At 41.4% G+C, this 143,544-nt stretch overlaps 5 protein-coding genes, 2 long non-coding RNA genes and 1 pseudogene across 13 annotated transcripts; 3 read left to right on the top strand and 5 right to left on the bottom strand.

The window, feature by feature from the left end:
• Positions 1-6,466: 6,466 nt before the first annotated feature.
• LOC138915071 (sodium/potassium-transporting ATPase subunit beta-3-like) lies at positions 6,467-10,714 on the bottom strand (annotated as a pseudogene).
• A 40,904-nt stretch (positions 10,715-51,618) lies between these two features.
• LOC100060405 (uncharacterized) lies at positions 51,619-57,696 on the bottom strand. Its single transcript, XR_011434917.1, has 2 exons — positions 57,388-57,696; positions 51,619-57,302 (listed from the first exon to the last, which is right to left on the bottom strand). It is a non-coding gene; the product is annotated as an uncharacterized lncRNA (long non-coding RNA).
• A 3,714-nt stretch (positions 57,697-61,410) lies between these two features.
• Positions 61,411-67,507, bottom strand: HNRNPH2 (heterogeneous nuclear ribonucleoprotein H2). 2 transcript variants are annotated; one of them, XM_001493778.6, is made up of 2 exons: positions 67,294-67,507; positions 61,411-63,621 (listed from the first exon to the last, which is right to left on the bottom strand). In XM_001493778.6, the coding sequence occupies exon 2, from the start codon at positions 63,566-63,568 to the stop codon at positions 62,219-62,221; it is 1,350 nt and encodes a 449-aa protein (XP_001493828.1). In that variant the 5' UTR covers positions 63,569-63,621; positions 67,294-67,507; the 3' UTR covers positions 61,411-62,218. The 2 variants fall into 2 exon arrangements, with proteins under 2 accessions (XP_001493828.1, XP_005614397.1); XM_005614340.4 differs by having other exon boundaries at positions 67,306-67,488.
• On the top strand, positions 67,408-76,658 carry GLA (galactosidase alpha). Of its 2 annotated transcripts, XM_001492649.5 has the most exons (7): positions 67,408-67,900; positions 71,388-71,562; positions 72,605-72,782; positions 73,337-73,428; positions 75,295-75,456; positions 75,670-75,867; positions 76,265-76,658. In XM_001492649.5, the coding sequence occupies exons 1-7, from the start codon at positions 67,695-67,697 to the stop codon at positions 76,529-76,531; spliced, it is 1,278 nt and encodes a 425-aa protein (XP_001492699.3). In that variant the 5' UTR covers positions 67,408-67,694; the 3' UTR covers positions 76,532-76,658. The 2 variants fall into 2 exon arrangements, with proteins under 2 accessions (XP_001492699.3, XP_023490110.1); XM_023634342.2 differs by lacking the exon at positions 75,670-75,867 and having other exon boundaries at positions 67,444-67,900.
• Positions 76,659-78,610: 1,952 nt separating this feature from the next.
• On the bottom strand, positions 78,611-81,637 carry RPL36A (ribosomal protein L36a). Its single transcript, XM_001492629.6, has 5 exons — positions 81,512-81,637; positions 80,991-81,096; positions 80,722-80,789; positions 78,980-79,102; positions 78,611-78,683 (listed from the first exon to the last, which is right to left on the bottom strand). The coding sequence occupies exons 1-5, from the start codon at positions 81,620-81,622 to the stop codon at positions 78,663-78,665; spliced, it is 429 nt and encodes a 142-aa protein (XP_001492679.3). The 5' UTR covers positions 81,623-81,637; the 3' UTR covers positions 78,611-78,662.
• A 3,810-nt stretch (positions 81,638-85,447) lies between these two features.
• On the top strand, positions 85,448-117,172 carry BTK (Bruton tyrosine kinase). Of its 2 annotated transcripts, XM_023634516.1 has the most exons (20): positions 85,529-85,669; positions 91,923-92,104; positions 94,225-94,395; positions 94,934-95,032; positions 96,740-96,808; positions 98,390-98,471; positions 105,529-105,657; positions 105,957-106,024; positions 106,840-107,027; positions 107,694-107,756; positions 108,353-108,407; positions 108,670-108,749; positions 108,931-109,058; positions 110,074-110,148; positions 110,648-110,819; positions 111,331-111,547; positions 112,864-112,928; positions 113,535-113,653; positions 114,197-114,354; positions 116,667-117,172. In XM_023634516.1, exons 2-20 carry the CDS (start codon positions 92,051-92,053, stop codon positions 116,736-116,738), a joined length of 2,064 nt encoding a protein of 687 aa, XP_023490284.1. In that variant the 5' UTR covers positions 85,529-85,669; positions 91,923-92,050; the 3' UTR covers positions 116,739-117,172. The 2 variants fall into 2 exon arrangements, with proteins under 2 accessions (XP_001493268.1, XP_023490284.1); XM_001493218.7 differs by lacking the exon at positions 91,923-92,104 and having other exon boundaries at positions 85,448-85,669.
• Positions 102,067-117,728, bottom strand: LOC111771659 (uncharacterized). 4 transcript variants are annotated; one of them, XR_011434631.1, is made up of 4 exons: positions 117,276-117,728; positions 112,688-112,955; positions 111,437-111,581; positions 102,067-106,233 (listed from the first exon to the last, which is right to left on the bottom strand). It is a non-coding gene; the product is annotated as an uncharacterized lncRNA (long non-coding RNA). The 4 variants fall into 4 exon arrangements; XR_002805588.2 differs by having other exon boundaries at positions 111,437-111,660; positions 117,276-117,551; XR_011434629.1 differs by having other exon boundaries at positions 111,437-111,670; positions 117,276-117,546.
• A 66-nt stretch (positions 117,729-117,794) lies between these two features.
• On the top strand, positions 117,795-120,662 carry TIMM8A (translocase of inner mitochondrial membrane 8A). Its single transcript, XM_023633370.2, has 2 exons — positions 117,795-118,056; positions 119,602-120,662. The coding sequence occupies exons 1-2, from the start codon at positions 117,925-117,927 to the stop codon at positions 119,761-119,763; spliced, it is 294 nt and encodes a 97-aa protein (XP_023489138.1). The 5' UTR covers positions 117,795-117,924; the 3' UTR covers positions 119,764-120,662.
• Positions 120,663-143,544: the final 22,882 nt, after the last annotated feature.

The raw sequence follows: 143,544 nt of genomic DNA, 5'->3' as shown, positions 1-143,544 counted from the left end.
CCAGGAGTTGAACCCAGGCTGCGGAAGCGGAGCATGACAAACTTAATCACTAGGCTGCTGGGGCTGGCTCTATTTTTAGTTTTTTAAGGAACCTCCATACTATTTTCCATAGTGGCTGCACCAATTTACACTCCTACAAATAGTGCACAAGAGTTCCTTTTGCTCCACACATTCGCCAAAACTTATTTCTTGTCTTTTTGATAATAGCCATTTTAATAGGCATGAGGTGATACCTCATCATGGTTTTGACCTGAATTTCTCTGATGATTAGTGATGTTGAGCATCTTTTCATGTACTTGCTGGCCATCTGTGTGTGTTTTTTGGAAAAATATTTATTCAGATCCTCTGCCCATTTTTTAATCGGATTGTTTGGTTTTTTTGCTATCAACTTATATGAGCTCTTTATGTAATTTAGATATTCACTCCTTATCAGATACATGACTTGAAAAAATTTTCTCTGATTCAGTAGGTTGCCTTTTCATTTTGTTGATGGTTTCCTTCACTGTGCAGAAATTTTTTAGTTTGATGTAGCCACACGTTGATTTTTCTCCTATTTCCTTTTATTTTCCAATTTTTTGGTCTGTGTCTGCTTGTATAATAAACATAGTTTTTAAAACTCTTCTAGGGGCCTGCCCGGTGGCACAGTGGTTAAGTTCACATGTTCCACTTCTCAGCAGCCCTGGGTTCACTGGTTGGGATCCCGGGTGCGGACATGGCACCACTTGGCAAAAGCCATGCTATGGTAGGCGTCCTACGTATAAAGTAGAGGAAGATGGGCATGGATGTTAGCTCAGGGCCAGTCTTCCTCAGCAAAAAGGGGAGGATTGGCAGTCCTCCTCAAAAAAATAAAAAAATAAAAATAAATAAAACTCTTCTACTATGACTATGTATTTTTCTATTTCTCTTTAAGAACTATCACATTTTGATTATTATATTTTTAAACTATATTATTAGATGCATACAAATACAATTATTTTATCTTCCTGATGACCCTTTTATCATTATGAAATGTCCCTTTTTGTCTTTACTAATGTTTTTTGCCTTAAAATATACTTTCTCTGACATTGCTATAGCTACATCAGGTTTCTTTGGTTAATTTTTGCATGGTATCTCTTTTTCCATGCTTTATTTTCAGCCTTCCATGACTTGATATTGAAGGTGGATCTCTTCTAAGAAGCATATAGTTATTTTTTTAACCCAATCTGACAAGTTTTGTCTTTTAACTGGAATGTTTAGGCTGTTTATCTATAACGTAATTACTGGTATATTTGGACTTAAATCTACTATTTTACTGTTTGCTTTCTATTTGCTCTGCATGTTCTATTTTGCTTTTTTCTCTTGCCCTCCTTTGGGTTGCTTGATGATTTTTTTTAGAATTCCATTTTCCCTCTCAATTACCTTGCTAATTATCCATCCTACTACTATTCTTGTAGTGGCTACCCTAGAGATTACAAAATGCATCCTAGACATTATCAAAGCCTAATATAAATAATTTTACCACACTGTCCAACATAGAGTGCTTCTAAATAAATATTAGACCCCTTTCCTGCGTCCCCACTCCCATCTGAGATCCCCAAACCTGTGCTATATATCACTGTCTTGGAAACCTAGTGATGTCAGCCCTACACCTCAGCCCTTTAGCACAAGGAAAGGGTTTTTATCTCCCTTTACTCATCTCATCAAGAGAAGTTGATGAACTGGTACCTATATATGTGTCATTTCATAATATATGTGCACCATTCCAAACAAATGTAGCACAGCTAGATCCTGATCCCTAGAAGTCCATCATCTAAAAGGGGAAACAAGGCAGCAAAATCGGGAAGTTACGTATGTCAAAGCCGGCTGAAGACCCAGGCTGTATGGAACTTGGAAACGTTTTACCCTATCTTGAACTATCTTCATTTGTAAGTATAATTTGATGTTCTTGACTCTACCACTAGATGTCAGCAAATCCCAGAAAGGGACAGGCTGTTCAGGTTGTGGGATTTGGGGTGTTTCTTCCTATTCTCCTTTTGTCTTAATGTATTTTCCAAATGTCTCACAAAGAACATGTATCACTTAAATTCTAGGAAAAATAAAATTAACATTACACATAGCAGGCACTTAATAATGGTGAGCATTATATCCATTCCTGTTTGTTCTAGAGCAAAATAATATAGTTCATTATCACTATCAAGCTATCACTGAGTATCTTACTTCTGTAACCCCAGTATCTTTCCCAAAGACAAGGCTGGTTCTCACCCTCCCTGAGAATCAGTTTCTACATCTTTAGTGTGAGGATAACAATTCTCCCTCAAAGGGTTGATCTAAGTATGTAATGCCACCGTGTATGTGCAAGGGCCAACCTCTGTGAAAATTGATCCCTCCCAATTAAAGAGACACACAGGGAACACAGAAGTCCCTTGAGGGAGCAGCCCAGAGTACGGGTTTCCCGGAGCACAGATCTCTTAGTAGACCAGGCTGGTAATGTAGTCTGGATTCATGGGTTGGAGAACGCAAGCTGGGGAAAGCAATTTGCAGTTCTCTTGGCAGGTGAAGGAGTGCCTCTGAGGGTGTCTGTGTGGTGCTATCAGAGCCAGCTTCGGGGAAACTGCTCTGGGCAGCTCTGTGTAAAGTGACCTGGAGAGAATCAGGTGGAAGGTTTGGGAAGCCATTGCGGGGATATGGTACTTGGGGGCTTAAACCACCTTCTTTCCCCCAGGGGGCCATCTCTACAATGCGGACAGGTCAGCAGACTTTGATGAAGACAGTCAGAGACAGTGAGAGAGAAAGAGATGAATAAAGTATGTATGAAATTTAATAGATATCCTTTGTCTTTTTATATAAAAAAACATTTTAAAGCCCAATTTGTATAATCATAAACAAACTGTTTAATAAGCAACTTTAAAAATAACATTTTGTTTCTTCTAAAAAAAGTCTTTTCTTTAAAAAAGAGAAAAAACAGAGACAGAATAGAGGCCCCCTGGTGATCAGAATCTGAGTTGCGATGTTGAAAGTCTCGGGACAGGAGGCTTTGCAAGGGGATCAGAGAATTAGGGAGGGATTTGGCCTTGGCCTCAGCCAGCTCTTTCTAGAATTTACCACCCACTGGCAGCAATCTCTCTGAATATAGGACGTTCATGGTCTCCAGCCCCAAAACCAGACATCTGCCTCCTGCCTGAGCTGAAGAGAAGGCAGCATGTTTGAGTGTGAGATTATCTGGAGTGAGGAAGTTTGAGATATAGAAAAACACACATACAGAGATACGCTATCAAATCAGTTGCCTTAATCTACACTTTCCCCAACAAACCAGTATATTGCAAACACATTTCCAAAACATAATATATGTGTACATAATTTTTGTCAGTTGGGCTACTTATTTTTGCTCTTTACAAATTTTTGTCTCAACAAATGTTCCTGATTTCAAAATTTCAAACAAGACAAAAACATACACGTGTAAACTGAAATTATCCTGTGTATCCCACTTGCCTGACCCTCATTCTCTCACCCAAAGAGAGTCATTGAAAACAGACAGGTGCATATTCCCCAGGTACTTTTCTCTGTACATAGATTATTAATGTATAGTTACATATAAACAAAATATTCACATAAAATATACTAAAATACACATATTTTTCAAAATGGTGATCATGTTATACGTATTCTGCAACTTGCTTATTTCACTTAATATGATATGTATGATTTTCACTAGCATTTCATTAGCTAATGTTTATTAGGCACAAACATTGCTCTTTAAGTGAATTTTCTGATAACGTCATTGACCCACCTATCTGTTCATTAGTAAGTCTGCCTAATATATCAGATATATGAACCCCATAGAGTTTGCAAATATTCTGTCTCTACTTTTCACAAACTTATACCTTTTTTCTGCCATACGCAGCATTTTAAATTTTTCAATATTATTGATTAAAATTATACCGTTTTGTAAATCTAAATTTTTTTACACTTACAAAGTAAAGTTTATTTTAAAAATAAATAGTAAATCTCATCCATTAGGATGGCTATTATTTTTTTAAAAAGCAGAAAATACCAATTTTTGGTGAGGATGTGGAGAAATTAAAACCTCGCGCATTGCTGGTGGGAATGTAAAACGGTGCAGCCACTGTGGAAAACAGTATGGCTATTCCTCAAAAACATTAAACACAAAATTACCATCTGATCCAGCAAGGCTGTTTCTGGGTATAGACCCCAAAGAGGGTAAAGCAGGTACTTGAACAGATAATGCTCACAGTGGTAGCATTCACACTGACAAGACTGTCTCTGACAAAACGTTAGTCAGGCTCCTCTGAACGCTCTTCTCAACTAGGGTTTGACTTTTGGACTTCTGTGTTCATCTTTGCATAGCCCAATTTTAGCAAAAATTGAGCTAAGTCAATTTAGCAAGAATCCCCACCCTTGATAACTGATCATCCTGGCCTGTCTTCAGCAAAAAATCCTGCTCAGTTCAGTTTAACCAGAATCCCCCCTTTACCCCTGATATTTTCACTTCCGTTTTCCATCCACTGACCCCACCCGACCCCGTTCCTTGGCTATAAAGCCCCATTTGCCCATGCTGTATTCAGAATTGGGCTTAGATCTAATTTGAGGTCTCTTTTCTCCTATCACAATAGCCCCCTAATAAAATCTGTTTTTACTGCTTCTGCTATACTGCTCTGGTTTTCTTTAACAAGAATAGACAAAACATGGAAACAGCCCAAATATCCACCGATACATAAATGGATAAACAAAATAAGGCATAGCCGTACAACAGAATATGATTCAGCCTTAAAAGGAAATGAAATTCTGATACATGCTACAATATGAATGAACCTTGGAAACATCATGCCAAGAGAAAGAAGCCAGACACAAAAAGACAGATACTGTACGGTTCCACTTACATGAGGTGCCTGGAGTAGTCAAATTCATAGAGACAGAAAAGTAGAATGGTGGTTGCCAGGGGCTGGAGGAGGAGGAACAGGAAATTATTGTTTAATGGGTATGAAGCAAGATGAAAAGAGTTCTGGAGATGGATGGTGGTGATGGTTGTACAAACAACATGAATGTAGTTAATGCCACTGAACTGTACACTTCAAACAGATTAAAATGGTAAATTGTATGTAATGTCTATTTTATAAATAAATAAAGGATACAGTCCATTGTCATAGAAATTGAGCGACACCCTGAGGAGCATCAAGCGCCAGCCCCCAGGGAGATTAGAGCACTCCAGAGCCCTGGCGGCTTCAGGACACAAAGGGCAAAGCTTTAGAGTAATTCCAGGCTTCACTACTTTTCTCTGCTAAACTAGCACACCCTCAAGGATAGGGATTACACGCGTGCATGAATGCAAGGAGGCATGGCTCATTCGGGACATCTTATTATTTTTTTTATATTGCACAATTTATGTAGTTTTTCTCTTTTTTAAAGATTGGTACCTGAGCTAACATCTGTTGCCGATCTTCTTTTTTTCTTCTTCTTTTTCTCTCCAAAGTGCCCCCAGTACATAGTTGTGTACTCTAGTTGTGAGTGCCTCTGGTTGTGCTATGTGGGATGCCACCTCAACATGGCCTGATGAGCAGTGCCATGTCCATGCCCAGGATTCAAACCCGCGAAACCCTGGGCCCCCGAAGTGGAGCGCACAAACTTAACCACTTGGCCACAGGGCCGGCCCCTATATTTTTTATTAGAGTCCACAGTCTGCCAAACAAAAGCAGTAACAAGATATGTCACAAATTATTGGATAATTTAAATCTTATGAATTTAATTTCTTAACAAATTAGGTGCATATTCATACGGGCTAACCTAAAAATGCTATGTTTCATCTAGGGTCTAAAATACTTTATAAGAGATTTCATTCCAGCACTAAAAATGATCCCATCACTATAATTTTTTTGCATGTTTTACACAAAAAGTTTGTGCTCTTAATCAAAAAGATCCACAGACTAATTCAGCATGTAAAAAATAATTTTACAAAAGATCCAAGACAACATTTCAAATCCACTTTTATTTTCTTTTTTCCTCTTCACATACAAAACTTCTCCACACATCACATTTCCTGCAGCTATAAAGTCACTTGATGTTGGTCAGGCACCATTTTATCCCTGAAACTTTGCTGACATCAAAACATGACAGTTACCCAGTGTTAAACATATGAAATATTTATATGCCACAGCACATTAAGCTTTAGACACTTGGCAATTAAACCAAATAAAAATAGGACAAGACCTCCATCCTACATGTTCAGAATTAGGTGTTCATGGTCCCTATCTGGTGACTGTACACTGGTTCAAAAGGCGGCAGAAGCAACAGACAGTTACTTCGGAAGACATTGAACACTATGATCTGGAAGCACATTATGATGTCACCCTAGTGACATGTACCACTCACCTTTCTCCAAGGCGGTCTCATATTTCTAGAGGGGCGGGTCCAGCTGATACAAAATGAAGACAGACAACACAATATTTACTCTGTGTAGATGTCCTAAATCAAACTATACAAGCACTGTGATTTTGAACACAACTCGTCCTAACAACTTGTCACGATCGTCCTGGTTTTTAGGTTGGGCAAGCCGTCAATCTTGCACTCTACTCTTACTTCTTATATAGTACTACTAGTATCACAGGTAACCTGGACAGCAACTAATGGCTGTGGATACTTCACATGCAGTTTTTTCCCATAATATGGAAAATATTTTAAGTCTATAATTCCATTGGGAGGATAAGTTGATAGAGTTGTGTGTTTCCATCCTTTGAAATACATTGTATCATTGGTTCTCCTTGAGTCTTTAATCCAATTATTCTGCTCATTTTCACAAGAATACAAGATTTTCCTCTGGAGTAGCCAAACTCAGGGTCATCCACACCACTGCAAAACAACAGGAAACTGACATGCAACATAAATTAGACCCTTCTGTTCAAAGAGTGCTTCATCAGGACAGCCTACGAAATTCTTCTGTTCTTCTAAATCTTAAGGCTTTAGAAACTTCTCAAGGTCTTCAATGTACCCTTTATAGGACTTTGGATCAGACCTACTGAATGAATATTCCCACACAGTCACTGGTTTTGGGAAAAAACATAAGTCCTGGACTAGGAATCTGGTCACAATATTTTTGAACCTCATTGTTCAAATTCTGAAGCATAGCCCACACTGTGAATGAGAAATGGGCAGCCAGAAACTCGTGAAAGACTAGGTAGAAGAGCAAGATCAAACCTTTTTAAGGGTCTTTTCACTGTCCAAATAAAAGTGCATCTTCGTGTACGAGGTACTTGTGTGATTAAGTCATACTGCACGTTCATGCAACCCACACACTTAACGCTCACTCACACTCCTCCGACCTCTTGGAGTGGCAGCATGGACAAGTCATAAGATAGGGTCAGGGATGGAAATTCCCTCTCCCCCGGCATCAGGCAGGGTCTAGCTTCCCAGTACTGCTCAGCACCACCGGCGCCTCCACCAGGGCTTCTCCCGACTGGCACGCTCCATACAAAGGAGGACCCAGGCACTCAGGCCCTGATGCTTAGGGCTTGGCATCAGGAAGGGGTCCCCAGCTTCTGGCACCATTCAGTTTGAGAGCCCTGAGCAGCACATATGCTCATTGGGGCATCTTAGAGGCTGCCTACCACAACATCAATTGCCCATCTTTCTATATCGGTTACTGGGAATGCTTTCATATATCATGAGAATTAGTCCTAGAAAACTTTCAAATATTTACTCCAGACATTTCAGACAAAATTTTCTGTTTTGTTTTGTTTTGCTTTTTGCCACTGAGCATTTTAAATTTTTCAGTAATGTTATCATTTAAAAGTAATATAGCTCACTATTAAAAAAAGAGGTAATACCCTGGGCATCAATTGCCCAGGGAGATCGCAGCATTCAGAACCCTGGCTGCTTCAGGACACAATGGGAAAGCTTTAGAGTAATTCCAGTTTCCACTAATGAGCAGGCATTTACAAGGTGGTTTTCCTGATGTACTTAACCTCCCCTAACTTCCTATATCCTGGTCTGAGTTAGGGATTTAATAATAAGTAACTTGAATAGCTGTTAAGATCAAGGGAGATCTTGGGAGCCTGGTGCTTAATCCCTCACCCACAGGGCTCCCCAGGGTGGGAGATATGATTAAATCACAATGTTATATGAGCTGTTCTATGGACCAGTGACTGGTCCCCTCACACTTTAGGGGAGTGACATAGTGTCACCCACTGCCTGAGTCTATGGCCCAGATCACAGGCCTGAGCACACTGCACGCTGGGTCCCTTTTGCTTTGACCCCAGGCCATGTACCTCCACCAGCCCTCTCAGCTCACTGTGATTCTCTAGGTACTCTGTAAGGGGTAAATGCCAGTTTTGTTTGTTTTTTTATTATCCACATCAGGGGATCTCTGACTGTGGTCCCTAGACCAGCAGCATCAGCATCACCTGGGAACTTGTTAGAAGTGTATATCCTTGGGCCTCACCCAGATGAGGCCCAGCAGTAAGTGTTTACACGTCCTGTTGATGACACAGGGTAGTTTGAGAACCTCTGCTGTATTCTAGAAATGACTGATAAAGTTTTATATGTTATCACCTCTCTGAGCCTCAGTCTTCTCAGTGGATGTGACAAATACCTTCGTTTCACTACAGTGGTGTGAGGAATAAATTGGAAATCTTTACAAATGGTGTCTGTTGATACTTATGTATTGTAAGATGAATTATCTCTTGGAGCTGGGAAAAGAAGAGAAAATCCTTATGCCATTTCCATTTTTTTTAATGCACTAAAACCGCCCTATAGAAATGAGAGGGTCCTTTTGTCTCTCCCCTTCAATCTACGGTGAGTAAAACATCCATAACACACCAAGATGCTGGAGGAATTCACACATTGGTACATCCGAAGGTGGTGGATTGGAGCACACAGAGGAGGCTAAATGGGAGAACAGCAGAGGCAGAACCCAGAACCCCGGATCCTCAGCTGAGGTGGCTGCGCCTGCTGCCCCAGCTCCAGACAACTCGATGGACAGCAGCAGAGGTGCACGTGCAACTCTGGCCAGCCAGCCACCAGCGGTACCTGTGGCCTTGGGAAGTGGAGCAGCAGTGGAGGAGGAGCCCCATGAGCCTGGGCCCCCCGGCCTTGGCTCAGAGCCTGGTAGCAGTGGCAGAGGTGTGCACAGGATTCCTACATCCCGACCACGGCAGCGTCTGCAGCCACAAGGTAACAGGCAACAGCTGAGACAGTGCCCGGTGAACCCGGCTCCCTCCCCACAATCAGCCACCCCCTACCACAGCAGCGGAGTTTCTGACCCAGGTGATCCCAGACACAGCTGAGGCATCTACTATCCCTGTGGCCCCAGCAGCAAAGCCAGGAACTGCAGAGACAACAGCAACAGCATGGCATCAGTGACCCCCACATGCATACCAGGGCAGAAAAAATTTTTTCAATCTGCTTCACAAATACGGGTAAGCAGGTAACATTGACTTGTCCCATTTGCCAGAAACACAATTCAGATGAAAACATGAAGTAGAGAAAAGATGAGAGGTAATTATTTTGTATAAACCAGTGAGTTTGTATTACTATGTTTTACTGACTCATGGCTAAAATTTTAGAATGAATAAAATCTCTGCATCTGTCTGTATATTTATGTATGTACGCATGTTTGTTATGTATAAGTGATATTTTTCTACCTTCAGATGGTATTACCAAATTAATTTTTTAAATCCCTTAAAAGAGTTCTATTTTAATTGGCTTGGAGATAAATGAGCATTTATATTAATTGAGTATTCCTAAAACTTTCAGAAATATAGAAACTAACTCCAAATTTTTTTAAGTTCATATGGCATTGGATAATATTTGGTAAATAAATCTAGTTTTTACATTTTTGGTAAAATAAAAACAAGCATGTCTTCAGAGTTGTCAGCATTAAATATGATGCAGACATACAATTTTTTTCTACCTAAGTTTACTAGTCAAACAAGCTTGTTATCTCTTCTAGATGTATAAGATTATAAAACTATAAATCCAACCTAAGAACAAAATGTAAAATAAAAATGAATTTCTTGATGCATGCCAAGCATGTCAGTAAGAAAAAAATGATAGAAGAACCATATCTTTAACTTTTTAGGATCTTGGCTTCTGTGATATTTTTGATACTTGCTTGACTGGTCAACAAGAAAAGTAACTTAAGATGATAGCAAACTTTGTTTAATGTCTCATGAAATTTTCATGAGCAATTCAAGCACAATTGTTAAGAACAAGTAAATTAAATAGATTTAAATGGGATAAGAGTTTATAAATGAACTTTTCAACAATAATTATGCTTTATTCTATGTTTACTTGAAAATAGTTTCAAAAATCTTTTTGACCCACGGTCTCCGGCTGTGCACGAGATGATGCAAGAGGCACCCAGACTTCCCGTGGATGTCCTTGGGGACTGGGTGGAGCTCCAGCACCCGGCTCCACAGCCCAGGGGGAAACTCCAGGGTCCCGCACCTGCCAGCAGGGAAAGCCTCTGCTCGCCATTAGCAGGGAGGCTCCGTCCAGCATTCAGAACACCGGGAAGCTGCCAGGGAGAGGATTTCCCGGCAGGGCACCAGCCCGCCAGCTGCTGCCAGGCCCACAGACTCTGGCTGTGCACGGGATGGTGAAAGAGGCACCCAGACTTCCCATGGATGTGCTTGGGGGCTGGGTGGAGCTCCAGCGTCTGGCTCCACAGCCCAGGGGGAAACTCTAGGGTCCTGCACCGCCAGCAAGGAAAGCCTCTGTTTGCCATTAGCAGAGAGGCCCCACCCAGCATTCAGAACGCCAGGAAGATCCCAAAGAGCAGAATTCCCCACAAGGCAGCAGCCCACCAGCCGCCGCTGGGCCCATGGACTCTGGCCGTGTCCCAGATGGGACAAGGGGCTCCCAGAGATTCCGTGGGAGTGGTTTGGGGCTGGGTGGAGCTCCAGTGGAACGGCTACGTGGCCCAGGGGGCAACTCCAGGTTCCCACAGCAGCCTCAGTGAAAGCCTCTGCACAGCACTAGTGGAGAGGTCCCAACCAGTAATCACAAGGCTGGAAGGCCCTGGGGCAAAAGTAACACAGCTAGGTGAGCTAACGACAGACTGCAGAAGATACTCATAGCTCTACTGGGACCTATAGTGGACAAGTGTGATCTTGTGGGCTCTGACAGTGACAGAGCTGCGATTATAGGTGATCCTGCTCCCGGCTGCTGGGAAAGCCCATAACACAACTGCAGACCCCAAGGAAGGAGCGTGTCTAGGTGGTCCGCAACAGTAGGCACCAGCAGCCTGAGGCCCCCTTGTGATTGCCCCCACAACTGATGAGGGACCCCACAGGACCACTGTGACTACGAGGAGGGGCCCAGGTCCAGTCAGTAACAGCTGACAGGGTTCCTGGTTGGTGCAGTCTAAACAGCTGCTCCCCCACACACACCAGTTGCAACAAGTGGAAGCAGCGACTAAACTCTATCTCTATGTGGAGGCACAAATCCATGCCATCAAGCAGTATGAAAAAATATATTAAATCTCCAGAACAGAAGGAAAATGATAAGTACCCAGAAAACAATCCCAAAGACAATGAAATCTATAACCTAAATGACGATGATTTCAAAACAGCCATTATTAAAAAACTCAATGAGTTCAAAGAGAATTCAGATAGACAACTCAATGAGTTCAGGAGCTATGTCACAAAAGAGCTTCATACTATAAAGAAGAACCAATCAGAAATACTGGCGATGAAGAACACAAGGGAGGAGATTAAGAAAAATCTGGGCTCTCTGAACAGTTGGGTCGATAATATGGAGGACAGAATTAGCAATTTGGAGGATAGGAATATAGAAATGCAGACAGAGGAGGAGAGAGAACTAAGACTAAAAAGAAATGAAGAAACTCTCCAAGAATTATCCAACTCAATTAGGAGATGCAACATAAGGGTTATAGGTATCCCAGAGGGAGAAGAGAGGGAGAAGGGGGCAGAAGGCCTGTTCAAGGAAATAATGGCTGAGAACTTTCCAAACTTGGGAAGAGAGATGGAACTTCATGTGACAGAAGCCAATAGATCTCCAAACTTTATCAATGTAAGAAGACCAATCCTAAGGCATATAGTAGTGAAGCTAGCAAAAGTCAATGACAAAGAGAAAATACTAAGGGCAGCCAGGCAGAAGAAAATAACCTACAAAGGAACCCCCATAAGGCTATCAGCAGATTTCTCAGGAGATACCTTACAGGCTAGAAGATATTGGAATGAAATATTCAAAACGCTGAAGGACAAAAACCTGCAGCCAAGAATACTCTACCCAGCAAAAATATCCTTCAAATACGATGGAGAAATAAAAACTTTCCCAGATAAACAAAAGTTAAGGGAGTTCATTGCCACAAGACCTCCTCTTCAAGAAATGCTCAGGAAGAACCTCATACCTGAAAAATCAAAAAAAGGAAAGGGGTTACAAAATCCAGAACAAAGGAGATAAGCAGAAGGACAATAACAGAAAGTAGCAGCTCTCCATCAGAACAGGTTAGCAAAAGTTAAATAAAACATTAAAGATAAACAGAATGGAAACACCAAGAATAAATATAACCTAGTCAGTTTAACCACAAACTCACAACACAAAAAGAAGAGGAAAAAAATCTGACAATAACAACCTAGAAGGAGAAGAGAAAAGGGATGGAATGTTTTAATTTAAGGAAATAAGAGGCTATTGGAAAAAGGACTATCTCATCTACGAGATGTGTTATACAAACCACCTGGTAACCACTAAACAAATAACAAGAATAAAGACACAAATTACAAACAAGAAGAAAGCCAATACAGAAATTTACCTACTTGAATTAGGAATCCAGAAATCATGGGACGAGAAACAAAGGAAATGCAAAAGAACCAGAAAACAAGTGATAAAATGGCAGCAGTTGGCCCCCACGTTCCAATAATCACTCTAAATGTAAGTGGATTGAACTCTCCAATCAAAAGACACAGAGTGGCAGGATGGATCAAAGAACAAGATCCAACAATATGCTGCCTCCAGGAAACACACCTCAGCCCCAAAGACAAACACAGACTCAGAGTGAAGGGATGGAAGACAATACTCCAAGCTAATAATGAACAAAAGAAAGCAGATGTTGCCATACTTATATCAGACAAAGTAGACTTCAAAGCAAAACAGATAAAGAAAGACAACAAGGGGCAGTATGTAATGATAAAAGGGACACTCCACCAAGATGACATAACACTTATACATGCACCCAACACAGGAGCACCAAAATTTGTAAAGCAACTATTAACAAAACTAAAAGGAGATATCAACAACAGTACAATAATAGTAGGGGACCTCAACACCCCATTAACACCAATGCATAGATCATCCAGACAGAAAATCAACAAGAAAATTATAGAATTAAATGAAAAATTAGACCAGATGGACTTAATAGATATATATAGAACACTTCATCCAAAAACAGCAGGTTACACATTCTTCTCAAGCACACATGGAACGTTCTGAAGGATAGACCATATCTTTGGAAACAAAGCAAGCATCAATAAATTCAAGAGGGTTGAAATAATATCGAGTATCTTTTCAGATCATAATGCTATGAAACTAGAAATCAACTACAAGAATAAAGCTGGGGAAGGGGCAAAAATGTGGAGACTAAACAACATGCTACTGAACAAACAATGGATTATTGAAGAAATTAAAGAAGAAATCAAATATTATCTGGAGACAAATGAAAAATGAAAACACACCATATCAACATATTTGGGATGCAGCAAAGGCAGTCCTAAGAGGGAAATTCATTGCAATACAGGCTCACCTCAATAAGCAAGAAAAATCTTACAAAAACAACGTCAAACAACACCTAACAGAATTAGAAAAAGAAGAACAAACAAAGCCCAAAATCAGTATAAGGAGGGAAATAATAAAAATTACAGCAGAAATAAATGACATTGAAACAAAAAAGACAGTAGAAAGGATCAATGAAACAAAAAGTTGGTTCTTCAAAAAAATTAACAAAATCGATAAACCCTTAACCAGACTCACTAAGAAAAAAAGAAGTCTCAAATAAATAAAATTAGAAATGAGAGAGGAGAAATCACAGCAGATACCAAAAAAATACAAAGGATCATAAGAGAATACTATGAAAAACTATATGCCAACAAATTGAACAACCTAGAAGAAATGGATAAATTCCTAGACTCTTACAACCTCCCCAAACTGAATCAGGAAGAAATAGAGAATCTGAATAGACCAATCACAAGTAAAGAAATAGAAACAGTAATCAAAAACCTCCCCAAAAATAAGAGTCCAGGACCAGACGGCTTCTCTGGAGAATTCTACCAAACATTCAAAGAAGATTTAATACCTATCCTTCTCAAACTATTCCAGAAATTTGAGGAAGATGGAACACTCCCTAACACATTCTATGAAGCCAACATCACCCTGATCCCCAAACCTAACAAGGACACCACAAAGAAGGAAAACTACAGGCCAATATCACTGATGAACATAGATGCAAAAATCCTCAACAAAATTTTGGCAAACCAAATACAGCAATACATCAAAAAGATTATACACCATGATCAAGTGGGATTTATACCAGGGACACAGGGATGGTTCAACATCCGCAAGTCAATCAACATGATTCACTACATTAACAAATTGAGAAACAAAAACCACATGATCATCTCAATAGATGCAGAGAAAGCATTCAACAAGATCCAAAATCCATTTATGATAAAAAAAAAAAACCCTCAATAAAATAGGTATAGAAGGAAAGTACCTCAACATGATAAAGGTCATATATGACAAACCCACAGCCAACATCATACTCAATGGACAAAAACTGAAACCCATCCCTCTCAGAAAAGGAACAAGACAAGTGTGCCCACTTTCACCACTCTTATTCAACATAGTACTGGAGGTTTTGGCCAGAGCAATTCGGCAGAAAAAAGAAATAAAAGGAATCCAAATAGGCAACAAAGAAGTAAAACTCTCACTGTTTGCAGACGACATGATCTTATATATAGAAAACCCCAAAGAATCCATAGGAAAAATATTAGAAACAATCAACAGCTACAGCAAAGTTGAAGGATATAAAATCAACATACATAAATCAGTAGCATTTCTATACACTAACAGTGAACTAACAGAAAAAGATCTCAAGAACTCAATCCCATTCATGACCGCAACAAAAAGAATAAAATACCTTGGGATAAATTTAACCAAGGAAGTGAAAGATCTATACAATGAAAACTACAAGACTTTCTTGAAAGAAATCTATGACGACATAAAGAGATGGAAAGATATTCCATGCACATGGATTGGAAGAATAAACATAGTCAAAATGTCCATACTACCTAAAGCAATCTACAGATTCAACGCTATCCCAATCAGAATCCCAATGACATTCTTTACAGAAATTGAACAAAGAATCCTAAAATTCATATGGGGCAACAAAAGACCCTGAATTGCTAAAGCAATCCTGAGAAAGAAGAACAAAGCCGGAGGCATCACAATCCCTGACTTCAAAGCATACTACAAAACTACAGTAATCAAAACAGCATGGTACTGGTACAAAAATAGGTGCACAGATCAGTGGAACAGAATTGAAAGCTCAGAAATAAAACCACACATCTATGGACAGCTAATCTTCAACAAAGGAGCTGAGGGCATACAATGGAGAAAAGAAGGTCTCTTCAACAAATAGTGCTGGGAAAACTGGACAGCCACATGAAAAAGATTGAAAATTGACTATTCTTGTTTACCATTCACTAAAATAAACTCAAAATGGATCAAAGACCTAAAGATTAGGCCTGAAACAATAAGTCTTCTAGAAGAGAATATAGGCAGTACACTCTTTGACATCAGTTTCAAAAGAATCTTTTGAGACATCATAACCCCTCACATGAGGGAAACAATAGAAATAATAAACAAATGGGACTTCATCCGACTAAAGAGCTTCTTCAAGGCAAGGGAAAACAGGATTGAAACAAAAAAACAGCCCACTAATTGGGAAAAAATATTTACAAGTTATTTATCTGACAAAGGGTTAATCTCCATAATATGTAAAGAACTCACACAGCTCAACAACAAAAAATCAAACAACCCAATCAAAAAATGGGCAGGGGACATGAACAGACATTTCTCCAAAGATATACGGATGGCCAATAGACACATGAAAAGATGCTCATCATCACTAATCATCAGGGAAATGCAAATCAAAACTACACTAAGATATCACCTTACACCTGTTAGAATGGCGAAAATATCCAAAACCAAGAGTAACAAATGTTGGAGAGGCTATGGAGAAAAAGGAATCCTCCTACACTGTTGGTGGGAATGCAAACTGGTGCAGCCACTATGGAAAACAGTATAGAGATTTCTCAAAAAGTTAAAAATAGAAATACCTTATGACCCAGCCATCCCACTACTGGGTATCTATCCTAAGAACCTGAAATCAGCAATTCCAAAAGTCCCATGCACCCCTATGTTCATAGCAGCATTATTCACAATAGTCAAGTCATGGAACCAACCTAAGTGCCCAGCAACTGATGATTGGATAAAGAAGATATTGTATATATATATACAATATTGTATATATGTATACAATGGAATACTACTCAGCCGTAAAAAAGGACAAAGTCGTCCCATTCACAACAACATGGCTAGACCTTGAGGGTATTATGTTGAGTGAAATAAGCCAGACAGAGAAAGACGAACTCTGTATGACTCCACTCATAGGTGGTAGTTAACATATAAACAAAGAGAACTGATCGGTGGTTACCAGGGGAAAGGGGGGGGGTTGGGGGGAGGGCACTAAGGGTGACGTGGTGTACTACAACATGACTAATAATAATGTACAACTGTAATTTCACAAGGTTGTTAACTATCATAATCTTAACAAAAAAATTTAGGCAATTACATTAAAAAAATCTTTTTGATAACTTGAAAACTTAAAGTTATACTAAGTCAAATGATGGATTTTCATTGATTCAAATAAGATGAAATATTGAAACATTAACTGTTAAACATAAGTTTATTTACTGTTGGCACCTTGTTTTTATACAGTATAGAGAAGCTAAATATATTTGAGTCTGTAAATAGACATAAGAAATTGTATTATGAAAAGACATATGTCTTTAGAAATTATGAAATGATGTCTTCATTTCATATGTGGGAGACAGTTCACAAGTGATTACTTCCTAGTTTTCTCTGTGAAAGAAAGGTTACTGATGGTTAAAAATTCTCATCAGTATATGTAAATGAAACTACTAGCAATAATAAGCGTAAAGAAAAAAACTCTGTGTGCAAGGAAAATGAGATGTGTTTTTGATAAGGAAAGGTATGAAGGACGTGCTTTTGTTAAGGGGAAAATAGAGTGATTTTATCCTAAAGTAGAATGACTGGTTGTCCCAGAATGACAAAGAAGAAGAAAATAGGACAAAAGCTGAATAGATTTTTTTTGAGGTAACATTGGTTGATAACATTATGTAAATTTCAGGTGTACATCATTATGTTTTGATTTCTGTGTAGATTACACCATGTTCTCCACCCAAAGACTAATTACCACCCATCATAGTACACGTGCCCTATTACCCTTCTCATCCTCCTCCCTCCCCCTTCTTCTCTGATAACCACCAATGTAATCTCTGTATCTATTTGTTTGTTGTTGTTGTTGTTTTAATCTTTCACTTATGAGTGAAATCATACAGTATTTGACTTTCTCCATCTGACTTATTTCACTTATCATAATACCCTCAAGTTCCATCCATGTTGTCACAAATGGCAAGATTTCATCATGTTTATGGCTGGGTAGTATACCATTGTGTACTTATACCACATCTTCTTTACCTATTCATCCATTGATGGGCACTTATGTTGTTTCCAAGTCTTGGCTATTGTGAACAATGCTGCTATGAACATAGGGGTGCAAATATCTTTTCCAATTAGTGTTTTCATGTCCTTTGGATAAATACCTAGAAGTGGAATAGCTGGATCATATAGTAGTTCTATTCTTAATTTTTTGAGGAATCTTCACACTGTTTTCCATAGTGGTTGCACCAATTTAGCTTCCCACCAGCAGTGTACAAGGGTTCTCTCTTCTCCACATCCTCTCTAACACCTGGTATTTCTTGGCTTGTTAATTATAGCCATTCTGATGGGTGTGAGGTGATGTCTCATTGTACTTTTGATTTGCATTTTCCTAATAATTAGTGATGTTGAACATCTTTTCATGTGCCTGTTGGTCATCTGTATATCTTCCTTGGAAAAATGTTCAGATCCTTTGCCCATTTTTTAACTGGGTTGTTTGGTTTTTTTTGTTGTTGAGTTGTATGAGTTCTCTATATATTTTGGATATTAACTCTTTATTGGATACATGATTTTCAAATATCTTCTCCCACTTGTTAGGTTGTATTTTTGTTTTCTTGATGGTTTCCTTTGCTGTGCAGAAGCTTTTTAGTTTGATGTAGTCCTATTTATTTTTTCTTTTGTTTCCCTTGCCTGGTGAGACATCATATTCAAAAAGATACTGCTAAGACAGATGTTGAAGAGCGTACTGCCTATGTTTTCTTCTAGAAACTTTATGGGTTAAGGTCTTACATTTAAGTCTTTAATCCATTTTGAGTTAATTTTTGTGTATGGTGTAAGATCATTAAGTAAGTAAGACCACTGTCTACTTTCATTCTTTTGCATGTGGCTGTCCAGTTTTCCCAACACCATGTATTAAAGAGTCTTTCCTTTCTCCATTGTATGTTCTTGGCTCCTTTGTCAAAGATTAGCTGTCCATAGATGGGTGGTTTTATTTCTGGGCTCTTGATTCCTTTCCATTGATCTATGTGTCTGTTTATCTGCCAGGACCATGCTGTTTTGATTACTATAGCTTTGTAGTCTATTTTGAAATCAGGGAGTGTGATACCTCCAGCTTTGTTCTTTTATCTCAGGAATGCTTTGACTACTGGGGGTCTTTTGTTCCTCCACTGAAGTTTTAGGATTCTTTGTTCTATTTCCCTGAAAAATGTCTTTGAAACTTTGATTGGGATTGCATTGAATCTATGAATGCTTTAGGAAGTATGGACATTTTAACTATGTTAATTCTTCCAATCCATGTGCACAGAATATCTTTCCATTTCTTAGTGTCTTCTTCGATTTCTTTCAACAGTGTTTTATAATTTTCAGTATACAGGGCTTTCATCTCTTTGGTTAAATTTGTGACTAGGTATTTTATATTCTTTTTGTTGTGATTGTAAGTGGGATTGTATTCTTCATTTCTCTTTCTGCTATTTCATCTTTAGTGTATAGAAATGCAACTGATTTTTGTATGTTGATTTTGTACCCTACAACTTTAACGTATTCATTTATTGTTTCTAATAGATTTTTGTTGCATTCCTTAGGGGTTTCTGTATATAAAATCATGTCCTCTTCAAGTATTGACAGTTTTATTTCTTCCTTTCCAGTTTGGATCCCTTTTATTTCTTTTTCTTGCCTGATCACTCTGGCTAGGACTTTCAATACTATGTTAAATAAGAGTGGCGAGAGTGGGCATCCTTATCTTGCTCCTGTTCTTAGAGGGATAGCTTTCAGTTTTTTACCATTGAGTATGATTTTATCTGTAGGTTTTTCATATATGGCCTTTATTGTGTTGAGGTCTTTTCCTTCTATACCCATTTTATTCAGAGTTTTTATCATAAATTGTTGCTGAAGCATGTCAAATGCTTTCTCTGTGTCTGAGATGATCATCTCATTTTTGTTCTTCATTTTGTTAATGTGCTGTATCACATTAATTGATTTGTGGATATTGAACCATCCCTGCATCCCTGGAATAAATCCCACTTGAACATGGTGTATGACCTTTTTAATGTATTGCTGTATTCAATTTGCTAGTATTTTGTTGAGGATTTTTGCATCTATTTTCATCAGTGATATTGGCCTGTAATTTTCTTTTTTTGTGTTGTCCTTGTCTAGTTTTGGTATCAGGGTAATGTTGGCCTTGTAAAATGAGTTAGGAAGTGTCCTGTCCTCTTCAATTTTTTGGAAGTATTTGAGAAGGATAGGTATTAAATCTTTGAATGTTTGGTGGAATTAACCGTGGAGGCCGTCTGGTCCTGGACTTTTGTTTTTTGGGGAAGTTTCTGATTACTGTTTCAATCTTCTTACTAGTGATTGGTCTATTCAGATTTCCTATTTCTTCTTGACTTAGTTTTGGAAGCTCGTATGATTCTAAGAATTTATCCATTTCCTCTTGGTTATGCAATTTGTTGGCATATAACTTTTCATAGCATTCTCTTATAATCCTTTGTATTTCTGTGGTATCCATTGTAATTTTTCCTCTTACCTTTCTGATTTTATTTATTTGAGCCTCCTCTCTTTTTTTGAGTCCAGCTAAAGGTTTGTTAGTTTTGTTTGTCTTTTCAAAGAGTCAACTCTTATTTCATTCATCTTTTCTATTGTCTTTTTAGTTTCTATTTCATTTATTTCTGCTATGATTTTTATTATTTCTTTCCTTCTACTGATTTTGGACTTCATTTTTTCTTCTTTTTCTAGTTGTTTTAGGTGTAATGTTAGACTGTTTATTTGAGATTTTTCTTTTTATTTATTGTTTCTTGCTGTAAGCCTGTATTACTTTAACCTTCCTCTTAGTACCACTTTTGCTGTATCCCATAAATTTTGGTATGTCGTGTTTTCATTTTCATTTATCTCCAGGTATTGTTTGATTTCCTCATTGAACCAATAGCTTTTCAGTAGCATTTTGTTTTATCTCCACATATTTGTGGCTCTTCCAGTTTTCTTCTTGTAGTTGACTTCTAGTGTCACACCATTGTGGTCAGAAAAACATGCTTGATGTTATTTCAATCTTCTTAACTTTATTGAGACTTGTATTGTGGCCTCATATGTGATCTATCCTGGAAAATGTTCCATGTACATTTGAAAAGAGTGTGTATTCTGCCATTTTTGGATGGAATGTTCTGTATATATTTACTAAGTCCATCTAGTCTAATGTGTCATTTAAGGCCAATGTTTCCTTATTGATCTTCTGTTTGGATTATCTATCTATTGATGTAAGTGGAATGTTAAAGTCCACTACTATTATTGTGTTACTGCAAATTTCTCCTTTTTTGTCTGTTAATATTTGCTTTATATATTTAGGTGCTTCTATGCTGGGTGCATAGATATTTACAAATGTTATGTCCTCTTGTCAGATTGCTCCCTTGTCAGATTGTTACCATTATGTAATGCCCTTCTTTGTTGTTACAGGTTCTGTTTTAAAGTCCATTGTATCTGACATAAATATTGCTACCCCAGCTTTCTTTTTGTTTCCATTTGCATGAATTATCTCCCTCCCTCCCTTTACTTTCAGTTTCTGTATGTCTTTAGGTCTGAAGTGTGTCTCTTGTATGCAGCATATATACAGGTCTTATTTTTTAATCCATTCAGCCACCTGATATCTTTTGATTGTAGAATTTCATCCATTGACATTTAAAGTAGCTATTGATAAGTATGTACTTACTGCCATTTTGTTACTTTTTTCTGGGTGTTCTAGTAGTTCTTCTTTGTTTCTTTCTTCTCTTGCTCACTTCCCATGTGATTTGATGGCTTTCTTTAGTATTATGTTTGGGTTCCTTTCTCTTGATTTTTTGTATATTTATTATAGGTTTCTGGTTGGTGGTTACCATGAGGTTCATATACAATAACCTATGTATATAGCAATCTGTATAAAGTTGATGATCTCTTAAGTTTGACCTCTTACTAATAACCCTACACTTTTACTCCTCTCCCCCACGTTTTATGTTTTTGATATCATATATAACCACTTTTTTGTGTGTGTATCCCTTAACTTCTTATCATGGAGATAGACATTTTTAGTACTTTTGTCTTTTGACCTTCATACTAGCTTTATAGGTGGTTTATCTGCTGCTTTATCAGTGATTTTTGTTTCTTTGATAATTTTCTTATTCCTGTGTGTGGCTTTTCTTTTCCACTTAAATAAGTCAATTTAACATTTGGGTTTTTAAAAAATATATAACCATACTTTTATTCAGGAATTCTTTGGTCAGGTCCACTGACTGAAAATTCTTGCATAAGTCACCCATACTGCATTGGATAAAATTTCCAATCTATTTTTAAAAGAAGAGCAGGAATTTAAGATGTGTGAAACAATCTGTGTACAGAATCTTTCAGGATGTTTTTTATTTTTTCCCCAAATCTTTTCTAATTCTTAATTATACCTTTTGCAGCAACTGTTAAAATCTGTTTACCCATATTAAGTCTTCCAAAACAGTCAACTTAGTTTTCTTACAAATAGTTCTCCTTAACGCTGAAGTTTAATCATTTTATCTGATATTTAATTACACCACATATTGCAATAACAAGCAGAAATAAGTTCAGGAGCAAACACAGCTCACTCTGGGTAAATGTTCAACACAACTGGCAAAAACAAAGTATTTGGATGTACTGGTGAGTAGCCTTCAGCCACGAGCATTCAGCATGCTATGGGTATCAGCCGGTATATTTTATAGAGAAAATGGAGAATGATGGTTAATTTAGTGAGGCACTTAAGTGAAGGTAAAAGAACAAGTCTGCATATTAAAGCCATGTTAAATCAGGAGTCTTATGGAGGTAAGAACAATATTCAATCCTAGATCTCCTTACCTCTACACTTTTTTCAGTAGCATAATACTTCTAAACTTAAAAAATCTTGAGTGATTTTAAGATTTATACATGGAATGATAATCTATTTTAAAAATTAAAGTGGAAAAATGATGAATAATCCCTAAATAACAGGCATGTCTATTCATTGCCAATTTCTCATGTCTTTAAGGACTGTGAAAACTTATTTGCTCTACATGTGCTTACAATAATGGAATTCTGTCCCCACTGAAAATAAAAAATTAAGGCTTAAGATCTTACCTTTCTTTTTCTATTGTTTAATATTCAAGTGACTATCACTAAAAAGTTGAAAGGAATACAATATTTGGGGAACACAGAAAACTTTCCTGCTGCCAATATTAAAAAATAGACAAGAAATAACTAATTCCAATAATATTGTAGAGATTTGCTGTATGTAGTACAAGTGAAAGGTGAACTTAACTCATTAACCTCAATGGAGTATAGAAGGAAGAATCCAGAACTCAGTGGATGATGCTGATCTATGTTACTAACTTTGAGGGTTATTAATTTTGTGTTTTTGTCCCCAAAAGTTAGTTTTTCACCAACTTAGAAAAGAGTTTCCAAAACAATTACAAGTTGAATGAAATAATTGGAGGAAGTAACACCTTTTGTTTTTCTGCAACCTTTTGCAAATTGCTGGTCTCTTTTTCTGTGAACATTGTCATACTTTGAAGGTTTCAAGTTCCCTCCTCTTATTTTTCTTATAATTTTCCAGTTGTTGGGACTGCATATGTTTGTATCTTTCTAAGTCACATTGTCCACATAAATCCTCCACAGTCAGCAGGTGGTTTTCTGCCTCCTCAAAACTAGCCTCTAAATGAGTCAGATTTGCTGTCATGGATTCTAAATCTGCTATTAAACCTGGAAGCTGCTGCAGCTGCTCCTGTAACTCTATTAGGCTTGTCCTCTTTTTCTCCCAGCGTGCTGAAAGCATAACCACCTCGGTGTCCACCAGCTCTCCAGCACTTGCACATTCCTCAACTCTTTTTTGAAGTGTAGCCCACATATCTTCATACCTGCCCTGATTTTTTTCTCGACCTCTCAGTGGCCTCTAATGCAGTTCCTTATCCCATTCTTAAGAGACATTCTTCTCCTGCCTTCAAGGACGCCATACTTCCACTCTCCCTTCCTTTCCACTCCTTCTCCTATTTCCTAACACTTAAGGCCAGTTTAGTGGTGGTGAACTCCTTCAGTTTTTGCTTGTTTGGAAAACTCTTTATCTTTCCTTCCGTTGTGAATGATAACCTTGCCAGGTATTCTTAGTTGTAGGTTTTTCCTTTCAGCGCTTTTTGAGAATATTGGGCCACTCCCTTCTAGCCTGCAAGGTTTCTGCTGAGAAGTCAGCTGATAGCCTATGGGTTTCCTTTGTATGTAACTTGCTGCCTTTCTCTTACAGCTTTTAGGATTCTCTCTCTATCTTTAATTCTTGACATTTTAATATAATGTGTCTTAGTGTGGGCCTCTTTAGGTTCATCTTGTTTGGTACTCACGTGCTTCCTGTACCTGGTTTTCTGTTTCCTTCCTCAGGTTAGGGAAGTTTTCAGCTATTATTCTTCAAACAGGTTCTCTGCCCCTTTTCTCTCTCTTCTCCTTCTGGGACACCTATAATACAGATGTTAGTATGCTTGATGTTGTCCCGGAGGTCCTTTAGACTGTCCTCATTCTTTTTAATTTTTTTTTTCTTCTTCTGTTCAGCTTGGGTGATTTCCTCTACTCTTTCATCTAGATCACTGATCCATTTTGTGTCATCTACTCTGCTATTGATTCCCTAGTCTAGTGAATTTTTCATTTCCATTATTGCATTCTTCAGTTATGATTGGTTCTTTTTTATATTTTCCAGTTCTCACTGTGTTCATCTATTCTTCTCCCAAGGCCAGTGAGCATCCTTATGAGTATTAGTTTGTACTCTTTATCAGGTAGATTGTTTATCTCTGTTTCATTTAGTTCTTTTTCTGAGGATTTGTTCTGTTCCCTTATTTGGAACATATTCCTTTGTTTCCTCATTTTGCCTACTTCTCTGTGCTTATATCTATGTATTAGGTAGATCAACTATGTCCCCTGATCTTGGAAATGTGGCCTTCTGTAAGAGATGCCATATGGGGCCCAGCAATGTGCTTCCCTCTTGTCACCTGTTCCAAATGTTCTAGCAGTGTCCCCTTTATGGTCTTTGTGTGCCCTTATGTTGTGGCAGAGTTGGTCTTGCTATAGACACATAGGTAAGCTAGACTAGCCCACAGCCCAGTTGGTTGTAAGCCTCAGTTGTGTGTGGCTGCTAAGGTTGCTTTATCAGGCAGGGCAAGACACACCATGTCTGGCTGTGAGGTCTAATACCACACAATTACTGCTGTTTTGCTGTTAAGTGAGTCAGGCCCCCAGTGTGGCTGGTATCTAGGCTCAATGGTCAAAATTGCTGCAGGCCTCCGGTGCAGCTCTCTGCAGCATGTGGCTGTTGAGTACTCTCTCAGGAGTGCAGATGGGTGGGGCTAGCCCCAGGCACAGCAGTGCCCAATCAGTTCAGGTGTTGGAAGGCAGAGCAGATCCCCTGTGTGGCTGTTTGAGATGGCCAGCGTCACAAGTCTGCTGCAGCTGGCATGCCCCACCGCCCACAGGCCAACATGTCCCACTAATGCAGGGCCGCATGCAGGCACACCCTACCAAGGCAAGACAGACCCACTCCCCCTGCTTCAGAGGTCCTATACACCCCTGGCTAAGTGGACCCACAAGTTCGCCACAGGCTTACTGGTAGTTGGGACCAGTCCCTGGGACAGGCTGCCTACCCTGGCTGTGCTCAATTAAATCGGTGCTCCAGCGGGTGGGGCAAACCCCTGCATTAACAGGCTAGAGGAAAGAATCCAATGATGACTGCCAGTGTCTGTGTCAGCACTATTGAATTAGGTCACAATAATGGCTGCCACCAGTGTCTTAGTCCCTGAGATGGGGGGACCAGCTGCCTCCTGCCTCTCTGAGGTGCACTCTGAGCTCAGTAAGTGAATCTCTTTTGCCAGTGGACTATGAACTTTTCTTTCTGGTGTTTTTGTGTTGGTATCTGGAATGGGTGAATCTGTGCATGTGCCCTTTAAGAGCAGGTTTTTCTTTCTCTAAAGTTTGATAGTTTTTCTGGGTGTATTCCCCATTGGCTTTCAAACTTAGCAAAACCAGGTATTATAGGACCTCATCGCAATTGTTCTGAATCTAAAGGCTGGGATGCTTATTATGGCATAGATCCCCCACTCAGATCCCCCTGCTCCTCTGGGAAAAGCTTTGTACCTTTGAAATTGCTCCCAGCCGTGAAGCACCACAGCCAGAATGTGGTTTTTTCCTCAGTGGAGGTGTATTTATGCTTCTTCCACCCCTGTCAGTGTTGTCCCTTGTTGTGAAAGTTCTTTTTATGCAGTGTCCAGATCTCTCTCAGAGGACACTGTTCCACAGGTAGTTGTAGATTTGTTGTGTCTGTGGGAGGAAGTGAGTTCAGAGTCCTCCTATGTCACCATGTTTCCAGAATCCAAACTAAATGGATATTTAAAAAATAAGTTATAGAATGTTTGTGGAAAAGGAATTTAATGTGTGTCAAGTTGCTAAGATTGAGTAGATTTATAAGATTTTTTTATGAGCCTTAATATCAGATGTACACTGGTGCAAAATTAGAATTTGGTTTTCTCTCTGTTAAAAATGACAAAGTTTTCTTAGCTTATAGGTCTGCTTTTTTAAAAAAATTGTGAAAATGTTTTTCTTTACTTTTTAACTAATCTGCCTTGGCAACCAAGATTTTATGTCCTCTCAAAATAGTTTCCTCTGCTTCATGTTGTCTTTATCAGGCCTTTGATTACTTTCGAAAACTGACTCTTCTCAATATTAAGAGCTAACATTTCTTATAGCTGTGTGATTTTCTGTTTTTGCCTTTGAATTCTTTTAAGTGTCACTTTGGTTACATGGATAACTTAATATTGTTTCACAGTGATCTGTGATCCCAGAAAACCCCTGAAAAATATCAACGAGATTTGTCTCTTACCTTGTAAAAGAGAGATATTAAACCAATTAGATTTATTTGATTTGTTAAATTACATGGGAAGCATTGTCAAACAAGAAGTGATGATAAACTTTCTTAGGTTATATGTGTTTGGGGACGTGTTATAAAAATAGATATTCCTGAAATTGTATGAAGTTAATAGAAATTTGTCAATACCTTCATTGTCCAGTTATGTTAAAATATTGTATGTCACAGAAATAACTAAATTTCCTTATCAAATGAACTCTCATTAGATCTTTAACCATGGCCATTTTAAGTCATTTGTCATTCATAGACAGTTATTCTTCTCAGAACGCATTTACAGTCAGCTACAGCAAGAACGCTCTGTGACAGTATCACTTGAATAACTTTGAGACCATGCCACTGAACTGAGCAAGAATTTCCAGAACTATTGAAAAAGCTGAAAGATTCATAAAACTGCTAACTGAAGAGTAAGCAGAACAAGAATTGAATTGGTTACATGGGACTGAATGAACTAATGAGGATGGTTATAACCTTTTTGATGACTCTTTGTTTGAAACATTGATGGTTCTTTAATATTTTGTTTTACAAATTTAAGGAAACTTTTTTCTTTTTTCTGTTAAACTATCTATAACTTACAGCATTTTGATAAAGTATACCTTTGTGAACAAAGATGAAAAAATTACTTTTTCTCCCTACCTTATCTCTCCAGAATTCAGAAACTCTTAGTGAGTATTCTTATTTTTATGGCAATATAGTTATTTGCATAAGTTCAATGAGAATCTTTTTGTAACAGGACACAACTAGAAACATTGGTTATATTACCAAGGCTTTGGCTGGAATATTATATTTGATAGTATGCATAGAATCAGATATGAACAGACAGCATTAAGGAACTAAGGGTGATTTTATGAAGCAAATAAAGCTGCTTGGAAACACTGCCTGGTATCTTGCTTACTGAGTTCCCAGGCTTACCAGGTGAGTAAGGAAGATGGGCCTTCCTGGCAGGCCCAGGAACCTCAGGATATTTTGGAGACCTCAAGAAGAGCAGAATTCATCGAAATCTATAGATATTGCATGCAAAGTTTGATGGCAACTTCTTGGCTTGGCTTCCTAGCCTTGAGAGATTATTGAAAAACCAAACTGAGATTTGTTATGAAAAGATCCAGCAAAGCAAACTCAAAAGATCTATGTGGTCAATCACTATTCTTGCTGCACTTATGTAAATAATCATGCCAATTTTAATGAACCTAGACTTATTTTGCAAAAAAATGTAGTCTTATTATGATTATCATTGGTAGAAATGGGAGTAAGTGTAGAGAGAAAAATTATGTTTAGTAGAAAACTATAGCACACTCTTGTAAGTGTTAAATTCTAGTCTTGTTCATTGTCATTAAGTTTTTGTTATATACCTATAAACTGGACTGGATCCTGAATTCTTTTAGTATCCTCCAATATCTGGATACAACTCTCCAAATTAATGTTTTCAATTTTTCTCCCTTCTGACTTGGAATCATTGAGAATCAAAACTGCCCTTCTCCGAAAGTCCTGCAAGCCGAAGCTGGATGACTTGGTACAAGCTTCAAGAAATCACCATAACAGATCATGTATGGGCAACCTTTATACCTGCTGCTGGGTAGGCCACTCAGAAAGTTCACTGGAACATGATGCCATCACCACAGACATTCAAACTGCAAACCGGGAAATCCATAGAATTACCACTTCTGTTCTCACTTCACCCCATTTAAAAAAGCTTCAAACCCAACATCTAGAAATCTCAACTGCATGCCTTCTGGACTCAGAAACAGGGTTTTTATTTATTAATCTTTGTGTTTCTTTTAGTGTTATAGAAACTTTCCTCATTAAATGCCTGACTGCTAGCACCATCCGGCAAATACCCCCTACTACTAAGTCCCAACTGATCATTCAGGTGGTGCTTAATAAAAAAAAAGGCAATCAAATGAGAAATGGACTTATATTGTTCAAAGTAAAGAAGAATGTCTCTTCTTTCCTTGAACAAGGAGTGACTGACAAAGATTCTTTTTTTAATCAAAGTTTTTTACTGTTGAAGTATAATTGATATACAATATCTTAGTTTCAGGTGTACATCATAGCGATTCAATATTTATATACATTATGAAATGATCACTACAATAAGTCTAGTTACCATCTGTCACCATACAAAGCAATCATAATATTGTTGACTATATTCCCTATGCTGTACATTACATCCCCATGATTTATTTATTTTATAACTGGAAATTTGTACCTCTTAATCTTCTTCACCTATTTCACCAACCCCCTCCCTCCTCTGGCAACCACCAGTTTGTTTCCTGCATCTATGAGTCTGTTTCTGTTTTGTTGTATTTGTTCATTTGTTTTGTTTTTTAGATTCCACATATAAGTGAAATCATATGGTATTTGTCTTTTTTTGTTGTTTTTGGCCCTGAGCTAACATCTGTTGCCAATCTTCCTCTTTTTGCTTGAGGAAGATTGTCGCTGAGCTAACATCTGTGCCAATCTTCCTCTATTTTTTGTATGTGGGACGCCAGCACAACATGGCTTGATGAGCAGTATATAGGTCTGCACCTGGCATCCAAACCTGCGAACTCCAGGTTGCTGAAGCAGAGCGCATGAACTTAACTACTACACCACTGGCCCTGGTATTTGTCTTTTTATGTCTGACTGATTTCACTTAGCACAAGACCCTCTAGGTCCATCCATGTTGTTGTAAATGGCAAGACTGCATTCTTTTTTATGGCTGAGTAATATTCCATTGTATGTATATACCACATCTTTATCCATTCATCTATTGATGTACACTTAGGTTGCTTCTTTATCTTTGCTATTGTAAATAATGTTGCAATGAACATAGAGGTGCATATAGCTCTTCAAATTAGTTTTTTGGTTGTCTTTGCTTAAATACCCAGAAGTGGAATTGTGGATCATATGGTGGCTCTAATTTTAATTATTTGAGGAACTTCCATACTGTTTCCCAAAAGTGGCTGTACCAATTTACATTCTCACCAACAATGTATGAGGGTTCCCTTTTCTCCACATTCTTGCCAACACTTGTTACTTTTTGTCTTTTTGATAATAGCCATTTTGACAGGTGCTAGGTGATAGTTCATTATGGTTTTTATTTGTATTTCCCTGATGATTAGCGATGTAAAGCATCTGTTCATGTGCCTGTTGGCCATCTGTACGTCTTCTTTGGAAAAATATCTAAATATTTTTACTTCCTTTCAATTTTGGATGCCTTTTATTTCTTGTTCTTTCCTAATTGGCAAGGACTTCCAATACTATGTTGAATAAAAATGGTGAGAGTGGGCATCCTTGTCTTGTTCCTAATCTTAGAGGAAAAGCTTTCAGCTTTTCACCATTGAGAATGGTGTTAGCTATGGGTTTGTCATATATGGTATTTATTATGTTGAGGTACGTTCCTTCTATACGCACTTTGTTGAGATTTTTTATCACAAATGGATGTTGAATTTTGTCAAATGCTTTTTCCACATCTATTGAGATGATTATAAAATTTTTATCCTTCATTTTATTAGTGTTGTGTATTACATTGAATGTTTTGTGGATCTTGAACTATCCTTGCATCCCTGGATGAAATCTCACTTGATCATGGTGTTTGATCCCTTTAATGTATTATTGAATTCAGTTTGCTAATATTTTATTGAGGATTTTTGTAGTCATGTTCACCAGGGATAATGGCCTCTAATTTTGTATGTGTGGTGTCTTTGTCTGGTTTTTGTGTCAGGGTAATGCTGACCTCGTAAAATGAGTATGGAAGCATTCTTTCCTCTTCAATTTTTTAGAACAATTCGAGAAGGGTAGGTATTAACTCTTCTTTAAATGTTTGATGGAATTCACACGTGAAGCTGTCTTGTCCTGGACTTTTGCTTTTTGGGAGTTTTTAAATTACTGATTCAATTCATTACTTGTAATTGATCTATTCAGATTTTCTATTTCTTCATGATTCAGTCTTGGAAGGTTGTGTATTTCTAGGAATTTATTCATTTCATACTAGGTTTTCCAATTTGTTGGCATATAATTGTTCATAGTAGTCTCTTAGGATCCTTTGTATTTCTGTAGTGTCGGTTGTAACTTCTTTTTCATTTCTGATTTTATTTACTTGGAACTTCTCTCTTTTTTCTTGATGAATTTGGCTAAATGTTCATCACTTTTGTTTATGTTTTCAAAGAACCAGCTTTTAGTTTCATTAATCTTTTCTATTTCTTTTAGTCTGTTTCATTTATTTCCACTCTGATCTTTGTTATTTCTCTCCTTCTACTAACTTTGAATTTTGTTTGTTCTTTTTCTAGTTCCTTTAGGTGTAAAGTTAGATTGTTTATTTGAGATTTTTCGAGTTTTATGAGGTAGGCCTGTATCACTATGAACTTCCCTCTTAGAACTGCTTTTGCTGTATCCCTTAAGTTTTGGAAAATTGTGTCTCTATTTTCCTTTGTCTCAAAGTATACTTTGATTTCTTCATTGACCCATTGGTTGTTTAGTAGCATGTTGTTTAATCTCCATGTGTTTGTGTTTTTTCCAGTTTTCTTCTTGTAATTGATTTCTAGTTTCATACCACTGTGTTCGGAAAAGATGCTTGATATGATTTTAATCTTCTTGAATTTATTGAGACTAGTTTTGTGGCCTAACATGTGATTTATCCTGGAGATTGTTCCATGTGCTCTTGAAAAGAAAGTGTACTCTGCAGTTTGGGGATGGAATGTTCTCTGTGTGTGTGTGCATATATATAGATGTATATAAAGTCCTTCTGCAGTAACGTGTCATTTAAGACCAATGTTTTCTTATTAACTTTTTGTCTTGATGATCTATCCATTGACACAAGTGGAGTATTAAATTCCCAAATATTATTGTATTTCTGTCAATTTCTCCCTTTATGTCAGTTAATATTTGCTTTATATATTTAGGTGCATAAGTATTTATGAATGTTATATCCTCTTTTTGGATCTACTCCCTTATCATTATGTAATGTTTTTGTTTGTCTTTTGTTACAGTCCGTTTTGAAGTCTGTTATGTCTGGTAAGAATATTGGTACCCCAGCTTTCTTTTCATTTCCATTTGCACATAATATCTTTTTTATCCCTAAACTTTCAGTCTGTATGTGTCTTTAGATCTGAAGTGAGTCTCTTGTAGGCAGCATATAGATTGGTCTTGTTTTTTCATTCATTCAGCCACTCTATGTCTTTTGAATGGAGCACATAGTCTATTTACATTTAAAGTAATTATTGATAGGTGTGTACTTATTGCCATTTTGTTGTTTTCTGTTAATTGTTAATTAATTATTAATTGTTTTTTTAATTGTTTGTTGTAGTTCTTCTTTGTTCCTTTCTTCTTCTTTTGGCCTCTTATCTTGTGTTTGATGTCTTTCTGTAGTATTATTTTTTAGTTCCCTTCTCTTTATTTTTTATGTATCTATAGTAGGTTTTTGGGTTTTGGTTACCATAAGGTTTATATATATTAACCTCTACATATAGTGGTCTATTTTAAGTGGATAGTCACTTAAGTTTGAATACATTCTAAGAGCATTACATTTTTACTCACCCCCCTACAAATTTTGTGCTTTTGATGTCATATTTTACATCTTCTTATTTTGTGTATCCCTTAACTACTTAGTGTAGTTACAGTTGATTTTACCACTTTTGTCTTTTATCCTTCATACTAACTTTTAAAGTGGCTGATTCACTGCCTTTACTATATATTTGCCTGTACCAGTGAGATTTTGTCTTTCATATATTTTATTATTTCTAATTATAGTCTTTTCTTTTCCACTTAAAGAAGACCCTTTAACATTTCTTATAAGGCTGGTTTAGTGGTCATGAACTCCTTTAGTTTTTCCTTGTCTGGGAAACTCTTTGTCTCTCCTTCATTTATGAATAAGAACCTTACCAGGCAGAGTATTCTTGATTGTAAGTTTTTTCACTTCAGTACTTTAAATATATCCTGCCACTCCCCTTTGGCCTGCAAAGTTTCTGCTGAAAAATCAGCTTATAGTCTTTTGGGGTTTCCCTTGTATGTGACTGGTTGTTTTTTTCTTGCTGCCTTTAAGATTGTCTCCTTATCTTTAACTTTTGACATTTTAGTTGTAATATGTCCTGGTGTGGTTCTATTTGAGTTCATCTTGTTTGGGACCTTCTGTGCTTCTTGGACCTGGATATCTGTTTCCTTCCCCAGGTTAGGGAAGTTTTCAGCCATTATTTCTTCATATAAGTTTTTCTGCCACTTTCTCTCTATATACTCCTCGTGGGACCCCTATAATGCAAATATCAATATGCTTGATTTTGTCTCAGAGGCCCCTTACTATCCTCATTTTTTAAATTCTTTTTTCTTATTGCTGTTCTGATTGGGTGATTTCCACTATTCTGTCTTCCAGATTACTGATCTGTTCTTCTCTATCATCTAATCTGCTGTTGATTTTCTCTGGTGTATTTTTTTGTTTAAGTTATTGGATTCTTCAACTCTGGTTGGTTCTTATATTTTATAACTCTCTGTTGAAATTCTCAGTGTGTTTCTTCATTCTTCTCCCAAGTTCTGTGAGCATCTTTATGACAATTATGTTGAACTCCTTATCAGGTAAATTAGTTATCTCCATTTTATTAGGGTTTTTTTTTCTGGGGCTTTATCTTGTTCTTTCATTTGGAACATATTCTTCTGTCTCTTCATTTTGTTTGGCTTTCTGTGTTTGTTCTACAAGTTAGGGGAAAAAGCTACCTCTCCTGGTCTTGAAGGAGTGGGCTTGTGTAGGAATCTCCCCTGTGTAGACTGTGTGTGCCAGGCAGCTTTGGCAGGCTGGCTGGAATTGGAGTGGGTGAGGACCAGGGGCATTCCAGAGCACATCATGCCTGCACCACCTTGGCAGCACAGCTGGATCAGGTTCAGGTCAGGGGCATCCCAGGGCATGCTGTGCTGGGGCCACTTTGGCAAGATGGCTGGAGTTGGTGTGTGCCATGGATCTGGGGCATGCTGGGGCAGGCTTGGCAGCTGGATAGAGCACCTGCACCATGCTCCTACCTATTCCATCAAGGTCAAGGGGGAATGCAAAAAATAGCATGCACCAGTACCTCCGACCCCAGAGAGAGTTCCAGCAGTTCCCCAACTATTTGGCAAATGCTTTAGGGTTAGTAAATAGATTTCTTTCATGTATAGTCTAGGTGCCCTTAAGTCGCTGTTTTTTTTTTTATTGTGCCCTGGGGCAGGCAAGACTGAGCACAGGTCCCTCAGTGATATCCCTCCCTACTGCAGGTCACTGTGTTGGGGGTAGGGTTCCTGTTGATACCGTGTCTCCATCTCTCCTACTGGTCTCTATGTGTTTCTTCTATCATTTGTGCGCAAAAGCTGTTCATTCAGCCCTCAGGTCTTCTTCAAGAAGAATTGGTCTACACGTGGGTATAGATCTGGTGTATCTGTGGGAAGACGTGAGTTCGGGGTCTTCCTATGCTGCCATCTTGGACCCTCCTCTGACAAAGATTCTTTGCTTTGCCAAACTTTAGTGAGGCTTCTGAACCTTCTCCTAGGCCCATTTGTACACTTCCTTGTAAAATCCAGTTTTAGCAAGAACCCCGCTAAGTCAGTTTAACTGGAACTCTCTGTCCTTGATATCTGATAGAGTTTCTCATCCTCCATGATCTCCCAGGTGAAGTCTGATCACCCTGGCCTGTCTTCAGCAAAGAATCCTGTTAGGTTGGTTTAACCAGAATTTCCCTTATCCACAATATTTCCTTTTAGTAATTTTCCATCCATGGACTTCCATCCTCCTCCTTGGCTATAAATCCCCACTTGCTCATGCTGTATTTAGAATTGAGCCCAGTTTTATGCTGAGATCTCTTTCCCCCTATTACAATAGTCCTGAATAAAATCTGCTTTTACCACTTTAATTCCTGTCAAGGTCTGGTTTTCCTTTGATACTGAGAACTAAAACCCAGATCATTGTTAGGATTCTAGGTTGTCTTATAGTTGACCTTTCCTCCAGGATCTAAAGAAGCCCTGCATGCAAAGCTAAATGTGTTCATATCAATTTCAAAGGACTCGTCACCATAACAGATCATATATAGACAATCTTTGTGCCTGGAGCTGCTGCTGTGCAGGCCACTCAGAAAGTTCACTGAACTCCCACATCTTCCATACTATGCTCTGGGGAATAACCATGACTGTGGAAAATCTTACTGAAACCTCACTGATGTCTATCACCAAAAACATTCAAACTGCAAATGAGGAAATCCATTGGAGTGCCACAGCCATCCTCACCATGCTTGAAGCCCAACATCTAGAAATCTTCTCAACTGGCTGTCCTCTGGACTCAGAAATCAGATTTATAGTCTGCCCCAACCATTAACCTATTTTTTTCTCTTATATTCATAAGAATCCCCCTCATTAAACGCCTAATGGCTTGAACCATCCAGCAAATATCCTCTACCACCAAGTCTCAACAGATGGTTCAGCTCGTCCTCAGTGAACAAAACACAATCAAATGAGAAATGGACCTATATTGTTTGGAGGAAAGAAGAATGTCTCTTCTTTCCTTGAACAAGAAGAGTAACTGACAAAGCCTCCTTCCTTGACAAAATTCTAGTTAGGCTCTTCTGAGCCTTCTTCTCTACTAGGCCTCAACCTTGGCCTGCCTTTAGCAAAGAGTCCTGTTAAGTCAGTTTATCAAGATCTTCACTCTTGATATCTGATCAAGTTCCTCATTCTCCATCTTTGATGTCTAGGTTCTTGGCCTGCCTTTAGCAAGAACTCTGTTAGGCCAGTTTAGCAAGAATTCCCCTACCATTGATGTCTCCTCTTAGTAATTTTCTATCCACTGACCCTCTCATTCTATTTATTGGCTGTAAATCCCCAGTTGTCCTTGCTATATTCAGAGTTGAGTTCAGTCTTTCTCCTCATTGCAATAGTCTCTCCCCTATTGCAATAATCTTGAATAAAATCTGCGTTACCACTTTAACAAGTGTCAGAATAATTTTTCTTAGACATTTCTTCCAAATTTACTGATGACAAGCTTATTAATAATTTCATCCAAGCTAAATTTTGCTTTTTCTTGTTTCCTCCAGCTTGATGGTGGCCTAAGTATGTGCTTAGTCTGCCTAATGGGAAATCTAACACTGTCCACTCCCACTCTTTAATGAGACTACCATCACATACTGCCAAAGCAACATGGTTCCTATGACCTTGAGTCATTTATATCTGCTGTTCCTTGTATCTGGAATCCCTTTATCTGTCTTCAAAATTTGATGGACTAACTTTTGCTTTCCTTCAAATCTCTTCTTCAACATAATTCACTTTGGGAAGCCTTCTCTACCCCAATGTCATACTAGAGTTAGCTTGGTCTGACTTTCAAGAGCCTATTGTGCACATCTCTTCCCATCTCCGTGTTCAGTGACATTAAGTTGATAGCTTGAAATTGGCCATGATGAAAGGATTTACACCATGAAAATCAGCAAACACTACAAATCAGGGCTTTTATTTTTTCAGGGGACCAATTGTTAAACATTTACCAGCACACCACTGCCCTGCCTCCTCCCTATCTATCCCAAATTTGGGTTGGACGACTCTCCTATGGGCTCTGATAATACCTAAAATCTATCACTATGTGCTATATGTTACTTGCCTGTCTCTTCCTCCAGGCTGAAATTTTCTTGAGGGTAGAGATACTCTATCTCTAGAATCTTATCCAGTATCTGGCTCACAGAGGGTACCAGTTAGTATTCTTTGACAGACTGGTTATCTGAATGAATGACTAGAATGCATGCTTGTTAAACATTTGCCAACCCTGAGAGAATCATTAGCAGAGAAGACAGTTCCTGGCTGTCATCTGCAGTGATCACTTGTTTGATTGAAAAGCATGGAATCAAAGCAAAGGAAATGGATTGGATACTTTCCCATGGCCTGTGCCACAAAGTTGTGACTTGATGTAGATATTTCATCTGCACCACAGCTATAGGTCTGCCCTACAGAATGGACCATGCTATCCACAGTCCAGGGCTCCCTCCTTCTCCTCTCTGTCAAGCAGCAGAAAAGACTATAGCATTCACCTCTCTGATTCACCCTCTTCTTGGCTGCCATTACTCATCAGCTACCCATTATGGTTAACATCAAGGGACTGCAACAGCATGTGGACCCTCTAATACTTGGCATAGCAGATTTCCAAGTCCACTCATATACAGGAGGTAGAAATGATACCATAAGCAGAGTTCTGGTGTGAAGGAGAATCTCTCTAAAATAGCTATGGCCAGAAGCTTAAGAGTTCTAACTCAGCTAGCCATCCTTGATCTATGACTATAAACTCATGGACAGCTAGAAGCACCCCTGGGGATTCAAAGAGTATTTATGGAGGAATACTCCATAGCCTTGCTACTCAAAATATGATCTGAGATCAATCAGCATCAGCATCACCTGAGAGCTTGTTAGAAATGCACAATCTTAGGCCGCAGACCTGTTGGATTAGAGTCTGCATTTTAAACAGATCCCCCAGGTGATCTGTATACACATTTACATTTGAGAAGCACTGGTCTATAGAACACTGAATTTTCTGAAATCAAGCAGTAAGGCCCTTACAGCCGTGGAGTTTAGGGTGTTAATGCTAATAGCACTTTATAATAATAAATGCTCTTTATGTACCATGAAAAGATTTACATTCATTTTGTAACTGAATCAAAATACAACTCTAGGGGCCGTACCCATGGCTGAGTGGTTAAGTTCTTGTGTTCCTCTTCAGCGGCCTGGGGTTCACTGGTTTAGATCCTGGGCACAGACAGGCCATGGCTCATCAGGCCATGCTGAGGCGGGCTCTTACATAGCACAACCAGAGGCACTCACAACTAGAATATACAACTATGTACTCAGGGGCTTTGGGGAGAAGAAGAAATAAAAAAGATTGGCAACAGATGTTAGCTCAGGGCCAATCTTAAAAAAGAAACAAAACAAAACTCTACAACTTAGCCAATTTAAATCAACCTGACCCTGAAGCTTGAAAGCTCACCATCTGAAAAGGAAGCACCCTAATAAACTCCACAGACTTGGGAGTTAAACAAAGACTAGGTTTGAGTCCTGCCTGTTCCACTTACTGGTTGAGTGATCCTGAAAGAACTACTTAACAATTCTAAATATCTGTTTTTTCGTCTATAAAGTGGTGATAATAATAGTACTTTATTTTCAAAAGAGTAGGGAGAATTAAATGAGAAAACCTATATAGTGTCTGGCATGTGGTAGTTGCTCATTAAATGTAAGTTCCCTCCCTCCTTGCTACCTGTTTTCAGAAAAGAAATTAATTTGGAATAAAACAAACAGCCCAGTCATGCCATGGCGCACCTTTGGAAATTTAACAGTAAAAAGGAAAGTAAGCACTGTCTTGTACACAATGTGATAAATTCAATACCATTTCTGTGTGGTACAATGAACTGGTCTGATGGGACCAGGGTTGAAAGGAAAACAATTACATTCTTTTCAGATGAATTGGTGGGATTTCCCTTCAGTTTTTAGACTTTCTAGGTACTATCAGAGGTACATATTGTATTCATCCATGCTCTCTGGGAAGCATGTTTCAGCATGGTATCTTTTCCTATCAAAACACAGACACAGGCACAGACAGGAGGGAGGAAATACTGAGTACCAGGTGGGCAGCCCAGCTCCTAGACAGCCCTTCCCAATCCAGGGCCACCACCATTAAAGCTTCTCCTCTTTACATTTGTTTCCTCATCTGAATGCTTTCTGACATTCCCACCCCCACCTCTCACACTGCTCTATAAACACCAGGGGCAACTTTGTCAGAGTCTTGTTGTTGCTTCTGCTGTGAGGAAACAAAAACAACAACAACTACGCTGCAGCAGCTTCCCCTCCCCTTAAGTGTGGGCTGGACTTAATGACTCACTTCCAGCTAAAAGAATATAGCATAAGCAGCAGTGTTTGGCTAGGTCACAAAAGGCCTCACAGCTTCCTGCCTGATCTCCCTCCGTCAAATCATTCACTCTTCAGGAAGCCAGGAGCCACGCCACGAGGACCCTCAACCAGCCCTGTGAAGAGATCCACATGGTGAGGAACTGAGGCATCTTGCAAATAGCTCTGTGAGCCATCTTGGAAGTGCATCCTTTATCTCCGGTCAAACCTTCAAATGACTTCAGTCCTGGCCAACATGTTAACTCATGAGATACCTGGAGCCAGAATCACCCAACTTCGCCACTCCTGGATTCCTGACCCTCAGAAATATGTGAGATAATAAATGTTTGTTGTTTTAAGCTGCTAAATTTGGGGGTAAGTAGTTATGCAGCAATAGATAACCGATAAGGGACTTTTCAAATAATTTGTTTCCCTCAAAAGGCAGACTTATATATACTACTAGAAGCAATGTATAAAGCTGCCATTCTATGTCCCTCAGGTTTGTTTAACAATTTACTCCGCGGGAGACATCATATATCTGCTCTTCTTCGTGTATTATTCAATCAGCTTTCTACGGAGGCCAAACCGTTTGCTTAGGGACAAAACTGAATGAGCAAAATGAGCACATCCGAAACTATAAGAAACCAACCAAGGGGGACTGAAAATCTGCTCAGAAAGAACCGAGCAACTAGACATCAAGGTTGCTGGAGAAGTAAAAAGTGGTTTCAAAGAGGAGGTAAAACATTTTCAGTATATTCTGCAGAGAATAACATTGTTTTCCTAACCAACAACAAAAAGTAAACTGATATCAATTGAGAAATACTAAATTGGAAACAAATGGAAGAGCCAGCATTCTACGTAGCAAATTTTCCTATCCAGCTCACACAAACTTCCGTAAATTTGAAGATAGTGCTGTAACAGTTGATGAACTATTTGTCCTTGATTTAGTCAGCAATGAGAGCTTTCAGAACAGGAGGAAAATATGTCATCACAATCCATACACAATTACGCCAACTATCAATTGGAAATAAACATGCACTGAGCACCTACTGTGTGTCAGGGAAGGGACTCTGCATGGGGAAAGGTGGCTTACCTTAATTACCCCTACTTGGTAGCTCCAGTGCAAGTACAGATCGCTCCTCCCCACAGTGGGCGCTGCAGGCCCGCCCCCTCCTCTTCTCCCTCCTCGACACCCTTCTTCCACAAAATAGATGAGAGTAGGGGCAAGGAATCTGGAAATAGAGCTGGAAGAGGAGGGACAAATTTCTGCCACTGCTGCTAATGGGACTTCATAATAATAAATACCATTTATGGGGGGCCGGCCCCATGGTCGAGTGGTTAAGTTTGTGTGCTCCACTTTGTCAGCCCAGGGTTTCACCGCTTCAGATCCTGGGCACGGACCTAGCACCTCTCATCTAAGCCATGCTGAGGCGGCGTCCCACATAGCACACCAGAGGCACTCACAACTAGAATATGCAACTATGTACTGAGGGGCTTTGGGGAGAAGAAGAAGAAAAAAAAAAAGGAAGATTGGCAATTGGTAACAGATGTTAGCTCAGGTGCCAATCTTTAAAAAAAAATACCATTTATGTAACTTCAATATAAACTAAAGATGATATATATTCATTTTGTTATTATAACGACTTTATATAACAACTATATAACAACTTTATTTCCTCCACTCCTCTCTAATCTCCAGCCACCTGCTTATTTACCAAAGATAAGTCTGGTTCTCTCCCTCCTTGAGATTTGCTTTCTTCTTCTCTGAATTGAGGGTAACAATGCTCCCTCATGGGGTTGATCTGAGAATGTAATGACATCGTGTGTGTGAGGGCCAAGCCCTGTGAAAATTGAACCCTAACATGTTAAAGTGGTGTGGAAAATGCAGGAGTCTCTTGAGGGAACAGACAACGGTACAGTTCGCCAAGAGTACAGAGGGCTTGGGAGAGAGGACTGGAAATGTAATCTGGATGCACGGGGTGGGGAGCATTGAATGCCAGCCCAGGACTTTACAAATAATGTCAGAAAATCCAGCCTAGCTAATATACTGTTGACTGAGGCAGAGGTGAGGATACTTTGACATAAGAATATCAAGAATAATATTATTTCAAGTAATAATGACAATAATAATTATCTTTTGTCTCTTTTCTCTTATTTCAAGATCTTATTTATTGTGGTTAATATATATCATGTCTTATTTTCTAGAATCCTAACTCCTAAATTTAATCTCAAATAAAGCTGTGTACATATATAATATTCGCATTTTACTCACAACTTTCTGACAGTAATGTTATTCCAAGACCTTTGGGATGAAGGGAGGCAACAGCCAGGGCAAGCAGTGTGCCCTCCTGTTGATAGGCAGTGGGGTGCCTATGAGAGTATCTGGGTGATGAGATCGGAGCCAGTTTCAAGGATGCTGATCTGGGCAGCTGTGAGCTGTTAAAGAGAAATTATTCTGATACTTTTTAAAACAGTAAGGAAGACTTTATTCACGACTATTGCAGTAGGGGAAAGAGATTGAACTCAATGCCAAATACAGCAAAGACAGCTGAGGATTTACAGCCAGGAGTAGAGTGAGGGGGTTAGTGGATGGTAAATTACTAAGAGGAGACATCAAGGGAAGAAGGATTCTTGCTAAAGGCAGGCCAAGGACTTAGACATCAAGGGTGGGGGACAAAGAACTTGATCAGATATCAAGTGTGATCAGATATCAAGGGTAGGGGATTCTTGCTAAACTGACTTAGCAGGATTCTTGCTAAAGGCAGGCCAAGGGCAGCAGGCCAAGGAAATGGCCTAGTTGGGAAGAGAGCTGAGGGGAGCCTGACTAAGGTTTAGTCAAAGAGAGTCTTTATCAGGACACAGTGACCTGGAGAAAGGATGACAAAGGTGAGGGGAAGGCTGGGAAGCCTTTCCAGAGGTGGAGTACTGGGGGCATGGATGAGTGGCTCTCCCTGACAGGCCCTCCCTACAGTGTGGGCAGGTGCCTTGATGAAGGAAAGGAGAGAAGCAGGTCATCTGGGAGAGTGTCCTCTCAATGACCTCCAGCTGTCCAGTCAGGTCAGTGTGGTGGTCTGATAATAGCTCCCAAGGATATGTTCGTGTCCTAATCCCCAGAACCTTTGAATGTTAGCTTGTTTGGGAAATGAGTCTTTACAGATGTAATTAAATTAAGGCTTTTGAGATGAGGAGATTATCCTGGATTATCTGGGTGAGCCCTAAATGCCATTACAAACGAGTTTACAAGAGGGAGGCAGAGGGAGATTTTACACACAGAAGAGGAGACAATGTGACCATGGAGACAGAGATTGGAGTGATGAAGCCACAAGCCAAGGAATGCTGACAGCCACTAGAAGCTGAGGAGAGGCAAGGAACAGATTCCCCCCTAGAACCTCCAGAGCAGGTACAGCCCTGCCAACCCCTTGATTTTGGCTCAGTGAAAGTGATATTGAATGTCTGGCCTCCAGAATTGTTTGAGAATACATTTCTGTTGTTCTAACCACCAAGTTGGTGGCAATTTGTTACAACAGCCTCAGTAAACTAATACAGTCAGGCAGAGCAATAGAAGCTGGCTGAGCCTCAGGGCTATGTCAGCATACCTGTCTTCCTGCCTGGCACACACCAGCCACTCAGTATGTGGTCATGAATAAATGGAGGTGACTGCCGAGCTCAGTCTCTGAACACTCACATCCTCTCACAGGGGCCTGCAAGGAAGCAGGGTCTGAGGACCTCTATCCCGTGACTGCAGGATGCCATGTGCTCCAGAGTCAAAGGGCAGCATCTTCAGGAGTCCTGAACCTTCTCCCCTGTAAACCCAGTCAGGCCCCTTAGGGGAGCCTAAACGCAACCCTGCTTCCCATCTTGGGCATTGAATTGGAGTCTCTCTGTACCAAGGCCTTTTGGGAAACGGCTCTCAGGAATATGACAAAAATACTCAGAATGTCGAGATCTAATTGGTCTCTCCTTCGAGGGTGGGAGATTTAGCAGGCCCATCTTGGAGAAAGTCCCTTTTTGCTGAAAATCACTGATTTCGGCTGGATGAAACAGGAACCCGATCATAAACATGCACTCACACGTAAGGCATGATCAGCCTTTACTGGTAATGGCAAAGATACTAAAAAACCTTGGGAAGGTGGAGTGATCTCCAGAACATTCCTCCACTGCTACTCGTCTGTGGAGATGATGGCTTAGAACCTCAGCAGAGGTTCTTTGCTGTTACAAATTGAAGGCTGGACACTATGATGTAGTGCAGCTGCGCACAGCCAGAGATGGGAGCAGCTGGACTGCAATTACTGTCCTATTGGCCTCCGAGCCATCTCTTCCTCTTTTCAGGAAGGGAGCCTGGGCCTCAGTGGGTTCCGGGGGTGTCCCTGCCTTGCCCCCGCCCTCTGTTGCTCCTCCTCTTTCTTTCTTCAAAGTCATGCCTGCCCTTCCCTCCTGGTCTCTTTCTTCACTCTCTAAATTCAAGTCTAAATCCAAAGGTTTGCAGGATGTAAGAAAGTGTATCCACACTGGCACCTGTCAATTCTAGGGGTGCCAGAATTGAGACAGAGATGATTGCTGCCTGGCAAATGGACCTACTGTAGGTTGATGAATGTTCTTAGATGAGTTTGGAATTTACTTAATATGTGACAGGTAGTGTTCCAGCTTGCTATATGTATCATATCACAAATTGCAACAACAACATGGAAGAGCAGTATTACTATCTCCGTGTAACAGATGAGGAAACTGGCTCAGATAGGTTTTCATGTCCAAAGTCACAGAGCAAATAACAGGATTGAAACAGGATGCTGACCGACATCTGTCTGACTGCTAAGTAGTATTGACTTCATCCTAAAATGGATTCCAGTCTATCAGATTCAACAGCCATGGTTCCACTCCCCAGTGCCTCTGCTAACACTGTGTAACCCTAATCTGTGAAATCTAAATTTCAGAACAAAATAACCCCTAATCATTAAGCCTGGGATACAGAAACAACTATGCTTCTTCATCATACCTACAGCTCTGCCCCAACCCCACTCCCACCTCCCACATACATGTACGTGAACTTTCACACTGGCATATCCCTTGCCTGTGCAGCTCGAATGATCTTTTCTTGCCCCTCTCAATCATGGACATAGACCTCTTTTTGCCCATTTAGCTTATCTTGGCCCTCTGTCATCCATGTGCCTCAGGCAAACCTTCTTTCTGGGACCTGACTTTTGGTCAGGTGGAGCCAAATCCTGTGTAGTCTTAGAACATATCCCTTCTCCCATCCCTGAGTTTCAGGAGCTTTACACAGGTCCCCCACAGTCAGGAGGCGGGGTGGGGTGTGCCCAGGGGTGAAGAAGGTGCACAAGAAAAGAAGGAGGCATGGCCTAGGAAAGGCTGACGCTCTGACACCCAGGGAGTCATTCATTTGCTGAATTTACCAAGTCTTCAGCATGGTGGAGGTCAGAAACCTGCTTTGTAGCCTGGGTCTGTCTCCCTTCAGGGGCCGATTCCTTTGCCTATGCTTGGGAACCTACTGGGACTGGGCAGATTTGAAAGACTGCAGAGAAAGACTTGCCCAAGTGCACTTGTGTGGGGCTGGAGAGCCTCCTTGGAAGGTACTCATGATTTGTATATTTGGGGGGAGCCTAGGAGGCTGTTGGTAGTCAGACACCCCTGGAGCAACTAGTGAAGTGGACCCAATGAAAGTCTACTCACAGTAGAGGCTCAGAAGTCCCCAGGAAAAAATTCAAGGTACATCCACTGCTTGAGACAAGGCATGTCTGGAGAACTGGTGGTGAGATCTGGCACAAGACTATTTCAGGTCATAATGGGGGATAGAGAGGTCTGCTGCAAATGAAAATTCATCCTGAGGGAGAACAGAGCCAGGCACGATGATGACGCGCGTCCAGGAACAAAGCTTTGTCATTAGGGGAGTATAGCTATTCCAATGGCAGCACTGGGACTAGGTCTCCTGCTTGTGCCTGTTCCAACACCTCTTAGTCTAGTATAGGTAAATGGTTCAGAAATAATTATTCAATACATTACAGTGATTCTTAGATGTTGCTGCTCTTTCAGAAGCCTAATATTCTCTTTTCAAATGGCTGGTGGGAGGTATGTCCTGTGCATCTGTCTGTGCAGATCACAGCTTGGGGGACAGGGGCTTCCAGACAGGCTTTAGGCCCAAGCTAACCCCTCACCTCCCCAATGAGGTCCTGCACCCGGCTAACCTGGCGATCCCATGGACTTGCCTCCTTTGCATTCATTTTACAAGACTGAATTTTGGTCTGTGTGGAGGCAGGTTGTGAAATGGCCCTTGAGACTCTCCCAGCCTCGTATCAGGCACAGCAAGTGGAATTGTATTCCATCTGCAGCTGTTTTGCAATAGCCCTCGAGGCCCGTCTTGGAGAAATCTTTGTTTTTGCTGACAGCCTCGGAATTCTCCCTGATGGAAAAGGACCTTGATTTGGAAACAGATTTGCAACGCATTTTCCTATCAGTTTGCAGGGGTGGGCAGTACAGAAGATGTGCCACACTTACCGATAGGATTGTCTCTGGTTTAATGACCTCCTTTATGATTGGACGAATGAATGCAGGAATAAACGAGTGGGTGAATAGCGGAATCCATGCATAAGCCAGTGGTTCTGAGCAGCAGAATCACCCGGAAGGCTTGTTAAAACACAGAGTTTGGGCCCCACTGCCAGAGTTTCTGATTCAGTCGGCCTGGAATGGGGCCTGTGACTTTGCATTTCTAACAGTCTCCCAGGTCGTGCTGGTGCTGATGGTCCAGGAACCACAGCCTGAGAACCACTGGCATAAGCCATCAGTGGAGACCCCATTAGGCCATGATTTTTGTGGCTGCAGACTTTCAGCCTGATCCTGCCAAGTAGCTTGTGGGTGTAATCTAAAATGAATCCTCTGACTTGGTGGTTGGGCGGTATGGTTGGGTTGCCCACTTTACCTCCCGGCAAACTCTCCTGAGTAGTATTAGTGTTAGATTTTAGAGAGTTAGAGGTGTGTGTGTGTGTCTGTGCTGCTGCCCTGACGGGTACTGCTGTCCCTTTCCACACCTCTAGTGTTGACCTTCTGCAGGATCTCTCTCTTTTGATTTTCTTGAAATCAGGGACTTTCCAAGGTGAAGGAAACAGTAGGCTGCCTACTCCCCTGAGCCCTGCAGTAAGCCCACCATCATGGTGGAATGAGAGAACCATGGGCTAGAGCCAGGTACTCTGGGGGTTTGCATGCAGGCTCTGCCTCTTGGGAGTTATGTGACATTCTAAAATATTTGGGACTTATCTGAGGTTCAGATTCATTTTCAGTAAAGTTAGGATTGTCACTCTTACCTCACAATAGTGTTGAGAGCATTAAATGAGAAACCCTGGGGGAATCATTTGACACAGTGTCAGGCACATAGTAGGCATTCAGAAAATGTTAGTTCCCTTTCTACCCTCTGCTCCTCTGTCCTCATCTGATGTTTTGTAAGGAGAAGGCTCTAAGGTAGAATGTTCTCTGAGGTGGTCTCAAGGGTCTCTGACCCAGCCTGGTGTCTACCATAATAGTCCAATATGCATAAAGCAAGTGGATTTTGCAGGGGAATATTTTTTTGGTATCATGATTAATCACCACTTCTAAGTTCTGCCCTGTTTTCTCCACTCAAGCTATACTTCTCCACATGAGGTCATTGAGCAGGCAATAGTAATAATAGTTGACACATATGGAGCACATTCTATGTGCCAAACACTGGGATTGGTTTCTAGGCCTTTTCTCATTTATTCACCACAACTCAATGAAGCAGTACTCTTGTGATCCATGTGACAGATAAGGAAACTCAGGCTCAGAGAAATTGAGTACCTTTCCCAAAAAAGTATTTATTAAGACCTTCCTATCACACAACACTAGGTGCTTTAAAATATATATAGAAGGCAACTCAAAGATAAGGCTGGTGTCTTGAAGGATGTGGTACACACTATCCAGGAAGGCTGAACTCCTTCACATGAAACCACTACTAAGGGCTAGAGAATGAGGGACTCATCTTTAGGTTAACCAGTTCTGGAGGCAGGAAATATATGGGCAGGAATGGGCAGAAAGGGCTTCAAGGCTAAGGTGTGGTTAAGTGAACCCACCTATAGCCATAAGAGGGATAGTATGCAAACCTTGAAACAAGTGTATATGAGAACTTTTTAATGAAACAGGAAAATGCACATTATAATGTTAGCTTTTAAAGAGGGATTCAAGATTGTATGTTCAGCACGACACATCAAAACCTATGGGAGTTGCAAAAGCAGTTCTAGGAGGACAGTTTATAGTGATAAATGCTTATATTTAAAAAAAAGAAAGATCTCAAATAACCAACCTCGCTTTACACCTTAAGGAACTAGAAAAAGAAGAACAAACTAAGCCCAAAGTTAGCAAAAGGAAGGATCTAACAAAGATCAGAGTAGAAGGAAATGAAATAGAGACCAGAAAAACAGTAGAAAAGATCAACAAAAGAGCTGGTCTTTTGAAAAGATAAACAAAATCAATAAACCTTTAGCCAGACTCATCAAGAAAAAAAGAGAGAGGGCCCAAATAAATAAAACCAAAACTGAATCAGGAAGAAATAGAAAATCTGAACAGATCAATACCGTGTAAGGGGTTTGAATCAGTAATCAAAAACTTCCCAAAATAGAAAAGCCTAGGACCAGATGGTTTCACCAGTAAATTGTGCCAGACCTTTAAAGAATTAATGCCAATCCTTCTCAAACTCCTCAAAAAGATTGAAGAGGAGGGAACACACCCAAACTCATTTTACAAGGTCAATAGATAAGGACACTACAAGAAAAGAAAATTGCAGACCAATATTCCTGATGAATATAGATGCAAAAATCCTCAAAAAAAATATAAGCAAACCAAATTCAACAGCACATTAAAAGGATCATTCATCATGATCAAGTGGGGTTTATCGCTGAGATGTAAATCAATAAATGTGACACACCACATTAACAAAATGAAGGATAAAAGTCATATAATCATCTCAATAGATGCAGAAAAAGCATTTGACAAAATTCAACATCCTTTTATGATAAAAACTCTCAACAAATTGGGTATAGAAGGAACATACCTCAACACAATAAAGGTCATATATGACAAATCCACAGCCAACAATGGTGAAAGGTTTAAAGCTTTTCCTCTAAGGTCAGGGACAAGACAAGGGTGCCTGCTCTCACCACTCCTATTCAACCTAGTACTGGAAGTCCTAGACAGAGTAATCAGGCAAGATAGAGAAATAAAAGGCATCCAAATAGAAAAGGAAGAAGTAAAATTGTCCTTGTTTGCAGTTGACCTGATCTTTTTTTTCTTTTTTGGTGAAGAAGATTGGCCCTGAGCCAACATCTGTGCCAATCTTTCTCTATTTTGTATGTGGGACGCCACCACAGCATGGCTTGATGAGGGGTGTGTAGGTCCATGTCCAGGATCTGAACCTGTGAACCCCGGGCCACCTAAGCAAAGTGTGTGAACTTAACCTCTGCCCTGATCTTATATATATAAAATCCTAAGCATTCCATCAAAAAACTGCTAGAATCAATTAACAAATTCAGTAAAGTTGCAGGATACAAAATCAACATACAGAAAACAGTTGTGTTTCTATACACTAACAACAAAACATCTGAAAAGGAAATAAAGAAAACAATCCTATTCACAATAGCATCAAAAACAATAAAATACTTCAGAATAAATCTAACCAAGGAGGCGAAAGATCTGTACACTGAAAATTATAAGACTGTGATGAAAGAAATTAAAGATACAAATAAATGGAAAGATATCTTGTGTTCATGGATCGGGAGAATTAATATTGTTAAAATGTCCATATTACCCAAAGCCATCTACAGACTCAATGAAATCCCTATCAAAATTCCAATGGCATTTTTCACAAACATAGAAAATACAATTGTAAAATTTGTATGGAGCCACAAAAGACCCCAAATAGCCAAAGCAATCCTGAGAAAGAAGAACAAAGCTGGAGGCATCACACTTCTTGATTTGAAACTATACAACAAAGCTATAGTAATCAAAACAATATGGTATTGACTTAAACATAGACACATAGCTCAATGGAACAGAATCAAGAGCCCAGAAACAAACTCCTGCCTATTCAGTCAACTAACATTTTACAAGGGAGCCAAGGATACTCAATGGGCAAAGCATAGTCTCTTCAATAAATGGTGTTGGAAAAACTGGATAACCACATGCAGAAGAATGAAATTGGACTCTTATTTTACACCACTCACAAAAAGGAACTCAAAATAGATTAAAGACTTAAATTTAAGATCCGAAACCATAAAACTTCTAGAAGAAAACATAAGGAAAAAGCTCCTTGGCATTGGTCTCAGCAGCAATTTCCTGATAATGAGAGAAAAAGCAAAGACAACAAAAGTAAAAAGCAACAAATGGGACTACAACAAACTAAAAAGCTTCTGCACAGCAAAATAAACAGTCAACAAAAAGACAAGGCAACCTACAGAATGGGAGAAGATATATTTTCAAGATTTGGGGGTTTTTTTGTTTTTTTAAAGTTTGGCACCTGAGCTAACAAGTGTTGCCAATCTTTTTTTTTCTGCTTTTTTTCTCCCGAAATCCCCCCAGTACATAGTTGTATATTTTAGTTGTGGGTCCTTCTAGTTGTGGCATGTGGGACGCTGCCTCAACATGGCCTGATGAGTGGTCCCATGTCCGCGCCCAGGATCCGAACCAGCCAAACCCTGGGCCACCGAAGCGGAGCGCATGAACTTAACCACTCGGCCACGGGGCCAGCCCCCAAGATTTGTCTTTTAAAACTGGGGGAGGGGCTGGCCCCATGGCCGAGTGGTTAAGTTCACGCGCTCTGCTGCAGGCGGCCCAGTGTTTCGTTGGTTCGAATCCTGGGCGCGGACATGGCACTGCTCATCAGACCACGCTGAGGCAGCGTCCCACATGCCACAACTAGAAGGAGCCACAACAAAGAATATACAACTATGTACCGGGGGGCTTTGGGGAGAAAAAGGAAAAAAATAAAATCTTTAAAAAAAATAAATAAATAAATAAAACTGGGGGAAAATATACCAGAATTTCAGCAGTAATTTCTTCTGGCTCATATATGTGTGTGTATATATACCTTCATGCATTTTCACAGAGAACATTGTTACTGCATGATCAGCAAATATAAACTACTAGCAAAACAGGAAAAAAAGTAATCATTATATCTGCCTTTAAGGAATTTGGTACATAAACTTTTGTAAGACCAAATGTGAGGCAATTCCTTAACTTCTTATCAGTGGTTTAGGACACACTGTGAACTTCTGAGAAGGAAGTACAGAGTGTAATCGAGCCATCAAATGATGCTCAAGATAATACAGAAAATCTGTATCGAGGGACACCTCCGTGCAAGGCAGTTAATCTTGAATCCAAACCTTGGACATAGTCATAGATTTCTGTACTCGTTTTGGTTTGCCTTACCCAGGAGAGGGAGGCCCAACAAATTCATTTTCCCAGAATAACTGTATGTCCTGACACTCCCTCTCAAGGCAAGGAGGTCCAATTTCAAGTCTGACCACCCCAAGTGAATAAGATATCCTTACAGCACAGAAGACAATTAACATTTACTAAAAAGTAGAGTTTGGATACAGAGACAAGCATGACCATCTGAGACCCAGGAGTACAGGGAGTGGGAGGAGAGGGAGCTCAAAGCAGGTATATCTGAACCTCAGACCTTTCAGCACCCCATCTCCAGGGCAGCCCCCCAAAATGCTGCTGCCTGGAGCTGAAAACCAAGAATCATCTTGGGAGTTAATGAGCTTCCCAGGATCCCAAGGATCAGACACAATTCGTGCTCAGTAAACATTTCTTTTCTTCCTTCTGAGACTCTATCCCCACTTCTTACCCTAACCCCAAAGCTGCTCATTCCTAACACGGTTTCCTATAGGGGCCACGATTCATTTGTGGAACATAAATGGTTCCACTCTGGGGCTAACAGTCACGTCTCATACGAGGTCTAGCACATGGTCAGTGCTCAATAAATATCTGTTAAACAAATGAACAAATGGATGGATAGGTCGAGGGATGTTTGCCCAAAGTTTTATCTAGATATTATGGGTCATCAGTGTTTGATGTGCTTCTGTGGTTAAGCTGAATGGTTTTGGTTTCAGGCAGACACCTCGGCTGATGGTGACTGCAATGGAACTGAGATAGAAAAAGGCTGGTCTATCTGTCACATGCTCTTTATTCAAATATAAAGCCAAAAAAAATAAAATCAATGGGGCTGGCCTCGTGGCCAAGTGGTTAAGTTCGCGCGCTCCGCTGCAGGCGGCCCAGTGTTTCGTCAGTTCGAATCCTGGGCGCGGACATGGCACTGCTCATCAGACCACGCTGAGGCAGCGTCCCACATGCCACAACTAGAAGAACCCACAACGAAGAATACACAACTATGTACTGGGGGGCTTTGGGGAGAAAAAGGAAAAAATAAAATTTAAAAAAAAAAAATAAATAAAATCAATGGATGGGGATAAGGAATACTGGCTCTGCCACATAGTAGCTGAGTGACTGTCTAGAAACTAATTCTCTTTTCCAAAATCAAGTTTCCTCATCTCTGAAATCCAATAGTGGTACTTATATCATAGGGTTGCTTAGACCCCCTGTAAAACAATTAGCCCCATGTTTGACACAGAGCAGTCATTCAACAAATATCCATTCTCTTTCCACTGAACCTTCCCTACAGGAGACAACTTTGAGATCAACGAAATAGCATGGCTAACATAAAAAGCGCTCAAGAGTAGGTCAGCAAGGAGGGAAATAAGTAGGTATGTGTGTTATGGTTGACTTTCACGGTCATTTCCATGTGGTAGGAATGAGTTGTCTGGAGTAGGAAGAAAAATCATAACCCCATTTTTATTTACTTAGGCATCTGTAATGTCTTATTATGCCCCCACAAGGCAAGATACAGAACATTTGTCAGTGTTAGAGCTATCACTAAGTATGGGCTCTCGGCAAAGTCAAGATGCCTCTCCCATCTTCACTTCTGTAAGAGGACAGCAACAACTAGCGGTCTCGAATTGACCATCCAGGAATATTGTGGAAGCCAATGAAAAAGCCCTCTCCATTCTTATTTGGTAGGAAAGAGGCTATATGAGGCCAAGGACAGGTTTTGCTTTTGGTTTTTCTTTTAAAAGATTGGCACCTGAGCTAACAACTGTTGCCAATCTTTTTTTTTTTCTTCTCCCCAAAGACCCCCAGTACATAGTTGTATATTCTAGCTGTAGGCCCTTCTGGTTGTGCTATGTGGGATGCCGCCTCAGCATGGCCTGATGAGTGGTGCCATGTCCGCGTTCAGGATCCGGATCCACAAAACCCTGGGCCGCCGAAGCGCAGTGCACAAACTTAACCACTGGGCCACAGGGCCAGCCCCTGCAGGGCAGGTTTAAGAGTCACACTGCAAGTATAAATCTTCCTCCTAGTTGTTGTAGTAGTAATGATAAGAAGGGTTATTTAATTTCCAATGGAGCAGGACCAGATGTCACCCGACAGTCAAAGGTCACAAGTTCACAACCTGTAGGGCAATAAGAGAGCCATCCAAAATTAAGTGGTTTCTCTGCATCAGGCAAAGTGCTTTACTTGTCTGAAGAATTTACTGAATTTTTAAAACAAGTTTAGAAAGTTAAGATTATCATACCCATGCTGCGAATGAGAAAACTGAGGATCAGGAGTTAAGTCATTTCCCTAGGGTCAAACGGCTAGTAAGTGGTGCACCAGGGACTCAAGGGCAAGTCTGTCTGATTCCAAGACACCAGCTCTTAGATAAATACCATGAGAGAACTGAGGGCCCAAAGATACATATCTAATCCAAGTACAAGGGAAGAGAAAGAAATGTTCACTCCCAGGAGCCCTTCTTTAACCACAGACTTCTTGGATCCTACTTTCTGAGTAAACTGTCCTCCGCATTCTCCATTTGTCTGGCAGGATTAGGGATAGAATCAGCATCAGTGCCTGGATGCACTATCAACTCTCTCCCAAAAGGACACAAGAATTACAGAAGAGAGAGGGATGGAGAGAAGGAGCTAGAGAAGAAAGGAGCAAAGGAAGGAGGAAAAAGACTGACAAAAGCAGTTGCATCTTCTTTTAACCTTTCTATTGAGGACAACATGCACACAGTAAAGTGCACAAATCTTAAACGTACAGCTCAATGAACGTTACAGATGTATCCTCCCATGTAACCAGATCAAGGCATAGAACACTTCCATCACCTCCTAAGGTTCCCTGGGGCCCCTTCCCAGTTAATCCCCACCCCCAGAGGTAACCACGGATCTGATTACTGTAAATAAACTTTAATTTGCATTTCCTAGAATGTTATATAAATGGAATAAGACAGTATATACTCTTTTTTTTGGTTTGGCTTCTTCCACTCAGCATAATTATTTTGAGATTTATTCCATTTTATTACTAAGCAGTATTCCATTGCATGGATGTACCACAGTTTATTCATTTATTTATGCATATTAGAGTTGTTTCTAGGTTGGGCCAATTATGAATAGCGTTGTTATGAGCATTCGTATACAAGTCTTTGTATACAAATATGCTTTCATTTCTCTTGGGTATACACCTAGGGATGGAATTGTTGAGTCACAGACAAGCGTATCTAGCTATAGTAGAGTCAAAAGCACTGAATCTTAGACCTCTGTCCTCTGCCTAGTCTGGCTTTTTATTTTAGAGAAGTTAACTTCATTTTTCCCCACAAAGTGAAAGTTACATATACTCTCTATAGAAAATTGGAAAACACAGCAAAGCAGATAGAGGGGAATTACTCCTGTAACCCAGCCTCAAATAAGCTCTTTTCTTTCTGGAATTCGGTGTTGTCTAGTGGCTGACTTGAGAATGCAGAATCACAGCTAGAGAGCTTCTGGAAAATTAACCGAACAGACTGTGAAGCATAAAACCAACTTAGAAATGCAGGAGATGCTCTTTGTGAAGGAGTTAGATCCAGTACACTGCAGGCTTGGTTTGGACAGAGCCTCTGGTCAGGCCTAGAAAGGCAAACAACTCCATGTTCTCTGCCAGCCTTCCTGAGCTTTCTCATACACAGCACGGCAGGCAAAGGAACACACACACACACACACGTTCTTCCTGCCCTAGCAACTGAGCTTGTGCCTATGAAGAGAAAAAATGCTTAGATCAGGTCCGAACATGTGCTACATCCATACAATGGCATACAGTGCAGTCATTAAATATGGTTTTGGAGGTCTATATTTAGTGATAGTAAAGTGTGGTCCAGACCTATTTTGGGGACATAACTTAGTGTAGTGGTTAAGACCATGGGCTTTGGAGACAGACAGTCTGGGTTCAATACCTAGCTCCAACCCTAGCTCTTTGACCTTCAACAAGTGACATCGCTTAGCTGTACCTCCACTTGAACATCTGTGAAAAGAGACGGATGATGCAGCCTACGTCCTGGGGCTGCTTTGAAGACTAAATAAGATAAAACACTGAGACACTTAGAAAAGCACTTAGAAAAAGTAAAGCTTGGTTCATGACAAACTTACCATCAACAACAGGAAATGGGCCATCAGCATTACCCCACAGTCCTTCTATATTTCTCTGGTCCACCCACTCTCACCCTTACAACTAATTAAACCTTCTCCATTCTCTTCCAACTTCCAATGCCTCCTCTTTCTCATTCTCTCTACATGCAGATGATGTCCATTTACAGAGAAAATAATAGAGCGAGTCTTCAGAAGGGAGCTCCCTCATCTTCCTAACACTAAACACAAACCTGCTGACACCTGCACACATCCTGTCAGCAGTCCCTTAATTTAGAGAGATGCTCTCTCCTCCTACTGAGCACTAAGTCTTTCACCTGTGCTTTGGGTTGCAGAACCTTCTCTTTCTCAACAAATGTACACTATAATTTATTAATTAATTTACTGTCTTTTCAACCACTCACTCCCAACAGACCCTTTCTTGTAAACTATACATTTCAACAAAATTTCTCCCCGTTGTTAAAAAAAAAAAAAGGCCTCTCTGGACTCCAAATCCCACTCCTGCTACTACCCTGATGATTCCACACCCTTCTCAGCCAAACTGCTACCAATAATTGCCTATACCCCTTGTTTCCACTTCCTTGCCTTCCATTCTCTGCTAACCATACTTCAATCCATTCCAATCCAGACTTCTGCCCTGTCACTCCACAAAAAGAGATCTGGCTAAGGTCACCAGTGACCTCCATATTCCTAAATGCAACACATACTTACCAGTCCACATCTTATTTGACCCCTCAGCACCAAAGGACACTGTTGACAGTCCACTCCCTACTTCTTAAAGTCTCTTCCTTTGGCTTCAATGACACAAGTCCCTCCTGACATTCTTTTACACTTCCCTGGCGGCTCTTTCCCTGTCTCCTTTGCAGGTTAATCCTCCTCTCCTCCACAATAAATCCTGGAGTTTCTCAAGGCTCCTTCTGATTCTATGCTCTCCTACATTCTCCCTCTGATACTCTCTGACCTGGACAACTTTATCCCCACACATGACTTCAATTACTAGCTACGTGCAATTTATATCTCCAGGCTAGATTTTTCTTCTGAGCTCCAGGTCCATCCATTGAACTATCTATCTGGCTGTCTTGGTGTTCTCAAAAGCATCTTCAACACAACATGTCTAAGACCAAACTCACAATCTTCATCCGTGAACTTGTTATTAGTGTCTCTGATCAGGACTCACAAACATCCAGTTGTACAAACCAGAAACTGAGAAGTCATCCTTGATCTCTCACTCTCCCTCACTCCCAATTCCAATTGATTGCCATGTTTTATGGATTTTACTTCCTAATTCTGAAATTTACCATTCTCTCCATCTAAACCATGACTACCTTAGTCCAAGCTACCATCACTTCTACTCTAGATTGTAGCAATGGTTCCTAATGGGACTCCCCAATACCTTCTGACCCCTCCCACCCCTTTGTCCACATTGTAGCCAGGGTGATATTTTCAAAAGACAAATCCAATCATTACTCCCACCCCACGGGGCTTCCAATGGCTCTTAGGATATAGACAAAACTGTTTAAGCTGGCTTATAAGGTCCTGCATATCCTGACTCCTACATACTGGCACAGCCACAAATCCCACCACACTGCTCTCCCACTGCCTCTTGAACTCTAGCCATACTGGCATTCTTTCAGTCTGTTGCTCACCATGCTCTCTCTGAACACAGCCTTAAGCCTTCTCCCCAACTCCAATCTCCAACTGAATTAGCTTCTACTCTTCCTATACCTCTCAGCTCAATAATCCTATTCTCATGATGTAATCTATATAGAAGTCGAAATATAATGAAATTTATATAATGTCATAAACCAATGTTACCTCAATCAAAATAATAAAATAATAATAATAATGCCCTCAGGGTAGCATTCCTGACCACTTTCACTAGTCAAAGTCCCCTGTTTTATAGGCTCTCAGGGCATCGTGGACCTCTTCTTCCAGTACTTGTCCTTACTGCAAGTGCACACTTGTGTGGGTATTTGCATGCTATTTGGCTCCCCCACTAGACTATGAACTCCACGAAGACAGAGACCATGTAGATGATTTTTACCCACATCTGTTTCCTCAGCACCAGCCCAGTGCCTGGTAATAAGTAGACCGTCAACAAGTATTTTGTGAACGAATGACTGAGTAGTCACTTTTTGGTGGTCTCTTAAAAAAGAATGGCCCCCTAGCAGGCCAGACAGATATATACTACCAGAAGCACTGTCTAAGGGTGTTTTCTGTCAAAGAGAAACAGAGCCAGACACTAATCAAAAGCAGTAAAGACAGATTTTACTCAGTACTGTTGCAATAGAGGAAAAGAGACTTCAGTATGGAACTGGGCTCAATTCTGAATACAACAAGGACAAGTGGGGATTTACAGCCAGGGAACAGAGTAAGAGAGTCAGTGGATGGAATATTACTAAGAGGAGACATCAAGGGGAGGAGGATTCTTGCTAAACCAACTTAAAAGGATTCTTGCTAAAGGCAGGCCAAGGTGATCAGGTATCAAGGGTAAGGGGATGACTTAGCAGGACTCTTGCTAAAACTGGGCTAGGCAAGCCCAGGACAGGACTCCAGACAGTGCCCCAAGACAAGGCCTAGTTGAAAAGAGAGCTTAGAAAAGCCTGTCTAAAGTTTGGTCAAGGAAAGTCTTTGTCATTTCCTTAAGCCATTGTATTTTTCTCTATAATTATGACCCACCTTTCCTGCTAGTCTCCCTACAAAATCTATCTCCACCATTCTTTACTTATTACTGCACAGGCATTTTATCTTTGAGATATAATTTATATTCATCAAGCTGACCCATTTTAAGTCTACAATTCAATGTTTTTTAGTAAATTTAGAGTTGTGCAAACCATCACCACAATCTAAGTTTAGGACATTTTCATTACCTCTAAAAGACCCTGCATGCCCATTTGCAGTCACTCCTCCTGTCCCTGCCTCATAGGCACTTTTGAAGACCCTCATATTTGCCTAAGGATAAAAGGTACAGCCTAACCAGACAAGCAATAATCAAAACCACCAGACGTGAAATAATTTGAAAACCACCAGGTAGTCACTGTGCAGTCTGATTATTTGCTCAAAAAGATTTACGAGAAGACAAATCACTGTGAACTGAGGAGTGGGAGGAAGTGTCAAGGAAGAGGTAGACCATTTCACGGCTTTGCTGCAAGGGAAAAAAAAAAGCACAAAGAAACGAAAATAACATGAGTTGAGAAATAAACAAAAGAACCAACATGTTTTCGGAACTTGCTGAAGTTCCAATATGGTGTTGTGACAGTTGGCGAACTGTTTGTCCTTGATCCAGTCGGCAACTTGAGTTTCTAGAACAGAAGGAAAAGGATTAATCACAAGCCATAAAAGTTGAATCAACACTCAACTGAAAATAAACATGTATTGAGCGCCTACTGTGTGCCAGGCAAAGGGCTCTGAGTAGGGAAAAGCGGCTTCCGGCGGCCCCCCAGGGGCGCTCGCCTGCCTGCTCTCCGACTGGCCGGAGCGCTGGGAGCGGGAGGCAGGGCTCCCGGGGGGCCGGCCCGAGATAACCCGGGAAGGGCGCCCAGGGCGACCCCAGTGCGGCTCCTGCACTACCGCGGAGCCCGGCTCGGCCTTGGCCTCCCGCGCCCGACGCCCGGCTGGACGGAAAGGAGCGAGAGGGACGTGGCGAGGGGGCGGGACGCCCGGAGCAGCAAAACGTGCCCGCCGCGCTCGGTAAAATGGTCGCCTCTCCACGGCGCTCCGCCCACAGCAGCCTTCCCGCGCGCGCCCCCGCGCCCGCCCCCCCATTCGCCACGCTGACCACGCCCCCTCCGCAGCGCCGAGAGCAGACCCCGCCCCCGGCCGCCAGGCCCCGCCCCCCGGCCGCCAGTCCCCGAGGACCTCGGCCTGGTCCATTTCCGGAAGCGAATGTACTGCTGGCGTGGCGGGGGCTGGGATCGAGGGTCTCTGAAAAGCGGGAAGCGAGAGGGAGAAATCGATTCTTATCAAACTCTGTCTTAGCCCTCTTGAGGCCCCCTGCCTGACCCTTGCCCCGCCTCTCAGCGGGCTTGCGGTAGGGAAAGGGGTCTACGAGCAGAGGAGCGAGAGAAGGGACCCTCTCCTGGCTGGACCCAGCGCTGGTCACCGCCACCCTCACCACCCAGGTCCCAGAGTGGATCTGAGCCGTGTCCTTCTCTTCCCTCGCCAGACGTCATTTCCTCCCCCACGCCAGCATCCTGTTTCTTTTCCACAAAGTTGATTCTCACCCTCCCTGAGACTCAGTTTCCTCATCTCTAAAGTGGGGATGGCATTGACATGTAACGACCTCGAGTGTTTGAGAAACAAGCCCTGTGCAAAGGGGGGAGGCAGGAAGAGGGAGGGAGAGAGGAAATAAGAAAAAGGACCCTAGAAAAGGCTCCTCACGATATGCGGGCAGATGTCCTAATTAGTGTATTGGTCAGACAAAGCACTGGAATAGATAAACAGTTCAGAAAATAATTACTGAATAAATTACACTGATTCTCAGATGTTGTCTCTCAATACCCATCTCTTCCTTAAGAAGCGCAACATTCTTTTTTCAGACTGCTGGTGGCTGGTGGGAGGTATGTCCTGTGCATCTGTCTGTGCAGATCACTGCTAGGGGGACGGGGGCTTCCAGACAGGCTTTAGGCCCAAGCTAACCCCTCACCTCCCCAATGAGGTCCTGCACCCGGCTAACCTGGCGATCCCATGGACTTGCCTCCTTTGCATTCATTTTACAAGACTGAATTTTGGTCTGTGTGGAGGCAGGTTGTGAAATGGCCCTTGAGACACTCCCAGTATCAGGCACAGCAAGAGGAATTGCATTCCATCTGCAGCTGTTTTGCAATAGCCCTCGAGGCCCGTCTTGGAGAAATCTTTGTTTTTGCTGACAGCCTCGGAATTCTCCCTGATGGAAAAGGACCTTGATTTGGAAACAGATTTGCAACGCATTTTCCTATCAGTTTGCAGGGGTGGGCAGTACAGAAGATGTGCCACACTTACCGATAGGATTGTCTCTGGTTTAGTGACCTCCTTTATGATTGGACGAATGAATGCAGGAATAAACGAGTGGGTGAATAGCGGAATCCATGCATAAGCCAGTGGTTCTGAGCAGCAGAATCACCCGGAAGGCTTGTTAAAACACAGAGTTTGGGCCCCACTGCCAGAGTTTCTGATTCAGTCGGCCTGGAATGGGGCCTGTGACTTTGCATTTCTAACAGTCTCCCAGGTCGTGCTGGTGCTGATGTTCCAGGAACCACAGCCTGAGAACCACTGGCATAAGCCATCAGTGGAGACCCCATTAGGCCATGATTTTTGTGGCTGCAGACTTTCAGCCTTATCCTGCCAAGTGACTCACTACTCTCCTGGGTAGTGTTAGATTTTAGAGAGAGGTGTTGTGTGAGTGTGTGTTTTCACGCGCATGTGTGCATCTGTGCTGCTGTCCCGACAGGTACTGTTGTCCCTTTCCACATCTCTAGTACTGATCGCTGACCTTCTCCAGGGTCTCTCTCTTTTGACTGCTTCCCTGAGCCCTTCTGAATATTCTCATCCAGCGATGAGGAAGCAAATATCTTTGATCTCAGGGTTCAGCCAATCCTTTCCTGGGATTTGGTGACATCTAGTGGCTAACCAGAGAATCTTTGCTCATAGTTATAGAACGTTCTGGAAAATTAACTGGGCAGCCTGGAAAGCAAAAACACCTACTTGTGAATCCTCTGAGAAAGGTTTCCTGGAGGGCTTAGGAGGACAAGGTAACGACTGCTTCAGTATGACACGAGTCAAAATGGATTTCTCGCTCTCTTGGCAGCTATGACAGAAATTAGAAGTCATCATAGAATCTCAAATCACCTCCCACTGTATCCTCAGTGTGAATGACTTCCTAGAAATGGTGCTCAATAAAAAGTTCCTTGAATAAAGTGAAGTCAGGTCATACCAATTTGATATTTGCTTCCCGTCTCAGCATTTCACTGGGCCCCAAGCTCTAGCAGACTAAGGGTAACAGTCCACTTCCAGGCTGGTCAGGAGATCTACAAAGAGATCTGTACAAGTTTATGGGCAGCTGTACTAACTCAGGGCATCCAGACCTGAAGGTCATTGAGAGGTGTAATTAACAACCATTACGATGTGGGCAGAAGTGTGCGATAACCCCAGATTCAGAAGCGTTGTAATTCCCCATGGGAAGTGCAAGGTGTTGCAAATAATCATACACAATTTGTACTTTAATGGAAAGTTTAAACTACTTTTACAGGATCGGAGGGGAGGCAATCAGGAATCATGAAGGAAGCTGCTTCTTAAAGTTGCTATTTTGGGGTTTATATAGGCCTTCAGCCATTAGAGAGCTGTAATAGGTCTCAAAATGTGGTCCTGAACCAGCGGCATCAGATTCTCAAGCACCACTCCAGAACGACCGAAACTCTAGGAGTGGAGCCCAGTAATCAATATTTTAACAAGCCCTGCAAGATGATTCTGGTGCACACTAACGTTTGAGAACCACTGCTTTAAAACAAGCCTTAAATGCCCTGAAAAACGTTAAAGGGTGCTAAGAGACTCTATTAATGAATTCATGGAGGAGACAATTATTTCTACAACATAGGCCTACTTCTTTTTTAAAACATAACAAGCTGTCTTAGATCTTCTAATTTATGGTTAAATGAAAGAAGATTACTTATTTGCTTTCACTTCTTTGCGTTTTGAAGAATGCTGTCTTGATAAAGTACAAAGCTAGATAAACCTAGATAGTCCTGTGGACATGATGATAAGTTTAGAAACAAACAGAAAGAAGCTCCACCTCAGTATTAATCAAAGAAATACAAATTAAAATAGTAACAGGATACCATTTTTCAACTAACAAATAGGCCAAGATCAAGAAGGATAATGTGCATCATTGAAAAGACTATGGGGGGGGGAATTAAAAAAAAACACACACTCCTGGTGGAAACACCAACTACCATAATCTTTTTGATAAGACAAATCAAATGCCTTAAAAATGTGGTGGGGAGCCCCAGACCCAAGGCCGAGTGGTTATGTTCACACGCTGTGCTTCGGTGGCCCAGGGTTTCGCCAGTCCAGATCAAGCCATGCTGAGGCAGTGTCCCACACTGCAGAACTAGAAGGACCTACAACTAGAATATACAATTATGTATTAGGGGGCTTTGGGGAGAAGACGGGGAAAAAAAAGATTGGTAAGGATGTTAGCTCAGGGCCAATCTTTAAAAAAACGAAAAAGTGTGGACCTTTGACTCAGCAATTCCACTTCCAGGAATGTATCTTAGAAATAATTAATGATATATGCAATGATGTATGTATAAAGATGCTAGTGTATGCTTATAATTAAAAAACTAAAAGCAATTTAAATTTCAACAGCAGAGGATAGTATAAAAGAAATGGCTCATATGATAGAACATAATAAAAATCAAGCTGTACAAGATTGTATTTCCAGTTTTTAAAAGGAAGATTTATTTAACAAGTTTCACTTAGTACAATACATCTAATGGAAATCACAATACAAGGAAAGATTTAAATGAAAGCCTCAGAATTTCATACAAACGACACGACCAAACTCCTAAAGTATTGGTATTACATCTCAAAGTTGTCCCAGATCTTTAAAAAAAAAAAGTAAAAGTGTACACTCACGTGCCTTACAGGATATTAAACCGAAAAGCTAGAATTAACAAACATGCCAAATGTTTTCACTTTGAATCGTAGACACAGCTCCTATAGTTGAGTTTTACAGAAAAGCATGTTTCTCAACATGCATCCAAAGGTTTCAATGTATTGTGGTATAAGAGCAACATTTAACATAAGTGAAACTGCTTTAACCTAAATACGCTTACTGCTTAGGTACACTCCTACAACATAACTAACTTGAGGAAAGCTGAAAATTGTTTTAACAGTTATGGTCAATACTGAACTTTGTTATTACATCCTAGATGAATGTTTCAGTGTTCGAAATTACTGAGCTTGAAGTTTTAAAACAATCTTGACTTCCACTTTACAGTAAGCATGAATCACAAGCCTGTAATGCAAAACTGTTAAACTTAATTTTTGTTTTCTTAAAAAAAGAGAAAGAAAGAAAAAGAAAGAAAGAGAAAGAAAGAAAGCTGACCAAGAGTGATCAGAATCAATGATATTTCCCAGTTACCAATCATACTGGATATGCTAGACATCCCTCCCGTTCTATTCAGCTCCCATAAATGCACAGCTTTTATTCCGGAGTAGCTGTTTACTGCCCCTTCCCTGCCTAGGCGAGGTTGGACTGGTAATCACTGGAGTTCTCCTGCAGAACTTGGTCATAACCACTCATACTGCTCTGACCACCATAACCACCTCCGTAACCACCACTCAGCTGCTGGCTAGCAGGACCCCCATAACTAGACTGATTGGATAAGCCCATCCCTCCCATCATTTGGCTACCATACGCACCACCACTTGCCCCTGCTGTAGAATTCAAAAAGAGCTCTACATAGCTGTGATCGTAAGCCCCCCCGCTTGTTCCTGCAGTAGAATTCAAGAAAAGCTCCACATATCTGTGTTGCATATTAGCTTTGTCTTTTGCCATAGCTGCCACAGCATCTTCATGAGTAGCAAATTCAACGTCTGCCTCCCCAGTAACTCTGCCATCGGGTCCAATTTCAATGTGTACTCTCATGGGGTTAAGAGGTGAGAAAAAATTGTAAATATCATTCTCAGTGGCTCTGTAAGGTAACCCCCTCATGTGTACACAGTGCCCTGTGGTGCTCTGGAAACTGGACCCACCATCTCCATATCTATGATCAGACATTCCCGAAAAGCAGTAATTGAGGTCTCTTCCAAATCTATCAGACCCAAAGCCGTACCCATCATTATAGCCACCGTAATCATCATAGCCTCCATACCCTCCACCATAGGCACCCCGCCTCATCCTTTCAAATCCAGCCCCTCTGCCAATGCTATTATACCCTCTGCCAGCCCCCGGCCTATCATAGGGACCCGGCCGCTGCATAGCCATGAGCTTTCGAGGGGGGTCGTAGTGGGTTCGGACTTCAGCTCGGCTACTCTTGAAGATCTCAATGTATCTGTGCCCTATTCTTTCCTTGTGTTTCTTTAAGGCCTTTTCAGCTATCTCCTGTGAAGCAAACTGCACAAAGGCCTCCCCTGTGCTCCGCCCCTGAAAGTCCACCGGCAGTGTCATCCCATTTGGCACAATTTCCAACCCTGAAAAGAACTGAACAATCTCTTCCTTGCTACAGCCAAATGGGAGTCCTCTAAGCCGGACGAAGCCATCATTGGCAGTATCAGGACTATTCGGACCTGTATGCTTCAACACCCAATCCATTTCAACACTGTTGGACTTGAATACTTCAACATATCTGTGTCCCATGGTTTCTCTGTCCTTCTTCAAAGCCAATTTCACTTCATCTTCAGATTCAAGTTCGACAAATGCTTCACCGCTTGGTCTGCCTTCTCTGGTGTAGATGAAACGAATGCCAGATGTGCCATTTTGGATTTTGCAATCGGAGAAGAAGCGCATCACTTCGTCAGCTGAGCAGGACCAGGGTAGGCCCCTGACCTTCACCACGAACCCCTCCCTGCCTTCTGTGCTCAGCATCATGGTGACTGTTGGGCTCTTGGTGGCAAACTCAGCTCAACGCAATTTCGGTATACCTGAAAAAAATTAGAAAACTATTGTCATGGAAAAATGTTCAGGATACATAGAGAAAAAAGCAAACTATTAATACAAAACAATTACACTAAAAGCTTTTTTGTAAAACATTCATATAAACAAGACGACTGCACCAAATTTCTAACTCATTCATTTATTCAACGATTACTTATTCAATACCTATTATGTGTTGGATACCAATAATGGTGGTTATTTCTGGGTGGTAGGATTATGGGAGCTTTTTGTTTCAGGGAATGCTTTCTTTGGACACTTCTATATGTTCTAAGTTTTCTGCGTTGACCATATATTAACATTATAGTCAGAAAATACAGGGGATGCCCCCTGGCCAAGTGGTTAAGTTCGCACGCTCCGCTTTGGTGGCCCAGGGTTTCACCGGTTCGGATCCTGGGCGTGGACATGGAACCGTTCATCAAGCCATGCTGAGGTGGCATCCCACATGCCACAACTAGAAGGACCCACAACTAAAAATACACAACTATGTACAGGGGAGCTTTGGGGAGAAAAAGGAAAAATAAGATCTTAAAAAAATATTTTAAAAAAGAAAAGAAAAGAAAAAGGCATAAAAAATTAACAGCAACAAAATCGGTGAAAGACGTCAACATATCAAACATGGCTATATCTGATTACATAAAAATGAAAAACTTCATTGCGTCCAAAGTAAGATTAAACAGAATTAAAAACAAACAATATACTTGAGAAGATTCCTTCAACAAATACACGAATACCCTTATTATATAAAGAACTCATGCAAATTAATAAAATCAAGGAGATAGTAAGGCCTAAGAGATAAATGGAAAAAAGACATTATGGGGAATTCACGCATTCACTTTACGTTTTTCAGTTGCCAGGTCCAGTACTTGGCTCTGGCATACAAGGATCAATAAGCCCAGAAAGGCCTTATGGTCCTACAGGGGCACTGTACATCTTTACTAAAGACAAAAGGGCAAATAAACATTATCCCTGCTACGAGAGAATTCCATGTAGGGTGAAAGGGTGGTATAAAGCAGGCACTGGTTAGGCAATTCTATCAGTTGGCGCAGAATGGTCAAATGAAACAGACTAACAGGTTCAGGGATCCATGAACAAATTCTAAAAGTTATGATGGAGCATACAATAGGAGGCGGCAAAGGAAGAGATAAAGGCTGGCAAGGTAGAGATCACATCCCAAAGGCCTTATTTGATAGACAAAGGCCAGGGACCTTTTAAGGGTTTTAAACACCGGAGTCAAGGGAAGGGAGTGACGTCATCAGAACCTTTTCAGATAGATCGCCCTGGCAACAGTGTAGCACTCAAACAGAGGGGGTTGTGGTGACACGAGCAAGATCAGCTAGAATCTCAGTCTCTCAGAGACATGTTAAGGGATTCACCAAAGGCAACAACAGTTTAAAAAACACAGGAAAGATGTGACCTACACATTCAAAGCAGTAGACTCTGCGGGACTTGATAAGATTAAATATAGGGGGAATACAGAGATGAGGACACAGGAGAGGAGTCTGGGAAATGTTCAAACCTCATCAATCATCAGAAATGCAAATTAAAACCAGAATTAATGGCCACTTTTCACCCATCAAGATAGTAAAAATTAAGCAGTGAGGATAAGTCAATGCTGATATTCAAGGTTCACAAACTAATACACTCTTAGAGGAGTAAAAGTTGATCCAGTATTTCTGGAAAGCAACTTGGAAATATGTATCATGCCTTTTGATATAGTAAATCTACTTCAGGTTATGTGCCCTAAGGAGATGATCTGAAATTCACACAACGATTTATGGAACTATATATTCTTTGCAAGGTATTTTATTAAGAAAGATAGAATATTACACACAATTTAAAGGTTACAAAAATATTTAGCAACATGAAAAATTACTTGTGCTATAATCTTACGTGACCCAAGATCACAGCTACTTTATAATCTCAACTATGTAAAAAATATATGTTCACATATCCTTCCACCCTGCTAGAATTCCTTCCAGGAAGCTGGTCAACAGAAATACTCTCAAATGTTCAATGCAGCACTGTTAGTAACGGCAGAAAATTAGAAAGCTAACTAGCCATTAACAGGAGAATGGCTGAATGAATTACACTTTATCCTTAAAATGGAATGATATGCAGCTGTTAAAAATAAGACCTGCCCTGAGCTACGAAGATGTTCAAAATATATTAAATGAAAGAATATGCATAGTATGATCCTACTTATTTTAAAGTATAAGCATGCATGTATGTATATATATATATATATATATATATATATATATATGTAAATGCATAGAAGATGATCCAGAAGCACATGATACAAACTTGTTTTTTAAGAAAAGAAGACCGGGAGGGGCGAAGAGTGAAGAGGATTTTCACTTTTTATCCTATGTACTTCTATATAGTTTTAATTTTTAAAAATCACTGTAACTGGAATAAAAAAACAATGTTAGAAAAAAATACATGCTTGAGAAATATGTCAAATGTTAATAGTGATTACTCTGAGTGGTGAGTTTACAGCTTTTTCAATTTTATTTTTCAATTTTTTGTGCATTCTTAACTTTCTACAGAGAAAGGAATTACTTTTATTTCAGCAAAAAAATAACATAAAACAAATTAAAATGTTTGTTTTTCTGGGATTTGGTATAACAAATTTTATAAAACTTTCTAATTTTGTATGTGGATGGCTTACCTGACATAGTTTGGAGACACTGGGCCTCTTGGAAAGAAAGTACAAAGTGTAAAAACTGACATAAAACTACAGCAAGGATTCAACAAACATTCGCTAATTGCCTATTATGTGCCTGGCACACTGCATCTGCGGTGATAACAAGTCTTCCTATAAACATCTTTCGGTCTGAGTGACAGATTTACGGGCTGTATTTTTGCCTGCCTAAGCTCTTGGATGACCCATCCCATTCAATGTCCCCGCAGCACTCTAGGCCTTAGCATCACCTCTGTAGTGGCAGGGAGGTTCTGCTTCGTTACTGTTATCTCCTAGGAAGGCCACCAGGGCTCTGTTGGCTGAAGTAGGAACGAGGATTACATCTGCGAGTTAAGAATTTGTGTATGTATATGTGTGCTATACACATACTTTTTATACACCACAATGCTGAGTAGTTATCTCCGAGTGATGAATTACTTGTATTTTTCAAATTTAGAGTATACTGTTATTTTTCGAATGTTCAAAATTGAACATGTAGGTTATTGTTATAAGCAGAAAAATAAACGTTATTTAAATATTCAATTCAATAAAAACATTTATTGGGCGCCTCTGTCACACACGCAGCATTTGCCTGGATGTGCCTCCCCCTACAGACAATCAGGCAGTGGAGACTGAGTGCCTGAATGGATGGACCAGCACTCAGACCACTGGTCTCAATATCTGTTTTTCCTAATCCAGGGACGTGGTTTTCAAACGTTTTTCACCTTACGTTTTCTCTTAAGAGTCCCCTGAGACCCGCCCAGACAGACAGATAGACAAAAACACACACACAGTCACGAACGTCCACCATTTCCCCACCAGGCGCAGCAAAGACGGCTTCCCGGCACTGAGATGGGGGAGGGGGAAGCGGGGGAGGGGAAAGCAGGCAACGAAAAAGGCGGAGGAGGCCCGAAGACCCCGCTCTGGTCTCCATCATCACCACCCCCGGGGCCCCAGTTCCCACCCACACACCAACCTCTAACGATACCGGATAATTTTCCTCCTTCTTCCCTCAAACGGCTATAGCGAGATGGTAGACGACGACCAGAACTAGTTCTGCTCACGTAAGCGATTGATCACGTGAGCACCTACGTCATGTGAGATCTCGGTCACGTGAGCAACTCTCGGCTTAAACTCGGGATCACTCAAGTACCGCACTTCCTTCTGGTATGGAAATAGAGAAGGCCCCCGTCGAGAAAGGAAGAAGATGATTGGTTACGGTGCGTCTTCCGCGACTGATCATTGGTCCGCCTCTGGATAACCGTCCGAGTTGCCTGAGAAACAGTACCGTCATTATTTAAGAACTCCCCGGTGATTGGTCCGCCCCTAAGGTTAAACTTAAAAGCCCAGGTTACCCATGGAAGTCTGTACTGCCTGATGACAGGGACGATGAACCTGAGGAGCAGAGCCCAGCTGCTGGGCTGCGTGCTGGGGCTCCGCTCCCTGGCCCTGGTACTCTGGGGCATCCCTGGGGCCAGGGCCCTGGACAATGGCTTGGCGATGACCCCTACCATGGGCTGGCTGCACTGGGAGCGATTTATGTGCAACACTGACTGTGAAGAAGACCCGGATTCCTGTGTCAGGTATCAGAGATATTGGGTACCCCCTTCCCTTGGCCTTTCCGTGTGTTTGTGTGGCTGTGTTGAAGGGATGGAGGGTCTCAGCGGGAACATTTGGGCCCTAGGGAGAGCTCCCCTACTGGTGCTTTTTTATCCCCAGCAACTGCCCTGGGTTGATAAGATTAAATATAGGGGGAATACAGAGATGAGGACACAGGAGAGGAGTCTGGGAAATGTTCAAACCTCATCAATCATCAGAAATGCAAATTAAAACCAGAATTAATGGCCACTTTTCACCCATCAAGCCCTAAACTTTCTCCTTGTGACCCGTTCTAGAGTAGGGGTCAGGCCAGCGGCCCCTGCTTCTCCGTCTCTCGATGCGTGACCATTCAGCTAGGGACTTTCTCCATTTTACCATCCAGTTCCGTTCAGACCCTTCTCGTGAGCTGCTGCGCTACCTCTGCTGGGTACTGGCAGTGAGCACAGCCGCGGTGAGTAGGGGAGACGGAGGACAAAGATGCCCGCCATTTCTTCTCCTTTTTGGGTCACGGGTTCCTTGGCTGTAACTCGAGGGAGTTTAGAGAGACCATGGAGTCTCGGAGATCTCCCCACCACCTTGCCTTTCAGTGTGGCGTCTGGCTGGAGGAACTTTCTATATCGAAGGCGAGGGTTGAGGCTGGATAAGACAGGTATTGAACCCATCAGATCCACACATTCTTTGTAAATTGAGATAACTCTTACCTCACAGAGCCAACTCGGAAGAATCTGTAAAATAGTTCTTATTTGACAGAGGTGAGCTTTCAATGAGATAGCCCATTTGAAATACATAGCACAGCGCAGTGCCTGACCCCTCAATTAGGCAGATAGAACAAATGTTCTTAACTGGAATCCATGGGGAAATTAATGCAAATCTGCAAATATGAGTATGTGTGTGTTTCTGGAGAGAGGATCTTAGCTTTGTTCAGATTCTCAAAGGGATCACTGATCTAGAAAAGGTTAAGAATCACTGATAGTTATTGTTAAAAACATAATAAAGACACCTGTGGTGCAGAGGTCATGGTACATCCCACTGCCCATAAGTTATTCCATAAATGGCTTTACAGATAAAGTCAGGATGTTAGTCAAACATGACAGAGTTAATTGGCCTTCTAAGTTTCAGACTAAGTCCATTGTGACCCTGGGGTAAAGTGTGTAGCAACTGTGCCCATCACATGTTTCTTTTTGTCTCTTCCTTTTTTTCTAAGTGGTGGTTGTCCTCTTTTTGTATCTAATTATAAAATTAATGCATAATCTTTGCAAAAAATGTTGATAGTAAAGAAGAGTATAATGAAAACAAAGATTCTCCTCATTCCACCACCCAGAAATAATCATGGTTAAAATGTTAATATGTGACCTTGCAATTTTCTTCTATGTAAATAAAAACACAGATTTCTTTTTATTATTTTCAATAAAAATGAGATCATGTTTATGTTGTTGAGTGTTAACAAGACTCTGAAGTCTGCTTGCCTAGGTTAAAATTGTAGCTTATCATTACTTAGTCATGTAACCTTGGGCAAATTAGTTACCTTTTCTAAATGTAAGCAGAGTAGAGTGCCTGGCGCAGAATAAGAGCTTCATAAGTGCAAATTGTGTGTAAATACCATAATTTATTTATGCAATCTTCTGTTGATAGCTAGTCAGGCTCTTCAATTTTATTTTTATTTATTTTTGTGTGTGTAAGGAAGATTGGCCCTGAGCTAACATCTGTGCCAGTCATCCTCTATTTTATGTGGGACACCACCACAGCAGTGCTAGGTCCGTGCCTGGGATCCGAACCTGCGAACCCCAGGCTGCCTAAGTGGAGTGCCCAAACTTAACCACTACGCTGCTGCCGAGCCGGCCCCTTAAATTTTTTATTATTGTGAACAAACCTATGGTAACCATGCTTGTACATCATCTCAGTCTTTCCTTAGAAGTCTAATTACAAGGTCCAAAGGTATGCTCATTTTGTTACATATCAGATAAACTATCCTCCCCAGAAGTTTTCCAGATGCACATTCCCAACAACAGTGTATGAGAGTGCCTGTTCCCCACACCCTGACCAAAAGTGCATTTTTGTCATTCTTTTAAAACTTTGCGAATCTCGTAGGTGTTTTTATTTTCATTTTTTTAATTACTAATAAGGTTGAACATCTTTTCATATGTTAAATTGGTTCTTTGCATGGTTTCTTTTATGGATTGCCTGTTTGTGCTAGCTCCCTATTTTTCAATTGGAAAATGTTTTTGTGGTTTGTTTGTTTCTCTGTCATACACTGTGAATATGGTAGTTCTTGCTGTATGTTGGTTTTGATACCTATGTGTCAAACATCAACTTTTTTCTTTATGATTTCTGGCTCTAGCATCATGTTGAGAAAGTCCTTTCCTACGTGAAGATTATATAGTCACCTACATTTTCGACTAGTATTTTCATGGATTTTTAAAAATATTTCAATCTTTAATCCACCTGGACTTTATTGCCCTATAAAGAGTGCCACATTTATTTTATTTTTTTTTTCTTTTTTTCTCCCAAAGTACCCCAGTACATAGGTGTGTATTTTTAGTTGTGGGTCCTTCCACTGTGGCATGTGGGATGTCGCCCCAGCACGGCCGATGAGCGGTGCCATGTCCTTGCCCAGGATTCAAACTGGCGAAGCCCTGGGCCTCTGAAGCAGAGCGCGCCAACTTAATCACTCAGCCACGGGGCTGGCCCTGGAATGCCACATTTAATATATACTGAATTCCATGGTACCAGATGGCTGGAAGGCTCTCTTTCTGAAGTTTCTCTTTAATTCCATTGATCTGTGTATTCTAATGCTACTGGTACTACACCAGCTTCATTTATCTTTTGTAGAATGTTTACGTGTTTAATCTTTTAGGTGAACTTTTTGAATCATGTTGCCAAGTTCCTTAAAATGTCCTTTTGGGATTTGTTCAGGGTTTTGTTAAATGTATAAAGGTGTGCAGGGAGAATTAGCTTCTTTTTATTACTGAGTTTTCTTATCCAAGAGCAACATAATGTCCCTCCATTTATTCAAATCATTTGGAAACATGATAGTTTTATTCATACGGGCTCTGCATATATCTTAAATGTATCTCTAGGTATTTCAGGTTTTTCTCTTGCTTTTTTGGTTGCTCTTGTGAATGGTATCTCTTTCTCCAAATAGATTATTGTTGATATCTAAGGAACCTGATGATTATGTTGACTTTGTAGTTTCTTACTTTACTGAACTTTTAGTTTTAATAACCTTTTCAATTTCATGTCGTATTTCTCTTCTCATTTTAATTGTTTGGGGTTCTTAGGGTGGAAGTCTTAAGAGGGGAGGGGAGGGAGAAGAAAAAGGGCCCAGTTCATTTTACCTTGCATTGGTTGTGATTACTACTGAACTATTACTGAGTTGAAAAAAATTGTAAAACCCCAAGGTGCCTAACACAAATAGGAGTACCCAACCATTTGTTTAATGAATTGTAATGATTCTTGGAATTTCTCTTTCAGTGAGAAGCTCTTCATGCAGATGGCAGACCTCATGGACTCAGAAGGCTGGAGGGATGTAGGTTATGAGTACCTCTGCATTGATGACTGTTGGATGGCTCCCCAAAGAGATTCAAAAGGCAGACTTCAGGCAGACCCTAAACGCTTTCCTGGTGGGATCCGCCGCCTAGCTGATTATGTGAGTTTATAGATAATTCTCTTTTTCATTCAGGAGACTGTAAGCACCTCTGTACCAAAGCTTGTTCAGAAAAATTTGGAAAGCAAAATAGCTGGTGTCATCTGAACATTGATTGTAAGGCTTATCATGTGGAATTTTCATCCTATCAGCAGATAGATGTTTTGCAATAGCTCTTGAGGCCCATCTTGGAGAAGTTCTCCTTTTGCTGATACCACTGAATTCTCTAGGAGGAAAAAGGAACTTGGTTTTTGACATGTATGTATACATCTCCGTATAAGTTTTAAGCAGCTATTGCAATTGTGCTATAAACTAGAATTTTAGAAGACAGAAGGAATATATTCTGGAGATTGTTAAAGAATAATAGAGCCAGACACTACTCAAAGGCAATGAGGACAGATTTTATTCAGTACTATTGCTATAGGGGAAAGAGCTGAGCTCCGTTCCAAATACAACAAAGACAAGTGGGGATTTATAGCCAAGGAGCAGATTGAGGGGGTCAGTGGATGAAAACTTAACTAAGAGGAAATATCAGAAAGAGAGGGATTCTTGCGAAAAGCAGGCCAAGGACTGAGACATCAAGGGTGGGGGATGAGGAACTTGATCGGATATCAAGTGTAGGGGACGACTTAGCAGGATGTTTGCTACAACTGGATGCAGAAGGCAAGGTTGAGGCCTACTTGAGAAGTGGACTCAAAGGAGCCTAACTAAGGTTTGGTCAAGGAGAGAGTCTATGTCCAGATAAATCTGCCATCGCCCTGGAGAGGTAACTTTTAGGATCCCATCAGAGGAAGATTTGAGCGACTGATAGCTTTCCCTTCAGTTCTCTGCTATAGCTTACATGTAGTTTGAACTCTGCAGAATTGGAGACTTTGCTCTTTCTCCCCCAACAAATTCATCTAGATAATTTTGGGGGCTTGTGAAAAAAGAAAAAGCCCCTGATACTTGGTGCAGTGTACTTGTCTCTGCCCCCAGCCTAGAGTGGTTCTCTCTTTCTACTTCTTGATTGTTCTTCTACTATGGTGACTCCTTCCTCTCATTTCAGGTCCATGGCAAAGGACTGAAGCTAGGAATTTATGCAGATGTTGGAAAGCTAACCTGTGCAGGCTTCCCTGGGAGTTATGGATACTATGACATTGATGCGAAGACCTTTGCTGACTGGGGAGTAGATCTGCTGAAATTTGATGGTTGTCACTTTGACACTTTGGTAGATTTGGCAGATGGTATGTTTCATTCAAGAGATTTAGCCATGAGTAAAGGGAAAAACTTTAAGGCCAAGGTAACTGAGCATCCAAAGAACTAATCTTCACATTTTAAATACCCAGTCACAATACTGGAAGTAATTATTCTCAATGTGCCAGAGTTCCTACCTCTTCTCTTCCTTCAATTTGTCCATGCGTTCACTCATTCATGCATGTAAAATTCATACATGCCTAACCACGGCTAATATTGTGTCTTTTTAATTCAAGAGGACTGTGAGTCAATTACAAACAGTAATTGTAACTCTCCATAACATGACTTGGGAAAGCATCCAGATTGTCAAACAGTCACAGAGAAAGGAGCATCTTCATTCCTGCCTTTCCTTAATAAATGCACCTCCCGACAATCCCAGCAGTCCGGGAAGTACAAGACACAATTTAAGCACAGAGCAGCCAACTGTCTCTGCTGCTCATTTAAAATATAAACATGCCTTTCCAGGCAGCCTCTTTTTAAAATATACAGCACCAACTGGAAAGTCCCTTTTTTCCCTTATTTTACCCATTGTTTTCTCATACAGGTTATAAGTACATGTCCTTGGCCCTGAACAGGACTGGCAGAAGCATTGTGTACTCCTGTGAGTGGCCCCTTTATATGATGCCCTTTCGTAAGGTGAGCTAGTGAGCCCAGGATCCAAAAGAGCCATGCTGATTTTCAGAACTTGAGAACAAAGGAGACAAAGGTCTCCTTTGAAGTCCAACCTTACTTAACAGTCTCATCCTACCATCTCCCCTAGGATCCAGCCACTTCTCACATTCCCCACTGCTATAATTGGAATCTAAGCTACCCTCACCTGGGAAGTCATCTTTGATTCTTCCCTGTGTCTCATGGTTCACAACCTAACCACCAGCAATCCTATCAGTCCTATCTACAAAAGATATCCTGAATCAGGCCACTCCTCTTCATCTCTGCTGCATCCACCTGGTCTTCCAAGCCACCATCATCTCCCTCCCAAACTGCTCTGACAGCCTGATCTCTCTACTTCCACTCTCCCCCTACCCCTGTGCATTTCCGAAGCAGCACTGCAGTGACCTTATTGAAATGTAAATATAATCACATCACTCCCCTGCTTAAAACCCTTAATTGGCCTCCCGTTGCACTTGGAATAAAATCAGACTCCATTGATCTGGCCCTGGCCTGCCCCTCCAACCTCATTTCCCATCACTCTTTCCCTCACTGCACTGGTTTTCTTTCTGTTCCTCAAACACCCCCAAACCTATCGCTGCCTCCAGGCCTTTATGTTTACATTTTGTTTTCTGCCTAGTATGTTCATCCTCCAGGATTTTTAAATGGCTGACTCCTTCTTAATTTTGAGGTCTTAGACCAAATGCCACATACTCAGATGGGTCTTCCCTACTCTAAAATAGCCCTCTATCCCTTCATTCTTTATCGCATTAACCGGTTCCGGTTCCTTCTAAGAGCTTAGCACTATATGGAATTATTTGTTGACTTGCTGATTCTGTCTCCCCCACTAGAATGTAGGCTCCAGGAAGGCAGGGAACTTGTCTGACTTTATCACTGTATCCCTAGCATATGGTAAGTGTTGAATAATTACTTATTCAATATAAATATATTTATCTATTTGTATATTATTTATTTATAAATATATTTATATTATACATGTTATATTTATATTATAAATATATTTATATTAAATATAAATATATATTTATTTTATTGAATTCCTGTTATTTTCTTTTAATCTCTGCAAAATACTCTTACCTCTTTCTCAACATCTTTAACCTCGGATATTCCACCTGCCTAACTACAAACTTTTATTTATTCTATTTATATTCCTAGGATTCAGATTGCCTTATCCTATGCTTGATGAGTCCTGTGTAATTTTGCAGCTTTTATTTTTACTTAAGATCATTCTAGGGGCTGGCCTGGTGGTGCGGTGGTTAAGTTCGCATGTTCCGCTTGGGGTTTGCCAGTTCGGATCCCGGGTGCGGACATGGCACCGCTTGGCACGCCATGCTGTGGTAGGCGTCCCACATATAAAGTAGAGGAAGATGGGCATGGATGTTAGCTCATGGCCAGTCTTCCTCAGCGAAAAGAGGAGGATTGGCAGCAGTTAGCTCAGGGCTAATCTTCCTCAAAAAAAAAAATCATTCTGGTTATTTCTGATTATAAAAGTAATACATGTTCATTTTAGAAAAGTTTGAAAATACAGTGAAGTGTGAAAAAAATTAAAATCCTCCATAATCCCAATACCTTGTTACTGTTTGGTAAATTTCCAGCATAAACTGTGTTAAAGCCATCTTAAGTAGAGATTTTAAGTTATATGGCCTACTTCTGCAGCAAACTTCTTAGAATGAAATTTCATTATATGATTTAGCTCTCCTCATGGAGACCTTTAATCTGTAAACAAAAGAGAAAGCTACTAGGGCCTCCTTTAAACTTGACTGTTTTCATCTCACAAGAATATTAGTAGAAAGTAAATAGGAGTAAACAGAAGAGTTATTTGTGTTTTCACAGCCCAATTACACAGAAGTCCGAGAGTACTGCAATCACTGGAGAAATTTTGCTGACATTTATGATGCTTGGCAAAGTGTAAAGAGTGTCTTGGACTGGACGTCTTCTAACCAGGAGAAAATTGTTGATGCCGCAGGACCAGGGGGTTGGAATGACCCAGACATGGTAAGAACCTGAGCCCCCCTGGTTCCACCCTCCACACTGAGCCTGTCTGGTACTTGACATTCAAGGTAAATTAGAAGGGAAGGCTCCTGGGAGCAGGCTTTATGTGCGAGTACTCCGTAGGGTGCCTTGGAAAGTGGCTGTTCTATCTGCGTCTAGGCAACTTGAAGAATATTTCTTCTGGCTCTTGAATTCTTACTTCATTCTTTGTCTCAGTTAGTGATTGGCAACTTTGGCCTCAGCTGGGATCAGCAAATAACTCAGATGGCCCTCTGGGCTATCATGGCAGCTCCATTATTTATGTCCAATGACCTCCGACAGATCAGCCCTCAAGCCAAAGCACTCCTTCAAGATAAGGATGTAATTGCCATCAACCAGGACCCCCTGGGCAAGCAGGGGTACCGGCTTAGAAAGGTATAGTAAATAATGTTCAATGGGAGAAAACAGGAATTGGCTGGGAACCTGTCCTCCTGCCTTCTAGTTTACAATTCATCCAAATGTTTATTTTACTTTAAGATGTGTGTACTTTAAGATGGCTTTATACCCAAGTGCCAAGCTTGTCTTGGGCCTAAATCTGTTGCATGAGAATAAGCACTGATCTTATGAGAATATTTTTTTTAATCTTGATATTATAATCAGTAATGAGGCTCCTTTTTGCTGGAATCAGTATTTACAAAACATGCTACTGAATAATTTTAATCTTTCCTAGAAGCGCTCAGATAGTTCTCACAATAAGACTGAATGCCACAAACAAGGCAGCTTACTGCCAGTTACCAAGCTATCACCCCGATTTTCTTGGCTTACTTTTCAGGAAGACAACATTGAGGTGTGGGAACGCCCTCTCTCGGACTTTGCCTGGGCTGTGGCGATGGTAAACCTGCAGGAGATTGGTGGACCTCGTTTTCATACCATCTCTCTTGCTTCCCTGGGTGGAGGACTGGCCTGTCTTCCTGCCTGCCTGATCACAGAGCTCCTTCCTGTGAAGGGAAAGCTTGGGTTTTATGAATGGACTTCAAGTTTAAAACTGCGAATAAATCCCACAGGCACTGTTTTGCTTCGGCTAGACAGAACAAACTAGATGGCATAAGAAAGCTTCCTTTAAAGTGTATATTTCGTTGACCAAGTGAATACCCCACTTCTACCTTGTCTTCCATTCCCACTTCAGCTGTTCTTTTATTTCCTTGAATAAAACTGTCCACAAGTGAGCTTTTTTAAAACTACTAAATGTATCTGAAGAGAACATTTTGGGGAAAAGCTTTTGAAACGAATGTTTAACTGCTGAGAAACAGCTATAATTTATTGGGTACTTAGTATGTGCCAGGCACCGTTCTAGAGGCCTAAGGTGTATTGACTCATTTTAACGCTCACAACCCTCAGGTAGGTACTTATCCACTGTAAATCGCAGCCAGGACTTAAACCCAGGCTTTTAACCCTTTACACAGCCACCTACTGATGTACTTGGATGATACTGCTTACAATCTTAGCTCAAAGGGAAGATGAAAAGAAATCAAGTGAAGGGCAAAAACTACCCAAGCAAGATTATAACCTTGATAAATGGAAGATTCAGATCTGAAACTAGAGGCAACCCAAAAGACCACATTACTGAATTTTTACGGAACAATCTTGTCAAGAAATACCCTACCACCTAGGTTCCCAAATCCCAAGGTTGGTTATAATCTAGATCCAACAAATGCAGCTGGCTTTCATCTTATGACGTAAAATACCAGACCTCCGGCCAGAGGATCCCTTCCCTTTAAGATGAATTGCCTTATCTCTTGAGGTTCTGTGATGAGGCAATCAGCCTCAAACTAGGGTATGTGGGAATGGATCATTTTAAGGAAATTTCCACATTTCAATTCCTTTTCCTACAATTTGTTTGCCTGAAGACCAACCTATAGGCAGCTTCAAGCCTGCTCCTTCCCCTTTCATGATCACCCTTCTCCCACGAGCAAATGTATAAAGTCATGCATCTCACCCATCCAAAGGGCACGACAGTACAAAAAAATGGTACAAAAGGCCCACTCAAAATAGAAAGTGCATTTTTTTTTTAGGAAGATCAGCCCTGACCTAACTACTGCCAATCTTCCTCTTTTTGCTGAGGAAGACTGGCCCTGAGCTGACATCCATGCCCATCTTCCTCTACTTTATACATGGGACCCCTACCACAGCATGGCGTTTGCCAAGTGGTGCCATGTCTGCACCCGGAATCCGAACCAGCGAACCCCAGGCCGCCTGAGAAGCAGAACATGTGAACTTAACTGCTGTGCCACCAGGCCGGCTCCAGAAAGTGCATTTTGTAACGATTCCTTTGTCAGGTGATTACAAATTATTTTCAGTACTAATTGTCAGGTGATAAAAATTAGAATGAAATTGGTAAACCCATACTTATACATCCACAGATAAACTAATTTGAAAGAAAACTGCTCCATCTCATTGAGATGCACTTCCAGTTACTGAAATGTGTAGCTTATTTGCTTTGCCATCCAGAGTTTTGTCGCACAAGTATGAAGAGCTGAACATCATTAAGAATGAAGTATACAATAGTATACCAAGAGGAAAAGGATGTAAAATTTGAAACTGTTAGGCATTTCTAAAATTGGATAGATATCCCCATTAGGTTCCACTGAGAAGTTGAATTCACTAGAAACTGCATCCTTTAGTTATTTCAACATGATGAAAATAATTTGTCTACTTTAAAATTTGAGGGGGTACTGTCAAAACGTTTAGGGGGTATGAGAGCAAGTCTGAAGACATATAATACATATAGTATGTTGCGCCTAGAGAACTGGGCCAAAATTCCTCATTAAATGACTGAAGTAGCAAATGCATGAGACAGATTATTCTGCTCTTGGTAAGCCTTACATTCACTATGGATATAATTGTTTCTGATCCCACCCTGCTAGGGAATTTCAGATCCCTACTTATGTCCCATGATAACCAATAACCTTTGCTTAACAGCAAAAGGAATCACATGAAGCCCCAAGTGATTAAAATGCCAAATTAGAGCATCACATCTGATATGAGCTCAACCAGTCAGGTTCAATCCAAAACGAGTAAAGTACTCAGAACCATGAAGCATCAATTTCCCCACAGGACGGATTTTATGGATGGCACTAGTTTGTTTCCCTCCCAAAACACCAACTGCAACCAAACAAAGTAAACATAACCTCAAAATTTTATTGTCTTCATAATAAAACAAAAGATGAGGCTTAGAACTGGATCACTTGGCCCTGTAACAGAACAGAAAAAAAAACGGTGAGCTTGGTATTTTGTAAAGAACCTCTACTCCATCGAGCAGTGTCTATTCTTAAAGGGACCATCATCCTTTAAGTGTCCTCACTGTTCCTTTCCTACTCATGCTGAAACCAATACCAAAAACCTTACACCTTCAGCTACAGAGCTAGTTATTTTGAGAAGATTGCCCCTGATCTTGATGCAGCAATAAATGAGTGGGCAAAAATGTTCACCTCTCCAAAATATAATAAAGCTACATAGAAGACTGCACCTTCCACCCATAATTAGATACCTTTCTCTTCTTATCTCCTCCAAGTTCAAAATGCTTGCATCTCTTGATAGCCAGCATTCTCTTAGATCTGCAGTTGGGCTCAACACATTCAAGCCTCAGCACAATCTTCTTTGTAGTTTTAGCCTGGAAAAAATTTAAGTCAAACTCTTCATAAATCACTGCAGAAAATCTTCCCTCAAAAACGACTGGTTTACTAAAGCAAAGCTTTCAAATGATAAGAGTTGTGACAATCGGTCTCGAGCATAGGGAGAAAATAGAAATGTGAAAACCAGTGGATTTAACAGAAAATGTTATAGCAAGGGTGGCAAGTTATTTAACTGCCATCAAGTTCTCCATTCACATCAAACATCCTAGAGGGCTCCTTATCAAATAGGCACCCACCATACCACCTTGAAGTGTGGCCATTCAGCACGTCTATTTAAATATTCCAACAATCAAAAGTGGGTCAACCAAGTCCATGCAACTATGAAACACAACTTTCACAACTCATTAGATAAGGTTAATAATTGATACTTATGATATATTAATTCTCCAAAGACTACCTACAACTATGTCTAGAACTTATGTACATTCAACTATATTATTTAACTCAAGGTACACTCCCCACTAATACTGAACTCTTTAAGCCTGCTCCTGGAGTCAGAATTCTACTACTGCTAGTTTGCAGTTCTCAAAAGGCCAAACATGGCTAGAACCTCCCCATCTTCTAAACAAGTAACCAAAAAGGTGAAAAGGCAATTAAGCATTCCTTTTTCTACCCTGAGATCAAACTATTTATTGCACCTAAATGAACACTCAAGTCATGGAATGCCATGTTCCAGGCACTGTGCTAATTAAGTGGTAACCAAATTACCTGTGGTAGAACAGGAACTAATTCAGCCTGAGGACAAATGACAAATATGGAATTCAGGAGGCCAGTGGAAGGCCTAAATGGCTATTCTAAAGAGCTTTAAGACTTCATGAGATAGGCAGCAGACAGACTGTAGCCTTCTGAGTCGAGAAGCAATAAGAAAACAATTCTTTCTGCAACCAAGAGCTGAGGATTCACAAGGACACGACAGATAGGGAACAGAGCAAGGAAAGGATTTACTCATGTACTCAAACTTCGGTCCTTAGCAAGATTGAGTATATCCCTTAACTCGATGTTTGCCTCTTCAAAAAGCACAAAAAAAATATAAAGTACTGAGGAGATGCAGTATTGTAAACTGGAGTCAGACCTGAGCAGCACTTCCAGCTCCACTGCCTACTAGATGTGTCACCGCAGGTAACTGAGATAACGTGGCTGTAACTATGATGCGGGCTCGGAGAGCCAAGGAGTCCAAAGAAAGATTTCTTGGACTCTCAAAGTCCAGGAGTAGTGCTCTTTTATTCAGAGAATAACATGGGGACAGGACCCATGGGCAGTGAAGGGCTGCAATGTGTTGAGGGCAGGGCTAAATTTTCTAAGGCATGGGTACGTGACCTATTTTTACTAGACAAAGGAAAGATGATGTAAAAAGTCATTAAATGGTATCAGTGCAGGTGAGGTCTGGTTATTGTGTGGTTGTATAACTTTAGATATGAATCAGGTCATATAGGTCACCATGTAGGCCAGCACGCATTGGGCTTCTCTCCCTGGGGCAGCCTTGATCCACATCACTATGAAAACACATCACCTACATTGTAGAAGTGTGGGCTAGAGACAAATGCAAGGTCTTTACCACAGTAAGTGGGAAGCATGTCAAACAGTAATCACTACTAACCTTTTTCCGGAAAATCGGCTTAGTCTGCCCACCATAGCCACTCTGCTTCCTGTCATAACGCCGCTTTCCTGGGAGAGCCAAAGTTATTTGTTATGGCATACTGAAGAACATAAATAACAATAGCCACATGTTCAAGTCCTCTTAGGGATTTTATCTTGGGCTTTCCAGCAGAAATATTAACGCCCAAGCAGGAGGAAAAAACCAAGGTCGTATACTATACTACTACATAAATGCCACATTAAAACTAAATTATGCACAGATCGTCTTACCCTGGGCATACAGAGAATCCTTGCCCTTCTTGTATTGTGTTACTTTGTGGGGTTGGTGCTTGCCACACTTCTTACAGAAAGTCCGGCGGGTTTTAGGAACGTTCACCTAGTAAATGAACCGTTCAGAACAGACAATGTTAGACGCCAAGAGCACAACGCCCTATCTGGCCCAGCTGACGCTAAGCCATCGCACGAGGACCCGACTCTCAGATTCCTCGCTAACACAACGCTCTGACCAGAAGGTGGTCCAAGCCCAGGCACTTGAGGCAGAGCGCCCTCCGCCGAACCTCCAAGTGCAAAGAGCGTATTCACTCCACCCCGCAGCTAAGTCCACCTCTTTGATGCCATCAGTTTAATTCCTGAACCCGTAGCCCGAGCCCCTTCGCGGTCGACCCCAGCAATACTGAGTTCTTTTGGTACAATGAGTCCACGCAGGGGCCTGGACCCATCATGGGATGGCACTGTCGCCGGGAGTAGAAAGATTAAGCTGGATGCTACCGACCCCCAACCCAACATCCTACCATGTTTGCAAGCGCGCTATCGGCACGGAAAGAAAGAGGCCAGGCCGGAAACGGAAGTATATAGGCGGTTCCTTGTCGCGCTTCCTCATGGGAGTCAGTGGGAGCGACCATAGAGTCTAAGGCTCTGTGCGCAGCGCCCTCTGTCGGCTGAGAGGACTCGATTCGGAGCCGGGGGCGGGAGCTTAACGAAGGGGTCAGGCTGAGGCTGATGCACTCTCTTCGACTTCCTCCAGCCCCGCAGCTTTGCAACTTTTCCTGGCTTCTTCACTTTTGAGGACGCTGCTACGTAGCAGCGTTAAGTGAAGGAAGCAGTGTCCTTTCCAGACCCTCCAGGCTCCCTGTCCCTATCCCCGAGGGAAGCCAGGACTAGGATCAAGGGGAGGGGCCTTCCACCTCCATGTTCCATTCCCGTCCCACCTCAAAGACACTGGGAACATCTTTCACAGCGAACTGCTACTTCACCGAAGGCTTGGAGGGAGTCAGTACTCTAGTTCATCTGTCACATGGCCAGCTGGCCCATTCAACACATGTTTATCGCATGCCTATTTTGTGGCAGGCAGTATTCTAGAGGAATACAATAATCAAATAATCACGGTCGCGCTCATAAACGTATTATTACAGACTAAGTACTTTGTAAAAAAGGAATAATGATCAGCATTAAAGCAGCCCCCTTTTGTTGAGGGAGCAAGTTGGCTGCTCTAAGTTCTGAAAAGTAACAAAAGAATTGTTCAACTCCTGCAATAGCAATAATCAGGCCAAGAGAGAGAAAATAACCAGGAGCTCTTCCCTTCCCTGCATACCTGCCAGAAGGCATGTGCTACGTTTCAAGAGAGTCCAGCAGAGAAAGACTGCAGGGTACTGAGCATTTAAAACGGATTGTCTGATAGAATTCTCACAGTAATTCCAGGAGGTAGGTGGTATTATAATTGCCATTTTACAGATAAGGAAATTGAGGCTGTAGGCTGTTAAACGATTTGCCCAATGTGGCTAGTATTTAGTGGAGCCAGGACACAGACACAGGTGATCTGACTCCAGAACCTGGGCTCCTTTACCATTATACAATATGGCTGTTGTATCCTGGTAATTGTAATAGCTAATTACTGAGCACTTATTATATGCCAGGCATTTTCCTAACCACCTTTCATACCACCTCTTTTAATCCTAACAACCCAGGTAATATGTACCATTATTAATATTTAGCAGATGAGGAAACTGAGGCACAAAAGGCATTAAATTCACTTACCCAAAGTCACACAGGTGGTTATTTGGTGGAGCTGGAATTTGATCCCAAGTAATCTAACACCACAGGTTTGCACTTAACCACGACATCACACAGGGGAAGCAGGGCACCTGCAGGGTATAGGATAATGAGGAGAGAGAATTGAGCATAGACGCAGGAGGAGGTGCCAGTGGATTAGGGGCTAAGGAACTATGAAAACCTGGGGTCTCCTGCTTGCATAACCCTCCAGGAACATCCATGGGTCCAGAGCTGACTCTCTGATCATCCCCCTTTTGTTGGATGGTCTCTGGGAATGAGATAATAAAAACATTACCACTACCTGCTACATTTCCTAAAAGTTTCTTTGCCAAACAGCCAGCCTGTAGTCTCACAGCATTTTCTTCTTCTTTCCAGGCTCTTAGGCAGTCTCACTGGCTAAGAGACATGTGTAGAGGTTTTTTTTTTTTTTTAAAGATTGGTACCTGGGCTAACAACTGTTGCCAATCTGTTTTTTTTTTTTCTGCTTTATCTCCCCAAACCCCCCCTGTACACAGTTGTATATCTTAGTTGCAGGTCCTTCCAGTTGTGGGATGTGGGACGCCACCTCAACGTGGCCTGATGAGCGGTGCCATGTCCGCGCCCAGGATCTGAACCCTGGGCCGCCGCAGTGGAGCGTGCCAACTTAACCACTCAGCCACGGAGCCAGCCCCTGTAGAGGTTTTTGATGTTCGTAACATGGAAATATGAAGACAGTGAACATGGCCCCTCTTAGTCTAATCAATCTTAGTTCTTTCTATCACACCTCGTGTGAGATGACTTTGGTTTCGATTCCCTTCACCAATCCTGCTCTATTTCGGACATGCTCCTGCTCATTAATTTTCCCTAAGATGAGGTACTCAGAACTGAAGACAGGATCTAGCTATGGCCTGGCCTTGCAGAGTAAATGGCCTGTTCACTTTCCTCTGTCTATATATTTTACTTCTACAAGGAAGCCTAATATCACCTTGGATTTTCTGGCAGCCATGTTACTGACATGACATTTCTCTTGATTACTATTAGCAAAAACCTCTGAACTATTTTCTCAAATGCTACTGCTAACCCACTTTCACCTAGAGTCCTTTGAAGTTCAATGTCAGTGCCCAGTTATGGGACATGACCCTTAGCCCTGGTAAATTACAATTTGTTGAAGTTGGCTTATCACACCAGGTGATCAAGATCTTTTGGAAACTGATTGCTCTGGTTTTATCATCCAGTCTAGCTCACAACAGCCTTGCACCACTCATAAACTAGTTAGGCTACTTTCGATATCTTCCTCAAAGGTCATTAATAAAAATGTTGAACAGGATAGCACCAAGAATAGAACCTTATATTACATTTGGAATCTTTTGAGGTGATGCTAAGCTATTCATTTGCACTATTTGGGTGCAGTCCTTCTGTCATGTAGCCAAGTGTGTAGGGGATTGCTCATGGGCAGAGGGTGAAGAAGCGCCTAGGTCTACTTTCCCCTTTCCCATGTCTTGTTCCCCCTTGTTCAGATCCCCCATTGTATGCCTGTCAATTCCCAGTCTCCACCCCAAGACGGACCTTGAGAAAGGACAGGGCATGTGACAAGTAGCGTCTGACTAAAGGGGAGGGAAGGCAAATGTCTGTGACCAACTCTCAGGCAGGCGACTGGAGCAGTGTTCAGGGGGTGGCTAGTTAAAGGATATAAATTGTCAATAAAATAGGAAGATCATGCAACACTTGGCTGCCTATCTGGCTTGTGCAGAGGTAAGGATTAACCACCCAACTATCCTACAAAATGCCTTTTAAAAAAGCATGTTGCCTTAAAAATTCTGAGGGACTTCTAGTGAGATCTGTGAACTGTTTCTACATTAGGATACAGCGCCTGGGGCAAGTAAAGATGGCAGTGCCTGATGTGTCAAGGTGGGCAAGCAGATCAGTTACCAGGGGCTCCGCCACCATTCCGGTCTGCAGCCAGCGCTGTCTGCATTTCCTAGGAGAATCCTCCAGGAGAAGATCACTGCTAGAACATAGGCTAAGATGTGGCTGAGGGAAACATTCAGGCTTCAAGTAACATACCTAGTCTGGTTTATCGCTTTACAGGATTAAAGAGAAAGGTGTAAATTGAGTTAATCCCTGAGGCAGAATCTTAAATAGAGAAAATCAACATCCACAGAAAATGGGGAAGGGCACAAGTCTTTGTGTGGGCTCACATTCAGACATTTTTATCTGTAGAAAAAATGCTTTCTTAGAAAATGACTCAGCAGGGGGAAGTCTTGTCTCTACCTCTGTCATGCGCTGTACTTTGGGGGTCCCTTCATGAGTACTCCATCTTTCACTATTAAGTTTAACTCTGAGACCCGGAGTCTCCTCGGCCTTAGAGGACACGAGACTCTAAAGACGCTCTTCTTCCTTAGTACCTTCGTGTTGTGTTTGCAGGTCTGCATTTCTCCTCTTTCCTGTAAGTCTCCACTCCCCGTGCCGACCATCCCCACAGTCCTTTAGGTATGTCATCCCTTTACCTACGGGAGGTCAGCCTGACGACCTGTCTGCTCACGCCAGCCCCATCTAGGATCTCAGTGGCCCCAGTAATGTTGAGAAGGGTTCTTTCAGAGCAGACTCAAGATAGTAGTGTCAGAGGTCCCAAGCAAATGAAGGGCGGGGACAGCTGGGGGGGGAGGTGGAATAGGGACAGCAGCAGGGAACCAGATACCATGCTGCTGAGAAGAAGAAAAAAAAAGACATTGGTTTAAGTCAGGAAACAAAAAAAGGGAACTGAGTGGCTGTGAAAGGGTGGGGTTTGCTCAGACTGTCCTTCCTCTCTGGACTGTAAGAATATGTCTCCAGGGCCAGTGTCTTCTGAGATCGAGACCCACTTTCAAAGTCCTGGCATCTCAATGCATCTGGGAAGCAACCTGCATTAAGTCAGGACTGAGGTGGGTCTGGGGCATGGCAGGGGCTGGGCAGCAGCAGCAAGTACCTTTCGTGGGACCCATGAAGGCCAGAGAGAAAGCATGGCTGGTGCCATGTAGTCTGCTGGCGGAGGAGGAGGCTGACGGAGGGTGGGAGTGTCATCAGCCCTGGCAGTCCCTTCCAATGATCAGAGGGGGCTGTAAGGGTCCTTTCTGAGGAGGGTGGTGGGGGGACAAAAAGAGAGAAAAGTGACATGAGGTGACCATCTGAATAGGTAGCAAATGTTGGAATGTGGCACCTCTGCAAAACTTGGCAGAAAAGTAATACTGCCAACAGCAGAAGGATAAAAATAAGCCCTTTGGTCAAATATTGCTTGAAGACCCAAAATGTATATTTGTATCAATAAGGCCCTTAGAGGGCATTCAAAGAGGCAGATTGAGAAAACCATAAAAGCTCACATGCCGCAATAGGCCGTTACCTGTGTGAACCGGGGAAAGGCGCCATCCAAACCAGGGTGTAGGCCACCTGCCTCGGGCTGGGTCGGGCCAATATCGCCAGGATCAGAGCTGGCTTGTTGGAAACGTTGTATGAGCCAGCCTCGTGGTAACAATGGGTAAGAAACTGGGCCAGAAGAAAGCAGCCTCAGCCTCAGCCCAGAGAGTATGGCCAACCCCTGAGGTCGTGGGGAAGGTTTTTCCTCTTACCATTGCCTGCCATGTGCACGGCTTTCTTCTTGTCTTCATTTCTCCTCTCCTTTCCTCCTCTCCATACCCCTCCTCCTTCTCCTCCTCCTCTTCTCCCTCCGTTCTCTACCTATGTCCCCTCTTCATTTCCTCCTTTATTTTGTTCATTGCCGCATCCCCTGGAACAGAGTCAGTGCTTAATAAATCATCGTTGAATTGCATTGAATTGCTCTTGCCCCTTTCTTCCCCTGCTCTTTCCCCTTTTCCCTTTCCCCCTACTTGCCTCGTACCTTCCCCATAGGATTGTTGTGAGCAGTAAGTGTGTTAATATACGTAAAAGCAGTTAAAACGGGGCCTGGAAATAGTAAGTGCTACTATCTCAAAGTTTGCTATTATTTTTATTCTGCCTGAGACCTGCCAGTATCCCCAGAGGGCCTGCCCAGAGCAAAGAGTGTGGCATTTAGAATAAAAAGAACTGCTGGCCCTGATCAAGACATCCTTGGATGAGTCGCTGGACCTGCAGATGGAATCCCAGTCCAGTTTCCTTGCCACCCAGCTTTCCAAGCTCAAAGTCTCTCTCCCGTGCTGCTCATTTCCAGAAGCAGGGCAGCAGCAAAGCCCAGAGGCTGGAGTCTCTACAGCTCAGATGCTGTCCTCTGTGCTATTAGTCGTGTGCTAGTTCTGCTCCTTCCCTCATTTTGCATGCCAAACCCCTGAACTAAGGGTGCTACAGCCTCTCTGGAGCCTGTTATTTGATAAAACAATCTCACCCTCCAAATAAGCCACAAAATGCAAATACTCATGGAACCTAAAGCATTCTACCGAAGCAATATCCCTTAGGGTTAGCCCTATCTGCTCTATTCTGACCCCTTTTATATTCAGACTATTCAAACTATCTGCTTATGTTAAAATCCAAATCCTTGTTGCTTATGGCTGGTGATGTTTGTTTAGAATCTCTGTAAATTGCTTACAGGGAGAACTAGTGCAACTTTCCATCCACTTCTAGGGTCTTGGTGTAATTTTAAATTATCATCACTATGATTTACTATTTCCATTTGAGCAAATTTCCTATAGAGAGTTTCCTTTCAGTGGACTAGACCCATACCAGGAAGTGACTTAGGTATAAAGAGAAGATATGGCTTTGCAAACCAGTTTGGGTGTTCTCCAGAGAGTCATCAGCTACCTGCTGCTTTTTGCCCAGTGATGCTGACATGTGCTTGCTAACTCCTGGGAATAAGGGAGAGCTAGAATTTTCAGTGAGGCGGTGTCCAACGAGAAGCTAGAGAGAAGACTTTGACCTAATTCACTCCAAAGCTGCTTGGTTATGCAAATGAAGCCATCAAGGGAGGGGGAGAGAGAACTCCTCTGAGGACCCTGAAACAAATGGGCCACGTGTGACTTTCAGTTTCTCTGGAGGTTCATGTGCACTGACCGAGGGTGTACAGAGAGCACTGGAAACACAAAAGCCTTAATCCCATGCTTTCCTCCTCCCTCTGTCACCAGATGACCCTAGGGTTAATGTTGGTTATCTGACTCTCAAGGAGAAGTTCATCTCACTGCCTTGCCTCCCTGAAACGAAAATGAACCATAGTCTATTAGCTCATCCCTAGAACAACGAAATCTAGAGAGTCAAGAGAAGTTAAATTTTAGACAAGTTGGAGGTTGGAAGGTACCGGTGTTCAAGATCACTGGCTCACTGAAAAAACAGATTTGTCTGCAATAAAAACAGAGTAAAAACTAATTCGAAATGGAGCAGAAATAGATAAAGGCATGGGGAAAGCTGGCTCTCAAAAACTGCTATTTGGAGTGGAAATTGATATAATGTTTCTGGAAACTTTTGTCAGTATGTTTCAAAATGCAAAATGCGCATACTTTTTGACTTGGTAAATGGTAATTATATAGAAATCCTAATATCATGGGAAAATAATCAGACATAATGTTAAATAAGAACTTTAGATATTTTGAGGAAAAGGTGTATTGGAGGGATGGATGGATGGATGAATAAATGGATAGATAGATAATGTTGCTGTTGTTGTTGTTTTGAGAGAGATTAGCCCTGAACTAATTGTTAGTTCTGCCGCCAATCTTCCTCTTTTTTTGCTGAGGAAGACTGGCCCTGAGCTAACATCTGTGCCCATCTTCCTCTGCTTTTTTATATGTTGGATGCCTGCCACAGCATGGCTTGACAAGCAGTGCGTAGGTCCACACCCAGGATCCAAACTAGCGAACCCGGGGCCACCAAAGCAGAACATGTGAACTTAACCACTGCACCACTGGGCTGGCCCCTAGATAGACAATGTGAAGAAAAATAAGCAAACTACAAATAGTATGCGAAATACAATCTCAAATATAAGAAAAATGCGCAGAAAAAAAGGGAAAGTAATATGTCCAAATATTAATGCCTCTGGATATTGAGCTTATAATTGATGCTTTCTTTTTCATATTCCTGTACTTCAAACATTTTCTATAACGATGTGTTATTTTGGTATTGAAAGAAAAATAAATGTTTAAACCAGGGAAAACAAAAACTAAACTGAAAAAGAAGGCCAAAGGGGCACAGAAATTCAGAGTGAAAGATGGACACCCCAGCAGTCACCTCGGGTCAGATGGACGGTCCTGAAAGTATTACCACCAACCTGATGCAGAGGGTAGACTTGCAGATTGGCTATCTGGCTCTCCTTTCATCATCACTCGGCCAGAATCTACTGTCTCTAGTACAGGTCAGAAGACATGATGAACCACAGAGACCCAGAAGTTTCCGAAACCAGAGAAGAAAAATGTTAACAACATGAAATGCTGAAGAAGAACCGGAGCCCTAAGACTTCTTGGAAATGACTACAGCAGATGAGAATTTCCCTGGTTAGTGCACAGCCAGAAAACTGATTTTGGCTGGAAAGTCTTCAGCACCTGTAGTGCTGACCCTGAGGCTTATCATCAATTGATTAGGTTTCACTGGGGCCTAAATAGAGCTTCTTGGAAACTTAACAAGAGCAATTAGGTTTCTTTGTTGCTATGATTATGATATTTTATAGAAGACTTCTCTTCTGGTTCCAAGGCCAGGGAATTCTCAATCAAAATCTCAATCAGAACCTGAGAGATGCTTCTTGGGACTGAGAAAAGATTTTTGGCAGGCCCAATTTAGTCCATCAGCTATCCACTCCTCTAGTTAGAGACAGTTGATAATTCTACCAGATTTCATAGTAAAGCATCAGGAAGACAGGACTGCAAAGGGAACAAGGGATAACACAAACTGCACAGTCCAACCGATAATCTGGACCTGAGTTTGCCACTTTGTCTGAGTAACTGAGAATTCATTCTGAGAGTAGAAAACTATGATCACATGTACAAGAATGTCCATGGCAGCATTGTTCAGAATTGAAAACAAACAACCTAAATTTCCATCAATAGAGGAATGAATAAATAAAATGTGATGTATTCATCATATAGAATACTTTATGCATATAAAAATGAATTAAAATGTATGAACTAGAGGTACCAAGATAAATGTCATAAAACATTACACTGAGAAAAAAAGCAAGTTGCTAAAGAATATGTACCACTTATATAAAAATGTAAAAGAGGCAAACCGATACTAAATATCTTTTATGAATACTTACATATGTAGTAATAATATAAAAACATGCCTAAGAATGATAAACACCAAATTCAAGATATTGGTCATCTCTAAGGAGGGAGGGGACCAATTGTGGAGGAGTACACAATGAGGTTTTGATTCTATGGATAATATTTCATTTCTAAAAAACACCAGAAGCAATTATGGCACAATGCTAGGATTCTATAGAGCTAAGTAGTGAGTATGTGAGTATAACGTCATTTTCTGTACTTTCCATCTATTTGCAATATTTCATACTATAAAAGAAAGTACATTCAATCAAAGTTTTATATTCACGGTAAGCAATGATAACCCTAGGGACAAAGAATGGGTATTCCACCTAAACCTTGTGCTTTTATTCCATCAACAATGACAAAATCTGAAAATGAAACAGCGAGTGATGCTAAGAATCCACCAGTTAGGATCTCCTTGTGGAAGATTTAAAGGAAAATGCAAGAAAACCTGGCAGGACTGAGAAGAGTCCTCAAGTGGGAAAAAGTACAGTTAACAGTTAGCAGAGACAAATCATCCTTTCCAGCCTGGAGGAACATTACCCAGGAAAGTGGCCCAGGATCCTGAATTCTGTCTTACCTCCTGTACTTACCATCATTTCCTCTTTTGCCAAATGTTCCTAGAAGATGCAGAGAGGTCTGTCCCAAGTGCTTTTCGATGTTAGCCATGGAGAATGAGCGGGTGCTGAGGTGGATGGCGTCACACCTCATAAAGGCAAAAAAAAAAAAAAAAAAATCCATCTGGGAGGCAATGAGGTACCACAGAAACAGCAAGGACTGTGGAGTTTCAGGTGGATGAGGCTGGGCAAATCATACAACCTTCATGAATCTCACTTTCCTCATCTATTTGTTATGAGGAATAAATGAAATGACGTGTGTGAAATGCCTGAGGGGTAGACTGCACTAAGAGAAACAAGAGTGCTTTCCATTCCCTTGGGGAGAAAAGGGAAGGCCCAGAATCTTGCAGGGCAATTAAGTAATGCTTTAAAGGAGAAATAAAGACAAAACACTGCTTCTTGGATATTCTGGCTAAGTAGTTATTTGAACTATGACTGATTGGTTATTTCTAACTACCCTCTCCTGGACTCTTCCCAATCATCGGCAGGCTGTGTATTTTTCTGAATTTTGCTCTTGTGTTGTATCTCAGCGTGAGCAAAGATAGGAATGGAAGGTGGTTTAGTTTACCGATCCTGCAAGGACTATTTATAGTAATTCCTTGGCATAATGCAGTTTGTAAGATGGCTGAACTCTTCCTAACAAGCATCCTCTTTCTGAATTCTGTTGCTCATAGGGAGCTGGGAGGCTGCAAAAGGTGGCCATGTGAAAGTTCTTGCACTTGTAATTTAATAAAGAGAACGTTATAATACTGAGATTCTATATTTTAAATGAAGAGCTCTGTCTTTCTATTATTTTTCCTCTTCTTTCTTTCTCTATACGAACAACTGTGTGTGTGTGTGTGTGTGTGTGTGTAACATTCATGTCACTTCCGTTTCCACCCCCACCCCCACCCCCTGAGTGAGGTGCAGGGTCAGCCCTCATGGTGCATCTTTTGTGGTTGAATTGACTTTGTAGGCTGCTGAAATTGTTACCAAAAAAAAAAAAAATTAGAACCTTCTACAATTACCCAAAAAAGCTGCAACTAGCCTCTAATGCAGAGTGTCCAACACACTAACCTTCAGGAAGATATACGGATGAATGTTTCTCCTTTCACATTATTGGTGGATGGATCAGTAGTGACTAAGGAAGAGCTACCACATTTCCAGTCTGTGTGTGTCTGGACTGGATTACAAGGAATAGCAGGAAAGCAGTCAAAGAAGGGGCCATCAGGTCATGGAGATCTCAGTAATCCTCCAGCTCAATGATCTGGAGGTAGAGGCCATTTCACCCCTCGCTCAGAGGGGTGATAGTTAGTGAGAGGCTTACTTACTTCCTCATACTTAGACCAGCACTAAACTCTACCCTAACACAGACGCTTGAAAGAGAGGAAGCCTTCCTCTTGTACAAACTGGATTTGTTCTAAAAAAGAAAAAGAGCAGAGGAAGCTTCCAGAAGGACCCGTCTTACAGGAAATAAGAGCAGAGGCCAAGACTGAAGCAGATGCTGGGTCTGAGCAGGGAGTGCAACCACCAAGAGCTCACGAGAAAACTAAAGGTAAACTGCTGGGTCTGCTTTACTCAGCTATGAGAAGTACAACTGGACATGGTTTGTTGGGATGCTTCTCATCCGATTTAATGGTCATGCTACTCAATTTCTTTAGGGTTCTATTTTGTCTTCTGTAATTTGAGTCTTTGTGCAGTGATACATAATTGGAATTCACCGTGGGAACAAATGTGATATTATTACAGGGATCTTGATGAGTTGGCAGTTCCTGAGAATAGAGGATTATTACTTGGTTACCACTACCTCTGGGTAAATGAATAATTTTAATGTTAAAAGAAATCTCTTTGGAGTTTGAGCTGAATTCGAATGGCAGAAATGACTCTAGTTGGTTGTAAACTCTTGTCAGTTTGTCACTCTTGTGAGAGACCATTTAAACCAAGGAGTCAGAGAAGAGAGCTGTGTGGCAGGGTGTGGGGAAAGGTTTGCTACTTTGCCCAATTTTTTTCAAAATATCATTTATAAACCATTGAACTAATCTGCCACCAGAAGACAGTGGCATTCACATGGCGGATAAGTGGCAAAGTTGTCATTCTGAACATCCCTGGTGTTCCTTTAACCTATTTTTGTCTCCCCAGTATGATAATAGAACCTTCTACACCACAAGAAAGAGCAAACTAACGGTGTGGATAGTCTCAGGCTTCAATAAAAAAATGCTCCCTTGCTTTCTTGGTATGAGCAATAATCTGTGCTTGACAAGTAGAAAAAGTATTGCTGATCTTATTTATTCTGCTTCCATGGTGCCACTAAAAGCATAAGGAGTTTAGTTAAAAAAAATAAATTCCATTCTCCCCTTAAGAAAAGACTCACCTCTAACAAAACTTGAGGGGTTGTGGTGGTCATTTTTTTCAGTATTTATTTAGTGCTCCGTTTTTGTAACAGTATTTACATTTTCTCTTTATCTTTCTAATTAAGTTTTGGAATTAGTAACATAAGATCGTGCATAGGGGCTGGCCCTGTGGCCAAGTGATAGAGTTCACGCACTCTACTTTGGCGGCCCAGGGTTTCGCCGGTTCGGATCCTGGGCATGGACATGGCACCACTCATCGGGCCATGCTGAGGCAGCATCCCACATGCCACAACTGGAAGGACCTACAACTAAAAATATACAACTATGTACCGGGGGGCTTTGGGGATCAAAAGGAAAAATTTTAAAAATCTTAAAAAAAAGGAAAAAAAAGATCGTGCATAAACTTTAAGCAAAAAATGATACGACGTGTGTTTTGTGTGAATAAAAAATTCAGTGGTGACTTGTAACTTTCTTTGCCTTTCTGTACTTCAGTTACCTAAACTGAATTTTTCTGGAGAACTGTAAGGCTGGACAGTAAACAAGTTACTTTTCATAAATGGTCAGAGATGGCATTCCTAAGAGTAAGACAGTTGTGTCACTGTTGCATGATCCTGTCTAAAAGAAATAATCTAAGCAAAAAGGAGAGGAAACACCAAAAGACAAAAACAACTCCCTCCCAAAAAATTGTTTTTCACTTTTAGAACAAAGCTTCTATCCTTTGTAGCTCAGCCAGTGGGTGATGGGCAAAATCGGTTGGGCGGCAGTTAGTATATGTCCAGAACTGCAGGTGCAGCCTCCATATCCTTATTAGACCCCTTGGTTACAGACCCCAGTGGGACAATGTTTGAAAAATTACATTCACTGTCTAGGAAACTGGGAAGTGAAAGTCCAATATCTGCCTCAGTGGAGTTCTGGCACCTGCATTATCCCTTCTGGGGATATCAGAGTCAACAGCTGCACAGAGACTGTCGCTGTTCACAGATTCTGCACGTATCATAAAAGGGTGGTTATTATAAAGCTGCCTCTAGACATTGATGAGCACACAGGTACATGTCACTTGACATCCAGAGCATTCCATTGCCTTGTTCCATTGCCAGTTTAGATAAGCTCATAATATAGAATCGACCCAAATCAATGTGCATTCATTATACCTGAAAACTGATGGAGATAGGAGTTGTGGAAGGAGGACTTCAAGATAGGAAGAAGGCTCTTTGTTAGCTTTGCACATTTCTGTTCCATTTGAAACTAGGTGGCTAGGTTAAGGGGGAACCAGGAGGGATGAGGATTAATGTGCTGGGTCCTCAAGAAATTTCATTATCAACAGTACACAAGTGAGCTCCAGAAAGGAGAAGCAATGGCTGCAGTGATACTGGAGAGCATCTTTCTGAAGCGATCACAGCAGAAAAAGAAAACATCACCTTTAAACTTCAAGAAGCGCCTCTTTCTCTTGACCGTGCAAAAACTTTCCTACTATGAGTATGACTTTGAACGTGGGGTAAGTTTCTCTGCTGTGAAACCTGAGTGTCAAGGACCTGGCCTTAGATTTTCCTTGGGGAGGAGGTAGATCCTCTCTGGTTGGAGGAGGGAGGTGGAAGAGACCTAAGTACATTTCAAACTCAGCAAAATGTTTCCTAGCCTGGAACTAACTACAGCCATGCTGGGGCAAAAATTCAAAGATGCTAAGAAGCCATGTGGGAAATCTTACCACGGAATCTCACAGTTGGTGAGCACTCATTAAATGATTGCTGAGAATGAAATCCAAGACGTGGAAATCGCTTCCTTATTTTATATCATAACGGCACACACAGTCATCCACTCTTCTGTAGTATCTGTTCTCTATCTGGTAGTCAAAAAAAAAAAGTTAGATGGAGAGATCTGGAAGTTGTTGTTTGCTTTTTTTCAAAATGGCAGGTCCTGATATAGAGTACAGGTGTCACCTTACCATGTTGAATGATTAGATAAGAAAATCTAATCCCCTGGTTGCTTAATCACTCTTAATCTTTCTCCATTTTCTTCCTCATTCTCTTTCTCAGAGAAGAGGCAGTAAGAAGGGTTCAATAGATGTTGAGAAGATCACCTGCGTTGAAACAGTGGTTCCTGAAAAAAATCCACCCCCCGAAAGACAGATTCCGGTAAGAAGAGATCATTGCCAGAGCGGAGGGGGGGGGGGGCTGTCAAGAAACTTGGAATACTTCAATTCTCTGTAAATAAACGGGTGATGCTGTGCAATGTGCAACATAGTAAAGCTCCCTTATAAAGTCCTTCACTCTGCTGGACTCCTAGGGCTCTGAGTCATATGAGGTTCTTTAATAGCTCACTGTTTGTTCTCATTTCCCAGAGCCTCTCCAGGGTATAACACCTACTGACTTCTGAGTTGATTTTTTAAAAATATCATTTATTATTTTTTCCTGATCACAAGAGTAATGCATACTTATTACAGAAACTCTGGAAAATAAGAAAAAGCACAAAAAAGGAAGATAAAATTATGTATAATCCCATTAACCAGCTAAAACAAATATTAATATGTTGGTGTATAAACTCACAGGTGTTTTTCTCCACTAGCAACACATACACCCATACTAATATACATGTTATATATTTAAAACATAGACTCATACCACACATCTTGCTTTCTAACCTACTTTTTCAATTAAACAATATATGAAAACTTTTTACCACGACAATAGATACTCTTTAATAACATGATTTTCATGACTGCATAGTATTTCCTATCGTGGATATATTGTAATTTGTTTAACTGATCTCCTATTTGTTTTGAATTACTTGCCATTATAAACCATATTGGGAGGAACATCCTTGCATATATCTTCATGTACCTTTGTTATTTTTTCCTTATAATAACTTCCTAGAAGTAAAATTTTGTTATTCTCTTTATGAAATACTTACACTTTGGTTATTTTTATCTTTTTTATTTTCTAGAAGTGGAATTCAAATTCCATACATTCCTACAAGTTGTATATGAGAGTATCTATTTCTCTACAGTCTTTCCAACAGCAAATATTTTAAATATTTCTCAATTTGACAGCCAAGAAAAATGGTATTTCATTGCTGATTTACTTCGCAATTTTTTTTTACTCATAAGGTTGAACAATTATACATCTACAGGTCATTTATATTTATTCATTTATGAATTGTCTGTTAATATTTTTGTCCATTTTTCTATTGAAATGTTTACTTATTCCTAGTACTTTTTAAGAGATCTTGATATATTTAGAATATTAATCCTTAACTGTAATATATGTTGAAAATATTTTTTCCAGTTTTTCATTTATCTTTAAATTTTGTTTAAGGTGTTTTTTTTTGCCATACTGGATTTTAAAGTCTGTGTCATCAGATTAGTTCATTTTTTTTCTTTATGGCTATAACCTTTAGCATTATAGTAGAAAGGCCTTGCTTCCGGCAACATTATATAAATAACCATGTATGTTTTTTCCTCAGTCATTCATAGTGTCATTTTTTATATTAAGCTCTTGAATCCATCCAGAATTTACTTTGGTGTATGGTGTGAAACAGCTACTTAACTCCCCCCACCCCACCCCCACCAATATTAGTGGTTAAATGTTTGTCCCAGCACCATTTATTGAGTAACCTCCCTTTCCTCAATGATTTGAAATGCCCGAGGTTTTTTTGAACGAGTATGTGCTGGATCCTATGGCTATGTCTCCTTACTGGGTTATAGGAAGTACTCACTAAGAATTAGCATTGTCTGTGCAGGAAAGCCTTCTGGAGCCACTGCAAAGGACTCTCAGTACCTAAAGACATCCAGAAAAGAGCAAGGCATCAACCAATAACCATGCTTTAAACTTCTTTCATTGCAGAGAAGGGGTGAAGAGTCCAGTGAAATGGAGCAGATTTCAATCATTGAAAGGTTCCCTTACCCCTTCCAGGTGAGGTATTTTCTCTCTGCAACTCTCAAAGAACCTGTAATATAATCCTTAGGGACGGGGTGTGGGGCAAAGGGAAGGATACTAGGTTCCGGGGAACAGAAGTACACAAGGAGGCTGGACCAAGAAATGAGACTGGCGTGGGTTGAGTGTGTTTGCTTTTCTATTTTCCCAGTCTAACATAGTTTCTTTTAGTCTCTGCACCTCAAAGAGAATCCATAATGGCACTAATTCTATGATAGTGTGTCTTGTCTATGGTAACTGCATTGAGAAAGATGCTCTGTTTGTTGAGTGAGCATTTCACTTCCTTCTGGTTCTGCCAGGCAGATAGGCATCTGTCTAATGGTGGTCATGGGGGTTGAAAAGACAGAAAGGGGAGGGAAGGAGCGGTACTAGGAAGTTGGGTATGGGGAAGGCTTACTAGACTTACACATAAACTTAAATTCTATTCTAGTCTACAATAACTGAAGAGCCCCATAGACATCCGCTTGGTAGATACAGTGGAAGCCATAAAGAAGAGCAAGCCCTTCAGATTCGATGTTCAGTTTGGCTTGCTTGTGTCCTGAGAACTCTGTAGGCCACATGTGAATACAGCACCCTCTGCAACAGCGAAAGCCAGAAAAGGAAGTGGAAAGTCTCAGGGGAGGGGGCTTTCTGTCATGGATTTATGAGCACAGCAAAACTAACAAGCAAAAAGAAAAATGTTAAAGGATCTTGTTCATGTTCCTGACTGTGTCAAAGTTGACAAAACCTGTGAAGGAAGGGATTTTTCGGGGCACAGTTTTTACTACTATTGCCTTTCAACAAGATGATGTTATTTGGCTGAGCTAGTGGATAACACTAAACAGTAGATAATTCAAAATTAATTTACATTTGAATTTAGAGTCCACTCTGTGTTGTCCATTAAATCTATGAGGGTTGGAACCACATCTCCTACGTTTCGTGCACCTCCACAACACCTGGCACGATGCCTTGTGCACGGGAGGGGCTCCAAAACTACTGTTTGACTTGATGATAGTGCTTAATATATACTTTTCTCTTGTTGACATAGGTTTGTGGTTCCCAATTTGGTTTATTTTGGCTAATTTTGGCAAGGGGAGGCCCCTAGGCAGTGGGGGTGGGATTAGCTATGAGTTAAAATATTGCTCCATGTTATCCAAGTGAAAAATCCATATGTACTGAGACTTAAGTTGTATAAATCATTCTTACAATTCCCTTCTACGCAAACTCAAGGTTTAATAAGATCATAAAATCCTTTGTTGGATAGATACAAATCCTGTCTCCACTAAGCGCTGAGAGAAACACTATGACCTAAGTTTATATACAAATTGAAACACAAGTCAAGAGGATGGAGGAGTATTGAAAAAGCTAAGAGCTTCTAAGTCCTGCATCCCTGGATAGGAATTGTTCAGGAATTCTTCAGATAGTTCATATGACCCCAGCTCCGCTGCTCACTGAAGACCCTGCCTCTCTTTGTTTTCCACTATGAATATACAAAATTGTAGCTTAAGATTAGTTTCTTCAAGGTCTTTCTTCTTTTTTTCTGAATTCTAACTGCTGAAGTCTGTGTGTCCATTGCCCCAGGTTGTATATGATGAAGGGCCTCTCTATGTCTTCTCCCCAACTGAAGAACTGAGGAAGCGTTGGATTCACCAGCTCAAAAATGGTGAGAATTATTTGAAAAAAAAAAAACTAGTTTCCAAAGAAAAAAGGAATGGAAGGAAGGAAGAAAGAAGTTGGGAGGGAAGGAGAGAAAGAGAGAGAGAAGAAAGAAAAAAGAGAGAAAGGAAGAAAGACAGAGGCAGGGAGGGGAGGAAAGAAGGAAGGAGAGAGGAAAGGAGGAAGGGAGGAAGCAAAGAAGAATAGATGGAAGGAGGGAGGCAAGAAAAAGAGAAGGGGAAGAGAAGGAGGGAAAGAGAGAGGAGGGACTGAAGGAGAGAGGAATGGAGGAAGAAAGGGAGGGAGGGAGGGAGAGCACGAGAGAGAGAGAGAGAGAGAGAGAGAGAGAAATATTGTATTTTCTCTACTATTAGTTATATACTTGAGTTTAATATTCCATCATATGAATAAAAGATCACATGCTAGACTAAGAGCTTCAACCCAGTTCCGCCACTCTCTCGATAGTGTAATTTTGTAATTGTAAGCACTTCTATTTCCCTATTTATAAAAAAGGTCCCATTCTTTACACCAATTACAAGGGTGGCATGGTGTGGCATTCAACGGTTATTTCAATATTTCGAATCCTAGGTATGAAATATTAAGTTTCACAAATTTAAATAGGTGATTATGAGAGTGCTGGATGTCAGAGTAGAGAACCTGGTTTCAAGCTCTTTTCTACCACTACCAGGCTGGATGACTTCTGATAAGTAGGCCAACAAGCTTCTTTGAGGCTCAGGTTCTTCTTCAGAAATAGGAAGAATAATGATGCCTGCAGTACCTACCTCTAGGGTTGTCCTAAAGGTCAACTGAGGCAATGTATGTGAAAGCACTTGGAAAACTGTAAAGCACTGTACATCTCTTCACTGTGGATAAATATTTTCCAAGGAACTATTTCGTGTTCCTTGCTTTGTGAGGATCTAAACTTGAATGTAGTTTTAGCATTTCATACAGACCGTACAGTGTGCTCAGATAAACTTGACTGTAAATGCTTGCGGCACAGGATGCATGCAGACATATGTGTGTGTATATATAGCCACATGTCAAGTGACTGAGAGATTAACTGGTTGAGTTGACATCAGGAAAGGCTGCCTAGAGAAACAGGAAGGATGGCAGACTGATAACGGCATGGTTGGGTTATTGCATGACAGCCCTTTGTCTTAATAAACATTTAGATTCTGATACTCGGTGGCTAGCTATACCAGTTTTGTTCACTCCCTTGAATGCAAGTCTGATTGGCCAAAATAAAAAGCACCAAATTTTTCAAGCCGAAAGAAGAGGGGAGAAAGGAAGAGAAGGGTCATTTATTGAATTCTTGCTATATGCCAGACACTGAGCTAGATACCTTATATTTATTACCTCATTTAATTCTGACAGCAACCTTGGGCTAAAAACAACAACAAGAATAACTACCACTTAATGAGCACTTACTATGTACCAGGCTGTGTCAAGTGCTTCAAATGTACTAGCTTGTTTAATCCTCACAATAAGCTTAGGAAGTATGCACTATTCCCTGATTTACAGATGAGAGAATGGAGGCTCAGAGAGATTAAGTAACTTGCTCAAGGGCACCCAGCTAGTAAGTGGTGGAGCCTTATTCTTGCCACATCCCTAGGTCCGTGTGATTCCAAATCCTAAGCTTATTACATAGTTTTATGCTGCTTCGTTCTCACGCCCAGAAATTGCACCTGTAGTTGGCTGCAAGATATTCTAGAAGACAGTCATGTTGAGATTACAAATAGGTGATATCTTGGACCACACAGTCCAGTTCCTGGCATGTTTTGAGGTAAAAGGTCTGCTTTAGCTTGGGGGGGGTGGGGTACAAAACGAGCAAACACTTCAGCAAGTGCTTAATATGATCCAGGATCTTCTCTAAGTTCTTTACATATATTAACTCATTTCTTCTTCACATTAATCATACAAGGCAGTTATTTTCATTATCCCCATTTTGCAGAAGAGAGAACTGAGGTACAGAGAGGTTAAGTAACTGGCCCAAGGGCACTCAGTAAGCAAGTGGCAGGGTCGGGCTTTGAACTCAGGCTTTAGAGTCCATGCTCTGAACCAATATGCTATTTCTAAAGCAGAGAAATATTCGCAGAGGCTGAGACAGGAGCTCCAGAAGGCATATATAGTTGTACTTCTTTGGTTCTCTCCATAGTGCCACATACGGTGCCTTGCACACAGAAAGGGACCCATAAATAGTTATGTTAATTGATTTTGCTGCAAGAGTAAACAATCACCACCAGCTCTGGCTCCACATTGATGGATAGCTAGGATTTAGTTTGAAAATAGGGGAGGTGGGACATACTAGCTGAGGGAGAAAGAAAAGAGAAAAAACGTGGCATGTACAAGTTAGTAACTCCTTTACACTTCAAATACTAATTTCAAAACCAGTTGTAGGTTAGTCCAACAAATATTTATTGAGTGCTCACTATATTCAAAGAAATGTCTGAGGATGAGAATATCCAGCTTGTAAACTTGTTTCATCGACTCAGATAGTAACCTTACTATGTTGATTATGCACTGTTTGAAAGTTCATTATATAAGTAAAATTACAACAGGAAAAATAAAGCCAAAACAAACTGAAAACACTTCAGTTGGGTCGTTAGTGTGGGTAGGGTGCAATTTTACCTTCTCTTCCCTTGGGTTTTACCGAAGGCATTTTTTTCCAGTTGTTCCAGACGCAGGTGTATGTCTTATTGAACCTGCTTGGGCTTACAACATGAACCAAAAAGTAGGAACCTTGCAACAAATACTACAGTTGCTAGGAGATTTAGGTGCAAGTCCCAGGACAGTCCCAGGTGCTGGCAATGCCAAGAGTGAGATAACCTAGGAGCCATTAAATCCCACTCTGGTGATAAGTTACTCCACTCTAGGGTAATGCACCAACTGAAAATCACTAACATGAGAAGGGGACCTCATCAGAATACTGGCCACCTCTGCAGGCTGTGAAGGGGGCATGAGGGAGACCACTGAGGCACTGGATCTGAGTAGTGGATAAATGGTTGTAGACAAATGCGGCTAGCTGTATACCTTAGACTGCGCACTTTATCATATGTAAGTTGTATCTCAATTTAAAAAGCAGGGCCTCAGTTACCTCATATCCAGCTGCCATCTTTTTTCAGTGGCACTTCCCATGCAAAGGTAGTATCCCTGAGGATTTGGCCATGGGCGCTCTCCTCCCATTTCCTTGAACACGACAGAGGGCACTTTGATGTTACAGCACTACAGATATTGGTCTATATTCACTCTGGAATCTCTGTTTGGTCAAGCTCAATAGAGCCTATCCTAATTGCAACTTTGAAAATAAGCAAATGACCTGACCTCACCAAAATTAATGAAAGAGTGGCACTGGCGAAATTCCAACAACCAATATGAGGAGGAATATTTCATTCGTGCCTGAAATAGAATTTTAGACATTATCCTGATGAAAACGGATATGAGAGACCAGCCCATCAAGTACTTAGAGAATGTACACCAACCATTAGTGCTTCCCAGACTGGCCTGGCCCTATGCATCCGTGAAGTAAGCAGTCTTCTCCTAGCCCTCCCACTTGGACACTCTGTGTCAGCTCGGGCTGCCATAACAAAATACTATAGACTGGGTGGCTGAAATAACAAACATTTATTTTTCACAGTTCTGGAAGCTGGGGAGTCCAAGATCAGGTTGCCAACTGATTTGATTCCTGGTGAGAACTCTCTGCCTGGCTTGCAGACCGGCCACTTTCTTACTGCGTCCTCACATGGCAGAGAGAAAGAGAAAATCTCTCTCGGGTTTCTTCTTCTAAGAGTACTAATCACATCATGAGGGTTGCACTCTCATGACCTAATTACCTCCCTAAGGCCCCATCTCCTAATACCATCACATTGGGGGGCTTCATCATAAGAATTTTTGGGGGACACATTCAGTCCATAACGGACACTCTGCTTTTGCAATTCTCTCCTAAGTAGCTGGAAGTACCAGCTCTGCATTAGCCAACAAAAGAAGGGGTGTCATCCTTAATGTAGCTCTTAAGAGACAGACACTATTTGGGAATGTAGGGTGGGTTTTTTTCTTATTGAGGAAGACTAGCCCTGAGCTAACTGCTGCCAATCCTCCTCTTTTTCGCTGAGGAAGACTGGCCCTGAGCTAACATCCGTGCCCATCTTCCTCTACTTTATATGTGGGATGCCTACCACAGCATGGCTTGCCAAGCGGTGCCATGTCCGTACCCAGGATCTGAACCAGTGAACCCTGGGCCTCCGAAGTGGAACATGCGCACTTAACTGCTGCTCCACTGGGCCAGCCCCTAGGGTGGGTTCTTTTTTTTTTTTTTAATTGAGTTATTGATAGGTTACAATCTTGTGAAATTTCAATTGTACATTAATGTTTGTCAGTCATGTTGTAGGAGCACCACTTCACCCTTTGTACCCACCCCCCACCCCACCTTTCCCCTGGTATCCACTAAACTGTTCTTAGACCATAATTTTAAATTCCTCATATGAGTGGAGTCATACACAGATTATCTTTCTCTCGCTGGCTTATTTCACTTAACATAATTCTCTCAAGGTCCATCCATGTTATTGCAAATGGAATGCTTTTGTTGTGTTTTTCAGCTGAGTAGTGTTCCATTGTATATATGTACCACATCTTCTTTATCCATTCGTCTGTTGCTGGACACTTAGGTTGCTTCCACGTCTTGGCTATTGTAAACAGTGCTGCAATAAACATTGGGGTGCACAGGACTTTTGGGATTGCTGACTTCAAGCTCTTTGGATAAATACCCAGTAGTGGGATGGCTGGATTGTATGGTAGTTCTATTTTTAATTTTTTGAGGAATCTCCATACTGTTTTCCATAGTGGCTGCACCAGTTTGCATTCCCACCAGCAGTGTATGAGGGTTCCTTTTTCTCCACAACCTCTCCAACATTTGTTGCTATTAGTTTTAGATATTTTTGTCATTCTAACGGGTGTAAGGTGATAGCTTAGTGTAGTTTTGATTTGCATTTCCCTGATGATCAGCGATGATGAGCATCTTTTCATGTGCCTATTGGCCATCAGTATATCTCTCTGGAGAAATGTCTGTTCAAGTCTCCAGCCCATTTTTTGATTGGGTTGTTTGATGTTTTGTTGTTGAGTTGCGAGAGTTCTTTATATATTATGGATATTAAGCCTTTGTCAGATATATGACTTGCAAATATTTTTTCCCAGTTAGTGGGTTGTTTTTTTGTTTCAATCCTGTTTTCATTTGCCTTGAAGAAGCTCTTTAATCTGATGAAGTCCCATTTGTTTATTCTTTCTATTGTTTCCCTTCTCTGAGAAGGCATGGTGTCCGAAAAGATCCTTTTAATACTGATGTCAAAGAGTGTACTGCCTACGTTTTCTTCCAGAAGCCTTATGGTTTCAGGTCTCACCTTTAGGTCTTTAATCCATTTTGAGTTTATTTTGGTGAATGGTGAAAAAGAATGGTCAATTTCCTAGGGTGGGTTCTTAATGAGTGTGCTGAAGGTGGGTAAGGCAGGAAGCCTTAGGTCCCCTCATTAGCATATTAGCATAGCTTAGTTTATTAAGCACCTAGTTGTTAAGAATTCTTGGCATGTCTACTGGTGCCCAGACCTGCACTCAAGGGTCTTCAAATCCCTGTGGGAAGGGTAATGGCATGGAGGAGGGGCAGAGGGTGGAGGTGGTGGGAGCAACCAATCCTGGCTGGGAAGAGCATTAGGAACATTGCACAGAATTTCCAGTGCCTGGTAATAATAAAAGCCAGGCAGGCTTTTGGTTGGTTTTATTATTGTTTTAAAATTTTCTACAGATGATGCAGGCCCTTATAGCCCACACCCCACTGGAACAGCTCCCACCACCCTGCACTTGGTGCAATGATGAAGGGGAGAGCTGAAAACGCGAGAGGTGAGGGTGGACAGGGGAGAGTAGTTACAAGCTTTCAAATCTATCTTTAGAAAAGCATCAAGATAGCACTTATTTTTTTAAGACAGCAGTTTTGTTCATTTGCCTATAAAATGCACCTCGCCACCAGAAGCTTCTAGGCCTCCTCCAAAGCCTTACGTGAGTGGGGTATGACTAGAAAGCTCTTAAGGACTTGAGTTGGTCTCTACAGAAGAAGGTTTGGTTTTATTTTTATCTTAAAAAAAAAAGTTATGCAGGGCTTTTTCTAAGCAGTAGATGCTGAAATGCGTATGTTCTCGAACGTGCATTTTCTTAGGACAGCCGAGGTCTCTGCCCCAGTGCCAGCTATTGTCAATTATTTCAGTTGTCTTTGCTTCTCTGTTATCTGACAAATATGATCCCAGGATGACTTGTCTAACTGACTTCACTTTAAGGTTCTTGAGATGCCACAGTATTACAAACCGTAACATCAATTCCTCCTATCTGCAAACCACTCTATTCTTTGCAAAGCACTTTGGCTTCTGGGAGATCTTCTGAGCCTCACAACTCTGTGTGGGAAATGGAGCTGCTGTGTTTATCTCCCGCAATGAGCTCAACCCACCTTCATTGCTCAATCCCCCTCGGTGGCCCTATAAAGATTGGAACCATGTTTATTCTAGAGGCAGAATCCCCTTCATCTCCCCTGAGCTTGCTCTGTTGACTACTCCATGAATGCAGAAAGCCTAAAGCAGAAGTCTTCACTCAGGCAAATATCTCTAAAAGATCACTCAAGGAGCTGGGACATTGGTATATTGAAAGCTTGAGCGAGTTTGCCTTGGGCACATTGTTTCCCTTATCTGGAAAAGAACACTATAATCAACCCCTGCCTTACAGGAAGATTGAAATGGCTACCAGAAAAACACAGATAACATATTTTTGTTCTTGGGCTCTGGAGACATCAGATATTCTTATCACGTTGGTTTGGTTGGCAGATAGTCATCACGACAGACCACTGAAGAGAACTGCACAGGAACTCTCCAGGGCCAGGCATGTGAGCCAACTGGTCTTGTTGTCTGCTTCCTTCAGGGTGGCCGAGGAAGGGGCAGTTGGTTAAAGCTCACCACTAAGCTCAAAGAGAAAAGCATGCAAATGGTGGATTCTCCCGCACGTCACATGTGATCTGTCTCTCTTCTCTCCTGTTACAGTAATCCGGTACAACAGTGATCTGGTACAGAAATACCACCCTTGCTTCTGGATCGATGGGCAGTATCTCTGCTGCTCTCAGACAGCCAAAAATGCTATGGGCTGCCAAATTCTGGAGAACAGGAATGGAAGTAAGAGATCTGATCAATCTAATTTCTCCCTCCATCACCCTCAAAGATCTATCAAACCCAGGGACGTGGCACGAGGTTGTACATTTTGGCCGCTGCATGAAGAGGGGATTAGTGGGGGCTAAGACCCAGCCGGTGCTCTGTTCTCCAAGCTGTGCCACCTGGCCCAGGGCTGTATCCACCCGACTTTTCCTAACTTGCCTACAGGCACTGTGTCCAAGAGCAAAGTCCCTGACCAAACCTGTCCCCGGGCCTTTTCTTAAGATGCATTCTTTACGCTCACTGGTTTCTTTACTTTGCAGGCTTAAAACCTGGGAGTTCTCACCGAAAGACAAAAAAGCCTCTTCCTCCCACGCCTGAGGAGGACCAGGTATACAGGGAAATTGGGTGCTGCTACTGCTTAAATAGCAACTCACAGTCACGGTCTGAAAACACACCAGTCTTAGAATTCCCCTGGGACCTGGCAGTGTTGGCTGGTATTCTTGCTGAGACAGGGGATTTGTCCTAGTTAGGACTTCCTCTTCAGTGGAAAGATAGAGGGCTATTGGGAAGCTCTTGGCAACCATTTAATCCAGTCACCTGTTGAAAAGAAAACAAAGCCTGATTTTTTTTAACGAAAAATATTTTCAAACATAAAGTTGAAAGAATTTAACAGTGAACATCCATATACCTAATACCTCGATTCTACCACTAACATTTTACCTTAAAACTTGATTTTTTGGTTACTTTTTGAGGTCTAGAAAGCCCTTTCTCATATATCGCAGTGAGCCAGGCAGGAATTATTATGCTCATTTTACAAACAAGGAAACTGAAATTCAGAGCCACTTGGATTCCTGTACTAGTTTAGCGCCAAGAAGGTTTCCTGACTGTGGTTGTACAAGGTTTTTGTCCTGGAAGGTTGAAAAATCCTGATGCCTCGGTCCCATCCCCAGAGATTTTGACGTGATTGGTCTGAGAAACTGCCTGGGGGCAATGCTAACCGCTCCCTAGATGATTCTGATGTGCACTCCAGGCTGACAGCCCATGAACAGGTGCTTAAAAATGACTGTTGAATGAAAGCTCAATAAACTTTTTGATTATGCCTGGTTTGGGTTAGAATGGTGTCTCTAGTAAGTCAGAGAGTTGGGGAAGAAGAGGAGAGGTGCTTGATATCTAGCCAAACCACCCTTTTTTCTAACTACACAGATCTTGAAAAAGCCGCTGCCCCCTGAGCCGACAGCAGCACCCGTCTCCACCAGCGAGCTGAAAAAGGTGGTAGCCCTTTATGATTACATGCCAATGAATGCCAATGATCTACAGCTGCGGAAGGGCAACGAGTATTTTATCCTGGAGGAAAGCAACTTACCCTGGTGGCGAGCACGGGATAAAAATGGGTGAGTCCACGCCAGCCCTTCCAGCCCACCCCACACACATGCAAAATCCTGCAGCATAATTCCCCTACTCAGGATCCCGATCAGAAATTGTTCTTCGGGGCCGGCCCAGTGGCGCAGCGGTTAAGTTTGCACATTCCGCTTCGGCAGCCCGGGGTTTGCCAGTTCAGGTCCCGGCTGCAGACATGGCACCGCTTGGCAAGCCATGCTGTGGTAGGCATCCCACATATAAAGTAGAGGAAGATGGGCATGGATGTTAGCTCAAGGCCAGTCTTCCTTAGCAAAAAGAGAGGATTGGCAGCAGATGTTAGCTCAGCACTAATCTTCCTCAAAAACAACAACAACAACAAAAGAAATTGTTCTTTCCACACCAAAGGGAATAAGCTCTCCTTCCAAGGACTTCCCAGGGCTCTACACATGGCCAACTCTCTGAACCTGTAAGGTCTGGCCCACATGTTGTTGTGCACATAGAATCAATGCCACATGTGCAGAAGCTACACACTTCACTGGCCTAGCCATGCATCAGCGACATGATCCTCTTTGAGGGAGGGGCGTGGTTTATATACCTCCATTTGAGATTGGTTCTGAGCCCAGGGATACGGGCGTATGAATCTGCCCCTCCCCCAGGATGTGGAGTGCTGGTGATCTACCATATTGTCTCCTCCACAGGCAGGAAGGCTACATCCCTAGTAACTATGTCACTGAAGCAGAAGACTCCATAGAAATGTATGAGTGAGTATGCTTATGTTCCCGGCACACAATCTTCCCAGAGGAACCAAAGATAGTAGATACTTCTTTATACTTTCAACAAACGTTTGATTTCAAGATACTTATTAAAATCAGTGCCAACTGGGTCAAATGATGCCACCACCCCACGTTAGTGCCTATATCTTACCCTCACCCCAAATACTCTCTGCTTATGAGAGCTGCAGAGGTCACCAGGCCCCCCAGATCCAGAAGAAGCATGCCGAAAGAAAAAAGAGTTGCAGCCTGATAGAAAACATTTGAAAAGGTGAAAATGTCAAACTTCTGCCATGTCTTTTCTCCCTAGTCATGGAAGTGGATTGTCCTTGAGTGCCCTGTCCTTGATCCCTTCCCCGTAACCTCTGCCACCTGCCTTCGCCCTCTACTCTCCATTTCCACGAATCTTCAGTGCCAACCAGACTTTGGGGAAGGGATCCAGTGCACTATGCGCATGACAGGCACTCAATAAATGGGGGTTGAGTGAACTGACTGAATCACTGGCTGGGTGAGGCCCGGAGGGTACTCTGAGTCCTGAGCTGCTTACACCATGTCCCAGGAGCCACTCAAGCACTCTCCCTTTGCAGGTGGTATTCCAAACACATGACCCGAAGTCAAGCTGAGCAACTGCTAAAGCAAGAGGTAAGTGTGCAACCACAAGCAAACAGCATTCTCCTTGCACAAGGGACGATCCTGCTGCTGTCTGCCACCTCCAGCAAGGCGGTGTTAAGGCTGTCATTTTACGCGGTCGCAATTACACATTTCAGTATCAAAAGCAATGAGGTTGCAGCTCAAATGTGGAAATTAGCAGTGAAATCAGGGCTTGTATTTTCTCTCAGGTTTGGGCAGGTGGAATGCAGGTGTGAGCACCACTTCCTCACACTCAGCTTTTTTGTTGTTTCAGGGGAAAGAAGGAGGTTTCATTGTCAGAGACTCCAGCAAAGCTGGAAAATATACCGTGTCTGTGTTTGCTAAATCTACAGGGTGAGTGCTACTGTTCCAAGGCCCTGGGGACAAAGGACAGGAGTGCCCCCCCCCAACGGCTCCTTAATGGTGTGCCCCTCCTACTTCCTCTGTCCCTTAAACTCAAAACTCATCTCACTTCACTTCTTGGGTCCTGGTGACCCTTGTCCCCAAGTTGCTGACTCAACATCCACTTCTTCAGGGACCCTCAAGGGGTGATACGCCATTATGTTGTGTGTTCCACACCTCAGAGCCAGTATTACCTGGCTGAGAAGCACCTTTTCAGCACCATCCCTGAGCTCATTAACTACCATCAGCATAACTCTGCAGGTGAGTAACAAGGGCACCAGAGAAAAAGGGTGTGATAAGCACCAGGGGAAGCAACTCAGGACAAGGTGGTGAGGGGAAGAACAAGCTTCACGGGGCAGTGTGAATTAGCTGTGAAAGTCACCCCTACGATGCTGGGAAGAGGCCAAGTAGAGAGGCGGTCAAAGGCAGACCTTACACCCAGCAGGGACTGACTGCTTCTTTGGTGATTGACGCTAAGTGCGAAGGAAAAACATAGAAGAGACTGGTGATTAATCAATCAGCAAGTATTGAGTGGGTTCCTAGTGTGTTCTCAGCAATTTCCTCGGTACTAGAGGAGAATGTGGGAAAACTATTAGTCGAGGTCCTTGCTGTCAAAGAACACATGGGTTAGGGGGCCGGCCCTGCAGTGTAGCGGTTAAGTTTGTGTGCTCTGCTTCAGCAGCCTGGGGTTGGCGGGTTGGGATACCAACCCACTCATCAAGTCATGCTGTGGTGGCATCCCACATACAAAATGTAGAGGAGGACTGGCACAAATGTTAGCTCAGGGCCAATCTCCCTTACCAAGAAAAAAAAGAACACAGCTTAGAAAACATCAGAAGACAGTTTCTAAGCAGTGCAGACATTCTAAAAATGGGGAGATTAGTGAGGGCATGAATACAAGGGCAAAGCTTCATTGAGAAGGTTTGCTGCTGTCTGCCACCTCCAGGTAAGGCAGTGTCAAGGTTATCATTTTATGGGGTCCTGATTACACTTTTCAGTATCAAAAGCAGAAGTAGGATGTGAGCTAAGCCTGGGCTGAGAGGGGGGGTGGATACATTTAGTTGGGGAGTGTATTTCAATCAGTATTTTCTCTTTTTTGTCTCTGAAAACTCTTTGGTGAGGGGAGAAACTTCCAGAAAAATTTGGGTTCGTGGAGATCTTCTGGGATTCAAAATGTACTAGAAAGAGGAACGTCAGAAGTGTCTGGCTTTAAGTGAGGGTGTGGGAGGCATCCCACCCCTACACTGCACCAGCAGCATGACCCTCTCTGTTTCAGGACTCATATCAAGGCTCAAATATCCAGTGTCTCAACAAAACAAGAATGCGCCTTCCACTGCAGGCCTGGGCTACGGTAACTGCTTATTTCTCGAGGGTAGGGTGGACTGGCCAGTTGCAAGGACTACTTTTGGTGACCCAACTAAACCTTGCCTCACGAGTGTCCTTGCAGCACACCATTCTACATCAGCTGCCACAAGGAAGGTTAAGACAGAGCCAAACAAGTTATTTAATGATTTTTTCTCCCTCTGGTGGCTCCTACTGGGACTGCAAAAACAGATTCAGGGATTATTTTTTAAATTGTGGTTAAAAAAACTCATAATCATAAAGGGATTTTAAGAGATTTGTCTAGATTATCTTCTTGCTCTATGGCTGACTTGCACCTAAAAATCCCAGATTCCTCCAACCAGTAACCCCCATCCCAGAGATTTACCTGAGCAAAGATGGATTAAGAACTCCTGAGAATTTCCCTTTTACTGCTTGCCTATTTCTACCCCTAGAAGGGATTCTTATCTATTATAGGAATTATACATACATGACTCCCAAAGAATCACACCAAGGCTTTGTTCATATAGGCTCATGGGAAATCGATCCAAAGGACCTGACCTTCTTGAAGGAGCTGGGGACCGGACAATTTGGGGTAGTGAAGTATGGGAAATGGAGAGGCCAGTATGATGTGGCCATCAAGATGATCAAAGAAGGCTCCATGTCCGAGGATGAGTTCATTGAAGAAGCCAAAGTCATGATGTGAGTTACAGCCCAAACTCAACTCTCAATCCAGTTGCTGGAGTTTAAGAATTACCAGGACAGTTCCCACTGTGGTTTAAGGTGATAGAGATTTGGGACCAGGGCCTGAGGTCAACCTTTGATCGGTGGGAGTCCTAACTGCTAAGGTAATCATTTCTCTGCCTTAGATATTGGTCGAGAACAGTGTTGATCATGGGTGTGTACCATCTCAGTAGCATTTGGGGGTAAATGTGGAAAATGAGACTTTCAAAAGGAAGATGGATTCTGATTTAGCCTTAGTGTCCATTCAGCCCAGGGCTTGTTTCCTGTTCTGTTGATGGACTCCAAATCTCTGCTCACCTTCACATATTAGGCACTCTTGGGGTTTAAGGTTGGAAGAAGGAAAGTCAACTTGCTATTATGGTCCCTTATCTGCTGCTCTATTCCCAGGCCAAACCCTTTCCTCCCCGGCCCCTTTCTGACTAGTATGCAGAGCCAGAAAGGGAGGGCTGGTTTGTTGCCTCTCCTATAGGAATCTTTCCCATGAGAAGCTGGTGCAGTTGTATGGCGTCTGCACCAAACAGCGCCCCATCTTCATCATCACTGAGTACATGGCCAATGGCTGCCTCCTGAACTACCTGAGGGAGATGCGCCACCGCTTCCAGACTCAGCAGCTCCTGGAGATGTGCAAGGATGTCTGCGAAGCCATGGAATACCTGGAGTCAAAGCAGTTCCTTCACCGAGACCTGGTAGGACCTCAAAGGATTGGCCTGGGACCAAGGGCTGAGGGGGTGGAAGTAGCACAGGAAGACATATCATAAATGGATGAGAAGGACTGCTGGAGCCATCATTTCAGGTTTACCTAGAAAACACTAAAAGTTAGGTGAGCCTCTGCACCAGTGGTCAGCCAATCAAGGATCTCCAGCCTCTACACCATGAGTTCTGCCATGGTGGGAGCTAGAGGAGTCCCTCACTCCCAGCCCCCTACCAGGACAAGGAAATGGTGAGGTCATTTCCCCTCAGCGGCAGAAGGGCAAACCTGCTTCCCAATGAGGCTGCTCCTGGCACAAAGCCATCATTTGGTTACAGCAGAGTCACAAACTGGGGGCCCGTGAGTGCATTTGGTTGATTGTTTGTTTTGGGAGTTTTTTTGTTGTTTGTTTGTTTTTTGGTGAGGAAGATTGGCCCTGAGCTAACATCTGTTGCCAATCTTCCTCTTTTTGCTTGAGGAAGATTTGCCCTGAGCTAACATCTGTGCCAGTCTTCCTCTATTTTGTAAGTGGGTTGCTGCCACAGCGTGGCTTGACAAGCAGTGCTTGGTCTGTGCCCAGGATCCAAACCTGCGAACCCTGGGCCACCAAAGCAGAGCGTGTGAACTTAGCCACTATGCCACTGAGCCAGCTCCCATTTGGTTTTTTGTTAATGTTATATATTAGTTAGCAAACACATAAAAAGAAACGTTTCATATTAAAAAACTAAACTTCCAGGTTCTCTTGAATATCCAGACCATCTTGTAACACCGGGCCCACAGTCTCACAGGCCAAGCTAACTGTTGGCTGGGGCTGAGGAGTAGCTGCCTCCCTTAGACCAGCTGCGTGCTCTCCACTTTCCTGCAGTCTCCAGCCACCCCACTTCACTTTATCACTCTGCCCGCCTGGCCTCTGGAGGCATCAGAGTTTGTACCCCTGTTTATTTCACTCAGGCCAAGGCTCAAATTGCCCTAGTCCCACCGGCAGAAAGGCAGAAAACAAACACACTTGCCTCCTGTTCTCCCTTAATTCTCTCAGCATTTCAGTGCAGGAAGGGGTGTTGTGGAATTGCCAAGGTGAATGAAATCATTCTGTGTGTCCTGAGCCTTTTCCTTATGACTACGTAGCAGGTTGCTTTACCTGTGTTGGAAATGCAACATTTCTCAGTGGCATCAACTTCCTCTGGTTAGGTGAGAAGGGGTCTCTAGTTGAAGGAGATGAGGCTTCCGTGGCTTCACTCCCCTGGTGGGCAGAAGCTCTGTGCCTTTAATCTGTGTGCCAGGGACGGGGTCTCACTGGTATCTCTCACACTACAGGCTGCTCGAAACTGTTTGGTAAACGATCAAGGAGTTGTTAAAGTATCTGACTTCGGCCTGTCCAGGTGAGTGTGCCTTTTGCATCTTCCCCTCTAAAAGGAAAAATAGCACAGTACAAACGTGAGGAGGCATTACAGTTTTTAATCCTCTCCCTTTCTTTGTTTCTCGTTCTAGTCTTTTCCAACATCTTTCTACACCTTTTCTTTCTCTGAATGATTTGTCACTTCTGTTATCCTTTTGTTTTATTGTTATATTCCTCTCTTCTCCTTCCTCCCTCTTTTTTTTAGGCTAATTTCCCCAACACCTTATCTTGATCTGTTAATCCTACTGACTTTACTCCATCCCTCCTTCTTTCCTAATCAGTCTAATTGGCACTGGCAACTGCAGAATAGAAGGAAGGGCAGGAGAAGAAAAGAGAAAGGAAAGGGCTAGAGAAGAGGAAGGGAGCACCTGTTTGATCTTATTTCACTTCATCCTTGCTGTAACCATATTGTCAATCAAGAAAGCTAAATCAGATGCGAAAACAGGGATGTGTCAAAACTAACATTTGTAAAAGACACTGGTTGGCCTGTAGGTGTGTACTTGTGCAACTCCTGTGAAAGCGCCAAGAAAATTTAAGCAAAATCAAGCTCTCCAAATCCTAAGAGTAACAAGTCCTGAATCCTTTGCAGGTATGTTCTGGATGACGAATACACAAGCTCAGTAGGCTCCAAATTTCCAGTCCGGTGGTCTCCACCAGAAGTCCTGATGTACAGCAAGTTCAGCAGCAAATCTGACATCTGGGCTTTTGGTGAGTGGATAAGATCATACGGGTTATGCAGCTTAAAGGAAGAGCAATGCAAGGGAGAAACTGACCTTTTGTAACCTGCACAGAGAGATTGTTATTTGTTCTTGCTTTCATTCACCTAATCCTTACGGAGTGTTTCCTGTGTCAGGCACCACACGGGTTTCTGGGGATAAAAACCGTAAACTAGACACGATCCCTGCCTTCCTAGAACTTACAATATATTGAGAGGAACAAACAATTCATTCCATATTCGACAGCTTCTGAATACTGATTATGTCCCAGGGACTCTGCCAGACCCTCTAACTACAAAGACACATAAGATGCTGTCTTGCTCCTAGAGGAGCTAATAGTCTAGTGCAACTCGGATCACCCTCCAGCGTGGTTAATGCTATAGCAGAAGTTTGGACAAAATGCAAAAGGCATGGGGCGGGGGCGCGTTGGCGGGGAACAAGTTGAATCTAATCTTTGAGGCTGATCTAGGAAGACTAGGACTCCTACTACTCAAAAGACTGCAAACTGACTTAATCCATTTTTTTCATCTTCTAGGGGTTTTGATGTGGGAAATTTACTCTCTGGGGAAGATGCCATATGAAAGATTTACTAACAGTGAAACAGCCGAACACATTGCCCAAGGCCTCCGTCTCTACAGGCCTCATCTAGCTTCAGAGAGGGTATATACCATCATGTACAGCTGCTGGCATGAGGTAAGTGTTTTATTGAGACCTCTTAAGTTATTTCCTTGAGGGGGCTGGCCCAGTGGCGCACTGGTTAAGTTCGCACGTTCTGCTTCGGTGGCCTGGGGTTCGCTGGTTTGGATCCCGGGTGCGGACATGGCACCGCTTGGCAAAAGCCATGCTGTGGTAGGAGTCCCACATATAAAGGAGAGGAAGATGAGCACAGATGTTAGCTCAGAGCCAGCCTTCCTCAGCAAAAAGAGGAGGATTGGCAGTAGTTAGCTCAGGGCTAATCTTCCTCAAAAAAAAAATTATTTCCTTGAACCTACTTTTCCATTCAGCCAGCCAGGCACTCAGTCCCCACTCTGCCTGGTCTCATGGCAGCTGGCACAGACTGACAGCTGCACACATTCTCAGACCCTGGCCTGCACCCCAATCCTTTCATGGCCAGAGGCTTTCCCAGGCCCACTCCAATTCTCACTAAAGTATCATTAGCAGACCCCAATATCAATTCAGCTTTAGGGAGAAGGGGTGTTATGGGGCCATGCCACCTAGCATAAGCAGGCAGCCAAAGGTACTCAGACAAGTGTATGGACATTAAAAAAGAAAAGTCATTCAAATTTGTGTTCATTCCTTTGGGAGTCATTGGCCTCTTCTTCTATTTTACTAGCTGCCAACCTTTTCTGGATGAAGTCCAAAATGAAATTTTTTTTAAACCCTAAGGCCTGAAAGGGAACTAAAATAGGTAGTGCTTGTGTTTTTTTTCCCTTAATACGATGCATTACGGGGTATGCGGTAGACGTGGTATTCTGAAAATAAGGAGCCAGTCCCACTAACACTAAATGCTTTGCTGCTCTCACTTTGGGTTCTTTCGGAGGAGCCTTTTCCACTTTTCAGTAGAGCCTTAGCAACCTTAATTTGACAATCTAAATCTCTAGTAGGAAGTGAATGCTCAATCTTAGTTCTGCCCCAGACAGAACTAAGACAGGGAAAAACAGTGTCCAACAAGCACATATATATGAATCTAGAGCCCACCTGGTGGGGTGAAAAGTCGGTATCTGAATCAGACCATGCTCCTTTCCCTTTCACAAATGACTGAGCTCAGAAACAAAGCGTGGAGGAGAATCCCTTGGAGCCATTTCTCTTCTCTCTCCTGTGCCATGGAGGATTCAGGGTGATTGGCTATGCTCCCTCCCAACCAGGACACCCTCGCTCTGCTCGCTAACTGTTTCAGACAGGCACTGTCTCCACAGCCTGTTTAAAGTAGTAGTCTCGGAACTGGATGCACATCAGAACCCCTGGGGAGCTCTTAAAATTGCAGATGACTGGGCCTTATCTCCAGAGATTCTGATTAGGTATGTCTGGAGCGGGACCCAGAAACGTCTTTCAACTTCCCAGGAAATTCTGATACTCAGCTAGGTTTGGAAACCACTGAGTCAAAGGAACAAGAAACTGATAACTGTTTGGTTCTGATGGATCGTGACCTTTCTGGCATGAATATGCCCTGAATCCCTAAATACCTCAGGGGCTTATGGACCATGGCAATCACAAGGGGCCTTAGTCTGGAGGCCAGACACTGCTAAGGTTCTCAGGTGCTCAGTATCTCCGCCCAGTGATGCAGCCTGTGGTCTTTTTTGTTTTGTTTGTTTTTGAGGTAGATTAGCCCGGAGCTAACATCTGCCACCAATCCTCCTCTTTTTGCTGAGGAAGACTGGCACTGAGCTAACATCCATGCCCATCTTCCTCTACTTTATACGTGGGACGCCTGCCACAGCATGGCTTGCCAAGCGGTGCCATGTCTGCACCCGGGATCAGAACCTGCAAACCCCGGGGCCGCTGACGCAGAATGTATGCACTTAACTGCTGTGCCACCGGGGCAGGCCCCATGCCTATAGTCTTGAAATGTTAATTCCTTTGTTAACTTTCGCTATAGGGTGATAGGAACAGTGTTTGAAACCAAACTAAAAATTATCACAACATAAAGGATTTCAGTTGTCAACCACTTTAACTTGTTTGGTATCCATTTTTCACTTGAGGATCCGAAATAAGAATGCAGTGGTGTAGAATCATGTAACGAATTTTCTCTCAGTTTTAATCAATATGTTTGTCAGTTTAATTTGCAAATTGTCCTCATCACATTAATAACCTGAGTTACTAAGGATGAAAAGTACACAAGCACTTCATGGAGCGCTTCTATTTCTTCTCCATTTTTTTTTGTAATTGACAGGGTATGCTACTGGGCATATAGTATATGCTTAACAAATATTTGTTGCTAACTCATTGCACTTCTCTTGACTTCTAGATTCTAGCCCACTATAACACTACTTTTTCTTTCATTTTAGAAAGCAGATGAACGTCCCACTTTCAAAATTCTTCTGAGCAACATTCTAGATGTCATGGATGAAGAATCCTGAGCTCACCAATAAGCTTTTTGGTTCTACTCCTCTCCTCCACAAGCCCCAATCTCACTTTCTCTGAGGAAATCCCAGGTTTACAGGCCCTGGAGCCTTTGTGCTCTCGCTGAATCCACAAAGGTCCCTCTCTACATCTAGGAATGCCTCTCTTCTTTGATTCCCCAGGATAGTACCTTCTGAGCAAAGGCGAAGGAATTATTGTGCCTGGTATTGTTCCCTAGAGAGGAAATTTCCCCAGAATATTAGACAGACTGAATTTGGGATGAAAACAGTTAGGGGGAGGGAGGGATGTAAATAGCCTCACAAGGGGTCCAACAGCTCTTTGGGTACGCACTAGAGCTTGGGGGGAGGGAGGCAGAATTTGGCAAGAATAAAACGGTGTCATAAAAATGGGAGGGCAGGGTGTTTTGATAAAATAAAATTACTGGAAAGCATGAAGGTTTCCTGCTATCTCAATTAATCAGGCAGCCTCCCTGAAGCGCCCTATCTCAGTGTTCCAGAAAACTACTGTGTGGCATTCGTTTGGCATGTTCCTACCTTGAGAACTCGACAGGCTCCTCGGCATTTAACCCCTCTGGCTCTTGGAAAAAACTGCCTCTGAATCAGAGACGAACTCACAAGCCAAAGCACAGCGCCTGGCATACAGTACGCATGCCATATTATCGAGATGAAGCTGACCGTTGGGAACAAATTCTGCTGGAGCCTCTCTTCCCTCTGCCAGGAGGGGAAAACTCCTTCAAAGAACTTCAGCCAGGGCCCCGGGACGGCTAAGTGACCCGCCAGCACGGCGGCTGGGACAGAGCGGGCCGATTTGGCAGCGGGCAGGGGCGGGGCCGTTGGGCCGCCCAGGGATGGGCCACGTGGTCGGAAGTCACTTCCTTTTTTACACTAGTTTTTTTTTCTTCCTTTTTCTAATAACGTCCAGACAGCGTGACGGCGCCGGGCGGCAAGCCCTGAGCCCTGGGGTGGGGTGGGGGCGGAGTCGCCGCCGCGGGAGGCGCGCAGGGCGGCGGGGGCGGGGGCCGGGGCGGGGGGCGGGGGCGGTAGGAGGCGGGCCGCGCGCCGACGCAGTGCGCTCGCGGGGCGGGCCCGGGGCGGCGGGTTGTGGTTCCGGTTCCGTCGCGGAGACACGTGAAGGTCGGGGAGCTGGTGCGGACTCCGTCTCGGCACGCGGAGCCGCGCTGGGATGGATTCCTCCTCGTCTTCCTCGGCGGCGGGGCTGGGCTCGGTGGACCCGCAGCTGCAGCATTTCATCGAGGTGGAGACTCAGAAGCAGCGCTTCCAGCAGCTGGTGCACCAGATGACGGAACTTTGCTGGGTGAGGAGCCTGGAGCTGGGACCTGGCCACTGGACCTACTTTCCCCCTGTCCTTGTCCCGCGGGACTTGCCAGTACGCCCGGGATTTGGGGAGGAGGGGCGGCCCGGCAGTACCGCGTGGTTTCCTCTGGCCGAGCCGGAAGGGAGAGAGGGTGAGTCCACTTCTCAAGGGACTGTCACGCCGGACCTCGGCTTTGTTGGTGCAGAGGACTGAGGATCATAGACGACTTATGCCATTGTCCCAACCAGCACTTTAGGCACCAGAGGTTGAAGCTGCCTAGTGCCAGTCACTAAGACTGATGAGACCCTCCCCCCGCCCCAATACTGGGATTTTACTTGTGGAACCCTGAGTCCCAGGGCGTCAGTGAATCACCTGTTCCTGGACCCTTCAGGGTTTACCCTGATGACCCAGTTGCTCTAACTTGTCCCCATGACGAATGAGTGGGCCTAGCCCACTAACTATAAAAGTGGTGTAATCTCTCCAACGTATACACTTACTTGCCTTCTTGTTGGATTGTTGTGTAATACCAAGGCGTTTCGGGTCTGAAGGTTGAGGAATTGAGTGTGCCCTGTGAGGAGACTTTGGCAAAAGGCTGGAAGGCGTTTGCAGCTTGGGATCAAAGTGTTCTCTGGCTGCCAAGGACAGCATAACTGCCCTGGCTTGACATACAAAGTTCACAGAATTCAGAAGCCAAGGATAATTTTCCTTGGAAGTGGAGGGTCTAAGGCTTGTGTACACAGCAGAGAATAATGAACAAAATTCATTTGAACCATTTAACTTGAGCTGTCTACAGTGATTGGTTTCCATAATCCTTTCCCCATAAACTTATGGTATTGCCGGACTCTGACCCTTAAATGCTTGCTTAACTTCTGTCTGCCTTGGACCAGACTGCTTTGATTCTTTTAAAAAAGTCTGATTAATCATTACATTTGGACTAGGAGGGGGTGTAGTTAAGGACTCCTTTAAGAATCTATAAGCTATGGGCCCTTTGGGAAAATTCATACAATTTTCCATTCATCTTGAGGGGATTCAAGAACCTCTGGCTTAAGTAGACTAGGTTATAGAATCTCAGGTCAGAGATTTTCCTTTCTTCTTTGGTAGGTTTTAGGGTGTCTTGCTGCAATGATTTATCCTTTCACCCTTTTATCCTGCAGTTAATTTAAAGGCATTTAGTGCAAGGGGCGTTGCGGAGTTGTAGCCAAATTCGGCGAAGGGTTACTTCACTTGTATTTTGCCATTTTTTTGCTCTAGTGTCTCAGTTCCACCATCTTCTGGCCCTATGACTTTGAGCAAAGTATCTCTGTGCCACAGCTGCCCTCTTTGTAAAGTGAGGATTAATAATAGTATCTGTTCCATAGGGATGTTGTGAGATTTGAATGTAAGATTGTAGAAAATTGCTCGCCACAAAGGAAACTGCCAAATGTGACTATTCTTAACATATCAGATACTGTTTTCGGGTGAAGTTTTTCCTCTAAGCAACAAGAAGTTGCCCCCCTCCCCCTTTTTCCAAGTTCCTTTTGTGATTCTGTATCTTGTTCTGATCAGGAGAAGTGCATGGACAAGCCTGGGCCAAAGTTGGACAGTCGGGCTGAGGCCTGTTTTGTGAACTGCGTTGAGCGCTTCATTGATACAAGCCAATTCATCTTGAATCGACTGGAACAGACCCAGAAATCCAAGCCAGTCTTCTCAGAAAGCCTTTCTGACTGATCTCAGCATTACCTTTTGGAAAAGAAAGGTAGTTCAAGAAATGAAGAGCGATTGATGGGATGGTTGAAGAAAAGGCTATGGGAGATTCCTCCCACCTTTGTCACTCTTGGGACATCCTGTCATCTGAGAAGGAACAAAGACCAATTTTGTGTGTGTGTGGGGCTTGGGGGTCATATGGGTATTTGGTTGTGTTTTTTAATGCTAATCTTGTGAAAACAATTGACAAATGAATGGAAGACTCTACTGGATGCATATTACTGTATATGGGACTGTGCTTTTCTCCAAGTCCCATTAACTGCTTCCTATAATTTTGATAGTGGAACTGCTTTCTATAATTTGATAGTGGGACCACATGGATAAAATCTGTCATTTGCGTGGACTCATTTCAGATTTCTGGGGAGACTGATACACATCTTGGTGTCTCTCAGAAAGGGCGGCAGTGGGGGAAGAGTAATTTGGTACTTAACTATAGGCCTCCTTATCTAGTGTTTAATTTAACTATCAGTGCTGGCAAAAAAAAGGCTGTGGAATGTTCATACAGTACATTTCAGCTTTCTAGATTCTCTCTCTCCTTTATACTGTGATTTATTTACATATCTATATGAAGTGTGGTCTCGAGGTAGTACAGGTAGCCTGAGAGTATAGAGGCCTTTAGTTAGAAAGGAGTCTACCCAGTGAACATAATTCTCATCACTAAACTGCCACGAGGAAGAAATTAACTTGCCCTGTATATCAGGGTCCAAAAAATTCAAAGATGTGCCTAAATAAGCTATAAAGACTTAGGCCAGTCAAAAACTAACAGCAGTTTCAGGTAGAGGTGCATGCCTAATGTAAATCAGTGTAGATTCCATTTACTGCGTTCTTTTGATCACTGAAATAAAAGCTTCTACAAGATTCAAGTCTGTGATTGAGAAGGCTTTCTATTCTGGTCATCAGCTGCACCCTGGAGAGATTTGGTGTGGGCTGCTTCCAAGGCTGAAATGTAGTCAGTCTGAGTACCTGCCCTCTGCAAGGTACGGCACAATATTCTAGGGATCCCGGACCTTCTTGTGAGAAAAGAGAGCCTTGAGATGAGATGGGGAGGGAAGCAATTTAGTGCTGACAGTCAGTTCCCTGAGTGTACTGGAAGAGGTTACAGTGACTGGATTCCCCTCCTCTTACTTCAAATCCCAGTAGACTGGAGTATAGACCTAAAGTGGAACTTCTTGTTGGGAGCCTTTAGTGCAAATCCATGAAAGATGGGCAAATACATTTTTCTAGAAGCCTCAAATCCTGGTTTAACTTACCCCCATATAAACACTACAAGGAAATTTTTAAAAATCCTCATGCAAACATGATTCAACAAACATTTAAGTGCTTACTCTACCAGACACTGTTTTTGGTGCCAGGGATTCAGCAGTGCACAAAAACCACATCCCTGACCATGTGGAGCTTATGCTCTAGTGAGGGGAGACAGGCAACAGACAGAAATCATGTCATTGTGATGAGGGCCATGGAGAAAAAGCAGAGCGAGCACGTTAGGGAATGTTCGTGGGGCCTTGTGATTTTAGATGGTCAGAGAAGGCCTCATTGGGCAGGTGGCATTTCAGCAGAGACCTGAAACAACTAAGTGACCAAGCCATGTAGCTGTCTGGGAGAAGAACATTTCAGGCAGAGGTGATGGCAAGTCCTCAGGCCCCCAGGTAGGAGCCACATGCTGTGATGCCAATGTAGAATAGTCAAAAGGTCAGTATGGCTGGAGTAAAATGATTACGGAGAGTGGGAAGAAAGAAAGTTGGAGAAACATGCGTGAGAGGGATTGGGGCTGGGGGCCGGGACGTGCACTGGTCATGCAGGGCGTTGTAGACCATTGTAAGGATTTGGCTTTTATCAAGCAAGGTGGGGAGCCATTTGGGGAGGTGGGGAGGGGTTTTAGCAGATGAGTAACATGATAGAACTTAAGTTTTGGGAGAGTCTGCCTGCTGTTAGGAGAACATGTACATGGTAAAGAAGTAATAGTAGCAGCAGCAGCATACTGGCATTTTGAAGTCCAGGAGAAATCAGGCTTTTAGGGTGGATAGCCGGCATACACCTTGTATCTATATGCCCCTGTTGATTGTCTTCCCCACAAAATTTAGTGTGTTCACGTAAAACCTCAAGTCATAAAGGAAGGGTGCTTTAGTCTTTCCTTCATTCTTCCTTTTTATTTTATTATATACTATTTATTTATTTTATTACTATATATCATTATTCCTTCTTATTCTTCATTTCATATTAAAATATTCTCATTACATTTAGACACAAATGTCTTTGTTTTACAGTATTATTACTTGCTCAGGTTATATACATAATGAGAAAGAGGGTCTGTCAGAGTCATACAATGTGCTTGAGCACCAAGTATTGTTCGACACTACTGGGCACAAGCCAATGGGGAAGAGAAGAGAACTTTTGCCCCCTCCTCAAGAATGTTAAGTACCAGAGCACACTTTGAGTTTTTGTTTGTTTTGTCAATCTCAGAAATTTATTTTCAGAACCTTGATAGAAAGGTGGTACTTTCAGCCCTCATGACATATGAAGTCCTCATTTCAAATATTCAGGGTAGGAAACTCAAGACTCAACTGTAAAACACGAGGATTGGGTTAGCAGACACTTTCTGCAATGAAATCTTACTTGAAAGCCTAACATATAAAATAGAAAAGCAATTGCTCTGGTGGCAGGGCTGTCGGGAGGCCTGCCACTCTTGGGTCTGCACCCCACTGCCTTGCATCCCTCCCCTGGTGCCTAAGGCACTGTCTCAGGAGCTCTCCATGATGTGAAAACGAACCAGACTATCCCCGAGGCCCTTGCCCATGAGTCCGTGAATGAACGTTAGGGATAACAGATACAAAGAAATCAAGCAAGACCTTCGTATTTATTTATGATAACAAATAAATCTCCATAGTAGTTTGAGTTAAAAAATGTAACAAGTCAATAAACCCCATGTGAAATAGCTTTTACATGGAAAGCAATTGATGGCCTTTTTTTTTTAAACCGATTTTCCCTCATATCAATACCTTAATAAAAAATCTTGGCCTAAGGAGATTTTATTCCAAAACCACCCAGTACTGCTTCTCTTAAGACTCCTCATACTTTCAGCCTTATTTTTGTTGGCATCTTCTGGACTCAAAAAGGGTTGATGGGGGCCGGCCTGGTGGCGCAGCGGTTAAGTGCGTAGGTTCTGCCTCAGCAGCCCAGGGTTCGCCGGTTCGGATCCCGAGTGTGGACATGGCACCGCTTGGCAAGCCATACTGTGGTAGGAGTCCCACGTGTAAAGTAGAGGAAGATAGGCACAGATGTTAGCTCAGGGCCAGTCTTCCTCAGCAAAAAGAGGAGGATTGGTAGCAGATGTTAGCTCAGGGCTAATCTTCCTCAAAAAATTAATTAATTAATTAAAAAGAAGGTTTTATGGAGAAATGTCTGGTAACCTTCAATTTCATTCCATGGAAGAGTAAGGATATTGTTTAGATGTATTAATCTCAAGTCAGAGGGCAACAGGTACAGACAAAAAGGGACATCTCAAAAGTTATGGAGTAAAAAAAGGCCAAAAATCATGGAAAGGAAAGCATAAGTGGTACCACTAAAGTCGCTGAGGGTCATATGCTGCCATTCCTTGAAAAAAATGGCAGAGCAGGTCATGATAGCAGTAGGCAAGGAAATCCGACATGGGAATGACTGCAGAGGTACTGAAAATATCCAAGGCCTGTTCAGATCGTTCATTTGAATCGGCTCACCCAAGTCAGAAGACAAAGCAGGACTATCCAGTCCAGGGCTGGTTTTGTGATTGGCTTCCCTAAAACAGCTGCTTCAAGTCAATGCCCAAACTTGATACCTGACACAGAAAGTGAGCCAAGAGCAGGATGAGAATAGACACTAGGAGGTTAGTCTGGCCATCTCGAGGTCCCACTATGAAGACTGCAAGTGGAACTGATCACACAGGGCCAAAAAGATGAATCCTGTGATACGAGAAATAAAGAAATCTTATTTCAAAAGAAGTAATTGAATTACTGTTTTTAGTCCTTATATAAGAAATGCTAAAGCAATTTGACAATTAAGTCATTACATCCTGTAACACCTTAACAAGTGAGCAGCATTTGAGCAATTAGCCATTTAATGTATGAATGAATAAAATTTGTATTGTGTGTCTAAAGCTATATCTTGCAAAAATCACTTTCAAAAAAGGCAAAGCCTATACATTATAGTTATGGTACTTTCTGCTACACAGAAATACATAGAAGGGACAATTAGGATATAGAAAACCAGGATCCGGATGATTCAGGAACTCTAGATGAACAAAAGGGCCCAAAGAATTTTGAGATGTATCTGCAATATAGTGATAATAACAGCTATGCTTTATTGAGGGTGTGCATGCTATTTGCCTTGCATTGTACTCAGTGTTTTACATGGATCATCTTTTTAAAAATTGCAACTCTATGAGAGAGGAACTATTAGTACGATAACCATTTTACAGATGGAGAACCTAAAGCTCAGAGAAATTAACTTATTCAAGATTACACAGCTAATAAGTTGTAGGGATGGAATTTGAACCCAGGCCATTTGACTCCAGAGCTCATGATCTGAACTACTAAAATAAGCTGCCTCCTAATACATTTAAAGATAGGAAGTAATGTTTGTCTAAAAGGCAGGGCCAGAATTACTGGAACATTTCATCCTAGAGATAGCATGGTGTAGTGGAAAGAAGGTAAGTTTTAGGGTTAGGCAGAACTGGGTTTAAATCCTGACTCTGCCAGCACCTGTGTTACCTTAGGGAAGCCACTTAACCTCTTTGATTCTCAGTGTCTTCATCTATAAAAGTGAGATGATAATGCCTGCCTTACAGGGTTGAAAAATGAGATCACATACAAAGCACTTGGTACACTGTAGATACTTTCATGGTAGCTATTATTTATTATTATTATTCAGAACTGAGCATCTTTGATAACCCTGGCAGAGTCATTGTGTGGGAGAACAAGAAGAGAAAAGCAAGAAGTTGGTTCATGAAACTGACCAGTTGAAGTGGCAGAGCTAATGGAGCATATGATATTAAGAATTTTTAGTTTTATCTTGCAAGCAATAGAAAATTTAGAAATAAGCCAAAAAAAGATAAAATATCATTTGAGTTTTAATGCTATACTTTGAAAAGGGAAGGAAGAAGGAGTAGAAAGAAAGGAAAAGGAAAGAGTGGGGAGTCAGGGACTCAGCAGTATTTGTTAAACTGTGCTTCAGACTGGAGTCAATTCCTTAAGGCCCCAAGCATTCAATATATAGCAGGACTGACCTGTGTACTAAACCAGCGTTGTTCAAGTTACAACTCTAATTTGGTCATGATATTGCTAGATGTGCTTTGTCACTACAAAGGAAACATTATCAACACTGCCTAGTTCTTTTTCTGAACAGCTGTCCTTCATCATCATTCTGTGGCAGGATAACCACCAGCTTGAAAGAGCTGATCCCTGCTTTTCAAGCACTTCCTTCTTTTTTCCTTCCCTCAGGCAGGTCCCAGGCATGCTTGCTTTTCTTTGTTTTTCTTAAAGCTGCCAATACCTCGGGGTTCTTCTTCCTATCAGATTAACTATTATTCCTAATTCACCCTGTTCTTCCTACTCAAGACAAGCACATAGGCCCTTAGCATGTTCAGGGTTATGCTCTGAGTCACTATGGGAAAATAGACAGGGGACAACACAAAGAATCAATATAGGGAAATTGCGCAGGTTACAGAATTTTACAATTTCCAAACACTCACCTCTGATTCATATTCCCTTCCTTACTGATACGGTGATTACTAAGATCCTCCTGTCTTTATTCTTTAGTGGGCTTTCATCAAGCTTCCCCACTTTGCACAAAACCCAGAAGCCATAAAATAAAAGGTGGTTAATTTTGTCTACATAAAAAAATCCTGAACAGCAAGACTTCCATAAAGGTAAAAGAAAATCAACAGATGGGGAACAAATATTTGAAACTTGTCTACAAAGGACTAATGTCCTTATTATATAAAGGGCTCCTATAAATCAATAATAAAAGGTCAATGATTTAATAGAAAAATGGATATAAAGAGACAGCTCAAAGAAATGGAAATATAAATGACTCGAACATGTGAAAAGATGTTTATATTTAAGAGAAATTTAAAAACCTACACTGAGATATCTCTCACCTATTAGACCGGCAAAGCAAAAGTCTGACAACATACTGTTGTGTGTGTGTGTAAGGGAACAGGCACTCTGTTAGGCTATAGTGGGAGTGTGCATTGCTACCACCTCCACAGACAGCAGTTTAGGAATATCTACCAAATTATAAATGTACAAACCTTCCATTCCAGAAATCTGACTTCCAGGAATTTATCCTACGGATATATTCACGTGCAAAATGACATACAAACAAGGTTATTACTACAGCACTGTTTGTAATTGAAAGGGACTGGAAACAACCTGAGTGTCTCTCAGTAAGCTATTGGTTAAATAATGTTCCACAAGATACTTATACTATACAGCTATAAAAAAGATTGAAGAGCCTCTTTATATACTGATATGGAATGAGCTCCTACGTATTGTTGTTTAATTAAAACAGTAAGATTCAAGGCACAATATGCTACCATTTGTGTAAAAAGAGAGGATTGAACTATATGCACATTTGCTTGAACAAGCATAAATGATCTCTTGAAGGATACTGTTAATTGTTGCCTCTAGGGAGAGGAACTGGGTGGTTAGAGGGTGTGATGGGAGGGAAGCTTCTTACTATATACCTCTTCTCTATGCCTTTTGAATTTTGAATCATGTGAATGTGTTACCCATCTAAAAAATAAATCTTATTTTAAAAAATAAAATTTCTCCCCACTTCAGAACTCTGGACTTTATTACAAACATAGTGAAGAGGTGTGATGGAAACCACTTCCAGGAATAAAGCCCTATATTTCAACTACAATACTTTCAGATGCCCACTAGTCTCAAATAGATTACTTATATATCTAAAGACTTCAAGCAGGGCTCGGAAAAGGGTTGGGTAAGGCATTTGCCTTGTGTACAAAATTTAAGGGGGTGCCAAAAAACTCAGTAATCAAGATAAATAGTATTTTAATGCAATATTTCCTAAAATAAAAATTAATACAAAAAATCCATGATGAACAAAATATCAAAATCTTAAAGAAAGACAGGATCAACAACAATGACATACCGAGCCCTACTGGAGCCTGAGGCCAGAAGAAAAATGTGGGCCCCAGATACATGTTTTTATGTATTCTTTTTTTTTTTTTTAAAGATTTTATTTTTTCCTTTTTCTCCCCAAAGCCCCCTGGTACATAGTTGTGTATTCTTCGTTGTGGGTTCTTCTAGTTGTGGCATGTGGGACGCTGCCTCAGCGTGGTCTGATGAGCAGTGCCATGTCCGCGCCCAGGATTCGAACTAATGAAACACTGGGCCGCCTGCAGCGGAGCGTGCGAACTTAACCACTCGGCCACGGGGCCAGCCCCTGTATTCTTTTTTTTTTTTTTTTTTTTTAAATTGCTGTAACACTGGTTTATAACATTATATAAATTTCAGGTGTATATTATTGTATTTCGTTTCCTGTGTAGATTACATCATGTTCACCACCCAAAGACTGATTACAATCCATCACCACACACATGTGCCTAATCACCCCTTTTGCCCTCCTCCCTCCCCCCTTCCCCTATGGGTAACCACCAATCCAACCTCTGTTGTTATGTGTTTGTTTGTCATTGTTTTTATCTTCTACTTATGAGTGAGATCATATGGTATTTGACTTTCTCCCTCTGACTTATTTCACTCAGCATAACACAGTCAAGGTCTATCCATGTTGTCACAAATGGCCGGATTTCATCCTTTCTTATGGCTGAGTAGTATTCCATTGTGTATATATACCACATCTTCTTTGTCCATTCTTCCTTTGATGGGCACCTAGGTTGCTTCCAAGTCTTGGCTATTGTGGATAATGCTGCAATGAACATAGGAGTGCAAGTATCTTTACACATTCATGTTTTCATGTTCTTTGGATAAATCCCCAGCAGTGGGATAGCTGGATCATATGGTAGATCTATTCTTAATTTTCTGAGGATACTCCATACTGCTTTCCATAGTGGCTGCACCAGTTTGCACTCCCACCAGCAGTGTATGAGAGTTCCCTTCTCTCCATATCCTCTCCAACACTTGTTGTTTCCTGTCTTGTTAATTATAGCCATTCTGACTGGAGTGAGGTGATATCTCATTTTAGTTTTGATTTGCATTTCCCTGATAGTTAATGATGTTGAACATCCTTTCATGTGCCTGTTGGCCATCTGTATATCTTCTTTGCAGAAATGTCTGCTCAGATCTTTTGCCCATTATTTAATTGGGTTGTTAGGCTTATTTTGTTGTTGAAATGGATGAGTTCTTTTTTTTTTTTTTTTTGAGGAAGATTAGCCCTGAGCTAACATCCACTGCCAATCCTCCTCTTTTTGCTAAGGAAGACTGGCCCTGAGCTAACATCCATGCCCATCTTCCTCTACTTTATATGTGGGACGCCTACCACAGCATGACATGCCAAGTGATGCCATGTCCGCACCTGGGATCTGAACTGGTGAACCCCGGGCCATGAAAGCAGAACATGCGAACTTAACCGCTGGGCCACTGGGCCGGGCCCTATGAGTTCTGTGTATATTTTGGATATTAACCCCTTATCAGATATGTGATTAGCAAATATCTTCTCCCAATTGTTAGGTTGTCTTTTCATTTTGTTGATGGTTTCCTTTGGTGTGCAGAAGCTTTTCAGTTTGATGTAGTCCCATTTGTTTATTTTTTCTATTGTTTCCCTTTCTCGGTCAGACATGGTACTTGAAAATATGCTGCTAAGACTGATGTCGAAGAGCATACTGCCTATGATTTCTTCTAGAAGTTTCATAGTTTCAGGTCTTATATTCAAGTCTTTAATCCATTTTGAGTTGATTTTTGTGTTTGATGTAAGATAATGGTCTACTTTCATTCTTTTGCATGTGGCTGTCCAGTTTCCCAACACTATTGAAGAGACTTTCCTTTCTCCATTGTATGCTTGTGGCTCGCTTGTCAAAAATTAGCTGTCCATAGGTGTGTGGGTTTATTTCTGGGCTCTCGGTTCTGTTCCATTGATCTGTGTGTCTGTTTCTGTGCCAGTACCATGCTGTTTTGGTTACTATGGCTTTGTAGTATATTTTGAAATCAGGGAGTGGGATACCTCCAGCTTCGTTCTTTTTTCTCCGGGCTCCTTTAGCTATTCGGGGTCTTTTGTTGTTCCATATAAATTTTAGGATTCTTTGTTCTATTTCTGTAAAAAATGTTGTTGGAACTTTGATAGGGATTGCATTGAGCCTGTAGATTGCTTTAGGAAGCATGGACATTTTAACTATGTTAATTCTTCCAATCCAAGAGCACGGAATATCTTTCCATTTCTTTGTGTCTTCTTCAGTTTCTTTCAACAATGTTTTATGGATTTCACTGTACAGATCCTTCACCTCTTTGGTTAAATTTATTCCTAGGTATTTTATTCTTTTTATTGCGATTCTAAATAAGATTGTGTTCATCTTTTTCTGCTACTTCGTTGTTAGTGTATAGAAATGGAACTGATTTTTGTAGTTGATTTTGTATCCTGCAACTTTACCATATTCACTTATTATTTCTAAAAGTTTTTTAGTGGATTCTTTGTTTTTTCCCTATTTGTTTTTTGTGTCTCTGTTCTGCTTTTTAGTTTACTGTCCACCCTGAAGTTTGTATTCAGAATCTTGAGTAAAACATTTTCTGATGGCCTCTTATTTCCTTAGTCTAAACTGATTCAGTCCCTTTCCTCCTCTCGTCCTAAGTTATTGTTCTCATATCTTATTCCAACTTGTCTTGTGAGTTTGTGGTTAAAGGACAAGATTGTCTTTGTCTTTGGTGTTTTCCTTCCCTTTATCCTAATGCTATAGTTGAATATTTGCTATCCTATTCTGATTCTATGTGTCTCCTTACTCTGTGTTTTGTGACCCCTTTCTCCCTTTTTTTCTTTTTTCAAGTATGAGGGCCTTCTGGAGGATTTCTTATAGGGGGAGTCTCATGGCTACAAAGTCCCTTAGCTTTTGTTTGTCTGGGAAAGATTTAATTTCTCCCTCATATCTGAAGGATATTTTTGCTGGATAGAGTATTCTTGGCTGAAGATTTTCATCTTTTAAAGTTTTGAATATGTCATTCCATTCTCTCCTAGCTTCTAAGGTTTCTGCAGAGAAATCTGCTGAAAGTCGGAGAGAGGTTCCTTTGTAGGTTATTTTCTTCTGCCTTGCTGCCCTGAGTATTCTTTCTTTGTCATTCATTTTTGCCAGTTTTACTACTATATGCCTTGCAGTAAGTCTTTTTACATTGACAAATCTAGGAGATCTGGAAGCTTCCTTCACACATGTTTCCCTCTTATTCCCTAGATTTGGGAAGTTCTCAGCTATTATTTCTCTGAGCACGCTTTCTGCTCCATTTTCCTTCTCTTCATCTTCTTGAATACCCATAATTCTTACATTGCATTTCCTCATTGAGTCGGATTTTTCGGAGACTTTCTTCATTTCTTTTTAGTCTCAGTTCTCTCTCCTCCTCTGTCTGGAGCCATTCAACATGTCTATCTTCGATTATGCTGATTCGCTCCTCTATGGTGTCCACACGAGCATTCAGGGAATCCATATTTTGTTTTATCTCTTCCATTGTGTCTTTCGTCTCTAATATTTCTGATTGATTCTTCTTTATAGTTTCAATCTCTTGAGAAGTAGCTCCTGAACTTGTTGAATTGTTTATTTATATTCTCTTTTACCTCATTGAGTTTTTTGATGATAGCTATTTTGAATTCATTGTTGTTTAGTTTACTTATTTCTGTGTGCTCAGGACTGAGTTCTGGTGCTTATTGTTTTCTCTCTGGTTAGAGATTTGATGAAGTGCCTGATGTTGGAAGGACAGGACTTTCTCATTCTGATATTATTTGGTTGCAGTTACAGCCTATTGCCACTGGGTGGGGGGGTGAGAGCCACATATTCTGAGCCCTCTGCCTTCAGCCAAGATGGCATGGTATGGGTCGGGAGAGGGGCGCTTTCTCCTGCATGCAGTCCAGGGTTTCCTGATCAGCTCTCGCTATCTGGTCTCCTGGGATCTTGGCTTGATGAGGTCACCCCGTGCAAAAGCTTTTGCCCTGTTAGAGGGCCTCCCTCTAGGCTGCAAGGGGCCCAGGGAGTCCTGGGTGGTCCCATGGATGTGCGACCCCACCCCACTCCTTCCCTCATGGAGCCTCCTGCAGCAGCGACTGCAGTCTTTAGGGGAGGGAGAGAAGTTCTCTCTTACCCCATTCCAGCTCCTCAGAGGGGGGATCCAGCCTCTCTGCCCTCTGTCATGTGGCCACCACGACTCTCTGAGGATTTTGTGCTGTTAGGGTATTATCCGTTGGTATATGGTTGCTCCTTTTTGTTGTATGTTGGAGGGGAGAGAGTCCCAGGCAAGTTCACTCTGCCATGATGCTGACATCCTTTAGTGGATTCTTTAGGGTTTTCTCTATATAAAATCATGTCATCTGCAAATGGTGACAGTTTCACTTCTTCCTTTCCAATTTGGATCCCATTTATTTCTGTTTCTTGCCTGATTGCTTTGCTAGGATTTCCAATACTATGGTAAACAAGAGTGGCGAAAGTGGGCATCCTTGTCTGGTTCCTGTTCTTAGAGGGATAGCTTTCAGATTTTGTCCATTGAGAATGACATTAGCTGTGGGTTTGTCATTTATGGCCTTTATTATGTTGAGGTACTTTCCTTCTATATCCATTTTATTCACTTTTTATCATAAGTGGATGCTTTGTCTTGTCAGATGCTTTCTCTGCATCCATTGAGATGATCATGTCATTTTATTCTTTATTTTGTTAATGTGGTGTATCACGTTAATTGATTTGCAGATGCAGAATCATCCCTGCACCCCTGGAATAAATCCCCCTTGATCGTGATGTATGATCTTTTTAATGTATTGTTGTATTCAATTTGCTAGTATTTTGTTGAAGACTTTTGCATTAATGTTCATCAGTGATATTGGCCTGTAATTTTATTTTTTTGTGTTGTCCTTGTCTGGTTTTGGTATCAGGGTAATGTTGGCTTCATAGAATGAGTTAGGAAGCTTCCCCTCCTCTTCAATTTTTTCGGAGAGTTTGAGAAAGATAGGTATTAAGTCTTCTTTGAATGTTTGGTAGAATTCACCAGGGAAGCCATCTGGTCCTGGACTTTTATTTTTGGGGAGGTTTTTGATTACTGTTCTGATCTCCTTACTGGTGACTGGTCTATTCAAATTCTCTATTTCTTCTTGATTCAGTTTTGGAAGGTTGTATGATTCTAAGAATTTATCCATTTCTTCTAGACTATCCAATTTGTTGGTATATGGCTTTTCATAGTATTCTCTTATAATCTTTTCTATTTCTAAGATGTCCATTGTAATTTTTCCTCTTTTACTTCTGATTTTATTTATTTGAAACTTCTCTCTTTTTTCTTGGTGAGTCTCACTAAAGGTTTGTCAATTTTCTTGATCTTTGCAAAAAGCTAGCTCTTGGTTTCATTGATTTTTTCTTTTTTTTTGGTCTCTATTTCATTAATTTCTGCACTGATTTTTACTATTTCCTTCCTTCTGCTGATTTGGGGCTTTGTTTCTTCTTCTTTTTCCAATTCCTTTAGATGCACTGTTAGATTGTTTATTTGAGATTTTTGATGTTTGTTGAGGTAGGCCAGTATTGATATAAACTCTCTTCGAACCTCTTTTGCTGTATCCCATAAATTTTGGCATGTTGTATTTTCATTTTCATTTGTCTCTAGGTATTTTTTTATTTCCCCTTTTGTTTCTTCATTCACCCAGTCATTGCTCAGTAGCATTCTGTTTAATCTCCACATATTTGTGGCTTTTCTGATTTTCTTCCTGTGGTTGATTTCTAGTTTCATCCCTTTGTTGTCAGAAAAGATGCTTGGTATTATTTCAATCTTCTTACATTTATTGAGACTTGTTTTGTGGCCTAATATGTGATCAATACTGCCGAATGTTCCATGTGCATTTGAAAAGAGTGTATATTCTGTGGTTTTTGGATGGAATGTTCTGTATGTATCTACTAAGTCCATCTGGTCTAATGTGTCGTTTAAGGCCAATGTTTCCTTATTGATCTTCTGTTTGGATGATCTATCCATTGGGGTAAATGGAGTGTTAAAGTCCCCTACTACTATTGTGTTACTGTATATTTCCCCTTTTATGTCTGTTAATAATTGCTTTATATATTTAGGTGCACCTTTGTTGGGTGCATAGACATTTACAAGTGTTATATCTTCTTGTTGGATTGTTCCCTTTATCATTACGTAGTGCCCTTCTTTGTCTCTTGTTACAGTTTTTGTTTTAAGGTGTATTTTGTCTGATATAAGTATTGTTACCCCAGCTTTCTTTACATTGCTATTTGCATGGACTATCTTTTTCCATCCCTTCACTTTCGGTTTGTGAGTGTCTTCAGATCTGAAGTGTGTCTCTTGTATGCAGCATATATATGGGTCTTGTTTTTTTATCCAATCAGCCATCCTATGCCTTTTTATTGGAGCATTTATTCCATTGACATTTAAAATAGCTATTGATAAGTATGGACTTATTTACGTTTTGTTACCTTTTCTATGGGAGTTTTAGAGTTCTTCTCTGTTCCTCTCTTCTTCTCTTGTTCTCTTCCTTTGTGATTTGATGGCTTTCTTTAGTATTATGCTTGGGTTCCTCTCTCTTAATTTTTTTTATATTTACTATAGGTTTTAGGTTTGTGATTACCATGAGGTTCATATATAATAACCTATGTATGTAGCAATCTATATTAAGTTTATGGTCTCTTTAGTTTGACCTCTTTCTAAAATCTCTACTCTTTATTCCCCTCCTCCCACATTTTATGTTTTTGATATCATATCTAACCTCTTTCTGTGTGTGTATCCATTACCCTCTTATCATCGCAATAGATAATTTTAGTACTTTTGTCTTTTGACCTTCATATTATCTTCATAGGTCATTGATCTGCTACCTTTACTGTATTTTTGCCCTTACCAGTGATTTTAATGCTTTTTTTCTTTTTTTATAATTTTCTTATTCCTATTTGTGGTCTTCTTTTTCCCACTTAAATAAGTTCCTTTAGCATTTCTTGTAAAACTGGTTTCTTGGTGATAACCTCCTTTAATTTTTGCTTGTCTGTGAAACTCTTTAACTCTCCTTCCATTCTAAATGATGACCTTGCCAAGTACAGTATTCTTGGTCGTAGGTTTTTTCCTTTCAGCACTTTAAATATATCATGCTACTCCCTTCTAGCCTGTAAGCTTTCTGCTAAGAAGTCAAATGATAGCCTTGTGGGGCTTCCTTTGTATGTAACTTGTTGCTTTTCTCTTGTAGCTTTTAGGATTCTCTCTTTATCTTTAATTCTTGACATTTTAATTATAATGTGTCTTAACGTGGGCCACTTTGGGTTCATCTTGTTTGGTGCTCTCCATGCTTCCTGTTCCTCATTGTCTGTTTCCTTCCTCAGGTTAGGGAATTTTTAGGCTATTATTTCTTCAAATAGGTTCTCTGCCCCTTTGTCTCTCTCTTCTCCTGGAACACCTATAATATGGATGTTAGTACACTTGGTGTTGTCCCAGAGGCCCCTTAGACTGTCCATGTGCTTTTTAATTCTTTTTCCTTTCTTCTGTTCAGCTTGAGTGATTTTCTCTATTTCATACAGATCACTGATCCATTCTGTGTCATCTACTCTACTGTTGATTCCCTCTAGTGAATTTTTCATTTCCATTATTGTATTTTTCAGCTTTTATTAGTTCTTTTTTGTATTTTCCAATTCTTTGTTGAAGTTCTCACTGTGTTCATCTATTCTTCTCCCCATTTCAGTGAGCATTCTTATGACCATTAGTTTGTACTCTTTATCAGGTAGCTTATTTATCTTAGTTCAATTCTTTTTCCAAGGATTTGTCCTGTTCTTTTATCTGGAGCATATTCCTTTTTCCCCTCATTTTCCCTACTTTTTTGTGCTTACTTTTATGTATTAGGTAGATCAGCTACACCTCCCTTTTTTGGAAATGTAGTTTTATGTAGGAGATGTCTTATGGGGTCCAGCAGCATGCCCCTGCTTTTCTCCCATGCCAAATGTTCCAGCAGTGTCTCCTGTGTGGGCTGCATGTGCCCTTCTGTTGTGGCGGGGTTACTAATGCTGAAAGTGTGCTATTGTGCAGGTAGGCCGGGTTGGGCCCTGGGCCCACTGGTTGTGAGGCCTGGCCACATGTGGCTCCTACAGGCATGCTTTTGGGCAGGGTAAGCCCCCAGCGTGGCTGGCTGTGAGGTCTGGTAGTGCTCCACTACTACAGTTTTGCTGGGGAGTGAGTCAGGTCCCCAGTGTGTCTGGTTGTTAGGCCCAGGGGCACACAACTGCCGCAGGCCTCCAGTGTGGCTCATTGCACAGCCCTGCAGCACTCAAATGCCTTAGGTGTGCTGATGTGTGGAGCAGGCCCCAGGTGTGGCAGCATGCAACTATTTCAGGCATTGGTAGGTGGGGTAGATCCCTGTGTGACTGTTTGTGAGACCCAGCAGTGCAAGTCTGCTGCTAGCTTGCTGGTGAGCACAGCCAGTTCCTGGGGTGGGTTGCCAGCACTGCCTGGCTGTGCTCAGTTGCTTCAGGTGCTCTAGTGGGTGGGCCAGACCACTGAATTAACAGACCAAAGGAAGAATTCCAATGGCTCCTGCTGGCATCTGTGTCAGCATGTCTGAACTAAGTCACAATAATGGCTGCCACCAGTGTCTCAGTCCCTGGTGGTTGGGCCCAGCCTCCTCTTGCCTCTCCAGAATGCATTCTGAGCTTAGTAACTGAGTCTCTTTTACCAATGGACTATGCATTTTTCTATCTGGTGTTTTGTGCTGGCGTCTGGGTTAAATGAGTGAGTGTTGGCTCTTTGAAAGCAGGTTTTCCTTTCCCTGAAGTTCCATAGTTTTTCTGCATGTATTCCCCACTGGTTTTCAAACTGGTTTTTTGGATCTTGTCTCTCTTTTGCTGGATCTAAGGGCTGGGGTGCCTAATGTGGAGCTCAAATCCCCTGCTTCTCTGGAAAAGCTCCATACCTTTGAGATCGCTCTCAACTGTGAAGCACTGTGTCTAGGGTGTATGTGAATTTTTTTCCTCAGCAGGGCTGTATTTCTGCGGCTTCCACCCGTTTCTGTGATGTTCCTTATTGTGGAGGTTCTTTTTATCCAGTTTCCAGATCTCTTTCAGAGGAAATCGTTCTACAGGTATTGCAGGTTTGTTGTGTCTGTGGGAGGATGCAAGTTCAGAATCCTCCTATCCCTCCATCTTCTAAACTCCTCTATATTCTCTTCAGGTGAAAGGATAATTAAAATTTTTAACTATTCTGGGGCTGGCCCAGTGGCACAGCAGTTAAGTCCACGCGCTCCACTTCAGCAGCCCAGGGTTCACAGGTTCAGATCCCAGGCACAGACCTATGCATTGCTTATCAAGCCATGCTGTGGCAGGTGTCCCACATATAAAACAGAGGAAGATGGGCACAGATGTTAGCTCAGGGCCAATCTTGCTCGGAAAAAAAATAATTTAAAATTAATTAAAAAATTTTTGACTATTCTTTCTTTTTGGGTGAGGAAGATTGGCTCTGAGCTAACATCTGTTGCCAATATTCCTCTTTTTGTTTGAGGAAGATTGTCACTGTGCTAACATCTGTACCAACCTTCTTCTATTTTTTGTATGTGGGATGCTGCCACAGCATGGCTTGATGGGCGGTGTATAGGTTCACACTCAGGATCCAAACCTGTGAACCCTGGGCTGCTGGCTGAAGTGGACTGCATGGACTTAACCACTACACCACCAGGCTGGCCCCATTGAATATCCTTTATGAGATTTGGTAAGGAGCTTGAATTTTTTTCCTATCACATTCATAAAACTTCTTTTATTCCATTCATGAAACAAGATATTTACCTGTTTTTGAAAGAGCTCAGGGGCCAGCCTGGTGGTGTAGTGGTTAAGTTTGCACGCTCTGCTTAGGTGGCCCAGGTTCATGGGTTTGGGTCCCAGACACAGACCTACACCACTCAACAAGCCATGCTGTGGCAGTGACCCACATACAAAATAGAGGAAGATTGGCAGATGTTAGCTCAGGGCCAATCTTCCTCACCGAAAAAAAAAAAGAAAGCAAAAGCTCAATTTTTTCTGATTACAAAATTAATATGCATGTTGACTGCAAAACATTCAGAAAATACAGAAAAGTATAAGGAAGAAAATGTGCTAATGGAAAGAAAAACAAAAGGAAGAGAAGAAAAGCTAAATAATCAGCCTTTTAGTAAAATTTAGAAATTGCTCTAATAGAACTTCTGCTGATCATTTTAATAAGGCCTATCTCCTTAAGATAAAGCTTCCACCAGTGAAAATGCTACATCTGATGGCCAAGACTAGGCCAATGTGAAAGTCAGATTGGCCATATCTGTCTCCTTCCACCTATGACTCTCTGGTGGGATAAAATACTGAGATGGACAATTTGCCCTGATTAAAAAAATTTTTGTATTTGAATGAAATCAGCAAAAATGGCAGAGTAGGAAACTCCAAAAGTCCTTCCTTTTAGAAAAGCAGCAAAGAAATTGGCAAACATTGTTGAAATCAACTTTATAAGAACTCTGGAAACTAACCAAAAGTTTACAGCACTATACTTGTCAAGTGACATCACAAAAAGTGGTAGAGTAGAGAATTCCAGGGTTCTGTCTCCACAAAAACAACTGATAAGTTGTCAAATACTGCCAACTTTTGCATAACTCTGGAAACTAGTAAAAAAAAAAACTTATAACAAGCAAGGGAAAGCTTAATGAAGAATGATGTGGCTACACTGCAGGAAAAGAATGCTGTGATGTTTTTAATCACCTGCCTACCAACTCCCCATTCCCCGAGTCAGCAGCAGCGATGAAGACCACATCCTGCACTTCCGGCACAGGTTTATATTGCCAGAGGGAGCTATATGGACCTTATTCCTAAAGATAGTAATTGTGTGTTTCAACTGGACTAGTTGCTCCCTCAAGGACTGGTGTAAGAGCCTGCCATTATGTAACCTGACTCAGAGCATTCCTAGGACTTCCTGAGGGCTTTTGCCAAAAGCATTTAAAGGCAAAAGTATTGTCTGGAACAGCCTGGGGAAAGAGATAACAGTGGAAATGAGCAATAGACAGACTGAAAAGCCTGGGAGAGAAGAAGTTTGGAAAGGAAATATGTGAGAGGATAAGAGCTTTTAACAGCTCTCACGTATATCAGGGCACTGAGAAAGCCAGATGCATGCCTAGAGTTAGACAGAAAAGGCCTGAGAAGACTAAGCTTTCACCTCTGGCTGACCTTCAGGATTCACACAAGCGGGACCTGGAGGCTAAGGCACAGTTTTAAACAAACTGGCTAAACATTGAAAGAGTCCCCAACACAGAGCCAATCTGCAAAACTTGGGAGAGTACTTTTTTCTTTCTGTCTCTTTTTTTTTAAGATTTTATTTTTCCTTTTTCTCTCCAAAGCCCCCCAGTACATAGTTGTATATTTTAGTTTTGAGTACATCTAGTTGTGGTATGTGGGAAGCCACCTCAGTATGGCCTGATGAGCAGTGCCATGTCCACACCCAGGATCCGAACCGGTGAAACCCTGGGCCACCAAAGGGGAGCACACAAACTTAACCACTCGGCCACGGGGCCGGCCCCTCTTTCTCTCTTTTTTTTCCTTTCTGTTTTTCTTTTCTTTGCTCCAGGCAATTAAGGAAATTCTGTCAAAATACTAGTTGGCCACTAAGCCAATAGAATGCAAACTTCACTGGCCCTATTATAGAATAGAGACTCTACAGAAATAGTTAGTGTATGTTAGTATCCTTGATAGTGTCCCACAAATCTCTTACGCTCTATCAATTTTTATTCTTTTTCCTTTCTTCTCCTCACATTGGATAATCTGGCTTGATCTATCTCTAATTTCACTGATTCTTTCTTCTGCTTGTTCAAATCTTGCTCAAAACTATTTCCCCTAGTGAATTTTAAATTTTAGTTATTATACTTCTCAACTCCAGAATTTTTTTTGGAGAATTCCTCTTTATAATTTCTGTCTCTTTATTGATGTTCTCTATTTGGTGTGACATTGTTCTCCTGGTTACCTTTGGTTCTTTGCTGTTGCTTTTCTTTAGCAGCTTGGGTATATTTAAGACAGTTGTTTTAAAGTCTTTGCCTAGTAAATCCAATGTCTCAGCTTCTTCAGGGACAGTCTCTGTTAATTTCTTTTTTTCCTGTGAATAGTCCAGAGGGAGAGGAGAGAAAGGGGAATAAAGGATATTTGAGGGACCGGCCCCATGGCTGAGTGGTTAAGTTTGCGCGCTCCCCTTCAGCAGCCCAGGGTTTTGCCGGTTCAGATCCTGGGTGCAGAAATGGCACCAATCATCAGGTCATGTTGAGGCAGCGTCTCATACAGCAAAACCAGAGTCACTCACAACTAGAATATGCAACTAGTACTGGGGGGCTTTGGAGAGAAGAAGAAGAAAAAAAAAAACGATTGGCAACAGATGTTAGCTCAGGTGCCAAACATTAAAAAGAAAAAGAATATTGGAAGAAATAATGGCAGATAACATGCCAAATTTGATGAAAGACATGAATGTACACATCCAGAAGCTCAACAAACTCCGAGAAGGTTGAAATCAAGAGGCCCATACTGAGACAAATTATAATCAAATGGTTAAAAGACAAAGAGAGAATTTTATTTTGTTTTGTTTTTGTTTTTGTTTTTTTTGAGGAAGATTAGCCCTCAGCTAACTACTGCCAGTCCTCCTCTTTTTGCTGAGGAAGCCTGGCTCTGAGCTAACATCCGTGCCCATCTTCCTCTAGTTTATACATGGGATGCCTACCACAGCATGGCTGCCAAGCAGTGCCATGTCCGCACCCGGGATCCGAACCAGCGAACCCCGGGCCGCCGAGAAGCGGAACGTGCGAACTTAACTGCTGCGCCACCGGGCTGGCCCCAACAAAGAGAGAATTTTGAAAGCATCAGGAAACAAGTGACTCATGATGCATATGGGAGCCTCAATAAGATTAACAGCCTATTTCTCTTGAGAAACCATGGAGTTCAGAAAGCAACGGGATCACATATTCAAAGTTCTGAAAGGAAAAAAAACCCTGTCAACCAAGAATTCTATATTTGGTCAGACTATCCTTCAAAAATGAAGTCGAAATTTATTTATTTATTATTATTATTATTTTGGTGAGGAAGATTCATCCTGAGCTAACATCCATTGCCAATCTTCCTCTTTTCTTTCTTTTTTTGCTTGAGGAAGATTAGCCCTGAGCTAACAACTGTGCTGACCTTCCTCTATTTTGTATGCGGGATGCCTCCACAGTGTGGCTGACCAGTGGAGTAGGTCTGCACCCAGGATCCGAACCTACTAACCTGGGCTGCTGAAGCGGAGTGTGTGGAACTTTAACCACTCAGCCATGGGGCCAGGCCCTGAAGTAGAAATTTAGACATTCCCAGATAAACAAAAACTGAGGGAGTTTGTTACTAGTAGACCTGCCCTTCGAAAAATGCTGAAGAGAATTCTTCAAGCTGAAATGAAAGGACACCAGATAGTAACTCAAAGCCATATGAGGAAATAATGAACAACAACAAAGGCTACTACAGAGATAAATGTAAAAGTATCAGTTACACAACATATAAAGATGTAATTTGTGACATTATAACATAAAGGGGGGACAGAGCTATACAGAAGTAGAGTTTTTGTATGCAATTGAAGCTAAATTGGTATCAATTCAAATTAGATTGTTATAACTTTAGGTTGTTATATGTATTCTCCATGGTAACCACAAAGAAAATATCTATAGAATATACACAAAAGGAAATGAGAAGGAAACCAAAATGTGTCACTACGAAAAAAGGTAACTAAACACAAAGGAAAGCAGTGATGGAGGAAACGAGAAACCAAAAAACTATAAGACATTCAGAAAACAAACAGCAAAATGGCAGAAGCAAGTCCTTCCTTATCAGTAATTACTCTAGATGTAAATGGATTAAACTCTCCAATCGAAAGGCAGAGAGATTAGCAGAATAAATAATCATTGAGTCAAAGAAGAAATCACAAGGGAAATTAGAATATAACTTGAGACAAATAAAAATGAAAGCAAAATATAACAAAATTTGTGAGATGCAGCAGAAGCAGTGCTAAGAGAAAAATTCATAGCTATAAACACTATTTTTTTTTTTGAGGAAGATTAGCCCTGAGCTAACATCTGCCGCCAATCCTCCTCTTTTTGCTGAGGAAGACTGGCCCTGAGCTAACATCCGTGCCCATCTTCCTCTACTTTATATGTGGGGCACCTGCCACAGCATCGCTTGCCAAGTGGTGCGTAGGTCCGCACCCGGGATCTGAACCAGCAAACCCCAGGCCACTGAAGCGGAATGTGCGCACTTAACCGCTGCACCACTAGGCACGCCCCAACACTTACATTTTAAAAATAAGAAACATCTCAAATCAATACCCTTACTTTACACCTTAAGGAACCAGAAAAAGAAGAACAAGCTAAACCCAAACCTAACAGAAGGAAGGAAATAATAACAGAGTGAAGATAAATGACATGAGAATAGAAAAACAACAGAGAAAATTAATGAAACCAAAAGTTAGTTCTTTGAAAATATCAACAAAATTGAGAAACCTTTAGTTAGACTGACAAAGACAAAAAGACGAAGTCTTAATAAAACCAGAAAAGACAGCGGGGATACTACTGTCAATTTTACAGAAATAAAAAGGATGATAAGAGAATACTATTAATGATTTCTACACCAGCAAATTGAACAAGCTAGATGAAGTGAAAAAATTCCTAGGAACACACAACTACCAAAACTGAATCATGAATAAATAGAAAATTCCAACAGAGCTACAACTAATAAGGCGACTAAGTCAGTGTCAAAAACCTCCCAACAAAGAAAGGCTCTGTACCAGATGGCTTCACTGATGAATTCTATCAAACATTTAAAGAAGAATTAACTCCAATATTTCTCAAACTCTTTCAAAATATATAAGGAGAGAACACGTCTTAACTCATTCTATGAGGCCAGCATTACCCTGATACCAAAGCCAGACAAAGATATTATAAGAAAAAAAATTACAGACCAATATCCCTTATGAACATTGATGCAAAAATCTTCAGCAAAATACTAGCAAACAGAATTTAGCAAACTATTGAATGGATTATATGTTATGACCAAGTGGGAGTGATTCCTGGAACATAAGAATAGTTCAATATATGAAAATCAACCGACATAATGCAACATGTTAATGGAATGAAGGGGGAAAAAACTACATGATTATCTCAATTGCTGTGGAAAAGGCATTTGACAAAACTCAACACCTTTTCATGATGAAAACATTCTACAAACTAGGAATAGATGGAAACTTCAACATGATAAAGTCCATATATGAAAACCCCACAGCTATCATCAGACTGAATGGTGAAAGAGTGAAAGTTTCCCCCCTAAGATCAGGAGCAAGACAAGGGTGCCCGCTTTCACCACTACTATTCGACATGGTATTGGAAATTCAAGCCAGAGCAGATAGGTAAGGAAAAAAAAAAGGCATCCAGATTGGAAAGGAAGGAGTAAACTTATCTCTGTTCACAGATGACATGATCTGATACGTAGAACACCGTAAAGATTCCACACACAAAAGAAAACCCTGTTAGAGCTCATAAACAAACTCAGCAACATTGTAGGATATGAAATCAACACACAAAAATCAGTTGCATTTCTGTATACTAACAATGAATAACACAAAAAGAAATTTAAGAAAATAGTTCCATTTACAATAGCATCAAAAGAATAAAGTATGCATGAATAAGTTTCACCAAGGAGGAAAAAGACTTGTACATTGAAAACTACAAACATTCATGAAAGAAATTAAAGAAGACATAAATCAATAAAAACACATTCCATGTTTATGGATTAGAAGACTTAATATTGTTAAGATGGAAATACTACCCAAAGTGATCTACAGATTCAATGCAATTGCTATCAAAATCCCAATGACAATTTTGCAGAAATAGAAAAATCCATCCTAAACTTCATGCAGAATCACAAAGGACCCCAACTAGCCAAAACAATCTTGAAAAAGAAAAAAAAAAGTTGGAGGACTCACACTTTTTGATTTCAAAACTTACTACAAAGTTACAGTAATCAAAACAGTGTGGTATTAGCATAAGGACAGACATATAGACCAATGCAACAGAAAGCCCAGAAATAAACCCTTGCATACATGGTCAACTGATTTTCCACGAAGGTGCCAAGACCATTCAATAAGGGAAAGGACAATCTCTTCAACAAGAGTTTTTAGGAAAACTGGATAAGGATATACACATGCAAAATAATGAAGCTGGACGCTTACCTTACATCACATACAAAAATTAACTCAAAATGGATCAAAGACCTAAATGTAGGTTCTAAAACTATAAAACTCTTAGAAGAAAACATAGGGGAAATGTTCATGATATTGGTTTTGGTAACGATTTCTTGGATATGATATCAAAGGTACAGACAACAAAAGAAAAAAAATAAATTGGGTGCCATCAAAATTAAAACTTCTGTGCATCAAAGGACACCATCAAGATTATGAAAAAACAACCCACAGAATGGGAGAAAATATTTTCAAAGCATATATCTGATAGTTAGTTTCTAGAATATATAAAGAGTTCCTACAACTCAATGACGGCAAAAAATAAAAACCAACCAGCTCAATTTAA

This window comes from Equus caballus, chromosome X, assembly GCF_041296265.1.
Source record: "Equus caballus isolate H_3958 breed thoroughbred chromosome X, TB-T2T, whole genome shotgun sequence".
NCBI lineage: Eukaryota > Metazoa > Chordata > Mammalia > Perissodactyla > Equidae > Equus > Equus caballus.
This window is presented reverse-complemented; position numbering and strand designations above follow the sequence as displayed.

Coding starts and splice junctions, on each gene's coding strand:
- HNRNPH2 (XM_001493778.6), bottom strand. CDS start 63,568: ATGATGCTGAGCACAGAAGGCAGGGAGGGGTTCGTGGTGAAGGTCAGG.
- GLA (XM_001492649.5), top strand. CDS start 67,695: ATGACAGGGACGATGAACCTGAGGAGCAGAGCCCAGCTGCTGGGCTGC. Junction 75,457..75,669: donor GTTGGAATGACCCAGACATG/GTAAGAACCTGA, acceptor TCTTTGTCTCAG/TTAGTGATTGGCAACTTTGG. Junction 75,868..76,264: donor AGGGGTACCGGCTTAGAAAG/GTATAGTAAATA, acceptor CTTACTTTTCAG/GAAGACAACATTGAGGTGTG.
- RPL36A (XM_001492629.6), bottom strand. CDS start 81,622: ATGGTCGCTCCCACTGACTCCCATGAGGAAGCGCGACAAGGAACCGCC. Junction 81,097..81,511: donor ATAGCGCGCTTGCAAACATG/GTAGGATGTTGG, acceptor TTCATTTACTAG/GTGAACGTTCCTAAAACCCG. Junction 79,103..80,721: donor AGCCGATTTTCCGGAAAAAG/GTTAGTAGTGAT, acceptor AATTTTTTCCAG/GCTAAAACTACAAAGAAGAT.
- BTK (XM_023634516.1), top strand. CDS start 92,051: ATGCTGGGTCTGAGCAGGGAGTGCAACCACCAAGAGCTCACGAGAAAA. Junction 96,809..98,389: donor GGTTCCCTTACCCCTTCCAG/GTGAGGTATTTT, acceptor CCATTGCCCCAG/GTTGTATATGATGAAGGGCC. Junction 110,149..110,647: donor CACTGCAGGCCTGGGCTACG/GTAACTGCTTAT, acceptor TTGTTCATATAG/GCTCATGGGAAATCGATCCA.
- TIMM8A (XM_023633370.2), top strand. CDS start 117,925: ATGGATTCCTCCTCGTCTTCCTCGGCGGCGGGGCTGGGCTCGGTGGAC. Junction 118,057..119,601: donor AGATGACGGAACTTTGCTGG/GTGAGGAGCCTG, acceptor TGTTCTGATCAG/GAGAAGTGCATGGACAAGCC.